The 144,179-nt window shown below is 41.3% G+C and overlaps 2 protein-coding genes across 2 annotated transcripts in view; both read right to left on the reverse strand.

Moving 5' to 3' along the window:
* Positions 1 to 1,658, reverse strand: part of LOC308285222 (HLA class II histocompatibility antigen, DP alpha 1 chain-like) — a gene marked incomplete at both ends in the record, with an annotated part of 1,955 nt that extends 297 nt beyond the window's left edge. The window contains 2 exons of the mRNA XM_080725940.1: positions 930 to 1,223; positions 1,466 to 1,658. Coding sequence (XP_080582066.1) covers positions 930 to 1,223; positions 1,466 to 1,658 — 487 coding nt within the window. The remainder of the gene's footprint in view (positions 1 to 929; positions 1,224 to 1,465) is intronic.
* Positions 1,659 to 66,536: 64,878 nt separating this feature from the next.
* LOC308285223 (SMH class II histocompatibility antigen, beta-1 chain-like) lies at positions 66,537 to 101,998 on the reverse strand (the record flags this gene model as incomplete). The annotated part of the gene is made up of 8 exons (XM_080725941.1): positions 66,537 to 66,574; positions 67,862 to 67,975; positions 69,821 to 69,825; positions 72,124 to 72,310; positions 73,961 to 74,187; positions 97,706 to 97,788; positions 100,240 to 100,318; positions 101,913 to 101,998. 8 exons carry the CDS (start codon positions 101,996 to 101,998, stop codon positions 66,537 to 66,539), a joined length of 819 nt encoding a protein of 272 aa, XP_080582067.1.
* Between the last annotated feature and the right edge of the window lie 42,181 nt (positions 101,999 to 144,179).

Raw genomic sequence — 144,179 nt, forward strand, 5'->3', positions numbered from 1 at the left:
CCACGATTTTTGTAACCCATTTTTTCACCCGGTGTCAATTATCTAATGTAATCCTGGGCTCTGCTCTCCCTCTGCCAACCTGGGGAGAGCAACGGACCTCATGCTTCCTCCAGGTTGCTTCTTTTCACCTGACAGGGGGGAATTTACCCGGTTGGATGTAACATGTGGAAGGCTGGCCAGGGGGAGGCAGTATAGAGACCAGGATTACTGCATGTTTTTTTGTGAGGGTATCAACCCTAGGAGACACAGGTAGAACATAAAGGACCAAAAAGGCCCTTTTGCCAACCCTACCTCGGGTATGGCCACTGATGAGGGAATCGAACCCGGGACCTGCTGTTTATGTTTATGTTTATGTTTATTAAAGGATCCCCATTAGAGACTCACAAATTAGCCTCTAGTCTGTCTGGGGTCCTGAATCAAGCAAATACAATACAAATATACAATTAAAAATACAAATTAAAGTGAAAATAAAATAAAAATATATAAATAATATATAAATGAATACAAAAAAAGAACAATCAAATGAAACAGTCCAGTCAAGTTTAAAAATACACAAATGAAGTTGCATAGTTATGTTACTTGTCAAGATATTTCTTGATTATAGACAAGATGTTTTTCGGCGAGCATTCCAGTGTTCTATTGACATACCAGTAAGCTTAAGACAATTTGATTTTGGTGCCATACTGCCATTGTTGTTCTTAGTTTACCAGAAACTGCTCCTCTGGTGTTGTACCCATGCTCAGAAGTCATTTCAAACTGTTGAGCCAAGCTAGATGGCTTATTGGTGCTAACAATGTTACGTAGTAGCATTAAAAGACTCACAGATAATTTCTGTTCAACCATTAGCCATGACAGATTTTCATGCATATAATGTGATGTGATAGCTACTGACTACACCACCGTTCCCCCAATGAGAACAGAGTTCTTACCCCACCACCTGGTCTCAGGGCTGCTCAGTGATTGGTTCTTACCCCACCACCTGGTCTCAGGGCTGCTCAGTGATTGGTGGTTGACCGTACAGCTGTAGACGTCTCCCTGCTCTGCAGTGATCTTCAGTCTGAAGAACTGCTGGAAGCTTCCATCCTGGTCGAGCTGGGGGACGCTGCTGGTGATGTCATCAGTGATGTCATCAGTGTTCCTGGTCCATGTGACGTTCACTGGAGCAGGATAGAACCCGGTCACATGACACACCAGGACGTTGGCCACGCCCAGCTCAGCCTCGTCTTTGGAGAAGATCTTAGAGTCAGGTTGTTCTACACGCACGCACGCACGCACGCACGCACGCACGCACGCATGCACACAGACACATGATGTTGATCCACCTTGAACATCTTCATGTTTACAAAAGAATATTTAGAAAACATTTCAACCTAACATTTCATATATAAAATGTGTTCATCTCTGTAAGATGTGTTGAACAGTTGTGTAGTTATTGTGTTAATAGTTGTAGTCAGTATTTCTGTACCTTGTTTCACTGGAGGGTTCTTGGCGGCAGAGCGAGCAACGTCCAGGTTGATCATGCAGGACCCCACATGACCCACAGCTAATTCATAAGCATTGTTGTAGGTGATGGGATCTATGAATGGAGGCTGAGGGTAAACCTCCTTCTTGTTGATGAAGTCAGCGTACGCCAACACTTCACCATCCAGTCCAAACATGTCCGCTTTATATGAGTCTTCTGTGTCTGAACACACTGTGAGAAAACTTTCCCTGTGGAACACTGGAGAGAACACAATGATGACTTTAATTACATTATTATGATGACACATCATCACATGTTAAACAATCACAATACAAGTCTATATATTATAGTTAGTCTATATAAAAGTATACATTTGATATAAAATTATATATTGTAATGTACTTACTTCCTGGGATTTGGGCTTTGCCACCAAGTAGAGAGGAGAGGATGAGGAGGGTGGCTGAGATCTTCATCATCACCACCACAACTGAACTGATTAGATAGAGGATTAAATCTAATCAGATTAATAAATCAAATTAAACAGATTAAAGTGATCAGGTGTTGACTTCAAGACGAGTTCTGGAGTCTGACGAATGAGGAGGGAGGGTTTGTTCTGTACTTTAGCAGAATCAGCCAATCAGATTAAAGATACACTGTGACATCATCAGTGTCCAGGAAGACGACATTCTGAATTTTTGAAGAGAATTTAATGAAGAGACGATGAGAGGTTAAAGTTCATTGATTGATTGATTGATTGATTGATTGATTGATTGATTGATTGGTTGATTGAAGACTATTAGTCTTAAATGTAAACATAGGTACAGTCAGACATTAAGACTAAAAGGATAACACAATACTTTATTAGTTATGAATGTAAACAGAGATACAGTCAGACATTAAGGCTAAAAGGATAACACAATACTTTATTAGTCATAAATGTAAGCAGAGGGACAGTCAGACATTAAGACTAAAAAGATAACAAACTAGAAAAAAGTCTCCACCAGGTCAGGTAGGTTATTGTGGGACAGAAAAGTTTAGAATTGGCCAATCAGGATGGATAATGAAAAATCTAATGGATTCGTCTTGATGTCTTGACTTAAGATAATATGTACCGATGTGTGTGATGGTTGGACTAAAGTTGTGGGAGTAATAGTTAAAAATAAAAATACAAATAAAAAAAGTTTTTGCAAATATCTGCCTACATTTCGTGAGTTTCGTGAGGCATTTTGTTCAAAACGGACTTTTTAGGCAGTCGTGATTGTGATGCAACGCCACCCAATCAATTTATTGTCGATCTGGCTGCATATGTCCTGAAATATAATTATTTCAGTTTTGATAATGACTTCTACTTACAAGTCTCTGGCACAAGCATGGGTTCAATTTTTGCGCCTAACTATGCTAATTTGTTTATGGGCTTTTTTGAAAAGAACTGTGTGTTTAACCCTTCTATTAACATGTACCAATCAAAGATTTTGAAGTGGTTTAGCTACATTGACGATATATTTTGCATTTTTAAGGGCAGTGTTAATGAATTAGAGTCATTTGTATCTGCTCTTAATGAGTGGGACCTAAACTTAAAATTTACTTTGGAGTTTAGTCTTGAAAGGGTTCATTTTTTGGACATGTGGATTATTAACAGTAACGGCTGTCTTACCACTACTCTGTATCAAAAAGAAACTGACAGAAACACTTTATTATTGGCTACCAGTCTTCACCCACCGTCTTTGAAAAGGTCCCTACCAATAAGTCAATTCTATAGGCTTAGAAGAGTCTGTTCCTCCACAAATGAATATATTAATAAAGCTTCAGAGATGAAATCTAAATTTACCCAAAGAGGTTATGATTCAGAATGTGTTGAGCAAGCCTTCACATTGGCCTTAAACAAACCCCGTTCTGAACTTTTACAAAAAAGCAACAAAAAAGAGAAGAAATTTTCTGTTACATGCGTCACCACATATTCTGCCAATTCTTCTAAGATCCAATCTACTTTTAAGAAACATTGGCACATTCTTAAGTCTGACCCTGAACTAGCGCCACTTTTTAAATACCCTCCCCTCTTTTCCTTTAAAAGAGGTAAAAACTTGAGGGACCATTTGGTTCACGCTGATTTTCAATCCTGCAGCTCTGCTGCACAGGGACAGACCCTTTTAGCTCACCTTCCTAAAGGAAACTATCCTTGTGGACGTTGCGCGCAATGCAACAACACAACGAAAACTACATTCTTCAATCATCCGCACACTGGTGTCAAGTTCAAGATCAGAGGGACTATCACCTGTGCGTCTACTAACGTTGTGTACCTCATACGTTCTCCCTGTGGACTTGCCTATGTAGGTAAAACGTCTAGGCATCTCAAACAGAGAATGAGCGAGCATAAAAGCTCTATAAGAAGGAACGATCGGGAATATCCCGTCGCAGTCCACTTCAATGATATGAAACACGATATATCAAGTTTTCGTTTCATAGGCATTGAACATGTTTCCCTTCCTAAGAGAGGTGGACATCTTGATAGTTTACTTAAACAGCGCAAAGCCTATTGGATCCACACACTAAACACTCTAGCACCCAGGGGACTAAATGATGAACTGGTACTTAATGTGATGCTTTAATTCTAATTGTTGCTTTTTCTTTTATTTTTTGATTCAGGCACTAGGATATTCAGCTGCCTGATCCTGACTGTTTTTAGACTTTTTATGCCTGACAAATGTAATAAAGATTTCTCTGCTGTATTTTATTTTTATGTGTATATATATTTAGGCCTTTTTCTGATCGAATTGATGTTTTTTCTTATACTATATTGACATAGTTGACACACATTGTGATCCACTGTTTTGTGTAAGTTGTATTATGAATTTGAGATGTGTATTAACTACTGCTCTATATACTGACGGTGATGACAAGATCACTTTAACTTAATGATCGCCACCTGTTGAGGCTCATCTCTGTAATGAGGGAGACTGTGATTGGTTGTATAGATCTCTGTGTGTGTATTTAGCTGTCCTGCTACAATGTGTGAGCAGATATGCCTGAAGAAGGTCGTTGACCGAAACGTTGCATTATCATTAAATAAAAAGGAGTGTTTTGGCTAAGTGTAAGATGGTGTGCGGGTCATACCGGTATGTGCTACTGGTGCATGATTGAAAGTGTTCAAAACGGACAAAAATACATATTTGAAGTTTTTCAGCCTTTGCATAAGTCACATAGGCATCATGGGATATGTAGTCACTACTGCTACAGATAGTGAGAGTAGCAGAGAGTTTCTAGACATCATGTTTAGTTAATCAGCTGTTTTTAGCATCTGAAGTTGAAATGATTCTCATCCTGTCACACTCTGAATGATGCTGAGTCATCATGTCAGAATGACTCTGAATGATGCTGAGTCATCATGTCAGAATAGCTTGGTGTCATTCTCTCATATTTCACCTCTCTGCTCACACACTGTGCTCTTACTGCTCTCTATAGTCTGTTGTCTTGTTGTTAATGATTTCAACTGGTTCTCAACATCTTATCATTGTGGTTCAATACTTATAATCTAAGCATAGCATTTAATGCTTCTTTCACCTCGCCACTCATACACTGTGCATGTCACAGTTCGATCCTCGCGGACCTTTGTGGCCGCGTGGAGCCTTGCCACACAGACGCTTTTTCAGTCTGATCATACACTGTACTGTACGCAAAGACTCAGTCCGCTCCTCGCAGTCCCTTGGAGCCATGCCACATAATCACATTCAGTCCTCACATTCACTGCACTCTGCAAGACTTGAATGTACAGCTGACACTCAAAGACTGAAAGCTTTGGTTGCTCCTTAGTGACTTGTTCAGAGCCCTCTTGTCTAAACTGTGAAGCATCTTTGATATTGAGCTTCAGTTCTTACTACACACGCTGTACATTATATTCACTTCTTCTTGTCAGTCTGGACTTTATTAGTTTTGAAGTTTGAGGCGATGCCCTTGTATTTGAGTTTTGGACTTTAGGCCTTGTTGCCTTTCTGTATTTAGTCTTGTATTCCATTTTTCTGTTTTGCATTTTGGTTTTGTATTTTATTTTGTAGTTTGGTACCTTGTGTTTCCTGTTCTGCCCCTGTAGTTGCTTTCCTGACTTGTCTCACCTACTGTTGATTAGTTATGTTCTCCTCCTGTGTCTTGTTGTGCCCCAGCCAATCCCTGTGTTGATTGTATGTTTGATATCACCTGTGTCTAGTTAGTCTTGTGTATTTATACTCCCCTGTTTGTTCAGTTCTTTGTCAGATCTTTGTTGTATGTCACCGGTGTTCTGTTGTTCTTGATTCCTGTGAGTTTTTGAAATAAATTCTGTTACACTTGAGCTTACTGCCTCCGCCTGCCTGTCTGCATTTGGGTCCTAAACCGCCTGCCTTCGCACATCATGACAGTGCAGCACAAACTCTGGGGGAGCCGGGATCAAACTGGGAACCCTTTAGGAACCCTCCGTGTTCTAAGACGTCAAATCTACCCCTGAGCCACTGCCGAGTGTGAGAGCGTTTTCTCTTCAGGCGTCCCCATTGCGTTCAGGGTCACTGGTAAAACGCTGTTCTGTCATGTTCATTAAAGTCAACAAAGACTCTCATCAAATCCAAGCCTCATTAAGTCTCACTGCTGACACTAGGGTGGTCATTCGTCCGGATTTACGCCGGACAGTCCGGTTTTTGACCGTGCTGTCCTCCGCCCAGCGCTGCCTCTGACCGGACACCTAATTGTCCGGCTTTCAGAGTGATTAGGCTGCAGTGCATGTGTTATTGCTTAATGGTTACATTTACATATCGCGGCAAATCTCCCGTTTCATTGGTATAGAAAAATAGCAGATACTCAAGCTCACAGCGCAACACCGCACCGCAGCTTGTCGCGTGCAATGCATTTAGTTTAGTGCACGTTCCCAACTGTTAACTCACACTGAACGTCGCTCGCGCCTCCCAGTCCCACGCTAGTGGATGAAACCCACGGCGAGTAGTTGTATGAACTGCAGCTCAGATTTGCCCAAAAGACGCAGAAACAAAATGTCATCTAACCAACAATGGAGCAAGGTAAATTAGTTGATAAAGAAGCGCAGAATTGACGAGTATCATGCACTTTGCAGCACTGTGTATAACGGCTTGATGTTAGCATTTGTTTTTGTTTTTAGGTTTTTAGAACTTTGATTATATTGTGTTTTTTCTAGATAGATATCCATTTGCATTTGTTATATTGTTGATGATGTACTGACATATTATCTTGTTTATTATTGTGATGTTATCTGCTTATTGTAAATCGCTTTGGATTAAAAGCGTCTGCAAAGGAAAGGTAGAACGCAATGCATGTTTTGACTGACAGGCAATAACTCAATGTGCTGCTGCTAGGTTTTCCTCTTGTCACTTGTAACAAAATAACTGCAGCTGAGCTATCTAGTACCCATTTATCTCCCCTTCTCTTCCCCTCTCTCTGTTCTATTATTTCTGCTATGCCAGTCATGTGGATTAGATTTCAAATGGGACAATTTAATTCAAGAATAATTGCAAAAGAAGATACAGTGTAGGCCTACTGTAGGCCCATCACAAAATAAAATAATTCATGAAGGGTCTTTGGGTGTCACACCGTCTTGAAACAAGCGTCAGTCATGTGATCAAACTGGTTTGGGTTGAAACCTGAACTTACCATTGAAGCCTCTCTCCAAACTCCCCAAACTGTATACTTCATCATTCACTGAATGGGAAGTACTAACACTTCCCTCTGCTTACCATTCTGTTCCCTCTGTTTTGCACACTCAATCAGGATTATTGTTTTGCAAACGAAGTGGCATCAGTTACAAGTGGCAGACAATTGGAGAGTGTTAGAAACAGGGCCTGCTGTGGGGTGTTAGTAATAGGTGGGCAATTTCAGTCCTGCCAACCCGTACGCATTTTGCGTACTTAGCACGCATTTTAAGGCTCTGTACGCAGGTACGCTTTATCCAATGATCTCTACGCAATTTCGTGTCATGGGTGCGGTAAAACAATTAACCCAAAAAAAAGAGAGAGAGAGAAAAAAAACTTGCTGAGCGCTGGTGAGAGAATGCCTGCCTGCCCGCCCGCTCGCCCCTCCCCTCCCTGCTACAATCTCCTCAAATTGGATGCAGCTGCGACAGCTGATCAGCTGGAACACTGAACACCATGGGAGAAGCCTTATCCACCGTCCGTCAAGCACTCACTGTTTGCAAAGGTAAATGTGGCCATAATGTTATGAAACGTTGCTAAATTAAATATATTTAGCAACGCTATGTTTCAGGTGTCGTCTGTCATGCATTATTTAATTGAGACCTGACGGTCTGTGACAAGCACAACTAACTAGCAAACAATTATTTCAGAGAGCCCCTGTTGCACACGATAGCCTACAATGTCCGACGAAGACGACACAGACACAGAGACCGGTAGCAGAACAGGTCCTCTCACACAGAAGAAAAACCCACAAAAGAAAAAAATACAAACGTTTCTGGACAAGTACCAAGCAGAATGGCCCTGTCTAAGGAAGTCAGTGCAGCCTAACCATGCATTTTGCACTCTGTGCAACGATCATTTTGACATCAGTCACCAAGGATCTGCAGGTAATATTTCAGATACATTTTATTTTTAATAACCCTCCTTTGATGTAAATTATTCATGGCAGTAACCGGTCCGTAGTGGTAATGAAAAGGCCGGGTACACGTGTCTCCTTATCATTATAATACAATCAAGCAGATAGCCCTGTGTTTAGATATTCACATGTTTTCTAATGTTTAATGTTGATCTGCTCTGGGGTGTGACAACTGTACAGCAAACCAGGCCCTATCAGCTTGTAGATCTGCTGTTTTCAAATAGTTAAATAGGGTGAGAGTTATTCTTTGGACATATCTATTTTAACATTTCACTAGACATGGTGACAAATAAGCAAAACAAAGCAGCGATCGTGGTGGCACTGCCGTAACATTGTTAACATTGTTATGGCAGTTCAACCCTCTGGATTGCTAAAAAACAGCTGACAGTCACCTATGTGTTGTTGTGAAATGTTTTCATGAAATGTCAATTTCAATTTTATGGGCCAATTCTATAGTTTAATTTCCATACATTCAGACAACTCTGTGATTAGTGACAGTGGATTAACACTGAATGACAGTTGTATACTGACCAACAGAATATACATATTGTATAATGTTGCCCTGCTTACTGTCACATTTGTCTTGTTGCATGTTTAAATGACATGTCAAAACATAGTGTAAAGAAGCTGTGTTCATGAGTTCTCATTTTCAGCACTTGGGGGAGGCAGACAACATTATGTTTAAATTACATGTCAAAACATAGTGTAAAGAAGCTGTGTTCATGAGTTCCCAAGTTCTCATGTTTCAGCACTTGGGGGAGGCAGACAACATTATGTGTGTGATATAGCAAAGCAATATTAATTTGATTTTTTTAACTGTATGACAGAAGCCAAAAAGAATGTCATTGCAACTGATTATAACTGCACCTGTACCTGAGTATGACATTAATGATAATTGTAATAGGATACTTGACGGCACCTTGATGATGATGTTTTCCAAAAGTATGTGTTTTAATTGATTCATTAATTGCAGTTAGAGTGTGTGTGTGTGTGTGTGTGTGTGTGTGTGTGTGTGTGTGTGTGTGTGTGTGTGTGTGTGTGTGTGAGTGTGAGAGAGTGAGTGAGCGAAGCTGTGTGAAGTACTGCTCTGATATTTTGTTCTCATACTGTAGGTATGGGATTTGGGTGTGGAAGCAGACATAGATGACTATATGTGCTCGCCCGGGACCAGGAGAACAGGGCGTCTCCCCTCATCAATGCAACCTGGCACAGACCTTGGCATCGTTGCATTTAAAGAAATGATCTCCTGCTGAGTAGCCATAGTTCCACTGTCTGCCACATTTTCACAGATAATCTCTATGATGATAGAGCTATCTCTAGTAGGCCTGTGCAAAAAAATCGATTCACTATATTATCGCGATGTTAAGGCCGGCGATTCAATTAATCGATTTTCAAAGTTCAGAATCGATTTTCCCGATTTTATAAAAAAAAACAAAAAAAAAAACGTTTTTTTCTTTTTTTTTAGGCGAAAGACAGAGGAGAGCTGTTATTCTCCTCTCTCTCTCTCTTTGGTGCGACCTGGTTGGAGGATGAGTAAAAAAGAAGAAATGCTGGAGGATCGCCTCTCTCTCTCTCTGCTCTCTGCCTGCCTCTCTGCCTGCTGTGCAGAAGAGCCTCGTTCGCTCGTTGCTCCTCTCTCTCTCTCTCTCACACACACACACACACACACACACACACACACACACACACACACACACACACACACACACACACACTTAACTATAGCGGAGACTCATCGTGGAGCGACAGATTCACTCTCTTTCTCTCTCGCTCACCATGGATAGATGAGATCTCAATTCTCAAATAGTCTACTAACCTTTCTTTGTATAACCATGCTTTTGCTGTTGTCACCTCGAACTGGATAATCTATAATCCATGGAGCTGTACGGGTTGTTTGCTATTAGATTGATTAGCAATCGCTCGTGTATGTCTTCAACCTCAAGTTAGAGACATTAAACTACTGTTACGTGCGAAACAGCTGTGGCTCGTAACGCTTGTTAAGTTCCAAAATGCGCATTTTTTTACTTCATAGACAATCAGCTGAAATGAACGCACCTGCTAAACTTTTCTGTCTTTGATGTAGCGTGTGTTCTGTGTTGTTAGTGCGTGCGTGCGTGCGTGCATGCGTGTGTGTGTGTGTGTCCAAGTGAATGCGTTACTTCTATGATATCAAGTAGCCAGCTACTTCCCAGTATCTCCTCTTGAAACTGACTTCTACTTCACTCCAAAAGGACAGTTTTATTTTTCCATCCTGAATGGCACTAGCCCTAAATTAATATTATTTCATTTAGTCTACAGTAGCCTACGTTGTGCATTAATGCAACTGAAAGTCAAAGTTCTAGGTATTACAGTTATATTGCCTCTGTTAAGGCCCATTCCCACTGGGCCAGATAACAGATTAAAAAAATCTCTTTCTCCAGATATTTTTCCATTCAAAGTGGATGGTAGATATAGATAAAAAAAAAAGAAATCGTCCACAGATAGAATAAATATCTGTGGCAGATTATTATTATTTTCATCTGTATCTACCATCCACTTTGAATGTGGCAGATATTTTGTTTGGCCCAGTGGGAATGGGCCTTTAGGCTAGATATATTTGTTATTTTTTCTTGAATTAATTAGTTAGCTTCAATTAACTTGAAGCAAAAATACATAGGCTAATACAGCATTTTGTAGTTATCATGAGACATATTGTTATCGAGGTATTCAACACTATATTGAATATTGAAGGCTTTCCTAAAATACACAGCCTTAGTGTTTTGTCAACTACGGCTGCTCATGCAGAGAAACCCAAAAAGTTTGGGTCATTGTTAATCTTTAGCCTACATCAAGGTAAACTATGGTATGGAAATGAACACAACTATCACCAGCATGATAAGGCTATCACGCTATACAAAGAAAAAGATGGTGCTACCTAATTTCTGGTGGTGCTACCTAATGAAAAGGTAGGTGGCACCAGTGCTACCTATGAAAAAGTTAGTCTGGAGCCCTGATTTGGCTGCATTGATTTATAAGTATATGATTCAACTTTTAATGTTTTATATTGTTTAGAATTGTTTTAAAATGTTTCAATACAAAAAAGCTGTAATTTTTGGGGAAAAATCGCAATAATCGTGATTCGAATCGCAAATCGCAGGAAAGCGCAATTAATTGTGATATAATCGAATCGTCACCCAATGAATCGAAATCGAATCGAATCGGGAAAAAGTGAATCGTCACAGGCCTAATCTCTAGACAGTGCCGCAAACTTCATGTGCAGGCTAATATGCTGCTCTGCAGATTCAGTATCTGCTCAGGTCCTGTCAAGTGTGCACTCCTCAGAGTTACTACAGGGGATCACTTGAACCCTAGCATCCCTATTCTTAGTGGAACATTAGCCCAAAAATAGCAGATCTATCGACTATTTTTTGGCACAGAGGTTTGGTGTAGAGGGAAAAGAAGAGCAGACTAGTAGGTATTGATAGTTCAAGTGGTTAAATTTATGAAAATACACATTAATCCTGCTTCATCTCTCTCAGAGTTAAGGGGTCCTTGGCCTGAAAACGTTGAAGACCCCTGTTTTAAAGCATTCTGTACTCCCATGTATAAAGCTTTCTTGTGGTGTACTTACAAGTGTTATATTTAGATAGATACTTCTAGTCCATGCTAAAGGAACCTAGAGAGTCCCAAGGATACGCTTTGAGAAAGTCCTAACAGTCTTTTTTGTTGATACGCCAGACTCACCCCGACACATCACTGTGACATCACAGGTGACATCACAGTGATGTCAGATACTCAGAGCAGGGATCCCCATATGTGGGCATAAACAGGTGACATCACAGTGATATCAGATACTGAGAGCAGGGATCTCCATATATGGGCATAAAACACTCTCTTATACCAAACTCTCAGCCACTCATAGGGCTACTGAGTACTAACCTGAGGCTGGTACAGAGACAGCTGGTACAGAGTTGGCCGGTGGTTCCTCAACATGTCGCCTGGCTCTTTTTCATTTCTTTAGAACCTGTAATAAAGTTAATTAGATATTTATAAATACATACTGAAGGATAGAATTCACCGTTTGTCAGCCTTCTGATTGGTCCCTGAGACTCCCTGACTGGCCAACCAGAAAAAAACATTCACTTTTTGCTATCGGGGGTGGAGTTTGTGCAGTGGAGAATGTTGCTTCAGGCTTTCAAAAACTGTCCGCTCTGCGCGACACGGCTGTCGTCCAGTACGGCCGCGGGCGGTGATAGCGATCTCGCTCATCATAATGAATAAGCTTCAACAAACTAGTTCACATGGACCTTATCAATGGTCTAAGAGTTACGATTGGGTACATATATTTTAAATGGGCAGAATTACGAAAAGCCAGCCTATTATGTGAGGAGAACTATAATCTGGCTCTCCTCTTCCTACGCAAGATGCAATGCGCTTTCTCTTTCTATTTCTATTCTCTCTCTGATCCAGAGGATTAAACCAATTAAAACATATATTTTCGGGGGAAAACTACTGTTTTGCTATGTAATTACTGTACTTTTTTTTTTATTAATATCACGTAGATGTGTTTTTTTTGGTACTTTATATAGCTGTAATGAGGCTATGAAAAAATAAAAAAATCCCATCCACTTCCACTATAAAAGAATCTGCAATGGATGATTCTGTCCCACTGGAATTAAACAAATTAAAACATGTATTTTTCGGGGAAACCCCCTGTTTTGCAATGTAACTACTGTACCTTTGTCTTCCCTTTTTATTAATATCACCTAGATGTTTTTCCTTTGGTACTTTATATAGCTGTAATGAGGCTATGAAAAAATAAAAAAATCCCATTCACTGCCACTATAAAAACAATCTGCCCAGGGTCAAATGTCCCACCATAGTAACAGGGCAGAATGGGGCGGAATTTGCAAAAGCCTGAATTAGAAATGTTACAGAGTAACTTCTGTAATGCATGTTCTGTGCTCTTACCTTGGCCGTGGTCTTGTCATGCAACAGGAGGAACAGCAGGATGCCAAAGATCAGCAGCGTGGGGCATGATCAGCGACATGGGGAGCAAGCTCAGTATGTAGGTCCTGCAGAGTGCAGAGAGGGACACACAAATATGCAACAATCCATTTACAATCCAGGCATTTAGCTGACTGCTCTTTAGTGCTGGGCGATTCTGGCTAAAATGACAATGACATTTTTTAAATGGCCCAGTGGACAATGGGAAATTTACATTTAAAGAACTCACTCATTGATTCACTCGACCAAGCCATCAGTCGGCTGCAACATCATGAAATTGTCGGTAGAGTCCAGGCAGGAAGAGCAAGGCTAGGGTTAGGGATTATGTCCCGATCATGTTTTTTTGCTCCTGATCTCGATCCCGATCACATATTTTTGTTCCCGATTCGATCCCGATCCTTCCCAATCCGATCTTTTGGCAATGCTTTAAGGAAAAAGAAAATAACTGCAAGCATATTGAAAAATATATAAAATGAAAAACATAATATATTTGATATATTATCGGGGCTATATATATTGCTGATCTATATGGATCTCTGGGGTAATTTTGATGACTGGTGGAGTCAGCGCCGTCAGATTGACAGTGTGGATATGTCTGTTTCGATCCACTCTTCATATCTTGAACGGCATTATCTCCCAAAAGTGGAAAGGTCAGCCTCAATAATGCGGCAAACGCTGTTTCGACCAAGGACAATGGCATGTTGACTGTTTTAATTGCCTGGTCCCCTATTGAAGACAAAAAAAAAAAGATCCAATCCATTCTGATAAAAATTATGCATCCATGCACGATTATCATGGCACAGACTACTAGCACATTAAATTAAGTATCAGTGGTTTTCAAAAAGTGGTCCCTAATAGCCCGGCACCTTAGTGAGACAATCGTTCACGTTGTGATACAAGCACCACATTTTGCATAAAGTTTCCTCTGGACCTACTTTTTCCAAAAAGCAAGTTAGCCACTCAAAAATAAACAAATAAATACATTAATAATAAGAAAATGCAGTATTGGCACCATTTTTCAAAAAAAGTTGGGGTCCCATCGAATTTACTATACAGTAAAACAATACAAAAAATAAAGTAGGTATGTGAGGGGTCAAAATAGGGGTATTTGAGGATTCTGAATCCAATGCAAGCATGTGTTTTGCACAAAAAAACATTCCTTGAGCTAGAAAGGCCCCCACAAAACCGTGAAATGTGATGAGTCATCACTAAACCATGTGTATGAGAACAAAACTGATCTTACTTCTTGGCATATAACTTGGCAAATAAATGTCTGACAAATCCTCATGCAGTAAGGCTATCTGGCCGGGGGCTCTAGCTGTTCCGGATCCTCCGAGCTCTCGGTCTGATGACCCCAAGCGGCTGGGCATGAAACAGCCTGAGTCTGGATGGGGAGAGTGAAAAAGGCAACTTGAACTTTACCTAAATAGGCCATTTAAACCCAACATATTGTAAACTTACATCAAGCAATAGGCTATTTAAACCCAACATATTGTAAACTTACATCAAGCAATAGGCTATGTCTCTTTATTGTCAATATTATTGGAGGTACTAGCCTACACTTAAAATGTCATAGGCATGCCTTGGATTGTACTGTTCTATATGTCTGTCATTCAATGTTATATGAGTTATAGTGGGGTTCCCTGTACATGTTATTTTTTGTTTTCATTTTCAATTCGTGTTAAAGTTTATTTTTCACTTCCAATTTGTAGATTATGGTCTATAGAACAATTTTGGTTCGAGTGTCAAGACACCAGATTGAAGAAAAACATATTTTTTACCCTATTAACAAAAATAACCAAAATCGGAATTAAGATTTTTGTGAACCATGTAGGAATTGTCTTAATTTTGACACAATTGCTGTGTAATATATATTTTCCATTGCTATATCAAGTCAATACTGTGTGAGGAATCAATTGGAGTCAAATATTTGTTTTGAATATTCGAATTAGACAATAACATGGTTATTACGCTCAACATCAACAATACAGTTACATTTGTTCTAACTGTACCACAATATAGCACCATTGGCTTTAACAACTACTAGAACAATATTTTAACAAAGAATAAACATTCTAATCTAATATACAGTCTGCTCTGGTCTAGCTAGTACTCACAACTACATTTGCAAAGACGTGTGCATTTCAATTGTGCCTTCATGCAACTGCACCGAGTGCAGGTTGGCATACAGAGACTTTTACAAGTGCACTTCACATCAAGCTTCAATATGTCCTTGGCGAGGGGCAGAGTGGTCCAAATGGGAAGCAGCTTGCCGTCCTCTTCCTTCCACCCAAAATCAGTAGGACTGTGGATGGGCATCATGGACCTGAATGAATGAATGAATGAATGATTTAATTCATTAGTTAATTCATTAGTTAAATTTACATAGTACTACAATACACATATTGCAGATACATACATATGGGCTGTCGTCCCGACACTTGCTTGGAAGATGCTCCTATTCAGATGTTGATCCAATGCATCCCTAGTTGGGGGAATTCTCTCCACGTCCCTGGTTTTCTGCGAGAATTGTGCCATTCGGACACGATCAACATCATTGCCCTCATTTGAGTCGTCAGTGTACAGCCTACAGACACAGTTTGTTGCCACTTCTTTCAGCCTTGGAGATGCTTTATATGGAGTGTCGACGAGGGTTGCAAATTCCTCCATGAGGAATGGCACTTTGTGCATCATCTTGCAGCAGGATCGCTTACCCTTGAATTTGAAAGACGATGTGCTGTCTGAGCCAGTGAAGAGAGCCATGCCCTTGCATGTTGTCATGCCCAGGTTTGTGGCGATGCATGGTATTTAAGGAGATCATCCTAGTAGTCTTTCCATCTTTGAAGGAGATCCAGATTTCCGCAGCCGGATTCAGAGCCTGGATGTGATGGAAATTAGACAGAAGCACTACAACAACATCTGTGTCTCCAATATGCACCATCCTATGTGATGATGTTTGGAGGGCATGGAGAAGATGTACTAGGACACAAGTGTCAGCTTCCTCATGGTTGCATTGATCCATTGGTGTACTGTTTCCAACATGGTGGTCTTGGGGGGGTTAACAGTCTAATACCAACATTGGCTCAGCTGGAATCCATTTTTACACCGTCTCCCCCATGAACATTGAAAAAATGAACCCGGTCACCCCCAGACCTGCACATGGTATAAAGAAAGCGTGTGTGTTGTTAATGCATGTACAATATTATATTATTGTTACAATATATAGATAGATAGATCATATACTATCAAATAAACCATAATAATAATAATACTAATAATATACTAGCACTACTCATACCTTACTTTCAAAGCCAGGGGTATCCGGATTTGAACACTGCACATCAGCAGTCAATGTGAGAGGGTCTGTTTCTTGTGTGATTATGACAATAGTAACGGCCATTGCACAAGTCCTCCTCCGCTCAGAATCACCTCATCACCATCCGGTAACTGGAAGACTTCCACCAAGATTTCACCACCATCCAGTGTGTACGACATCTTGTGCATGTGCGGGCGAATTCAAATTGCAAATGGCACAATGAGGCGCCTTGGCAGTTGTCTCTAACTCTTTAACACCTGAGGTGTTTTGGGAACTGTGTTTTTATAAATTTTTTGCCTCTTTGGCTCCATTTATTTAAATACTGTGATAGAGGAAGCCTTTGGAACCAATTTCTGCCTCAATTGGGCAATGTCGTCCTTGCCCTATATTTTTCTTGGTCTTGTTTCTGCTGCGTCAACTAGGCGATCCTCTCCTTTCTGGCAAATCGGTTGTGTTTTTCTGCAGCACGGAGGCAGGACAATAGCCGCTTTCCAATCCGAGGGGTTCGCACTTTGAAGTGCGCGTTTTTTAAGGGCTATGACGTCACTGGGCCGCGCCTAGTGCTGTCCCATTTAGTAGACCGCGTTAACCTAGGGTAACCTACCCTTGGAATGTGCACTACTTTCTCCTCGTTTTGAAGCATACAACCGATGGTCACTTCAAGCACTTTGTTGGATAGCGGTGTCCCACAATACAACGCGCCTCCACGATTCAACCCGGATCAAAACAAAAACAACAGTGTCTGCTGTCCATCGCATTAAACTTTTATCCACAAAAGAGCTCTCTAACTTCTTGTTTGGTGCCACAGAGTTTAATTGTAAGGTGTTTTAGGTATAGTATTTAGTTGTATAAACTTCATAATTAATCATGACAGAGCCTATTAACCCTGCAAGACGCGAATTAATTTCTACTGGCCAAAAAAAATAAAAAAAAATCAGATGCTGTTGTAGGAGTCCTAATCACAGGAAAATGTAATGTTAAAAAATTAATAATGTTTTCGTAAGGTTTTATAGACATAAACCATAAATCATAAATCATGCTATAATTTGCATTTTGGGGATATTTTTCACAATAATAACATATGTACATGTTCTAGACATTCTAATGATCACAAAAAAATATATTACAGGCATTTTACTTATGTTTTAGTGAGGAATAGCTTCAGTTAAAAAGTGAGATGTTGTTCGTCCAGACGCTGGAATTTCAACTTCTTTGGGAGGTGTGAATGTCAGCCCCTGTGGGGGGTATTTATATGCAAATATCGTGGCCAATGGCATTGTAAGACTAAACAATAGGATTTAATGGTGATGTTAATGTGAAAAAAGAACAGGAAAACTAACTATAACATAAAAAAAAAATGATTTAAAAAATGTTGCCAAAAAGCAACGCTGGGCCTTGCAGGGTTAAAAATATGCCTCGGAGTTGTCGGAAGGTTCTGAGAACCGCAGTGTCTCGTCTCGGGGCGGGCAGCTCTACGCATCGAATCCCTCTGAAGGCAACTTGTTCTCGGCTCCACGGCTCTGCTCCCCTCCCTTGGAATTGGTGGTGGAACATGACTTGTTGTGGCTTAATTAACAGCCAATCCATCAAATTGTTTTCTTAATATGATTAGATATGAAAGAAACTGCCTCTGTATAATGCTTGGTTGAATGTTTTGTTTTCAATGTTTTCAAGTAACATGACAAACTCATGTTATATAGTTTATACCATTCATTGCATATTCTACTGAGCATACCGTTATTAATTCAGATTGTCCAGTGTATTGTATATGTGCGTTATGTTATTTCCAATTAAATAAACAATCTAACTACCACTGAGTTCCCGTGGCAAAGAACTTCGAGCATCAGGTTTGGTATTTGAGTGTTGTTTAAAATATATCCTATTATAACAACGTGTGAACGTGTCCACTAATAAACGAGGAACCAATTCAGAATATAATCAAACATCAGAATGAACTGAAAATAGAAATGGATAGAGAGTAGGCCTACTAGGCTATGGCAACATCAAATCGGGAGTATTTCCCTTAATTACAGATGTTATGAATAGGCTACGTGAAACAGTAATAGCCTATTGACAATTTGTGAATTAGTCCTAAATTTGCATAGGCTATACATAAACGTTAACGATGGGGGAACAATTATTTTTGCTTTATTCTCCACTGCTCTGTAATATACAAAACAGATGCCCAGAACTCTAGCTAAATGACATTTAGAGGAAATGTTTTATTCTCTCACCAAGCACCACAAACGTAGGCTTACATGTAAAATGCTGTGGCAGCTGAAAGCAATGGATTTAGATTGGTCATCTGCGATGTTGCGGGTGATCAACCTGCTATAATGCAACGGTATGAAACATAAAAGAACAGCATATTTATGTCATGTGCTAAAGGGCTTGGCTAGAATGTCAATAGAATCTATAAACCTTCCATGTCGGGAAACAGAACAGACACAGTTTCTGCTTGGTTATACACTTCAGAATGAGAAAATACTGTATTAGGGTCCATTTGATTATAGGCCTATAGTATCCTAGTGTACTATCTGTGGGTTAGAACTCGGCATTCAGTCGTCACTATAATAACTAAATAAAGCTTCAGATCTTTGTCATATTTCCGTTAAAAGAATTACATTATGCGTTGAAGCCATTTGAATGTTTGCTTTATGATTTACTATGAATTATGCCTGACCATGATATGAAATGTTGCATTTTTATTTTGGGGCTTGTATTGCTTAACATTGCTGCTATTAATGATGATGATCAGATTACGGTGATGTGATTCCCGTCTGTTCACAGAAAGGCAGGGCAAACACATTTTCAACCACAAACATATCACAGCATATACGAATCATTTTATTTTGTTTAAAACGAAGGTCGGGCTTTTCATATTTCTCTCTGTCAATAAATGACCTGAAATGATGTTAATTCCGGTGCTGCTTTTACATTATGCATAATATGAATATCATGATACATGTTGTTACATTGTGAATTGTAATAGAGCGTGTTAATAAACTGTTATTTGATTTCATGATCTTGTGCTTCAGAACAATCTCATCATACAGTTATGTGACTGTCAGACCTCAGACCTTTAATTATGACAAAACCAAAAACAGAAGTTTCTTTAATATCTAACCAACAGAAAACTATATGAAACAGGTTGTCTGAAAGTTGTAGCCACAATAAATCATATCACAATCATGTATAGGTCTATAGCCAGTGTTTCCCAAACTTTTTAGCCTGTACGTGACCCAAAAAAGAAATTAGTTTGCCCTGGAACCAAACTAGTGAAAACAGCAGATCTACAAGCTCACAACGCGTCGCTTTGCACCGCGTTGTGAGCTTGTAGAGCAGGTAAGCAACAGGACATGCAACGCTCATCCCAAGCCGAACATCGAATGCCTTGGACGGATGACATGACTCTCACTGCCCGCCTCGGTTCGAGTGATGCTGGTTCTCAATTCTCCTCGAACGTCAAAATAGCTGTGAAGTATTAGGTGAATTATGACCCCCCAAAAAATTCAAAATATCCTAAAATGTCTTAAAATGTAATTCCGCCTTACAAAAAAATAAGTTTGGGCGCTTAAGAAGGTAAAATACGTAGTTTAAAAGCACCGCGGAGGAAAAAATGGCGGAGGAATGATTTTTGCAACCGGAAGTTCTTGGCTATGCACTTGGCAGTGCTGTCCCATTCCACAGGCAAAAATGTGCACTTCACAGGACAAGCCCTACACATGGCACGGCCCAGTGACGTCATAGCCCTTCAAATGCGCACTTCAAAGTGCGAACCCCTCGGATTGGAAAGCGGCTAATATCGACGTCGACAGGGCAGCCTCTTGGGCGGCGGCATCCATGGCGTCAGCAGACGCGATGGCTCGGGCCCGCCTCATCTTCTTTGTCGGTGCTTTTCCCAGAGGGCGTGTTGGAGCTGCGTTTGCCCTCCTCTCCAGCGGGGGCACTGCTGCCTCCGTTAGTCAACCTGCTTCGCCTTCCACTCCTGAAGCACCTCCTCCAGGTTGAAATTCCTCCTGTTGTTTGTGAAGAAGTTCCTCACCTGGACCACTGTCTTGTTTCCGATGACGTCAGCGATGGCCTGGAAGTCCTTACCGTACGTACGTACTCCTTCGTCAGCCTGTTGTTGTCAATAAGTGGTCCAGTGGGCCTTCTGGTTGACCTTGGTGTCTGCTTTTTATTTTAGCTGTTCTTGGGACGTTCCCGATCTGGTTTGTGACTTTTTAAAGGTTAAATGTCGAATGAGGTTGAGTAATTATTAACGTCGTCGGGCTTGGAGAAAGGCCTCGGATTGTGAAGCACAATGATTCTTTTGTCTGTTTTGTTCCAATCGAGGAGATGCTTCTCTTCATCGTGGCTCAGGTTGGTGTCAATGGTGTGTGTTGTTTTTGCGCCAAACTGAATGTTTTATGGTTAGGTCACGAGTCAGAGAATTCTCTTTATGCAGATACCGGGGAAGGGGCGGAGTCGAACGCTCATTCACGGGACAGCACTTCCGGTCCCCTTCCGCCTCCATGTTAACAGAGTACTAGTAAAGCCACGTTATATTCCGTAACCATTTTAATTGTTTGAAGTTGTTCTTTTTTATTTTATTTACTCTTTTTTATTTCAAGACTCTGTTTGCCTGGTTAATGTATGTGCCGTTCGTTTTAACTGATTTGTGTCTTTAGCGATTTGACAAGGGGAATGTCTTGGACTGACTGACTGACTATAATGGCTTCACAGAGAGGTAGGCTATAAAGAAAAATAAACACTTAAGAATGCAACAATCGTTTTGCTAAATAAACGTTTCTTAAGTGTGTTTGTCATTCAGGGCTTTTGGGGCTTTATTTCATGTAAAAGTTGACTTTACAGTAGTTAGACACATTAGCATTACATCTGCATAAATACAATAGTGGACCATTACATGAGACTTATAACTCAATTAGTATTAACACAGCATTGTTAGACTCACGTTTGATATTTTGGAATGCTCTCTTAATCTGTTTGTTTATATATCTGAGCATGATATTTGACATGAATTAAACTAATTCATTGTACACATGTTTATGGGTCTAGGTATAATACGTACCGTACACTAGCCAATAAAGCTACTTTGAATTGAATTGATATTAGACATGAATTAAACTTAACTATGTTGTTACACATTCATGTTATGGTGATCTAGGATATAAAATGATATGTACACTAGGACATCAGATCAATATATTTATTATGCTTTATTGTATGACAAATGGTGGAAATTGACTTAAAAGAAAGACTAATTATTTGCACATCTCCTTTTTTATATGCTACAGGTTCCTCTTAGCACCAGTCATCATCTCAACTGGATGTCTGAAGAACAGCTGTACATCTGTTTACACTGCAATTAAAATAACACAAATGTCTTATTGATATAATCAGAAATAATCTACCCACATGATGTTTCCCATATTTATGGTAACATCACATGTTATTGGAACAGAATGTTTGCCACATAATAGGGATGCTAAGGTCTGGACTTCATCCTCCCTGATGACCAGCTGACATCAATGGGTTTCTCCAGCCTGGAAGACGTTGTCTCCTTGCCCACTTGTTGTGTCAAACTCCCTGAATTTGTTTGTTAAAAATGCCAGAAATGTTGTTGTGCTACACAATGTTGCATTTAGGTTGTCGTACTGAGGCTATAATAGTAACATTGTGGAAAAGATGCCCCGTTTCCATCATGGTAACCTTTCATGACAGCTCATTAACTTTGAAATAATTTACCATGACTTGATCAAAACCAGCAAATTAAATAGTGAGCAAGCCTAAAGCAGCAAAGACATCGAAAAGAAAGCAGAATATAGCCTAATAAATATAGGCGATGTGTGAAGTCTAAGATACTTAGTCTACATATCCTACTGGTGTTTCACAGTACAGGGGCTAATTATCTATGCAGAACGACCTGAAGATCAATTACCCTAATTATGGCATATGGGGCAGGTGATATACATTCCAAGGTCTTTGTCTTGAAATACAATGTAACAGTGTGTGTGTGTGTGTGTGTGTGTGTGTGTGTGTGTGTGTGTGTGTGTGTGTGTGTGTGTGTGTGTGTGTGTGTGACACAAGTCTGTGTGCAAATTATTATCATTCAGTCAAACTCTAAACTATGATTGGGGAGGGGGGAAGTGGCTAATGTATATTTTGTAATTACAATCAATCTAATACTCGTTCTGGGTGAGTATTCATAGGTGAGTAGCCTAATCCTAACCCCAGGGCAACAGTTTCGGGTGAGAGTTCCAGGCAAGATAACACAGCCAAGATTTTATTAATAATAGCCTATAAATACAATAAGGTGCAGAATTAAATGGATGCAACAATTTTTTGCTCATGTCTTAGGCCTATGTCTACCTTTCACAAACAAATTATTACAAATGGAAACAACTGCTCAGCAAAGCCTTTTAGTCAGTACATGTGCTTGATTTTGACACAGTTGTGTTCTGTTCTCTTCACTTCCACTATGGGAGCAATCGGGTGCTGTTGCATGGAGTTACACTCCAAGACTCCAGTGGATCAGGAACTAAGAGGTACCTGTAGAAATATGAGTTCATAAAGAAAGATTACATTTTCATAAATAACCAGGCAGCCTATTTATTTTAGGTACAATTAAGTCTTACACATATTTGTCTTGGTGAATAAAAGATATTTACACAAATAAGTCAAAAGATGTACTATTTTCATAAATATATTGATCTGAAGACCTAGTGTACTGTACGTATCATACCTATAAACCCATAAACATGTGTACAAGGAATTAGTTTAATTCATGTCAAAGATCATGCTCAGATATATAAACAAACAGATTAACAGAGCATTCAGCACAATGCTGTGTTGATACTAATTGAGTTATAAGTCTCATGTAATGGTCCACTATTGTATTTATGCAGATGTTATGCTAATGTGTCTAACTACTGTAAAGTCAACTTTTACATGAAATAAAGCCTCAAAAGCCCTGAATGACAAACACACTTAAGAAACGTTTATTTAGCAAATCGATTGTTGCATTCTAAAGTGTTTATTTTTCTTTATAGCCTACCTCTCTGTGAAGCCATTATAGTCAGTCAGTCAGTCCAAAACATTCCCCTTGTAAAATCGCTAAAGACACAAATCAGTTAAAACGAACGGCACATACATTAACCAGGCAAACAGAGTCTTGAAATAAAAAAGAGTATATAAAATAAAAAAGAACAACTTCAAACAATTAAAATGGTTACGGAATATAACGTGGCTTTACTAGTACTCTGTTAACATGGAGGCGGAAGGGGAGCGGAAGTGCTGTCCCGTGAATGAGCGTTCGACTCCGCCCCTTACCCGGTATCTGCATAAAGAGAATTACGGGTCGGCTTTGTTTGTCCTGTATGGAGAAAATTAATGGGGAAATCACTTCTGGGGCAAACTACGTCACAAAAAGTCACGTGCTGTTGAGCTCTATAGCAGGCGGCGCTGCAGCTGTGTGGAAACCCTTGGTCTTGTGCGAGCTGCTCGAAAACCAAGATGGCAGCAGCCAAAATCCCAAAATTTGGGATCTTCAAAATTGGAGTTCATGAATGTATTTCACTTTGAAAAACACGTCAAAGAAAATATCGATCCTCAACTAGAGATGGACCGATTGCAAAATTCTTGGCCGATTCCGATTTCCGGTTTTATTAAATTCTGATCTGCCGATACCGATTTTTCCGATACCGATTTTCTATCTAAGAAAGAACAATAATTATACAATACACCATATATTTTTTGGCTTGAGTACCCTTTCCATGATTTTTTTATCCAAGTACTCCCTTTCCCAGACAACATTTTGCTTATATAACTGCAATTAAAACCACAACTATGGTAGGCTATATGCATAACACCCCTGTTCAACAATATAACATCACAAATAAGAAATGGAGTGAGTTTCAAACAGTGCATCCTGAGCAGATTTATTTTCAACACTGACAATAAGATTCAGTCAGTTTTCATGTCAATAACTAGTAATCAACAACCAATCAACTGATCAACAAAATTCAAAAACACATCTCAGTTGGCTGGTATTCTACCATGTAATTTCTTCAGTATCCCATGCAGTACCTCTGGGTATCACCAGGGGTACTCGTAGTACCCCAGTTAAACACTGGAATAGTTGACTTTCAATGTCACAATCAACAATTTTTTAAGCAGCACTGAGTAACTTAAGAAAATAAAACTTTAACTCAATCTAGTGCAATGTTTGTAGGCCTACTTGAAAAATGAAAGCTGGTGCTATTTAACTATTATTATTATCATTGTTATTAATATGCTGGTGAAATTGGCTTGGCAATCCTTTCTGTTTTTATACTGTCATTAGTATCAACAAGCAACCCCCCTGGTTGCTTGTTTCTCTCTCAAAAACAAAACCTGGCAACATTGGGTGATCAGACTCAAGTGTTTATCTTAGCACAGGACGCTAAACAAGCAGACTGCAGTGGACACACATGCTGCTCATGATTACATGCATTTATGTAGCGCAATATTTGGGATATATGTGTGGCTGGCTACCAGATGTGAGTTTGTATGCCTTGTAGATCAGCTGTTTTCGACTAAACTCACGCAGCCAGCCACCGCTGCTGTTCGTTGTGTGTGTGTGTGTGTGTGAGAGAGAGTCAGAGAGTGTGTGTGGAGGGAGGGACGGGGAGAGAGAGAGAGAGAGAGAGAGAGAGAGATAGACGGAACACTATAGCCCTGTTCAGCTCGCATCGTTGCTTTTGTTCAGATGTAGGCTACTGTAATGAGATGGAGTTATTTATTTGAGCGAACGGGTAATATGGCTTATCAATGCAAAGAGCGAGTTTTGGATCATCCTGGCACACAGTGAAATAAGTCCAAATCCGCGACATGTTTTCTTCATGAGTCTGTTAGCGTTAGCTTCGCTGCTGCTTTGTTTTGGTCAGCGCGCGTTGAGACACATGTTGCGTACTGCGCATGCATGTCATTTTTGATCGGCGGAAAACCGGAAATTACGTTAGGACCGGCCGGTCACCGATTGAGGCCGATTTTATATAATACCGGCCGATTTTCGATACCGGCCGATACCGATGTCCATCTCTATCCTCAACCCTAAATTACAACTAGAAAAGAAAATTTCTAAGAAATTTTAAGTGTGCCTGCAGCTCGCTAAGTCTGTGCAACCTTGTGTAGCGGTTGGTGTTAGCATTAGCGTTACATTTTTTAACATTAGCATTTTTTGCATAAGCTTTAACATTATGGTTCTTCATATGACACCACCCACATGTCTGTACGACAAACGGATCACAAGATAAAGGGTCACTTCCTGTTTGGTGAGGGGCACTTCCTGTTTGGCGAAATAGGCCCCAATTAAGGTTAAGGACTCTTAATCAAGTCATTTGATGACACCCACGCGTCTGTACGACAAACAATTCATGAGATATAGGGTGACTTCCTGTTTGGTGAGGGGCACTTCCTGTTTGGCAAAATAGGCCCCAATTAAGGTTAAGGACTCTTAATCAAGTCATTTCACACCACCCGCGCGTCTGCACGACAAACGGTTCACGAGATAAAGGGTCACTTCCTGTTTGGTAAGGGGCACTTCCTGTTTGGCGAAATAGGCCCTAATTAAGGTTAAGGACTCTTATTCTTGTTATTTGACGCAACCCGCGCATCTGTACGACAAATGGTTCACGAGATCAAGGGTCACTTCCTGTTTGGTGAGGGGCACTTCCTGTTTGGCGAAATAGGCCCCAATTAAGGTTAAGGACTCTTAATCAAGTCATTTGATGCCATCTACGCGTCTGTACGACAAACGGTTCACGAGGTAAAGGGTCACTTCCTGTTTGGTGAGGGGCACTTCCTGTTTGGCGAAATAGGCCCCAATTAAGGTCATGGACGATTAATGAATTAAAGCTGCAAGCAGCGATGACCGGGCCCTCGCAGCTCTACCCACGTCACAAGGCCAGCAGCCAATCAGAAACCAAACAGGAAGTCAGCCATTTCGACTAATTAGTGGCGTTTTGGCACATTTTTGGCCGTTACCACGGGTCGCACTTTAACGACAGTTTTTTGAGAAAAAAATGTTTTGTGAGAAAAAAAAAGTTTTTTGAGAAAAAAAAAGTTTTTTGAGAAAAAAAAGTTTTTTGAGAAAAAAAAAATTTTGAGAGAAAAAAAAAATTTTTTGAGAAAAAAAACATTTTTGAGAAAAATAAACAATTTTGAGAAAAAAAAATTGAGAAAAAAAAATTTGAGAAAAAAAAAAGTTTTTTGAGAAAAAAAGTTTTTTGAGAAAAAAAAGAATTTTGAGAGAAAAAGAATTTTGAGAGAGAAAAATTTTTTTTGAGAAAAAAAACATTTTTGAGAAAAATAAACAATTTTGAGAAAAAAAAATTTTGAGAAAAAAAAAATGTTTTGAGAAAAAAAAAATTTGAGAAAAAAAATGTATGACACCAGCCGCGAGTCTGTACGACAAACGGTTCATGAGTTATAGAGGCACTTCCTGTTTGGTGAAGGGCACTTCCTGTTTGGCGAAGGAAGCGTCAATTAAGGTTAAGGACTCTTAATCAAGTCATAGGATACCAGCCACAACTCTGTACGATAAACGGTTCATGAGATGTAGAGGCACTTCCTGTTTGGCAAAGGGCACTTCCTGTTATAGAGGGGGCGGGGCTTAATCAATTACAGCTCATCCCTATTGGCTGGAAAAAGACCAAAGTTGTGTGTGCATTTTAAAGTTTAAATCAAGTTGCTAGGCAAAAGTATGGCAGAGTTATGTGGCCACAAAGTTTCTGTTTTTTTTTTCGGAGTCCCCCATTCAAAGTCAATGGGGGTTTTTGAGCGTAGTTTTTTACGAATTACGTTGCCATGGTAACGCGGATCGGAAAGAAAAGTAATAGCACACCATTCCCGGCCGAGCCGCACATTTTGATGTATATATTGCGGGGGTGGCGTAAATCTTGCGGCAGTTATTACGTGCCGAAATTTCCCCCATTCTAAGTCAATGGGGTTTTTGGGCGTCGTTTTTTGTGAATTACGTCGCCATGGTAACGCGGATCGGAAAGAAAAGTAATAGCAACCTATTCCCGGCCGAGCCGCACGTTTTGATGTATATATTGCGTGGGTGGCGTAAATTGTGCGGCAGTTATTACGTGCAGAAATTTACTTAAGTATGGCGGATTACAACTAGAAAAGAAAATTTCTAAGAAATTTTAAGTGTGCCTGCAGCTCGCTAAGTGTGTGCAACCTTGTATGTGTTAACATTAGCATCTTTGTTAGCATTAGCATTTGTTAACATTAGCATGTGTTAGCATTAGCAATATGGTTTCTTGTTTTTAAGAAATAGGCTCCTCCCACAAGTTCCGCAAGGCGATTACGTTGTCCCGTCGCTCCCGAGATCGTTTGTGTTTCGTTTTGAGAGGGTCGTTCCCCCTGAAAAACACGTTTTGGCATGAAACGGTTACGTTTTGCGCGTTTGTGGTGCCCCCTATGGGTCGAAGTGGAAATGCTTTTGGGTATATGTTCAGTATAGCGCCCCCCACTTGTGGTTAAAATTTGGTGTTGACTGGATGTTTCGTTTGTGATTTATGGCTACTTCTTACAAAACTGGCTCCTCCCGCTAACTTTGGAACCCTGTTACGGAAGAACGGTATGGACTATCAAAATATCGTTTAAATATGTTTATCGCATGAGTCCATAGATCGTGTGTATCGATTTTTGTGACATTTGGAGAAAATATGTAGGAAAAGGAGCAAAAAGTAAGTTTTGAAGAAAATTCAAAATGGCGGAAAATCTATCCTGACGCAAATGGGCGTGGCCTATATGAGGAGATGCGTCATGACCCAAGGAATCCAGGGAAAAAGGAATTTTAATTTTCCGACCCACGGTTCAAGAGTTACAGGCCGAAAGGTAAAGTGGACTGTTATAGCGCCACCATGAGGCCAACTGACGAAATTATTTTTTATTTAATCCTTGATATCATTATAAATCTCCTCTCCAAGTTTTGAAACTGTAGCCCCTATGGTTTGCGAGAAAAAAAATATTGAATGTGAGTTTTTGCGATTCCCATTATAAGTCAATGGGTAAAATTAATTCACTAATAAATTAATATCAATTAAACGATACAACTTTTCTCTTAGAAAAGTAATAGCACACCATTCCCGGCCGAGCCGCACGTTTTGATGTATATATTGCGGCGGTGGCGTAAATTGTGCGGCAGTTATTAGCGCACCAAATTTGTGGGATCATTAAGTGTGCCTGCTATGCAATAGCAAAACACTTATTGTAATCCGCCATACTTAAAGGAGTAGTTCGCCGGTTTTCAACCAAGTCTGTGTTCTTTTAGTCAGCTACGTTCATGCTAAAATGCGTCTATTTCCTTACATTACTGTTCTGTGGCCGCTAGGGGTCCATCGTCTAGCTACGTCATAGACTATTTTGGCCAATTAAAAGCCTGGGTTCCCCAAGCTATGACGTAGCTAGACGATGGTCCGTAAGCTACTGAAACTACAATGGGATTTGACCCGGTGCGGTTGCCGTAGCCCCCCCTCAACACTAGCTAGCATTAACACAACAACAACAACAACAAACAGTATGGTTGTTTCAGACACGTTTTCTACTGACATAGGGACTTGCTGGCAGAATCTTCGTTAGAACTACTTTTTATATGAACTGGAGTAGGCTATACATTAGATTAGAAGAAGGAAAAAAAAAGAAAAAAGAAAAAAAAAAAACAGCGACAGGAACCAGAGAGAAAAGACGTGCGTCTGCCAGCTGGGACTCCACTACGCTAACATCATACAGACACATGTTGTATGACCATTCTCTGCACCCAAGTTATTCTGCCCACCTTTGTTGGGCAGAATACTACTACTTCTTGCTGCTAGGATCCCTAAATTGAACTGGAGGAGACAACCGAAACACAATGGTATGTTTCATTCATGTATAACTTGTTTGTGTATGTGTGTGTCATCATCAATGTGTCCTGGCATACACGTTCTTATTTTAATCCCAATTACTGAATGTAAAGCCTGTACGTTTTCTTTAGAATATGTATGATGGCACTGATTTTACTAGTATTTCACATTAGGAGTCCACTAGTACTGTGGTTCTCAAACCTTTTATTTTCTAGTACCTCCTACGTGTCCATTTGGTTCCATTTGTACACTCTGACAGAGATGGAAAAAGGACAAAGATACTTGAGTAAAAGTAGGTTATCAATACTGCAATATAGAAACGTTCTGTAAGAAGTAAAAGTACTGGCATCAAAATATACTTTAAAAGTACAAAATGTTTGAAAATGGCAGATCCACAAACTCACAACACATCGCATCAACGCATTGTGAGCTTGTAGATCATCTATTTTCAGATAGCCTGGGTAAGTGGGTATAAAATAGGGCTAAAGTTGATTAATTAGGTTTTATAATATAATCATTTATGTGCAAAGTAACTGACATTTTCAAATAATTGTAATGGAGTACAAGTACTATATTTGGATTCGATCTGGAGTCAAGTACAAGTACAGAAAGCTGGAAATATTCAAAGTACAAATACAGTACAAAGTACAACATTTTACAAGTACTGCTTACACCACTGCTCTCAGAAAATAGAGAGCACTAGTAGGCTACTATTTAGGGCTAGCAGATCTGTCTCTGGTAATATTTAATATTTGTATGTGCATGACAAAAATGTACACCAGGGGTAGGTAACCTTAGGCACGAGTGCCAACATTGGCACAGGGGAGGGTGGGCACACTAGCAGAAGTGTGAGAGACAGGATTTTTTTTTCAAATATATATTTTAAACATGGTCAATTAAATGAAGTCACCTAATTTGCAGCAAATTACATCCTGCACAACTCTGACTGGGGAGGGAGTCTGGGAGATAAGTGACTAATTGCTAAGCTGGTATGGCGATGAACCCTTTGTGAGTGACAGAGACAATGCAACATGTTACAGTCTTTTCTTCTTCTCACTGCAGTATCGTTTGGAGTGTCCTGGAGAGTCGTCGCAAGTGGAGAGTCGACGTCTTCTTACCCTGGCATCATTATATTGTATTATACATAACAAATGCATAGAGATGTGAAAATATCTGATCCTTCCCTTGTCATAATATATAATAAAATAGATTCAATACATTTGATTTTCCTTCTTTTCTGTTTTTACTGTATTGAGTGCTGTGTGAACCTGCTATTTGTAACACAGTAAACACAGTACAATCAAATTGTCGATTGTAGCCTGTGCAGTTTAACAAACACAGTGGCAAGTACTTCTGTTTCAGAGCATTACTGTAGTCCAGTGGTTCTCAACCTTTGAGTCTGGGAGTTTGAGCTTGTAGATCGGCTAGTTTCACAATATTTATCTGTGGAACGGAAACAAGCGGATGTAATGCCTCAACTCCTACAGTCTAATTGCTTATCAGGGTGGGGGTCCCCAGTTCAGTTGCTTTGGGGGTCACGGCTTGAAAAGGTTAAGAACCACTGCTCTAGTCCAGCAAATAATGGGTGATAAAGGCAGGCATAAAAAAATACTTGAATGAAATCTAAAATATTACAGTTTGCAAGAATTAAACCAAAAAAGCTCATGACAATGTAATAGCCTATATTGTTTTTATTCACAATGTGATTCTTTGTTCGCCTGTAGTATGCCTTTTTGGTGTGTGGAGTCCACCTGAAATTGAAACAGTTATTGTTCTAAGAGTTTGTGCTGTCATACAAAGGACAGGTAGAATGGAATGGATGTATCTTTACAGAAGGAAGGTAGCTTCATAGATACTACTGACAAAGACATGGACAAAATGTGTTCAATGACTGCAAGCATGCCTCGTTCTCTCATGCCAGTGTAGGATGAGTAGGATCTCTGCATGTATTAAGGTACGTGTATGAACATATAAATGTACACAACATGCACTTCAAATAGCACAGGTAAGGGTCAGTCTAAATAGTATAATATATCAAAAACATTTTTACATTGAAAGTATACACACAATGCCAGGTCTACAAATGAACCTGGCATAGGTTCCATACCATGTTATCTAAATTACATTTTAACCTTTGCATAAGCCTGCAAGGGCTAAGGTGGAGTCTGGGACCTGTGTAGCTCACTAGCTCTGGTCCATAGCGTTAGTGGAGTTCTCCCTAACTTCGCTCCGGCTTGGCAAAACGGGAAAGCCGTCTCGTCTTGTCAGAAAATAACAAAAACTGTTTCGCCCCTCACCAAACCAAAGGTATCAGTGGGGTGTTGAAAGCTTACTCTACTTAGTGAACGCAATCTGAGCCCCCACCACACGCTTAAAATATATTTCTAGGGCGAAATGAAAAATATTCCAACAGATGGAGACATAATTTCTATTTTTTTACTATTTGTCCTCGCCATCACATTGCCAGCTCAGTACTTCCGCACAGGTTAGAGGACCACATTAACAGAGCATTAGTCTTGTTGGGTGTTATTCAGCTCTACGACGTTGGAACCATAAAGAGTGTCTCCATCCGGTGGAATATTCATCATTTCACCCTTGAAATGTATTAAAGCCATACTGTGTAAGATGCCCAACTAGTGGTCATTAGCCCTATAGCAAACCGCGGTCGCGTCCGCGTCTTTCGGACGTTTTTCGTACCTTCAGACCCCCGCGTCTGCCTCCACCTCGCTGAGGTCTATCTTTTAAGGGGTCCCTTGTTCCTGTGCGTTCAGTAATTCCAGAGATACGGACTCCTTCACCCTGCCTGGTAGGCGAAATTACCTAGAGAAGGGATGGTACAAACGGGCGACAACAAATATGGCTGCCATAGCGACCCCACTTCAAGATGCGCTGTGATTGGCCGGCAGTTGTATAACCCTCGCTGTGATTGGCCGGTAGTGTGATGACGCAATTTTGGCGCGAGATCCGGTCCACGGCAAGGATCTCAGTTTACATACAGAGAAGGCTTTACAGGCTGAAATTCACGGCGCGGATCTTCTAAAACTTTTGTGATTTAATAGTTAGGAGAATTTTAAGATTTGTTTTATAAAAAAAGTTACATAGTACAACTTTAAGTGTGCGTGGTGGGGGCCCAGACTGCGTCTACCAAGGAGAGTAAACTTTCACTCCCCACTGATACCTTTGGTTTGGTGAGGGGCGAAACAGTTTTTGTTATTTTCGGACCAGACGAGACGGCTTTCCAGTTTTGCCAAGCCGGAGCGGAAGGTAGAGGAACATAACGTTAGGGAGAACTCCACTAACGCTATGGACCAGAGCTAGGACCTGTGGAGCGTTGTCCTGGATGGATTAGGGAAGGTTTGAACAGCTTCCTTGTGTTAGCTGATATAATTTAGCAGAAACTTAGTCTGCAGAAGGGCACGCTTCTTGATAAAGTATAATTATTTTGCTCCCTAGTCCTACGAATTGGAACAATTATTCTCACACTATTCTCATCTTGTTTCCCAATTTGACTTATTTCAATAACAAGCTCACAATACTCTCCGGCCATCAAATGACAGTCTATCAATTCTCAACAGAGGCAAAACTAAATTTGCAAGAGGGGTTAGAGTAGTGTTAGTAGTCTAATATTTTTTAAACAAGATCATTTCGATGTATGCATCAAGATTGTGTGTGCTGCCAGGTTGGAACTGTAAGTTCCACTTCTTCCGCATCTCTTCTGAAGGCGATGTAGACAGGACTGCGATGTAGGACAGGAAGCGCAGAATCGCATGCATTTGAGCACTGTGGAAGGCTTCAACAGCACCTGTATGAACATAAATGTAAACAACATGCACATCACGTAATACAGGTGAGGATACAATAAATATAATTGAAAAAGTTAGACTGAGGTGCAAGTTCGTTCTACAGTTTGGGAGCCAGAAGTGAGAAGAGTCTGGGACGTGTAGTTCTGGTCCAGAGCGTCAGCGATTCTCACTGATGCTCTGACAGGCGGGTGACTCAAAGACTAGACAAGGATTTCTTGTTTGAGGGCTCAACTTCAGTCAAAATAAACTAAACTACTTTGCTACTCACCTAACCAAAGGTAGTTTTGCGTTGTTGAAAGTCTATTCTCCTCGGTGGGAAACCTCTCAGCACCCCACCCACTCTGTAAAATACATTATTTTTGTCATGAAATAAAATGCATCCACGTCAAGCCACCGCAGACAACCTGGAAATAAGCGGCGGTCAGAGTTGGATGTGTTTTATTTCATCACAAAAATAATGTATTTTACAGAGTGGGTGGGGTTGAGAGGCTTCCCACCGTGGAGAATATACTTTCAACAACACAAAACTACCTTTGGTTAAGTGAGTAGTAAAGTAGTTTAGTTTATTGACCTAAGTTGAGCCCTCGTAGGGGTATAGAAATCCTGGTCTAGTCTTTGAGTCAGCCGCTTGTCAGAGTGTCAGTGAGAATCGCTGACACTCTGGACCAGAGCTAGGACATGGTTGTCCCGGATGTTTTAGGGTTCTGACATGTTCCCTGTGTTAGCTGATCTAATTTAGAAATTTAGCAGACACTTATATCTGCAGAAGGGCTGCACGATTCTTGTAAATGATTATTTTTCTCCCTAGGAATTGGAAAATTATTCTCACACTTTTATTTTATTTCCCAATTTGACTTATTAAAATAACAAGCTCATGACTTAGTGTACAGAGCAGACAAGGCAACATTAGAGTTGAAAGAGGCTTTAGAGTAGTCTAATATTGAAAAATTAGATCACATTGCTGTATGAATCGAGAGAGTAAATAATATTCCTGGGAGTTCCTAGTAAGCTGCTTCTTCTACGGCATCTCCAGGGGTTGACACTAAAGGTCTCAGAGGCACTTGCCCATCGGGCAAGTACAGGTCATGTTCTACTTGCCCGAAGGTAATGCCCACTTGCCCGAAAAGTAAATCGTCCATTATAAAATGATAGGTACGATTTTAATTACCGCAATTTAACACTTATTTCTTTACTTTCTGGGGCTGTGCGATAAAATGTCATACCTCAATACCTCCGAATCCAAATACCAAATACTTTAGCTATGATTGAATATGTCTATGGTTTCACACTTGTTATTTTATATTTTTTAATGTAGCAACAGTAAAAACAGCACATTATAGGTAAATAGTGCTCTTATTTTACATTCCACAGACCAGAAGACAGCGCACTGGCCACGTTCAGGTGTTTAGACAGATATCTCGTGTTGTGTTTATAGACATTTGTGTCCCCTCTCAAATGAGCGCACTTGCCCTGTCGGGCAACCTGAAAGCCAACTTCACCTGCCCTGACGTTTTATTTACCTGGGCAAGCCTTAGTGTCAATGCCTGATCTCTTCATTCAAAGGGCGATGTAGACAGTTGTTCCGCTGTCTTCCCGCAGGACTGCTATGGACATCATCTTGGACGGTGGATTATGTGATGTGTCAGCACCTTACTGTATGCAATTATAGACAAAGAGGAGGAAAAAAGTTTCAGGGTAAACAGATTTTTTACAATGACATTTCAAAATGTTGCCATAGCTTTTACCCCATTTCTAGTAATCACACCATGCAATAATGAGAATCCTAAACCAGTTTGCTAAAAAAAGAACAGATCTATAAGCTAACAACAGTAACACTGCATTTTACCATGTTACATCTTTCAAGTAATGTTGGGGGGTTGCTCTCGGGCACAAACCTCTTATCTCCATATTTAAACAGTTTTTTGTTTGTAAGTTTAAACCCTACTTTATACTACAGTGTAGTACAAAAGAATAAAAAGTAACTGGCAAAAGTGCTGGATGATTACAATTTAGGCATTTAGCAGATTTGAATCCAAAGCGATTTACAATAAGCAGGTAATATATCAATATAATAGGATAATGTCAGTACATCAACAACAATATAACAAATGCATAGGAATATCAATCTAGAAAAACAATAACATTTAGACCACGCACCTAATCAGTAAAAAAAAACAAAAAACAATGCGATCTAGCTTCATGTATGGTCAATGAGGGAAGGGGAGTGTTACAGTACTGCTATGTGTTTTAGTGGAGTTATGTGGATTCAGTTTGTTTATGAGTTTGTCTGAATAAAATATATTCTAGTGATTCACGCACTTCACAGTTTTAAGTACCCAACGTTTGGTTGCCTACACTAGGAATCAGAGGGTATTATCATCATCATCATCATCATTTATAATAGCTCACGTTACATCATGGGGGAGGGGTTGTTTGTCGATTCATATACATTATAATACAGTCCCCTCTGTTGACTTTTATCTCACCACTTTTGGGTGCCCCGCACATTTACATTAATGTTGGAACCGCACTATTGTTACAGGCTAAAGAGTAGCATCGCTAGCAATAACAATAGCCTAAAGGTAGTCCTACCTCTTGAAAGAATACACCTTGATATGAAGCCTCTCCACCCATTAGATGGATGATTCTAAAGACAAGAGATGACAACACAATAAGTGTTACAAACATGAATCAAGTTGCAACCTTTGCTTGTACATTATACATTATGTTTCGTAGAGTGGCATTTTAATTCCAAACATACAGTACATACCTATGTTCTGCTTCTTTTTACAAGGCACAGTTCAGCAGTTGTCCATTCACCGTATTTGGGGGAATACAGATGGAACCGCGTTCTCCTTTATTGTGGTCTTTGTTTTCTTAGCTTTGCATTGTGTCCATCAATCCTGCCATTACATCTCTGTGCAGCAGCACCCGGGGCTCGCTCCGTCGCTCGGCTTCATTCAATCATCACACCACGGTAAAACAACAATGCCATGTTGTTTCACAGACACAGTTGCAGACGTTTCAAAACTTCTACAACTGCTCAGCATCACTGCGGTCATAACATCCCATCTTCTTACTACGTGACTTCCAGCCAACAGCAACAGCACAAACAAACTAAAACAGCAACGCAGCGAGGATGTTATCATGGTTACGCTGTTAGCTTAGCTTTGGCTCTCGTCTCTCTCCAAGCGCTGCTTGCGCAAAGGATTATGGGTGCTGTAGGAGGTGCTGTAGGAAGTGAGGTCATAGCTTCGCGTTTCCAAAAAAATGTAAATGTACATCCAAAATAAAATTATTTTTTGTTTTCCAAGTTCGAATATCATATTATGGGATTACAAAAGCCCTTGAAAACGACCGGAGCTCCCCTTTAAGTCATTAAGTCTTTCGCCACGAATTTCTGCACGTAATAACTGCCGCACAATTTACGCCACCGCCGCAATATATACATCAAAACGTGCGGCTCGGCCGGGAATGGTGTGCTATTACTTTTCTTTCCGATCCGCGTTACCATTGCGACGTAATTCGCAAAAAACGACGCCAAAAAACCCCATTGACTTAGAATGGGGGAAACTTCGGCACGTAATAACTGCCGCACGATTTACGCCACCCCCGCAATATATACATCAAAATGTGCGGCTCGGCCGGGAATGGTGTGCTATTACTTTTCTTTCCGATCCGCTTTCCGATTGCGATGTAATTCGCAAAAAACAACGCCCAAAAACTCCATTGACTTTGAATGGGGGACTCCGAAAAAAACCCAGAAACTTTGGCGCCACATAACTCTGCCATACTTTTGCCTAGCAACGTCATTTAAAATGTAAAATGCTCACACAACTTTGGTCTTTTTCCGACCAATAGGGATGAGCTGTAATTGATTAAGCCTCGCCCCCTCTTTAAATGGAAGTGCCCTTCACCAAACAGGAAGTGCCTCTATAACTCATGAACCGTTTGTCGTACAGACTTGCGGCTGGTGTCATACCTTTTCTTTTTTTCTCAATTTTTTTTTTCTCAATTTTTTTTTTCTCTATTTTTTTTCTCAAATTTTTTTTTCTCAAAATTTTTTTTTTCTCAAAAATTTTTTTTCTCAAAATTTTTTTTCTCAAATTTTTTTTTCTCAAATTTTTTTTCTCAAATTTTTTTTTTCTCAAAATTTTTTTTTTCTCAAATTTTTTTTTCTCAAATTTTTTTTCTCAATTTTTTTTCTCAAAAATTTTTTTTTCTCAAAAAATGTTTTTTCTCAACATTTTTTTCTCAATTTTTTTTTTCTCAAAAAATTTTTTTCTCAATTTTTTTTTTCTCAAAATTTTTTTTTTCTCAAAATTTTTTTTTCTCAAAATTGTTTTCTCAAAATTATTTTTTTCTCAACATTTTTTTTTCTCACATTTTTTTTTCTCAAGATTTTTTTTTCTCACAATTTTTTTTTCAAAATTTCTTTTTCTCAAAAAAGTTTTTTTCTCAAATTTTTTTTCTCACAAAACAATTTTTTCTCAAAAAACTGTCGTTAAAGTGCGACCCGTGATAACGGCCAAAAATGCTCCAAAACGCCACTAATTAGTCGAAATGGCTGACTTCCTGTTTGGTTTCTGATTGGCTGCTGGCCTTGTGACGTGGGTAGAGCTGCGAGGGCCTGGTCATCGCTGCTTGCAGCTTTAATTCATTAATCGTCCATGACCTTAATTGGGGCCTATTTCGCCAAACAGGAAGTGCCCCTCACCAAACAGGAAGTGACCCTTGATCTCGTGAACCGTTTGTCATACAGACACGCGGGTTGCGTCAAATGAAATAACGCTAATGCTAACACCAACCGCTACACAAGGTTGCACAGACTTAGCGAGCTGCAGGCACACTTAAAATTTCTTAGAAATTTTCTCTTCTAGTTATTATTATTATCATTAACTAGAAACGAAAATTTCTAAGAAATTTTAAGTGTGCCTGCAGCTCGCTAAGTGTGTGCAACTTTGTATAGCAGTTGGTGTTAGCATTAGCATTTGTTAGCATTTGTTAGCATTAGCAATTGTTGGCATTATCATTAGCATTTTTTAACATTAGCATTTTTTTACATTAGCATTTGTTAGCATTTGTTAGCATTAGCATTTGTTAGCATTAGCATTAGTGGTTAGCCGTTGGGACTGTGGGACCACCCACCGAGTTTGAGACCAGTAACGTGTTGGGAAGTGGAGCCATGGCTGTTTAAAGCCCAGTCAATAGGAAGGCAGAGGGGGCGGGGCTTAAGCGATTACAGATAATTCCTATTGGCCATGTAAGTACACACAGCGAGTTTCGAGACGGTACCATGCTGCAAACTGGAGATATAGCTGTTTAAAGCTCAACCAATAGGAAGATAGGGGCGGGGCTTAAGAGGGGCGGGGCTTAAGTAATAAGTCCCTATTGGCCGTTTAAGTCCAGACACCAAGTTTCAAGATGGTACCATGCTGTGAACTGGAGTAGTGGCTGTTTAAAACCCAGCCAATAGGAATACACAGGGGGCGGGGCTTAATCAATTACAGCTCATCCCTATTGGCCGGAAAATAGATGTCTCAGCAGCCACTAGCAGCCATAGGAGCCAGTCAGAAGACTCAAGGGCCACTGGCCGCCACGGGGGCCAGTCAGATTTCCGATTGCGATGTAATTCGCAAAAAACAACGCCCAAAAACTCCATTGACTTTGAATGGGGGACTCCGAAAAAAACCCAGAAACTTTGGCGCCACATAACTCTGCCATACTTTTGCCTAGCAACGTCATTTAAAATGTAAAATGCTCACACAACTTTGGTCTTTTTCCGACCAATAGACAACATGCCTGGCCACGCCCCCTACTTCCGACCGGAAGCCCTTTTTTGGGCTTGATCGTAGCACGATTTCCTGTTTACGTTCATCTGATCTGATTCTCCTCTTAACTAATGAGACGGGATTGTTTTACTTTGTAATTTTACTTTGTAACTTATGTTAACAATGTCACTTAATGGCAACACGCATCCACTCTGCTGATAAATAAATGAGTTGTGACGATACACACCCGTTCTGCCGTCATTCAATGTTATGAGTTGGAGGAAAAAAAAAGAGATCTCAATTGAAACAATGCCATAGGCTTTCTTGGGCGTATGCTTTTAGTTGACCTTGTACTAGTGTACTGTCATGAAACTACCTTTTTTCATATGCAAACTTCTTAAAAAATAACGCTATTTAAATTGTTTCAAAAGCTTTATACCCTGTATATATATATAAAATGTCACAATGCGACATAGCTTTTTACACAATGCTGTACTCCCTCCAACTGCATGTCATATTATATGTTCGCCATTTTAAACTGTTTTTATTTTATTTGACACTTGCTTTGGCAATATAAACATGTCTTCTCATGCCAATAAAGCTCCTTTGAATTGAATTGATATAGGCCTACAAATAAACAGATTTGTGTATTTGAAAGCAAGCATTGAACCTAATCAGTATTTCATGGAAGCGAATGTTGTATGATTCTAGCTAGCAAACCTTTTCCCTTCAGAACGCTGGTTGATCATGTCAAACGTCATCTTCTCCATTCTCCACTCTTCTGGGATGTCACCATGAAGTCACAGTTGGCTTGTGTTGTGTGATATGCATTAATGTTTTTACAAATAGGCCTGTCAACAACTCAACCCACTCCAGAATAGACATAATACACATTAGCCCACCTATTATGTGCATCCTATGCTGTGTTCATTTCACTATATCACTGTAAATCATCGATTTAATCCTAATCAAGGCAATATAAATATCCATTCATATTTAATGCTCATTTAATCATTAAATCCTAAACTGTCACGTCAAAACAATGAATACATTTGGCTTTAATAGATACAAAAACAAACTGGATTAATTGAAAATGACAAGTGTTTAAAAGCATTCCTTCAAAGCATCATTGGGAACATTCCTTATCTCAATAACACAATATACAGTACAACATTTGAAACCCTCAACAGTTAAAAAAAAGGCATGGACAAGTCAAAGAAAAGTGTGTATAAATATTTTATTGCAATAAATATGATGAGGAGATCTCGACCCTCACATCTGGCTTCATTGGTCCTGCATGGACGTACAGTACAGGTCTGAAAGACAGAAAACAATTGCATTCACAGATACAACACAACAGCGAAGAGCTTTTATTTCAATTATAATCAATGTTGTGTTGTCACAAGTGAAAATAACTTTTACTTAGTTGTAACAAGAGTAGTAGTCACCATACAGTAAAAGATCGTAGCTAACAATGCTAATTAGCTAGCATGAGAGTTTTACCTTGTTGTTGTTGTTGTTGTTGTTGTTGTGAGTCGTGCTGCTTCTCTGGGGAGTTTGCTGAGTTTAGGATATGTTAAGGATGTCATCAATACTATTAACTGGTGTAGATAGAATAAAAACATCGAAGATAGCGGTGGCTTGCATATCAAGAGACCATGACCGCACCGCACCATCTAGCTGACAGCTGGAAAAAAAAAACTCCGTTGGTTTAACCCTTTCAGTTCATTGTCATAATCTTTTACTGCAGCGCTGGGCAGTGTTGCCAAAATTTGTGAGAGAAATAAGCCAAACAAGCCAACTCTTGCAATATAAATAAGCAAAAAAACAAGATAGTTTAGGTAAATAAATTGACTTGGCAACACGTTTATATGCATGCCTGACAGAGAGAACCCGGAAGTTCCCTTTCGACTTGGGGGCGGGGCCTCCCTCCTGCAATCGGCCAGGAATTTCGTCTATAGGGATGAGCTGTAATTGATTAAGCCTCGCCCCCTCTTTAACAGGAAGTGCCCTTCACCAAACAGGAAGTGCCTCTATAACTCATGAACCGTTTGTCGTACAGACTTGCGGCTGGTGTCATACCTTTTCTTTTTTTCTCAATTTCTTTTTTTCTCAATTTTTTTTTTCTCAATTTTTTTTCTCAAATTTTTTTTTCTCAAAATTTTTTTTTTCTCAAAAATTTTTTTTCTCAAATTTTTTTTTCTCAAATTTTTTTTTCTCAAATTTTTTTTCTCAAATTTTTTTTTCTCAAAAATTTTTTTTTCTCAAATTTTTTTTTCTCAAATTTTTTTTCTCAATTTTTTTTCTCAAAATTTTTTTTTTCTCAAAAAATGTTTTTTCTCAACATTTTTTTCTCAAAAAAATTTTCTCAATTTTTTTTTTCTCAAAATTTTTTTTTTCTCAAAATTTTTTTTTCTCAAAATTGTTTTCTCAAAAATATTTTTTTCTCAACATTTTTTTTTCTCACATTTTTTTTTCTCAAGATTTTTTTTTCTCACAATTTTTTTTTCAAAATTTCTTTTTCTCAAAAAAGTTTTTTTCTCAAATTTTTTTTCTCACAAAACAATTTTTTCTCAAAAAACTGTCGTTAAAGTGCGACCCGTGATAACGGCCAAAAATGCTCCAAAACGCCACTAATTAGTCGAAATGGCTGACTTCCTGTTTGGTTTCTGATTGGCTGCTGGCCTTGTGACGTGGGTAGAGCTGCGAGGGCCTGGTCATCGCTGCTTGCAGCTTTAATTCATTAATCGTCCATGACCTTAATTGGGGCCTATTTCGCCAAACAGGAAGTGCCCCTCACCAAACAGGAAGTGACCCTTGATCTCGTGAACCGTTTGTCATACAGACACGCGGGTTGCGTCAAATGAAATAACGCTAATGCTAACACCAACCGCTACACAAGGTTGCACAGACTTAGCGAGCTGCAGGCACACTTAAAATTTCTTAGAAATTTTCTCTTCTAGTTATTATTATTATCATTAACTAGAAACGAAAATTTCTAAGACATTTTAAGTGTGCCTGCAGCTCGCTAAGTGTGTGCAACTTTGTATAGCAGTTGGTGTTAGCATTAGCATTTGTTAGCATTTGTTAGCATTAGCAATTGTTGGCATTATCATTAGCATTTTTTAACATTAGCATTTTTTTACATTAGCATTTGTTAGCATTTGTTAGCATTAGCATTTGTTAGCATTAGCATTAGTGGTTAGCCGTTGGGACTGTGGGACCACCCACCGAGTTTGAGACCAGTAACGTGTTGGGAAGTGGAGCCATGGCTGTTTAAAGCCCAGTCAATAGGAAGGCAGAGGGGGCGGGGCTTAAGCGATTACAGATAATTCCTATTGGCCATGTAAGTACACACAGCGAGTTTCGAGACGGTACCATGCTGCAAACTGGAGATATAGCTGTTTAAAGCTCAACCAATAGGAAGATAGGGGCGGGGCTTAAGAGGGGCGGGGCTTAAGTAATAAGTCCCTATTGGCCGTTTAAGTCCAGACACCAAGTTTCAAGATGGTACCATGCTGTGAACTGGAGTAGTGGCTGTTTAAAACCCAGCCAATAGGAATACACAGGGGGCGGGGCTTAATCAATTACAGCTCATCCCTATTGGCCGGAAAATAGATGTCTCAGCAGCCACTAGCAGCCATAGGAGCCAGTCAGAAGACTCAAGGGCCACTGGCCGCCACGGGGGCCAGTCAGAAGACTCAGCAGCCACTAGCCGTCAGAGGAGCCAGTCAGAAGACTCAAGGGCCACTAACCGCCAGAGAAGCCAGCCAGAAGAGCCAAGAGCAAAGCTTAATGTGGTCAAAAATAAAGATAGAGTGTTCAAACGTTCCAAGAGGCCTACCAACGCTGGTATTCCAGAACACATAGTATACAGCCCCAATGCAGCAGAATATGTGAAACAAAGCTGCCCCAACCCAATGGATCTTTTCCTACAGATGTATCCACCCACCCTGAGAGAAATCACTGTCGAAATGTCCAACCTCTACTCCACCCAGACCAAGGGCAAGCACCTGAATCTGAGTATGGATGAGCTCCTCACCTTCTATGGGATCCTCATCACAAGTGGATACAACACTGTGCCAAGAAGACACATGTACTGGTCGGCTGACGGTGATGTACACAATGAGGTCATTTCAGATGCGATGCGGAGAAATCGCTTTGATGAAATAATGGCCTCAGTTCATGTGGTTGACAACACAAAGATCACTGATGACCCATTTTTTAAGGTTAGACCAATCTTCTCTGAGCTCAATCAGTCGTACAAAGTCATGCCATTTCAGGAATGGCTGTCAGTGGATGAGAGCATGATCCCATACTATGGCAAACATGGATGTAAGCAATTCATCAGAGGTAAACCAATTCGTTTTGGTTACAAGCTATGGAGCCTTGCCTCATCTAGTGGATACATGTACCACATGGAACCATATGCTGGATTGCACACCCTCCTCCCTAGATTTGAACGCTTTGCCTGACACTGGAAGCACTGTTGGATCTGAAGGAAGAGAGTGAAAACACACAATGACATGAATCCAAAATACACTGATGATTGTGCGGTCAAACAATAACAACCTTTGGTACAGCTGTCACCTCTCACCCCATCACACACACACACACACACACACACACACACACACACACACACACACACACACACACACACACACACACACAGCTGTCAACCACAGCTGACCGGTATTCTCACATGTCATAAAACAGCTGTCAAAATCTATTTTTAGAATCTATGTATAGAAATCTATTTTTATAATGAATCTATGCTTAATACACTACTTACAACCAATTTCAAGTAGTGAAGTGAGGTTAACAAGGTCATATTGTTTTGAAATAACATACCACTTGTACCACTCGCTTCGAGGATGCGGTTGCCTCTGCCGTCACAAAACTCTATTTTCAGAATCTATTTATAGAAATCTATTTTTAGAATGAATCTATGCTTAATACACTACTTAAACCCAATTTTAAGTAGTGAAGTGAGGTTAACAAGGTCATATTGTTTTGAAATAACATACCAGTTGTACCAATCACTTCCAGGATACGGTTGCCTCTGCAGTCACACAGGATTATTTGGTCCTCTACGCCCAGCTCCTGCCTCACCTTTTGATTGATTGATTATTTTATTAGACAAATATGGAGAACAGTACAAGGATAGTCAATACAATTGAAATGTAGTACAGTACAAGTACGGTTATAAACCCTGCCTAAAAGGAACATCCCCAAAAAGTCTTTTCACTGTCTTTTTTTACTTTGGAAGTCCTTTGTATTTAATTCATGGACATAATAGCAAACTAAGAATACATTCAATAATATCACAGTTATAAAACACTATGTACAGGATAGGGGAAACAATGGGGTGGTGCTATGCTACGGTATGGCACACTTCTCACCTGTCCATGGGAGAATTGATAACTAACCTTCTGAGACATGGTGGCAACATTTGCTTCCACTTCGGTGAATGTGACATAGAGGTTGACCTGAGTTCCCTAGACTCTTCCGATTGTAATCTTCCTAGAAAGAGCAAAAAAGATATATACATAGTAAATTAAGTTGTTTTAGTCATCAATCCTTAAGGACAATGAACTTTCTTGTTATATCATTTTAAACTAGAATGTCTGACTGTACCCATACTGGCATTCATCTGCATACCTCACAAAATGTGTTTGGCTCAATATTTTGTTTAGGTTGGAACAAACCTTGTATAGGTTCTGGGTTGAGGTGGTGGCACAGCACGGATCCGGAACGGCTGCATGGGTGGTGGTGGTGGTGGTGGTGGTGGGTGCACAGGGCGTGCTGGTGCTGCAGAGTGGGACGGTGCCTCATTCCCAAACACTTGATATCGTTGTCCAGTTGTCTAGAATATAGAACTAGAATATAGTCCACTAAAGTGAAATAGGTCTCAATTACAAACAGCAGTGACTATAACAAATACGAGTTGACTTTTGTGCCCTACCAATGTTTTCATGCCATTCTGCATCCCCTGCCAGTAATAGTCCTGAATGATGGCTGCTTGTGTTTTTTTTCCACCCCACACAGTGGCCCCCAATGTCTCTTTAGCTGATGTAACCACCTTGGGCCATTGCTGTGTGTTTCTCCTGCACAAATAGTACAGGAGTGTGTGTGTGTGTGTGTGTGTGTGTGTGTGTGTGTGTGTGTGTGTGTGTGTGTGTGTGTGTGTGTGTGTGTGTGTGTGTGTGTGTGTGTGCGCGTGCGATACTAAGAGGGTGGCTGACATTCTGCCTATTAGGGCTGCAACCCATTGTCCTGTGTCGTGTCCTGTGAGTTGCCAGGTGTGTTGCTTGATCTCTGAGCTCTTGCGGCCCTATTCCCAAAACGATCACGGGCTCCAGTGAACCATTTGCTCAGAGCCATCTCTGTGTTCCTTCCGGTTGATGTCCTTTGTGCATGCGTTGGTCTTGAGTGCCCCTAAAAATAAATGACAAGAAGCCAACTTAAATAAAGCTAGCTTGATTTTTAGATTATGAAACCCTTAGCTTGATTTTTAGATTATGAAACCCTATGAGAAAGACATCCATTCAAAGGTTTTAACATATTTAATAGGACTAGAATTTGCCTAATGCGCAATTAAAATAAGAATTTTGCAGGCACTATTAAAATAAGCATTTTGCAGTCACTATTAAAATAAGCATTTTGCAGACACGATAGCTGGAAGCAAAAGGTTGTTCAACAAATTTACTTAATTCACACAAAACAGGAGCAATAATTAAAACACTCAATACACAAACATGCTCCTCCCACACTTTGGAAAAAAATTAAGTAAATAGCTGCAGCAACTGTCTCGGACGTCTTGGAGTATAGGCCTACGTAGGCCTACCCTACCCCCTTGCGGGGCAGTTTGCAATCAAGTGTCCAGGGTCCGCACAGTACAGGCAAAGTTTCTCCTGCATCCTCCTGGTCCGCTCCCTTGAATCCAGCTTGACGTGCGGTCCGGGGCCGCCTGGCACAATAATCTTGGGGCGCACGGTCATGTTGGCAGCATCCGCTGTTGCAGGCTGTTCGGTGCCACAGGCAACAGATCTCATGAGTGGCGGGGGCTCTGCCGCTCGGACGAGTTCTGAGACCGCCAAGCTGGTCACCAGCTGCAAACTGATTGCTGCAGGGTCATCACCAGCACCTGGATTGATTGAGGTTTTTATTAGTTTCGCGTAGGAAAAGGCACAGTTTGGTATGGGGTCAACATAAAAGGATAAACACCACCTATCTGACCCAGGCCCGGCCCAGAAGTGGCCCAGTTCCGGAATTTGTCTGGGCCAGTTATGGCCCACATAATCTACTTATAGTCGGCTCACATACCGCAAGGAATGATGGCCCAGAGATGGCCCCATCATGGCTTGCCAGAGCTGGCCGGCTCCAGGTCAGCTGTGGACGCACTGTTTGACCCAGGTCCGGCCCAGAAGTGGCCCAGTTCCAGAAAAACGGTCTGGGCCAGTTATGGCCCACATAATCTACTTACAGTCGGCTCACATACCGCAAGGAATGACGGCCCAGAAATTTCCCCGTTATGGCTTGCCGGAACTGTCGACACTGTTCTGATCCAGTTCTGGGCCACCTCTGGCAAGCCAGATATGGGCTTTATACCTTAAAATTATGCCATATCCAGCCACACATTGCACCTCCGAAATAAGAAAATCTAATACCTTTGATGAACTACCTGAAATACACATGAACTACCCTGAAATACACATGATAGCACCAACACTTTTTAAGTAGTAATTAAAAAAGCAGAAACAGTTATTTAGCAAAAGTACATGTTTATTTACACATCTCACTTACATGCATGATCAGCCCGACAGGCCCAGTATAACGGCACCACAATAAAATAAAAACACAATTGCAAAAAATAAACAAAACACAGCCAATTACAAAAAAGAAAAACACAGCAAACGACAAAACACGGCAAACAACAAACCAATTAACCAACCAAAGCAAGAACGACCTAACAAACACAACCAACCAAAGCAAGAACGACCCAATAAATACAAACACAGCAAAAAAATAATAAACAAAAAGCACAAAGGAGTGGTGATAAGACGCTGACGGCCGCCACCCGTTCCCAACGTGGGCCCCCGGTAGGAAACAACTCTTGGTAAAATACTTTAAATGGTAAATCAAAGAAACATGTCAGTTCAGCCCAATTTACTTTTTTTTAATCAAATATCAAAACCAGAGAAGCTGTGCAACAGAGTATCATTCAATTGGGGTCTCATTCTCCTTTCTCCTCATTCGCTCTTTTCTTACGCCACTCCTGTCAGGAGACAGCTGTAGCCATTTTGTCACAAGTCTTTCGATCTCTTGATCTGTGGCATCCGAGGTCAGACGATTCCGACGCACAGCCGCTAAAAAACAGACAAAAAATGATATTATATTTCATTTTTCTTCACAATGTTTCCAGCAGAGCAGGCTGAGTCTGAGAGGGAGGCCGGACTCACACATATGCGTGAGACATCTTCTCTTTATCGTCTGAGAACGAGGGGGGAGGGGAAAGTCCAATGCATTGTCAATGGAAGATTGTTTGGTTTTTTGTCGTTGCCGCGTCTCTTGGCCAAAAGACAGCCTTTGGTTGAGCAAGAGACACGGCAACGACAAAAAAACAACAACCTTCCATTGACAATGCATTGGACTTCCCCCCTCATTCTCAGACGATACGGAGATGTTGAGTCTCAATACAAACTTACCGATGACAACACCCTTAATGTGGAGGTGCTGGAAGCCAATCCTCCCATTAATTCCACGCGTGTTGGTCTTCTTTGCGAGAGAATCCGTCAAGTCGCAGCCATTACTCTCCACACACACTCCTTGACGTTTCCTCCTCCTTTAAGGGCCAGTGCATTTCTCTGTGAATTGATATTTCTGTTAGTTAAAAATCAGTCGACCACCTCCCTGACACTTTCAAACATCAAAGCATGACAGATTAGGAAGTGTGAGAGTGTAATATCAAATCTGACTTTCATGGAATGTATCTGTGGCACCTGTCAAACCGCCTGCTAGAGATTAGATGGTTTACAGAATATTAGATTTGTATACATCTAATATAATGTATTGGATTTGTATACATCTAATATAATTTCTGAATAAAGTAAAATATTATTCAAAAAAATTACAAAAATGTGTTGCCACATACTGTACATGTACTGTACAACACCAAAATGTGTTCCCGGCCCGAATGGGTTAATAAGTGTTTAGCATTAGACAAACAAAAATGGGTTGTGTGTCTGGTCTCTCCCAAGTAAAATTGAAAATTCTTACCAGTTTGTTTTTGAGGTCGGGGGCATTTTGTAGCCGTTCCTCCAGGTTTTCAAGGGTTTGCTTATCAGCTAGTGGTAGCAGATTCGGTTCAACACCCGTCAGATCACCTGCCAGAAAGAATAAGAAAAGCTTAGTCACATCACAGGTTTACAGGTGTAAAACAGTGGGAAGTGAAGAGGATGGAGATAGAATATGTATAAAAAAAAGCAACAATGCATCTACACATTTGCGCATCGTCTCCAAAGCTGTATGTACCTGAGGTCAGACTTAAGTGCATGAGCAAAGTAGCATATATACACCGTACATGATATAGGTGTTAAGAATAAGATGCATGAATGAAACTCCTAAAAAAATAAGACAAAAAAACAAAAATGTCAGGAGACCCACCTAACTCTTCCTGGATTTTAATCCCTGGACTGTTTGGAAAATGATTTTCATTTGGTCCTTCATCATTTCCTGATTAGCAAGGATATTTTCAGGAGAGCTAGTATGAAAAAAAAGAGAGAAAACTAACTTGACTCTGATAAATCGACCTATTAACATCACATCCAATGTGGCCCCACTCCTCTAATTCCTTCAAATTCCCTTCCTCTACCTCCTCCGTTGTGGTTTGGAATTTCATGTGCGCTCAGATCATTTGGTTCAGACTTTAGAAAACATATGTGGGCCAGTTAATATAAAGCTAATCTGGGCCAAATTAACACAATACATAATTGGACCAGTTGGTATAAACTTAATCTTGGCCAATAAACCCAAATCATATGTGGGCCAGTTAATAAAAGAATATATATGGGCCAAATGGACCAAACCACAATCGGCCCACATGTGGCGTGCCATCACATAAACAGTGCTGTCATTGCCAGACCTGGCCCACGTCTGGTTCACATACCGCTTGCCGAAGCCAGAGGTATTCCAGACATGCCAGATTGCCGCCACGTTTGGCCCAGACCCCTCTGCTATAGTCCAGCAGCCAGAAAGTGAACCCGGACATTTTACGTCTCGGCGTCAAAAATGTTGGCAACTACAAAGTTGCCAATTTACCCCAGAATGCACCCGGATTCAGCTACTTCCGCAAGCTTCAAAACGCCACTGAGCACTTGCATTGAAATTAATTGCTGGGGCGGGGCTGTTCGGTCTCTATTTATATATACTCTATGGCTCCAACCAAGACATAAGGTAATTGCCATGTTGAGGAAGGATCATACATATTTTTTTTTTCTTTAAGTTGTTTTATTTCTTTTGGGCTGTGGGCTTAACACACACATATGTATTTACTGCCCAGTAACTCGGTTGTTGAACGATGCTGAACGAGACATGGGAAACAGTCAACACGTCTGTCACTTGTGAGTGATGCCACGATTTCTTACAAAATCTCTGATATTTTGGAGAGACCTATGCTATCTGCCAGAGCAGGTTCTGCCATCTGGCACTGTTTGCATTCAATGAGAGTGGCCAGTTTTCCTCTCGTGATGTGGCCTTGGAAATGTTTCATGATGGCCCAAACCTCCTACTCAGACCACTTTGGTGCCCTCCTGGCATTTTCCAAAGACACTAAAAAAACAGACAAAACAGACCAACTAGTTTAACATCTGAAGCATACATGTGATTCTGTGTTTCCTGTTACTTTTAAGTTTGTGGTATCTGTTTGTCATGTATACTGACATGTGACTGTAGCAACAAGCTTCTCTGAATTCAGATCTGTGTATTAATTATATCAAATGAGACTGTTCAAGTTTGATTCATTTTTCATCTATCCGACTGAAGAATCTTTCCTACATGAAAACAATATATATATATATTTCACAAGTGGCTAATGAGTTGAAAACATTTTCTTTATAAGGTGGTTGAGGACTAAGCTTCTGAGGACAATACAGAGATGGCTGGAGGTTCCTCAACAGGTTGCCTGTCTCTTTCCATTCCTGTAGAACCTGTAATAAAGTTAATTATACACAATTATACACACATACTTAAGAGTGGTGGGGGAATTGATACAACATAGTATTGCAATATTTTGTAGGCAATGCATTGTATGAAATGTATTTTGATATTTTATTGTAAGATAAACAAAAGCCCCCCGGTGGAGTGAACACCTGGTGCGAGTTGCTGTGAGCTTGTAGATGGGCTATTTTCAGAGGTACAGGGGGAAAAAGAGAAGCTCAAGTACAAGGCAAACAGTCAAGTTTACCACGTATCCATCAATAATTCTACAATGTGTGATATTGATTACCGGTCCACTGCTTGGCTGAATCCTGTGAGCTGACAGCTGAGTTGGCACAGCGGTAGGCCTTTGACTGGGACTGGCAGAGAGAAGACTTGGTGCGAGAAAGTGGGAACATGTAGATGGACTATTTTCACAGAGGTAGAGGGGGGGAAAAGAGCAGCTTTAGTACAGAGCAAACAATCAAGTTTACTAAGTATTCAGCAATCATAGTTCAATAATGTGTGGCATCCATTACCTGGCCAATGCTTAGCTGAATCCCAAGAGCTGTCTTGGCCCAGTGGGCCCCCTTCCTGGCATCTGAAGGTGCTGCTGGGATAGTCCTCGCACCTCCATCCCTGTCGTCTTGCTGAAACATAGCTAAGGAGATATTGGGACATTTCAGCAATATCGTCTACATCATCCTGCAAAGAAAAATGTTTTGTTGAGGAGCTTCTGGATTCGAAAATGAATACATTTTAAAGATCAATTCATTAATAAAGTACACAATACAATGACTACAACTGCTCAGAATTTGGGTAAAATTGGGTAACCCCCCCCCCCCCACACACACACACACACACATACATACATATAGTTTTTACAGTTTTGAATTGCAGCCGACCTACCTCAAAACGTTCTCTGGATTTCGACCAGTCACCAAACTCCGCAAACGAGGGGTGTCGGAGAATCAGGTCGTTGTGGATTTTCTCCCATATTGTGTGGTTGTGAACCATGTCTTTGAAATCATGCTGGTTCGCCGGTTCACCCCATATGGAGAGCAAAGTCAGCGTCACCGCCCGTGACCAGTTCCTCTTTTTTGGAGGCATTTCTGTTGGTGAACGACATCCAATAAATGAATTAACAAACTTTTAACAACACTGAAGTTAATGATGGCGTTCTCATCAAACAATGAACTTACCTTAACGGTTCTCAAAAAAACGTTTGGCTGACGGTCGGATCACTTGAGACACAGAGAGGTTGGAGGTTCCTCATCAGGTTGCCTGGCTCTTTCCATTCCTGTAGAACCTGTAATAAAGTTCATTATAGTTCATTAGATATACAAACATACTGAAGAGTGGTGGGGGAATTGATACAACACAGTATTGCAATATTTTGTGGGCAATGCATTGTATCGAATGCATGAGTCTCATTGAGTCTCATTTTAATGTAATCTATCTATTAAACGAGCAAACTCACACTCTAACGCTCTAGCAAACTCACACTCTAACGCTCTAACTCACTCACACTCTAACGCTCACGCTTATCCACGTTTATCTATTCACTCGCTTCAGCAACCGATCCCAAAGTTCACATGGTATTGGCCATTAGCATTATACAGACGGTGACGGAGCCCGAATTTCATTTATCCCAAATTAAAGCTGTTTATTAGCGTTTTCTGCTGTCTGTTGCCAGGGTTACTGTCCGTTCCTCCAGGCCATGGGATCTGTAGCCCCACACACACCCCTCTCTCTCACAGTTAGGAATGCTCATGCTCTCTCTCTCTCTCTCTCTCTCTCTCTCTCTCTCTCTCTCTCTCTCTCTCTCTCTCTCATCAGGTGTGTTTGATGTGTGTCTCATCTTCCAACGGGTATGAAAAAAAACTATGTGGAGCAAGCACATTCATCCCCATACTTCTATTCACTTAAATTTGCTGTTAAATTATTTGTATCCATCATAAATATACACTCCTCCATGAGGTGCTCCTTACATTATGATGCTCCCACATATTCTCACGCACGCACCAGTTACAGTAACTTTCCCCACAACCCACACTCTGCACATATTTTGGAGAACATATCTTCGAACGGGTAAGGTCTAGTAACAATAATTGATGTAAGATGAACAAACTGGAAACATTCTCATTAGATTAAACAGATGTTGACAATGTTTTTTTCCCCATCCCTTTAAAGGCATCATTTGCAGTTGAACAAAGATAACTAAATCACAATATTGCAATACCCAATATATTGCAATACTAGCATATAGTTACTGTGAGAAACGACACAAATTGTCCGTGTCCGTCTGGACGTGCACACTTTTTTTACGGTCTATGGGTTTGTCGCTCTGACACAATGCTCTGATGTCACTATGATGTCAGGGGAACCACTAACAGAATGTGGTTGCCGCGTTGGCTTCACTGTGATGTCACAATAATCATTTTTATGCCCATACATGGAGATCCCTGTCTGTAGAACCAGCCACACAGATATGGGATGTCTTGGCCTTCTGTCTTGGCCATATATGTATTCTGTTAGTGTGGTATGTGGCCAATGTGGTCTCCATATATGGGTATTCCCATATGAAGTCCTGTTAGATATGGGCTTAATATTAATGACATCAGGGAACTCCATGTATGGGCATAAAAGGGATTCTGTTATGTGACATTATAGTGAAGCCAGAGCGTGAAGCCAGAGCGGCAAACCCATTCTGTTAGAGTGGTTCCCCTGACATCACATTGACATCAGAGCATGATGTCAGAGCGACAAACCCATAGACCCACAGTATCAGGCGTGACAGAGATACATACAATCATACATTATGGACAAGCTGTGACCGTTCACATACTAAACTTGTGATCTACGGTCGCAACTATTATTACTACTATTACTACATTTATTACACTATTACTACTACTATTACTACTTTTATTACTACTATTACTACTATTACCAGTAAGATGCCCTAAGGGTGAGAAGCGACCATCAGGGCGGGTGGAAACATTAGACTTGTAAGAGGGGGCGGGGCTTCAACAATTACAGCTCGTCCATATTGGCCGTCTAAGTCCAGACACCATGTTTCGAGACGGTACCATGCTGCGAACTGGAGTTATGGCTGTTTAAAGCCCAGCCAATAGGAAGACGGGGGGGGGGGGGGGGGGGGGCTTCAACAATTACAGCTCGTCCCTATTGGCCGGAAAAAGTGCCAAGTCGTGTGAGCGTTTTAAAGTTGAAATCACGTTGCTACGCAAAAGTATGCCAGAGTTATGTGTGACAGCAAAGTGTGACAGCAAAGTGTGACAGCTGCTGCACACGTTTAGTAGACAGAGGGGGCGGGGCTTCAACAATTACAGCTCGTCCCTATTGCCGGATAAAAGGCCCAAGTTGTGTGAGTGTTTTAAAGTTGAAATCACGTTGCTAGGCAAAAGTATGGCAGAGTTATGTGTGAGAACAAAGTAGTTTACTGCAAAAATACATTGATTTTAATTGGGGTCATTTTTGACCCCACTCAGATCACTGTAGTGATACAAAAACTGCAATTTCTTAAAATTAATGAAAGGAATGATAAAAATGCAAATGGCCTCATGTCACAAACATGTTTTATGAGGAATACCTGGAATATGAAAATATTTAAACTTTTAATTTTAAAGATATTGAAGAATAACAACCCCTGGGGTCGTTTTTTACCCCACTCATGCATCCTAGGGTTAAGAGCCACCCATCTACTTTTCTAAAGATGTCATTCCTCCTTTGTGCATTTATCTATCTACCGTGTCATCTATCACTGACCTATGAACAGTGCATAACCATTTCGTGGAAATGCAGTGAGGCTGCTTTTTTGTTTCACCTGCAGTCCCCACAAACACAGCGATAAAATGGCATACAGCAACATTTATTATTATATTATTTAACATAAATACTGTATTTCACTCATCAAACTGCGAAAACCCACCAACATTTTGTTATGTGCCATTGTGTCCATGTTTTCTGGCAAAGGGTTTAATATTGTATGTGTGTCGTATATAGGTGGTCCAGCTGCCACATGTTCTGTTTTGGTGTGTGGGCCTCATACAACATGTTCATGTGTAACTATTAGGCCTGAATAAAACGGCCACTTGTGGAAACTGTTATTGCGACCGTAAGGTCGCAGTTTAGTATCAAAACCTCCACCGGCCGTCCGTCACGTCCGTCACGTCACACGTCACACCTTTGCCCTGCTCATATCTGGGCTCGTTTGTGTATTGTATGACATCACGCCACATCATCGGCTGAGGACTGTGTGATGTCATCATATCTCCATATATGGAGACACAAGTTGCTCATGCCCAAATATGGGCTGGTGAGGTCAGACTTAGTGTGATGCGTAGGTTATCTCCATATATGGAGATTCAACTTCAATGAGTAACCATGGCAAATCACACCGTACACAAATGACCCTTATATAAGACCGGCATTATCTACCGACAGCTGCTATAAGCCAACCCTGGCGATAAGGTCTGAGTCGAAGAAATGCTTCTTTCCTGGCAAGAATTGCCCCTTTATACTGTAGGGCTCGTTTGTGTATTGTATGACATCACGCCACATCATCGGCTGAGGACTGTGTGATGTCATCATATCTCCATATATGGAGACATAAGTTGCTCATGCCCAAATATGGGCTGGTGAGGTCAGACTTAGTGTGATGCATAGGTTATCTCCATATATGGAGATTCAACTTCAATGAGTAAGCATGGCAAACTGTCAACTGCCCGTATGTCTTGATAATTGGTAGGGAGTCTTACTGGTGGTAGATAGTATACAAATTGATTAAATACATACATAATACAGTCTTGATCCAAGTCCAACCTTCAAGGTTGAACCTTGCAAGTTCTGCTCGAGCGTGTGCTCTGAGGACATAAGGGAGGACAGGCATTGTCTGTCCTCCCTTACGTCCTCACACTGATTATTGCTAGTCAACACCTCTATTTCATTGTTAATCACTGTTGTGTTCATACCATTTACTCTGGTCCACAATAATAACGTATTTTAAATAACACATGACTAAAAAAGCTGAACAATTAATAAACTAAGGTATGCAGTCATGCAAAATGCATACATCACTCACCCATGGGAGTTATAACACTGGTGTTGCACATGAACTGGACTGCACATGAACAATATTAATAATGCTTTGCACCAATACACTGCAGTTTGGCCCTTAAAAGGACCTTTTTTTGAGGAGGAAACTCTTTGGGGAAAATGTAAAGGCTTTTAAAAAAGCCTTTTTTTTTTCTTTATTGAAACAGCAAAAAATATTCAAACATCAGGCTATTCCTTCTTCGGGACCCGGCGGTTCTTTTGGCGCTCCTTCTCCCGCTCCTTCTCCTCTTGCTCCGCTTCATCCATCTGTTTAAATAATTCAAGGAGTGGCCAGGGATTGCCAGTTCGCATCTGCTTGCTCTGCCGTAGTGTGTTCAGCAGTGGTCGGCGTCGCTGAATGGTAAGAGAGAATTTGTATTAGTAAATATATACAAAGCCAGTGGAATTTTAGCCAGAGCGGTCGCCGGTCACCTGCTGCTCGGCACCTAGCACCGTGACCGCGGCAGTGTGCTCCTGCACCTGCAGCGTCTGGGCGGCGCCGCCGGTCACCTGCTGCTGGTCGGGCTGGACACTGGCCACCGTGGCAGGCTGTACCTGCGGTTGCTGGACGGCGCCGCAGGACCAGCAAACCGGGGCCGCTATGGCGCTACTGCCGCCGCTGCTGGGAGTGGTGCCATCCATGACCGCGGGGGCCGGGGTCACATCCGTGACGATGGAGGCCAAGCTTAGAGTTTCTAAATTCGCGGCCAGCATCGCGACGGCGCTGCTGCCGCTAGGTAGTTCTCCTCCGCCGCCGCTGCTGCTGGGAGTGGTGACATCAACGTCCATGGGATCCGCGGTCTCGATAGCGCTACTGCCGCCTCGCTGATCTCCTGATCTCCAGGTGCTGGGTTCCATGGTTGCTTGCTGGAAGAGGAATTACATTAATCGTTAACAACTGACCTATTTATACCTTCAGCTCTGCTGTGCGTGTGGACAGCCTTCTTGTGATTGGTGGGGCGCTGTCTTTGGGTGCTCATCCAATCAGATTGCGCGCGCGCGCGCGTGTGTGTGTGTGTGTGTGTGTGTGTGTGTGTGTGTGTGTGTGACGACAACAAATTAGCGCCGTTAGCATCGCTAGCTAGCGCCGTTAGCATCGCCTATTTACAACGGCATTTGGGCCGTGTTTTTGGTGCGTTGAACACTTCCCTGGCATGGAAAAGCTAACGTTTTGATGCTTAAGTGTCTTGGTTAGTTGGTGAAGATGGTGGATAACCTTTTGGATCAATCTGGGATTTGATAAATGTGTACTGGGCTGACTGGACACTGGTTTGTTGAACATGGCAGATCCGCAGGGCTGCCAAGTCTCACGCTTTGAGCGTGAGAGTCACGCAATTTAACCTCTTCTCACGCCACACGCCACACATGCCATTTCTCACGCATTTTTACAGCCATCCCACAGACCTCTCCCGAAAGTTGCGGGGGTTTTCTCACTCGGTAAAATTCGCACGGAGAATTCTAAGCGCAGTGAATGCAGCTGCTCTGCTCCTCCATAGTCAGGCGGAAATTCTGAAAAAAGGCCTTCTATAAGCAGGTTAGAGGCATTTGGGGGTAAAAGTGGGGAACCAGGCTATTTTACATAATTCAAGGGTGCCGAATCTGAAAAATCTGGTTCCCAATCAAAATTTTGAGTTTTTGACCTTCTAATTTGCATAACAAAGTGGCTGCTGAATTGTACATTTTGAACTATTTATTCAAGCAATATTTCTCTTTCAAAAAACGTTTCATCATTTTATCATATAATCAGGCTTTTGTGAACACCCAGGACAGTTTTTGAGGTGCTTGAATCAGTTTAAATTTAGATATTTCATATTCCTTTTTATCAGACACGCCCCCTTCCTATACAAACCCATTGTAACTTTAAACTCCATTCTAACCATGATAGATTTAATGAAAACCCCCATCCTTTTTTATGGTGACTCCTGACGCCCTCCTAATACGTGAGCAGGTCTTGTTCTTTCGATAACTCCTTTCATTTATTTAAAAAAAATATTTTTAGTATTTATTTATTTTTCATTTTCCCAAATAATTATTAAAAAGAAACTAAAAAGGTTATTGAAAAAACATTGCCTGTTCGTGTATTAGGAGGGCACCAGGAGTCACCAGAAAAAAGGATGGGTGTTTTCATTGAATCTATCATGGTTGAAATGTATTTGTATTTAAGTGAAATATCCCTTTTAAATAAAAATAAAACATTTTAACCATGATAGATTCAATTAAAACACCCATCCTTTTTTCTGGTGACTCCTGATGCCCTTCTAATATACGAACAGGCAGTGTTCTTTCGATAACCTTTTTTGTTTATTTTTTATAATTATTTGGGAAAATGAAAAAAATGTAATACAATTAAGAAATTATTAAAAATAAATGAAAAATGTTATTGACAAAACACAACCTGCTCACGTATTAGGAGGATGTCAGGAGTCACCAGAAAAAAGGACGGGTGTTTTCATTAAATCAATCATGGTTAAAATGGAGTTTGAAGTTACAATGGGTTTGTATAGGAAGGGGGCGTGTCTGATAAAATGAATATCAAATATCTAAATCTAAACTGAATCAAACAACTCAAAAACTGTCCTGGGTGTTCCCAAAAGCTTGATTAGACGTTAAAATTACTAAGGGTTTTTTGAAAGTGAAATATCTCTTGAAGAAATAGTTTAAAATTGACAATTCGGCAGCTATTTTGTCATGCAAATTAGAAGGTCAAAAACTCACATTTTTGCTTGGGAACCATTTTTCAGATTCAGCACCCTTGAATTGTGTTAAATAGACTGGTTCCCAACGTTTACCCCAAAATGCCTCTAACAATCACATTTTTCAGAAAAACCACTAGACTACCACTCTCTCTCCCCGCCTCTACACATACACACATGCAGGCGACGGACGGAGCGAGACAGAGAGCCCTACAGACGGCGGTTGCTGCGATGCTTTCTCGCTTTGATCTGCGTCGCCCCCGCGGTGGAGAAACACACTCGCTCCGCGAGTAAACGTCGGGCGATATTTCACAAAGATGACCACAATCCAGCTCTTGCCTCCCGCGAGCGCATGCACGAACGAGACCACGCGCAATAATTTCATGGGTTACTATATCCACTTGTCTTGAACCCTAATAGCCTGCCCTATCCCCTCCCCATATTCTAAGGAGGGCTTTAGAAGAGATAGCCTACGGCGGTTTGCACCAACACTACTACTCTACTAGAGGGAAGAATCCCAGTAGCCCAGTGGTTCTCAACTTGTGGGTCGGGACCCCCAGGGGGGTCCCCAAATTATGTTGTGGGGGTCGCCATGATTAACTTAATGTGCAACACTGTTTTCTCAGTCAACAGTAAACAAACCAACATAAAGTTTAAGCGTATAGAGGGTATCTGCACATTTCTAAAGTGACAATTTAAGGAGAGCTATTAAAAAGAATAGCTCTAAAATGACAAATTAAACATTGGCAAAATTGTCAAGTAGCCTATTAGAGGCAGACATTGTGAAAATAGCAGATCTACATCCTCACATGTATCTGCTATTTTCACAGTAGAACCGTGTTATACAAAATGTTGCCTGTAAAATATGATTATTTTGGGCGCAGTCTGAAAAGGTTGAGAACCACTGAAGTAGCCTACTGATGAGACTTTTAAATGTTTGATAAATACACAGTGCTGTCAAACAAGTCTATGGAGCTATCTATGACATCTATTAAGATTTCATTTGCAACAGAATTTTGATACAATATGTAACCCAGGCTTGAAATGAGCATGCCTGGATTTAAAATGGAGAAAATAGAAAATGGGATGAATAAATAATTCATTTTAAGTTGATTTACAACGTGCTAAAAACGATTTAAAAGTGCTTTTTGATTTAATACATTTAAGTCATACTGATATACCTTGATCTATTGCTATACAAGTTGTTAAAATTTGAAGAATGAGCTGAATACATGGAAGGAAAAAAAAGATTGCAAAACAAACAAACAGGGTGTCTTGCAGGAGCCAGCAAAGGTTAAAATTACCTGGCTCTGTGATTGCCATCCTAAGTGGCCAATCACTGAGCTCTGAGCTTCTTATGTCCAGCCCTTTTAGTGATGGACTTCCTGTCCTATATAAGCAGAGAACTTCCTGTTCCTGCCAGAACCACATTGCTGCATCTGATGTGTTTGTACACAAAAACACAGAGAAACAATCTTTTGCCATCCGCTTGGTAAGAATGAGAAATAACCTTCCATTTCGAAACATCCACATTTCTAACGTTATTAGACAACTCCTGATGTGAATATTGTGTCATTTTAACTTTGTAGAGCAGTGTGAGACCGAGTTGTTGCAATTCACCGTCCACCAGGTGAATCTGCATTCTGTGCCTTGATTGCTTTGATCATCGGTGAGTGAAATAATGTATGACTGTATGGTTGATTTAAGAACTGATGCTGATGTTTATGATGTATTTGCCACACCAGGTTGGCAGAATTTATTTTGTGCGCATGTTACATGCTGAAAGCACTGATTATTGTACTTTTTTGTCACTGAAGAACTGTGTATTTTGGGTTCAGTGTTGAGGAGGTAATTAGTGCATCTCTCACCTGTTGCTAGCCAGGGAGAGATGTTTGAGCCATTAATATCTTTGCAAAGTACTGCACAAAAACACTGATTTGGATACTTTTATGCACTTTAATGCAATTTACCCCAATTTATTGTGAATATTAAAGGAGCATTTCATAGAATTATTTTTGGGTTAAAAAAAGAAAACAGTTCATTGAATATAGTGAATATTTAAAAGACTGTGAAAAGAATATAAGCGCTTTAGATATTTTTGATGTTTTCAATGTACTTTTACAGTGCATGATTACAAGAAGAGACATGATTGGCCTAATTGATATAAGTTAAAAGATATCAGTTAATGCAAATTCATGAGAAGATATGATTGGGTTAATTAATATGGGTTAAAGGTATTAATTCATGCCAATTCATGAAGATTTAGAAACATGGTTTACATGGTGTGTGTGAATAACACATACAATTGGATCTTGTCTGACCTACTATAGGTCAGGTTTTTTGGGTGATTTAGATTCAGACCATCGATTCCCTGGAGCTTGGTGTGGAGAAGAGGACATCCCTTCCCATTCCACCTACTGAAGAACCAGGTGTACAGTATGTGAGGCTTGACCGTCTCCATTACCCACCACCCATCGACACAGATCCCCAGAACCATTGATTCCCCAGTTCGTACTGGGGTGGCGAGCTACCCAGAGTCTGAACACTGATGGTGATCCCTCTCCCTCACGGACAGTGAGGTAGGACCGTGAGATTCGAACCGATATCGCGACTCAGACAGATAAAGGGCCCCAACGAAATCGATCGAGAATTAACATCTAAAACTTTGGGAACATTTGGGTTTCACTTTTTGCCGGCTTTTGTTATTGTTTATTATTTTTCATGTACTCGAGTTGTTGTAATTTCATGTTATTGTAATAATAAGTGGCCATTCAACTATTTCAGCTCATTGTTGTCTGTGTCATTATTGATGTGCAATACTGGCTCTTAACAGTCTAGAATACTTCTGATACTAGTCCAGTTAATGATATACACCATTGAACACTACATACCTGTACTTCCTGTTACTAATCCGTAACCAGGGTTACAGAATGTAGTGGGGGTCCTGCTTCATCTCCCTTTAGCTAAGGGGTTCCTGATTTGAAAACATCTTCTTCTTGCCTGCAGTGCCTGCCTGGCAAACAGCCAGTAGCCACAAATCACAATATAAAAATAGAAATGATTGCCCAGGATATTTTATCAGCTGCTATAGTAACAACAACAACAATAATTATTATAATAATTATAATTAATAAAAAATATGTTTAAAATGTGACGTTGGTTTGTCTGGAGCCCTGCAGCAGTGTTCACTGTTCAGCCTGTAGGTTAGCTGCACTTGATCAACCATTCCAGCCCAAGGACCGCAGGTAAAAATAAAAGAAACAAACCCATAGAAACCTGGGAAAAACATGGAAAAACCCGAAAAAAACCCGATTTGTTCCGCCCACGCGGGCCCGCGTGGGCATGAGGGTACCCCCGAGCCCCCCCCCCCCCCCCCCCCCCAATGTCTCACTCATAACTTTTTCTGAAACTTGGCAGCCCTGGATCCATAAGATCTACACATGATGCATATAGGGTAACTAGTGGCCAGCTGGTGTTCATGCCATGTTAAAAATATAAATAAAAAATCGAGGGACCCCTGGGGGTCCTCAGACCCCAATCTGAGTGTAAACAGCAGACCAAGCTTGTACATCTGCTATTAGGGTAACTAATGGCTGTGTTCATGCCATGTTAAAAATACAAATAGAAAAATCGAGGGACATGTTATAAATACAAATAAAATTCGGGGGGTCCCCAGACCCCAATCTGATAGAAAATAGCAGATCCACAAGCTTGTATTTTAAATAGTTGAGGGATACAGGGTGTCTAGGTGCTGTTCATGCTATCTTAAAAATACAAAACAAAAGACCCCAGTAAGTGGAAAAAGTGCCAAGTCGTGTGAGCGTTTTAAAGTTGAAATCACGTTGCTAGGCAAAAGTATGGCAGAGTTATGTGTGAGAACAAAGTAGTTTACTGCAAAAATGCATTGATTTTAATTGGGGTCATTTTTGACCCCACTCAGATCACTGTAGTGATACAAAAACTGCAATATCTTAAAATTAATGAAAGGAATGATAAAAATGCAAATGGCCTCATGTCACAAACATGTTTTATGAGGAATACCTGGAATATGAAAATATTTAAACTTTTAATTTTAAAGATATTGAAGAATAACAACCCCTGGGGTCGTTTTTGACCCCACTCATGCATCCTAGGGTTAAGAGCCACCCATCTACTTTTCTAAAGATGTCATTCCTCCTTTGTGCATTTATCTATCTACCGTGTCATCTATCACTGACCTATGAACAGTGCATAACCATTTCGTGGAAATGCAGTGAGGCTGCTTTTTTGTTTCACCTGCAGTCCCCACAAACACAGCGATAAAATGGCATACAGCAACATTTATTAAGTGTGCCTGCCATGCAATGCAATGGCAAAACACTTATTGTAATCCGCCATACTTAAGTCAGTAAGTCAGTAAGTAATGTTCTTGCAAATTTCGGCACGTAATAACTGCCGCACGATTTACACCACCCCCGCAATATATACATCAAAACGTGCGGCTCGGCCGGGAATGGTGTGCTATTACTTTTCTTTCCGTTCCGCGTTACCATGGCAACGTAATTCGTAAATAACTACGCTCAAAAACCCCCATTGACTTTGAATGGGGGAAAAAGAAAACAGAAACTTTGGCGCCACATAACTCTGCCATACTTTTGCCTAGCAACGTGATTTAAACTTTCAAATGCACACACAACTTTGGTCTTTTTCCGGCCAATAGCGATAAGCTGTAATTGATTAAGCCCCGCCCCCTCTGTAACAGGAAGTGCCCTTCGCCAAACAGGAAGTGCCTCTACATCTCATGAACCGTTTGTCATACAGACGCGTGGATGGCGTCAAATGACTTGATTAAGAGTCCTTAACCTTAATTGGAGCCTATTTCGCCAAACAGGAAGTGCCCCTCACCAAACAGGAAGTGACCCTTGATCTCGTGAACCGTTTGTCGTACAGACGCGCAGGTTGCGTCAAATGACAAGATTAAGAGTCCTTAACCTTAATTGGGGCCTATTTCGCCAAACAGGAAGTGCCCCTCACCAAACAGGAAGTGACCCTTGATCTCGTGAACCGTTTGTCGTACAGACGCGTGGATGGCGTCAAATGACTTGATTAAGAGTCCTTAACCTTAATTGGGGCCTATTTCGCCAAACAGGAAGTGCCCCTCACCAAACAGGAAGTGACCCTTGATCTCGTGAACCGTTTGTCGTACAGACGCGCGGGTTGCGTCAAATGACAAGATTAAGAGTCCTTAACCTTAATTGGGGCCTATTTCGCCAAACAGGAAGTGCCCCTCACCAAACAGGAAGTGACCCTTGATCTCGTGAACCTTTTGTCGTACAGACGCGCGGGTTGCGTCAAATGACAAGATTAAGAGTCCTTAACCTTAATTGGGGCCTATTTCGCCAAACAGGAAGTACCCCTCACCAAACAGGAAGTGACCGTTTATCTCGTGAACCATTTGTCGTACAGACATGTGGGTGGTGTCATATGAAGAACCATAATGTTAAAGCTTATGCAAAAAATGCTAATGTTAAAAAATGTAACGCTAATGCTAACACCAACCGCTACACAAGGCTGCACAGACTTAGCGAGCTGCAGGCACACTTAAAATTTCTTAGAAATTTTCTTTTCTAGTATACTCATGTTATTCTGATGGAGACCAGTATGTTATTGACCAGTGTGTTCTGATGGAGACCAGTATGTTATTGACCAGTGTGTTCTGATGGATCTTTATATACTCATGTTATTCTGATGGAGACCAGTATGTTATTGACCAGTGTGTTCTGATGGAGACCAGTATGTTATTGACCAGTGTGTTCTGATGGATCTTTATATACTCATGTTATTCTGATGGAGACCAGTATGTTATTGACCAGTGTGTTCTGATGGAGACCAGTATGTTATTGACCAGTGTGTTCTGATGGATCTTTATATACTCATGTTATTCTGATGGAGACCAGTATGTTATTGACCAGTGTGTTCTGATGTATCTTTATATACTCATGTTATTCTGATGGAGACCAGTATGTTATTGACCAGTGTGTTCTGATGGATCTTTATATACTCATGTTATTCTGATGGAGACCAGTATGTTATTGACCAGTGTGTTCTGATGGATCTTTATATACTCATGTTATTCTGATGGAGACCAGTATGTTATTGACCAGTGTGTTCTGATGTATCTTTATATACTCATGTTATTCTGATGGAGACCAGTATGTTATTGACCAGTGTGTTCTGATGGATCTTTATATACTCATGTTATTCTGATGGAGACCAGTATGTTATTGACCAGTGTGTTCTGATGGATCTTTATATACTCATGTTATTCTGATGGAGACCAGTATGTTATTGGTATTCTGATGGATCTTTATACTCATGTTATTCTGATGGAGACCAGTATGTTATTGTCCAGTGTGTTCTGATGTATCTTTATATACTCAGGTTATTCTGATGGAGACCAGTGTGTTATTGACCAGAGTGTTCTGATGGTTCTTTATATACTCAGGTTATTCTCCTCAAAACAATGTCAATGAGGGAGCAGCGAGCCCACACTGTTTCGTCACCCTGTAGACAATATGCCTTCCGGTTGGTTCTAGCAGAAGTGGCGGAAGTCCTGCGTTTAGCGGAAGTTACGTCATGTGTTGGAATCTTCCGGTGAAAATCTCACGGCGGAAGTTGAACGCTTTCTGCCTTATATTGTCACCAGGCTTTTCTCTTTGCAGAGTAAGCCTGGCTACGCGAGGCTACTGTTTTGTAACTGTATTTCTAATTATTATTGTATGATACTGGGCTCTCACTTTGTGATAATTGTTTCTTTAACCTCATACTACTTTGAATTGTTACTCTCCATCAAAACCACATTTTGAATCCTTACCAAACCATGTTCTGAATCCTTACTCTGCTTCAAAACCTTGCTAAAAGATCACTCACAGACGGATCTCCCCTGGGACTGACCCCTGTAAAAACTGTCAAAATATCTATATATAAACTAGGATCGTCACCTTTACAAAATTGTCACACAAATAATTGTGATTAATGATTTAATTGTGTTTTTTGGCTTTAGAAAATATGAATACAAATTATATTTCTGTTTTCCTTCGTGGGCATAATGAAACGATGCACAGGGCAGATGTGACAAATAACCCTGACATAATTGATTTATAAGTTGATACTTTCCAAGATCTACAAGCTTACAACATGTTGTAATTTTGTAGATCTGCTATAATTCATGGGTTTCATTTGTAGTCCTACAGCGGCCATGTTGAGGACCAACACAGCTGTTCTGATTGGTGTAGAACATTAGTTCTAAACCAATCAGAACACAGCTGTTCTGATTGGTGTAGAACATTAGTTCTAAGCCAATCAGAAACATTGAAACACCTGTGTTGGTCCTCAACATGACCGTTAAGGACAACGAATGAAACCCATGGATTTCTAAACATTTTATATTTGAGAATGAATGAATATTTTTAGCATGGAAACGATTATGACAAATTAATTGTGATGATCTCTAATAATTGTGATTAGACGATTATCTAATAATTGTCAGGCCTTTTTGTCACCAATGTTTTTTTTATGTTTCAAACAAACAAACTATAAAAGGTTAAAATTCAACCCACTCACAACAATCAACGTTAGCTTAAGCTACTAGCCAGTTAGCATTTTGTATAAAACGGAGGTTCTCAAACATTTTCATGCAAAAGACCTCAAATTAATGTATTTGCTCGCCGACCCCATCCACATTTTACTTTACATTTTCCAAGATTTTTTAAACATAGTCAGAAATAGCAGATATAATATATGAGCTTGTAGATTCTATTTTTGATTAGCCAAAGTTTAAAGCAAGGTTAAAGTGGTTAAAATGATGATCTCGTTTTTGCTGGGGACCCCCTGGAACCCCCTCAAGGACCCCTGCGGGGTTCCCCGCACCCCACTTGAGTAGCATTGATATAAAAGACACTCATTCAAAAAGATGATTGATAGACGCGTACTTCCTCCTCTGTCCACCAGGGTGCAGTGATGACTGCATCTGCGTCTCTGAAAATAACACAGAATGACAGACAGTCGAGAGAAAAGACAACAAACCAATGAGAATTAGTTATTAAAGACAATGAACCAATGAGAATTATTCATTAAAGACAATGAACCAATGGGAATTAGACCTTATTAAGTTGGGTAACACTTTACAATAACTATAGCTTCTTATGAATAATTAACTGAATATGTAAATGCTCCTTTAGATACAGTGGTGCAGTTAAAGTGAACCAATAATCCATTAATCGATTATTTGAAGTTGATAACAGATCAATATTAACAAAATCAAAACTATATTTAAAACCTTATCTTTGAACTTTGGATCATCAGTGATTAACACTACTAGTTATTTATAAGCATGTGTTAATAATTGATTATATTGTATCATAAATGTGTTTATCAATACACTATATTAGTATTTGTTAATATTTGACTAAATGTGTTTATTAATAGACTATATTAGTATTTGTTAATATTGACTAAATGTGTTTATTAATACACTATATTAGTATTTGTTAATATTTGACTAAATGTGTTTATCAATACACTATATTAGTATGCGTTAATAGTTGATTATATACATGTTTATTAATACACTATATTAATATTTGTTAATATTTGACTAAATGTGAGTTTGTGTCAAACAGGAAGAGGAAGTGAACCTGGATGTGGGAGGAGTCTAAAGATCGTCATCAGTCGTCGGCACGGGGACAGCACCTGATTGGAGGAGAAGAGAGACAGGTAAAACGACAACATCTCGATATTTGGAGGTCCTGTTGTTTCGATGACCCCGTTGTCCGGTAAGGGTTATGTTAGTCTTGTGTGGCCAGACTGTTGCTTAACGCGATTTACAAATGCTACCGGCATACAGTCTGGGAGACAGAAATAAAAACGATGAGTGCGAGATAAAGCGGATGTAACGCACCCGCTTTGGGGGCGTTATTTTGTCTTTCTCTGGTGTTGTTGGTGTTACTTCCATGATGTTTTCAAATGTTGTCTTAAACTATACACCCATAACAGGAATATGCTGCTTGACTGACTATCTGTGCTAGTGTGTTTCTGTTATGTTTCCAATGGGACTACAGTTCATTATAATGACTGTCTGTGCTAGTGTGTTTCTGTTATATTTCCAATGGGACTACAGTTCATTATAGTGACTGTCTGTGCTAGTGTGTTTCTGTTATGTTTCCAATGGGACTACAGTTCATTATAATGACTGTCTGTGCTAGTGTGTTTCTGTTATGTTTCCAATGGGACTACAGTTCATTAGAATGACTCTGTCTGTGCTAGTGTGTTTCTGTAATGTTTCCAATGGGACTACAGTTCATTAGAATGACTCATGTGCTAGTGTGTTTCTGTTATGTTTCCAATGGGACTACAGTTCATTATAATGACTCTGTCTGTGCTAGTGTGCTTCTGTTATGTTTCCAATGGGACTGCAGTTCAGTGCAGCAGTGGCTAGCTGTCATTCCAGGCTCTATATAGCATTCGGAGATTGTGGAATAGTTGTCTGGTTACGCGAGCCTCGGACTACTCGTACCTCGAAACAACAGGACATTGAAATATCGATACGCGCCCGGGTAAAACACACAGACATGCAGGCAGGCAGACATGTCTAGTTGATTAAATAATCAGAATCATTTAGTGTTATATAATTAAATATGTTTAAATAATTAAATGTTATATAAATAAAGCGCTAACGATCATACATTTGAGTCACATGGATGATATATTTACATTCACACAGACCTTGAAATCAATGATAATTTATTCAACTACTGACAAAAATTGTCCGACTTTATTTCACTGATGAAAACCAAATAAGAAGTAAATAAAAACTAAGCTATGAGCACTAAAATGATGACTAAATATAATGACAATTTGGTCAACAAAACTAAAATGTTTATTTGGAAGGTATTGATTGATTGATTGATTGATTGATTGATTGATTGATTGATTGATTGATTGATAATTAATCCTTGATTAAACATATTAAAGAATCACCTCTCTTCTTCCTCTGGTAGTAGATGAATCCAGACAGGAACAAGACCAGACCCAGAACCAGACCTGAGGCTCCCAAGACCACCTGGTTCCTCTCTGCCTCTGGCATGGAGTCATCTGGTCATAGAAATATGATATTAATTACGTTATATTATATTATAACAGTTTATTAAAACACCTGGTTCCTCTCTGCCTCTGGCATGGAGTCATCTGGTAATAGAAATATGATATTAATTATGTTATATTATATTATAACAGTTTATTAAAACACCTGGTTCCTCTCTGCCTCTGGCATGGAGTCATCTGGTCATAGAAATATGATATTAATTATGTTATATTATATTATAACAGTTTATTAAAACACCTGGTTCCTCTCTGCCTCTGGCATGGAGTCATCTGGTCATAGGAGAGATATTATATGATATGAATTATATTATATTATTAGTTTATTAAACACTTCACTCCATCTGGCATGGAGTCATCTGGTAATAGAAATATATTATATTAATTATATTATATTATTACAGTTAATTAAAACACCTGGTTCCTCTCTGCCTCTGGCATGGAGTCATCTGGTCATAGAAATATGATATGATATTAATTATATTATATTATATTATATTATTACAGTTTATTAAACACCGTGTTCCTCTCTGCCTCTGGCATGGAGTCATCTGGTCATAGAAATATGATATGATATTAATTATATTATATTATATTATTACAGTTTATTAAACACCTTGTTCCTCTCTGCCTCTGGCATGGAGTCATCTGGTGATAGAAATATATTATATTAATTATGTTATATTATTACAGTTTATTAAAACACCTGGTTCTTCACTGCCTGTGGCATGGAGTCATCTGGCCATAGAAATATGATATGATATTAATTATATTATATTATATTATATTATTACAGTTTATTAAACACCGTGTTCCTCTCTGCCTCTGGCATGGAGTCATCTGGTCATAGAAATATGATATGATATTAATTATATTATATTATATTATTACAGTTTATTAAACACCTTGTTCCTCTCTGCCTCTGGCATGGAGTCATCTGGTGATAGAAATATATTATATTAATTATGTTATATTATTACAGTTTATTAAAACACCTGGTTCTTCACTGCCTGTGGCAGTTCATCCTGCCACTGAGGTTATCCATGACTTTTAATATCGTTCTCCCTGTATGTTTATATTATGTTTGTATAAATTGTATCAACACAAGGTTTAAAGTCACTCTTTGGGAAATGTATGTGTTTGCACTTATAATTGATTGATTGCTTCATTGATGGTAGACTCCAGGGTAAGGAGCCTGTTGGCACACCTGTGTTTAATCAGGACCGGTGCTCAACAAATTACCAAATGTGGTTAATGTAATTTAAGATTAGGTAAATGTATTATTTCAGTAATGTAACTCTAAATGTGTATATATATAGTATGAATAATGTCATGGATTTGACATGGGGAATATTGTCTGTGGACATGGAAATGTAGGCCTACTGGTTCATATGTAGATGGTGGACTCCATTTAAAACCCTGCAAGGCCCAGCGTTGCTATTTGGCAACATTTTTTAAATCATTTTTTAAAAAATGTTATAATTAGTTTTCCTGTTCTTTTTTCACATTAACATCACCATTAAATCCTATTGTTTAGTATTACAATGCCATTGGCCAGGATATTTGCATATAAATACCCCTCACAGAGACTGACATTCACACCTCCCAGAGAAGTTGAAATTCCAGCGTCTGGACAAACAACATCTCACTTTTTAACTGAAGCTATTCCTCACTAAAACATAAGTAAAATGCCTGTAATATTGTTTTTCGTGATCATTAGATCACGAAAACAACACCATCTGAAAAAGTTTTGGCCAGTAGAAATTAATTCAGGTCTTGCAGGGTTAAGGTTGGTACAGTCCGGAGGAGGGGTTTAGCTTATATAAGGAAACCTGTTACCTGAGCTAGGCAGTCAAAGTGGGGCTGTGCAGGGTTTATGCAAAGAAAGACTCTTGCTATTTTTTAACCTTTTTCCAAGAGTATTTTGAGTATTTTAAGTAGCAGATCTAAGTAGCAGATCTACAAGCACACAACGCCTCACGGTGCGAGGCGTTGTGTGCTTGTAGATCTGCTGTTTTCACTACTTTTGTGCGACGACCTTGTATGATGAAGCAGGGCTTTGCTTTGCGAAAAAATTTACAAATGTGAAACTTGGAGATACAAGGTTTCTGCCCGACTTTTCCTTCCTAATGGCCGGCACTGGACCGGCCGGGAATGAACCGGCCGTTCGGGAGTTGTCCCGCTTTTCCCAATGGCCAACACGTCCCTGTCCACACGTTTTACCTACAAGTGTCATGTTACCTCTTTTCTATGTAAGCCATTTACCATGAGAGGGAGAGGGTTGTTGGCTGATTTACCACTGTTTCAGGGTTGTGGCACGAGGCGAAGCAAACAAACATCAAGGTTGTTGACTGATTTACCACTGTTTTAAGCCAATCAGAATCCAGTATCTGAACATGTGACCACAAAAAGTGGTAGAATGAATCTTATAAGCTTATTTCTCTAACTAGTGAGGCTTTCTAACATGTAAAATACAATAGCAATATGTTTTATTGAAGAGGAGAAATAAAGTGTTATTAGAGTCACTATAATGGATTATAACTGATTAATTTATAATACACTATAGTATTAATGTATTATGATAAATATAATAGATTCTAATAGTGGTTATAACACAATAGAATCTATTATCATGTATTACAACTATATCCTGGTGGTCTAAAAATGAAAAGTCAGTGAGTGATCAGTCATTATGAAGTGTTTGGCCCTGTTTGGCCTAGCTCAGACCTACTCTGGATTGGATACTTTTTAGTACCACGTTTAGTACCACTTTCACACCACTCTACCCAGGTCCTTGTAGTGGACAACCTGGCACAAGTGGGTGGTGTGGAGTGGTTTGGTGTGGTGTTGGGTCTGTGGAAAAGGGGCTTTAGAGTCACTGACCCCAGTGCACAAACAGAGGCTCAGTCAGGCTGGGGTGTTCCACCATGCATGAGATGTTCTCTCCTGATCTGTAACACACACACACACACACACACACACACACACACACACACACACACACACACACACACACACACACACACACACACACACTTATGTAAATGCATGAGTTATGAGGGTCTTAATAGTGGAGAGATACTATATAGTACTGGTGTTTACTGATGTGTACTAAGGGCTGACCTGGGTGTGTATTTCTATGTATGGGTGTCTATTAAGTGTGTACCTGGGTGTGTATTTCTATGTATAGGTGTCTATTAGGTGTGTACCTGGGTGTGTATTTCTATGTATAGGTGTCTATTAGGTGTGTACCTGGGTGTGTATTTCTATGTATATGTGTCTATTAGGTGTGTACCTGGGTGTGTATTTCTATGTATAGGTGTCTATTAGGTGTGTACCTGGGTGTGTATTTCTATGTATATGTGTCTATTAGGTGTGTACCTGGGTGTGTATTTCTATGTATAGGTGTCTATTAGGTGTGTACCTGGGTGTGTATTTCTATGTATAGGTGTCTATTAGGTGTGTACCTGGGTGTGTATTTCTATGTATAGGTGTCTGTTAGGTGTGTACCTGGGTGTGTATTTCTATGTATAGGTGTCTATTAGGTGTGTACCTGGGTGTGTATTTCTATGTACAGGTGTCTATTAGGTGTGTACCTGGGTGTGTATTTCTATGTGTAGGTGTCTGTTATGTGTGTACCTGGGTGTGTATTTCTATGTATAGGTGTCTGTTAGGTGTGTACCTGGGTGTGTACTCCAGGTAGGAGTGGTACTGGTAGTACCAGTAGAGGTGTGTATTTCTATGTGTAGGTGTCTGTTAGGTGTGTACCTGGGTGTGTACTCCAGGTAGGAGTGGTACTGGTAGTACCAGTAGAGGTGTGTATTTCTATGTATAGGTGTCTGTTAGGTGTGTACCTGGGTGTGTACTCCAGGTAGGAGTGGTACTGGTAGTACCAGTAGAGGTGTGTATTTCTATGTATAGGTGTCTGTTAGGTGTGTACCTGGGTGTGTACTCCAGGTAGGAGTGGTACTGGTAGTACCAGTAGAGGTGTGTATTTCTATGTACAGGTGTCTGTTAGGTGTGTACCTGGGTGTGTACTCCAGGTAGGAGTGGTACTGGTAGTACCAGTAGAGGTGTGTATTTCTATGTACAGGTGTCTGTTAGGTGTGTACCTGGGTGTGTACTCCAGGTAGGAGTGGTACTGGTAGTACCAGTCTCCATCAGACAGCTGGGTGCTAGAGGTCACAGCAGAGGTCAGGGGTCGCAGGTCGCTCAGCCAGGTCACCAGGATCAGGTTAGGATAGAAGCCATAGCTGCTGCAGCGCAGCATGTGAGTGTGTTTACCACCACCAGGGGGAGTCTCTGAGGCCAGTCTCACATAGGGCTTCACTGCAGAACAACAATGATGGTATTATTAGTAAGGGATAACATCTCACTCAGCGGTCACCAGTAAGACTCCCTAATCGGGAGATAAGCGACCGCCAAGTCGCATACACAAACTTTAGAAAGCAATGGTTGCCAATCAGGAGGGAATATGGGAAATGGGACAGATCCATGTTGATGACATGACTTTAGAGATACTGTGTACCTCTTTGTGTGATTTTAGGCCAAAACCTGTAGGAGCAGTGTCCACAAATGTGTTTTGCTAAAATCGGCCTGATGGTGGCCCTAAAGAGGGCCATGTGAGAAATCAGTGTCGGAGGTTGTGATTTGCCATCCAAGGAGTGTGTGTGCAATGTCTGGCATCAAGAGGGCCAACGGTAAGTCTAGGGGCAAAAGTGTGACGTGACGGACAGACTGACTGACGGAGGGAAAGTCATCAGTCAGTCAGCTTTTCATAGTAACTGTGACCTGACGGTCGCAATCAGCATCGGTGGCATATCAACCTGAAGGTGGCATATGAACCTGAAGGGATTCTATCACTCCATAATAAGCTGAGCGAGATGTTACTTACTAAACAAATGAATACATTGACATTGAAAAAAACAACAGAAATATTTCCTTGCTTACAGTATAGTGAAAGTGTTGCACTGGCCGTCCGCAGAGCGCAACTGGCATTCTTTATTTCTCGCATCAAATGTTTTCAAAAACATTCTTGAGAGCAACGTTTAGTTGTAAATGTCGCTGTGTGTTTGTTTACATGGCTGACATGTTGGATAGTCTTTGAGTCTTTGATTAGGCATCGGTCTGTTACAGAGCGGAGCGGTCTGTTATCAAGAAATAACAGACCTCTGATTTCAGCGATTGACCAATCAGAATCAAGCATCCAAACAAGCCGTGCAATAAGTGTGGTTAACAGGGCGACCACATTGTAGCACTTGTCCAACTTTCTTCCATTCATCTTTCAGATGAATGGCGACAGAGACCAAGGTGTCTGTGAATGCTGCAGTTCTACAGTGTTCTACTGTATAGAACACTATTAAATAATAAAACATTACATTAAATAAATACACATGATACCAATGATTTACATGACAATAAAATCAACACAATATTGTTATTTATTTGGGAGGAGGGTTCTGTCTTCATTGATAGGATTCTAACCCGTGATGCTCTGTCAGGCTGCATTAGAGCCTATATGTGGTATACACCCAGACCACTAGGCCAGCAGGCTCCCCACAATAAACAGGTTTTAATCCTGGTGATTTAATTACATTAACCCATTGTTATTATTATTATTATTATTATTATTATTACCCCTATTATAGACATACTGTACATGGCCTAGTCATATATGCTTCATTCATGCTTGTGAGCTTGTAGATCTGCTATTTCCACTGTGACTATTACGATAAAGTATAAATCAGGCTTAATACGGTAGTTTAATAGGATTGATTGATTGATTGATTGATTGATTGATTGATTGATTGATTGATTGATTGAATAGGATGTTAAATGATTCTCAGCAGATAAAGTTAAGTAACATTTTATAATCATTATAATAATGTTTAACACCATTAATGTGTGAATAGATGATGTATAATGATGTCATAGTTAATGAGGTGAAGAGTGTTCAGTGATGTTGTGAGATCAGCTCACCCATCTTGCTCAGAGCACAGCGGGATTGTATGTCAGCATTGGGTTTGCACATTGTCTCTGGTAGTGATCTCGTGTAAGCCATCCTTGCAGCATCTTTATTGAAGTTCTCTGCGTTCTTCACTCCATGCTCAGTGAAACCAACCCACTGACCCACTCTGCTGTCAAACCTGATGTACTCTTCATGATTGAAGCTGAATGACACTGTGTACTGCACGTCCTTCAGCTCACTGGAGTTATACACACACTCACTAAACATAAAGTGTTGATATCCATCTGGAAAGACAAGAATGACATATACAGTACATACATTTATTATCTCAGTGGTAAGGTCTGAAATAAATGTATATTTTTATTATTATTATTATTGAAAGCTAAAAAAAAGAAATATATAATTTTGTTATACCTATAGTGTATGCCAAACTTAAAGCCAAATAGCCTCACACAAAAAGCAACAAATGGAAGTTAATGGGAATTAAATGTTTTAAATGTTAAATAAAACAACACAGTGAAACAGAGTCAATGTTTAGAGATTAAAGTTTACCTGCTCCTTGAAAACAGATGAAACTCAGTGAAACACAGAGCCAGAGATTAGATGAAGTCATGATGAGTTGAGATGTTTCAGAGTTTAGTTGAAGTGTTGATGAGTTGAGATGTTTCAGAGTTTAGTTGAAGTGTTGATGAGTTGAGATGTTTCAGAGTTTAGTTGAAGTGTTGATGAGTTGAGATGTTTCAGAGTTTAGTTGAAGTGTTGATGAGTTGAGATGTTTCAGAGTTTAGTTGAAGTGTTGATGAGTTGAGATGTTTCAGAGAAATGAACACTGAATCTCTTCACCTATCGTTTCTACTCTACAACAACCAATGAAAACACACTATTCACTCTCATCACTTGTTACCAGGCAGACGTCAAACCAAAACTACAACAGATTGTTTAACATTTTATCCTGTACTATGTGTAAATATGTTTATAATTTGTTGTTTTTGTTTAATTTATTTTATTTAGTTGTATTGTTTCCAAAGAAGAAGAGGGGAGAAAGGGGAGGAGAGAGAGATCAACATCATGTCTACATATTTAAACATAAATCAGTGAGCCAGGCGCTTAGTGATGTTTCCAGGTGCCGTTGTTTTGAGTGGCCAGTAGTCCATATCTCTGGTGAATGCTAACCTGCCTACAGTGACCACTAGTCCAAATCGCTGGTGAATGCTAACCTGCCTACAGTGACCAGTAGTCCATATCGCTGGTGAATGCTAACCTGCCTACAGTGACCAGTAGTCCATATCGCTGGTGAATGCTAACCTGCCTACAGTGGCCAGTAGTCCATATCGCTGGTGAATGCTAACCTGCCTACAGTGGCCAGTAGTCCATATCGCTGGTGAATGCTAACCTGCCTACAGTGACCACTAGTCCAAATCGCCGGTGAACACTAATCTGCCGACAGCGGGCTGCAGTACGAATCGTGGGTGAATGCTAACCTGACTACAGTGACCAGTAGTCCGAATCGTTGGTGAACGCTAACCTGCCGACAGTGGGCAGTTGTCCGAATCGCTGGTGAATGCTAACCTGCCGTCGTGGGTGAACACACAAGCAGATATCGTTTACATATTAGGAACAATAGAGGCCCTAGTATGCTACCTTGAGGAACACCACAGCTTACTGGGAGGAGGGGGGGGGACAGGGTACCGTTCACCACATGTTCCCTCCCCACCAGGTAAGATTGCATCAAGCTCACTGCTGCGCTGTCAGTTTTCAATGTATCAATCAGAATAGAGTGATTTACGGTGTCAAATGCCTTCTGGAGGTCGAGCATGACCATGCCGCAATATTTGCCAGAGTCCACCTCACGTTTGATTTGGTCATTCAAATAGAGAAGGCATGTGTCAGTGAAATGGGATTCTCTGAAGCCAGACTGGAACTCTAATCATTTTCTTTTTCTTCAAGATACCTTGCAACTAGTCTCGCGTAGCCAGACAACTATTCCACAATCTCCAAATGCTATATAGAGTCTGGAACGGCAGCTCCCGAACGGCAAGTATCGGAAGTAGCCAATGCTGCACTGAACTGTAGTCCCACTGGAAACATAACAGAAACACACTAGCACAGACAGAGTCATTCGAGCGGCATATTCTTGTTATGAGTGTATAGTTTAAGAAAACATTTTAAAACATCATGGAAGTAACACCAACAACACCAGAGAAAGACGAAATAACGCCCCAAAAAATGCTGAAAGGAGACATAACGCTTCCAGTAGGACATGTTATTGCTACTGCACCAGACTGTATGCCGGGAGCATTTGCAAATCGTGTTAGGCAACAGTCTGGCCACGCAAGACTACCTTGCAAACTGTGTTCGTCAGGCGCGGAGCATCAAGGCTGGGTAGGCGGGCCCATTTAAAACCTTTTCATCATCAACGTTTGCCCATCGGTGCACACTACGTCATCATCAATCACTTGTCAACACAAGCCAGCTAGCCTTCTGTTCACGCATGGCTTAATCATGAGTGGAAATGCATATAAACCGCCGAGCGGTCAGATTAAAAACTACTTGAAAAGCACAATGTGACAAGAGAGACTTACTGGACTGGCCATACAGTAAAAACCCCAGATCATTGTGGCTTGCATACAGGCCCGTTTCTGACTTGTTCCGCCAGTGAGTTGAAGGCGGTACTTTGTTAAAACACCTCATCAGTTGTCACCGTGGTGAATTTAAAACATCTTTGCTTACAGCTCGTGATTTGTTTATGTTTTCATCAACTTTGTCATCAGGTTTTTTTTTGGCAGATTTGATTATAGCGATTGATTTGTTTCTTGGCCTAGTTAGTCCGGCTGCCAACAGGCCTTTCTTGGAAATTTGAATTTGGTATATATGTTTTGTTATTCACACTTTAGATATTGTCATTATTGTGGGCTCGCCTGAAAGGCACACGTATGTTCTTGTCATTATTTATCTACTAGGCAGTCATACTATATACATTTTTCCTCAAAACTTTGGCACCTTTCTACTCCTACATACTTTCACCGAAAATCGATATTCAAACATCAATGAGAGAGGGAAAAAGTGCTGGGCCGGATGGCAATAGGTCCTTGCTCTACTGCACAACAAGCAGCCTGAAATATGGTCTCTGTCTAACATCATCCTGGTGCCTAAAGCTGGAGACCTCTCAATGCCAGAAACTAAGCTAAGGTCTTCAACCGAATGATCCTGAACTTTCAATGCCAGACAACTACCGAGGCATCAGCCTGACATGTATCACTGCTAAGGTCTTCAACAGAATGATCCTGAAGTATATTCTAGACACACACAGTCTAAAACAGACCTGGAGTACTGTGAGGTTGAGTTAATTACATTTCTCAACCTTTGTCGCTGGAGGAGAAGATAAGAACAGAGGCAGACAGAGAGATGGTTCAGAGTTTCCAGCTCGGTTGGTTTATTGCAGTAGAGTACAAGTTATGAAACCTAGAGGCCTAAGCGGTATGGTGTGGTTTTAAACCAAATTGACCGATGCTCTAGACGACGTGGCCCCCTTGAAAACCACCAGGGTTAAAGCCCGCCAAGAGCCATGGTATAACTCAGATATTGCCGAATCAGCTAAACTCAGAGACAAAAAGTACGATGAAAAACGAAAGTGCTGCAAAAAGCTCAGGAAGAAATTCAACCCTGACCTCAAAATCCAGATCAACCATCTTGATGCTCAGTGCAAGAAGCTTAGAAACCAGACAACCACCCTAGTTAGATCTGCCAAAAAAAACTACATCGAAGACAAAATCGATGAATTCAAAAACAAACCACGAGACCTATGGAAGTTGCTTAACAACCAATTAGGCTTAAAACCTAAAACCATATGCCACAACATAAACATCAAAACGGACGCTCATTTCTGACAAATGTGAAGTGGCTACCCATCTTAACAAAACCTTTACCACCATACCCCGTTCACTGGTCGAAAGACTGGTTGCCCCATCTGGGTGTTATGGTGTAAAATGTGTTAAAAAATTCTACAAAAAACTGGGCGTCAGAAAAGACAGTTTTAAACTTGCCACAGTGACAACTGATGAAGTGTTTAAAAAACTGAGCGCCCTACCATAACACAAGGCCACTGGCCTTGATAAAATTCCAGCTAGATTTCTCAGAGATTCAGCCGCCACCATTGCTCCAATCATTACCCACATAATTAACCTTTCCATCGAACAGGGTCATGTCCCCCAGGACTTCAAACTAGCAAAAGTAACCCCCCTGCATAAAAAAGGTAGAAAACTAGACCCTGGAAACTACCGCCCGGTTTCCATTCTTAGCTCCATATCCAAAGTCATGGAGAAAATAGTCTACGAACAGATTGCAAAATATCTCGATGAGAATAATCTGATTTACGAGTTCCAATCTGGATTCAGAAAATCTCATTCCACTGACACATGCCTTCTCTATTTGACTGACCAAATCAAACCCGAAGCGGATGACGGCAAATATAGCGACATGGTCATGATGGACCTCCAGAAGGCATTTGACACCGTAAATCATTCTATTCTGATTGAGAAACTAAAAGCCATCGGTCTTGACAGCGCAGCAGTGAGTTGGATGCAATCTTACCTGGTGGGGAGGGAACAGGTGGTGGAGATTAACGGTACCCCCCCCCCCCCCCCCAGTAAGCTGTGGTGTTCCTCAAGGTAGCATACTGGGGCCTCTGTTGTTCCTAATATACGTGAACGACATGGCATCTGCTTGCGACTGCAACCTGTTCCTGTTCGCGGATGACTCGGCTCTCCTAGTCTCGGGCAAGGACCACTTGCAGGTTGAAAAGACACTTAACTCTGAACTAAGCAAGATCTGCACATGGCTTAAAGGACAACTTTGTTTTTTTACAACAAGGGTTCATATTTTAGATTGTAATTAGAGAAAAGAAAAAGTGAGTGTTAAAATGTTTTCATTTGCTTCGTTCTTTTGTTTAATCGCGTTTACCGTGCAAAAATGTGGGGCATGCGTACGCATGGGGGCATGCGTACAAGTGGCTAAATGTGTATTTTTAGACACAATAAGCCAGCAGTTTCTTTATTGCTATTTACAGTAACACTTCTAGCCCCCATAAGTCACATCCAACCATGAAAGGTTGCATTGTATCTTGGGAATGGGCTTATTCTGTGTAAAATTACATATTTAGCCACTTGTACGCATGCCCCCAACCGCTGAAAAAAGAATCTCTAAAACAATAGAAAGAAGTAAATGAAATAATTTTAACTCTCATCTTTTATATTATTTAATTACAATCTAAAATATGAACCCTTGTTGTAAAAAAACTAAAGTTGTCCTTTAACGACAACAAAATTATCAATTCACTTGGGAAAAACTGAGTCCATCCTCTTTGGATCAAATCATAACCTCAAAAAAGTCAATAACTTCACAATCAAAGTGGGTGACAAGGTCATAACACGAAAAAACTAAATCTCTTACTTAGGATGCATCCTTGAGCTAATCTTTCCAGCGAAAAGATGACTTCTAAAGTAATAAATAAAATCAACCAACAAACTCGTTTCCTACAGAGGATCGCCCCAATGGTCAATTTCAACACACTGAAGACCATAGCTGGTGCAATAATCCAGCCCCTCTTTGACTACGGAGTTCACGTATGGTATCGTGACGCCCCACAAGCCCTTAAAAATAAACTCCAAACAGCCCAAAATAAACTAATTAGGGTCTTGCTTAACCTTCCCTATCAGACTCATCTCACCGCTACTCACCAGTTAAGAGTGGGGTGGCTCAGAGTAGATGACAGAGTACAGCAACTTGCAATGGGCCTGGTGTACAAGATACACTACACCACTATGATACCCAAGTACCTGTCAAAATACTTTATAAACATTAAAGGTATATTCAGTGATTGTATTTCATTCAAATAAAAATATAATTGGTACATTTTCCATTCATTATCCTCACTAGAATGAGTGCTGACCATTTAAGGACTTCCACCATGGCCCGTGTTGCGAGCATAGCTAGATTCAGTTTTCAGAGGTGGCCAGCCAGTCCTCGACCAATCAGGGTAGAGTATGGCCATAGTTATGTTATGATGTTTAGTTATGATGGTCAAAATAAATGTTTTGAGAACCACAGTCGCTCTGAATTAAGAACGTCTGCTAAATGCCTAGATTGTAAACTACTGAACTCATAAAATGCCACAGGCTCATAGTAAATCAGTATCATACATATCCTGAAGCTGGAGACGTAGGCCTACCGATATTCAGTGATATTCAAAACGAGGGTTATAATGGTGTAAAAAATCTATAAAAAACTAAACATTTCCACGCTGTAAGGCCAGTAAGGGAGAAGATGACCCCCGGCCACTTTCATTATCACTGAATACACCTTTAAGGTGGTTGGCATTTTGAATTCATTTTCTGGTAACTTTTATAAGCCCTTCAATATTTGAATGCCCATTTCATGCTATAGTCAAATAATCCGATTAAACATCATATGCATTTGATTAATTCTTTACTTTTAAATGTATTTCTTTCCATGTTATATTGAAGGACATAGATAAAAGAACAATATGGAAAGTTATTTTGAATGGTATTGCAATAGATTTGTAAATATTATGGTAAAAGGCAACTTCTTTAATGGCGTTTTTGTCCATTTTGAGTATACAAGAAATTACACAATTCAAAACACACATCACACCAAAATGGATAAATAGCAGGTCAAAGAATAACAGCAAGACTAAGAATAAGAACATTTACAACATTGAAAATGTGTCATGCTAAATAGACAATATGACAATACAATTGAATATAACATGACAACACTCAATGCTTATGGCAAACTGTACCGTCCTGGGTATTATCTAATAATGGAAATATGTGTAATCAGTAAACAAGAAGCACTCTGGTATGGTCAAATAATTTGAAAATAATAATAATAATACAATCATGTAATAACAGTAAAATGCTTGTAATAACATACGATTTTGGTGAACTTTTGAGGCACTACTTAAGGTCTATTTCTTAATTTGTCAAATTAGTTTTTGTACCAAGCTGCACGGGCACATCCATATGCTCCACTACAGTAAATCCCTCTTTTACGACAAACACGATGCCCTGTACTGGTTTCCACTAGCCTTGCATCCACAAACTGTAGGTTCCAAGCATCTGGCCTAAAGAGGTCTCTTTTTTCCTATAGTGAACTGGCAGTGAGAACATTAAATGCTAACAGACCTTGGCTTATAATATCTCACTTGACATTTTGATATCTTGAACTTTTTCATGTATCCACATTTCTTGTTTCAGTTGGTATGCAAACATAAGAATTAACACCAGCACATCTGTGTCTCTGCAGAGAATGATACGCCTCTGATAGCGAGTAACAGTTATCACTTTTATGCCCATATATGAAGATCCCTGATGTCATCGATATATATCACTGGCCAGATGGCAAAGGCATGGCCCATGTGTGGCTGGTTCAGATAGGGATCTCCATGTATGGGCTAATAAAGGATATACTAAAATAAAACCATATTAGTTCATTCCCAGAAACAAAATCCCTTGTATGCCCATATATGGAGATTTCTGATCATCAATCCCAGGCCCTAACTAGCCAAGAGCCTGCTTTACTCTGATTTACACCCTACCTTCCCCGAGAACGTTAATATTAAGTCCATTTATGTATACTAGAAGCTGTAAGCGTCTAGTCGGCGACCTGGCCAACTCGGGAAAGATGTAAATAGGGAATGAATGCGCCGCCCTTTAATGCAAACCCTATTATACCTGTTGTCATAGGACCCGTTTTGACCATCTGTTTGCCTGTATCCATTTATGCCCATATTTGGAGATATCTGTATCTGTCTGTCTGCGGCGTCCATTTTATGTCCATATATGGAGATCACTGCAGATATAGTTCTGGGTCCATTTTATGCCCATATATGCCCAATTGCCCATATATGGAGATATCTGTCTATTTGCGTCCATTTTATGCCCATATATGGAGATCTCTGTATCTGTCTGTCTGTGTCCCTTTATGCCCGTATATGGAGATCTTTGTGATTCTGCGTCCATTTTATGCCCATATATGCCATATATGGAGATATCGCTTTTTGTTTGTTTCTTCTTTAAGCAGAGAGATCTCAGTCTGTGTCCCTTTTATGCCCATATATCTCTGTATCTGCCCATATGCCCATATATGGAGATCTCAGTCTGTGTCCCTTTTATGCCCATATATCTGTCTGTGTCCCTTTTATGCCCATATACGGAGATATCTGTTGGGTCGAGGCTAGGCCCCTGTATCTGCCCATATGCCCATATATGGAGATCTCTGTATCAGTCTGTGTCCCTTTTATGCCTATATACGGAGATATCTGTCTATATATGCCCATATATGGAGATCTCTGTATCTGCCCATATGCCCATATATGGAGTTCTCAGTATACGGAGATATCTGTCGGGTCTAGGCCCCTGTATCTGCCCATATGCCCATATATGGAGATCTCTGTATCAGTCTGTGTCCCTTTTATGCCTATATACGGAGATATCTGTCTATATATGCCCATATACTGTATGGCATTTTATGCCCATATATGCCCAATTGCCCATATATGGAGATATCTGTCTATTTGCGTCCATTTTATGCCCATATATGGAGATCTCTGTATCTGTCTGTCTGTGTCCCTTTATGCCCGTATATGGAGATCTTTGTGATTCTGCGTCCATTTTATGCCCATATATGCCATATATGGAGATATCGCTTTTTGTTTGTTTCTTCTTTAAGCAGAGAGATCTCAGTCTGTGTCCCTTTTATGCCCATATATCTCTGTATCTGCCCATATGCCCATATATGGAGATCTCAGTCTGTGTCCCTTTTATGCCCATATATCTGTCTGTGTCCCTTTTATGCCCATATACGGAGATATCTGTTGGGTCGAGGCTAGGCCCCTGTATCTGCCCATATGCCCATATATGGAGATCTCTGTATCAGTCTGTGTCCCTTTTATGCCTATATACGGAGATATCTGTCTATATATGCCCATATATGGAGATCTCTGTATCTGCCCATATGCCCATATATGGAGTTCTCAGTATACGGAGATATCTGTCGGGTCTAGGCCCCTGTATCTGCCCATATGCCCATATATGGAGATCTCTGTATCAGTCTGTGTCCCTTTTATGCCTATATACGGAGATATCTGTCTATATATGCCCATATACTGTATGGACATCTCTGTATATCTTGAACTTTTTCATGTATCCACATTTCTTGTTTCAGTTGGTATGCAAACATAAGAATTAACACCAGCACATCTGTGTCTCTGCAGAGAATGATACGCCTCTGATAGCGAGTAACAGTTATCACTTTTATGCCCATATATGAAGATCCCTGATGTCATCGATATATATCACTGGCCAGATGGCAAAGGCATGGCCCATGTGTGGCTGGTTCAGATAGGGATCTCCATGTATGGGCTAATAAAGGATATACTAAAATAAAACCATATTAGTTCATTCCCAGAAACAAAATCCCTTGTATGCCCATATATGGAGATTTCTGATCATCAATCCCAGGCCCTAACTAGCCAAGAGCCTGCTTTACTCTGATTTACACCCTACCTTCCCCGAGAACGTTAATATTAAGTCCATTTATGTATACTAGAAGCTGGGCCGCCCTTCAGCGTCTAGTCGGCGACCTGGCCAACTCGGGAAAGATGTAAATAGGGAATGAATGCGCCGCCCTTTAATGCAAACCCTATTATACCTGTTGTCATAGGACCCGTTTTGACCATCTGTTTGCCTGTATCCATTTATGCCCATATTTGGAGATATCTGTATCTGTCTGTCTGCGGCGTCCATTTTATGTCCATATATAGCGGGGCAGGTAAATGCATTTTTGCACTAAAATACTTCACAAGTGGAAAGAAACCTAAAACTTTTCACAAGTACTCCTTAGGGGTTGTTCCTATGATAAAACACGTTAGACACTGAAAAATCAAAATGGCTGCCATGTTTCCAAGATGGCTGCCTCTGAACAGTACGCCAGCCAGTTAATGTCCGATTTTCATAATATTAGAGTTGTTTTGTAGGTTTTAAAACATTGTGAGTTCATTTATTACTCTTTTAAAGCAGCCAGAATAACTTTTCTGACTTTTGGTTGGGGTCTTTCCTCACCTGGGACCCCCCAAACAGACCCCTGAGCTTATCTGAGTAGTCGCTTTGCTCCTGCTCCAGAGCAATGTTAAATTAGATCATAACTGAAGCATTAAAGTTGTTGTAACTGGGCTCTGAAAGCAAAAATGAGTAGTAGCAAATACCCAGGGGTCTTCCACAGGGGTCCCGGACCCCTAGGGGGTCCTCAGAGTTACTACAGGAGGCCTGCCGAATCTTGATGGGGAAGTTCCTTTTTTTTATATGTATATATATTTTTACATTTGAAACTGTTTTTATTAGTATTCTCAGTATTATTTATAACATGTGTGTGTTAGACAGACAGGTTCACAGGTATTGCAAGAATTAAGGTATTGCAACTTCTCACTTTGGGCGCACAGTCTAACATGTCCATTTATTGCATTGCACTAACACTGACAACACAACACACACACCTCTTTGTTATCGTCACCCCAAAACCCGCACCCTATCCTCTTAAAGAGCTCACGGTCAATTGTACCCAAAGAAATTCACTACTATACATGTCCTCCCTAATAATGTTGACAGTTTCCACTATATCATTTGCAGGGAGGAGAGTGCAAGGCAGGTTATTGTTTGAGCAGCTGCACCGTCCCTTGTAACCTGCTTTGCAAACACATTTGATGAGCTTTGCCTTTGCAGCAGGGATGGCAAGAAACCTGACTGGAACATACCCTCCACTCTCTGAATTCCATCTATTTTTTTCAATTGATGGAAGCTCAGGGCAATTTGTCAGGTATGACGAAGTAGGCATCATAATACGATACCTTCATCAAGGGACATGATTTTGAGGAAGTGCAAACACATGAAGAGGCTGATACCCCGATTCCTTATCAAGTCCTTGCCTCCGGTACAAAAAAAGGAAATTGATATATTCGAGTGAGTTCAAGTTGATGTTACAAATGTCAAGGGTTCCTTTGCGTTTTTCAGGTGTTGACTGGGGAAGAACATTTGTTGGAATCACCAAAAAGACATGGGTCAATGCCTACTTGATGATGATGATGATGATGATGATGACCAAGCCACTAACCGCTTCAAGGACCTTGGCAAGGTCATTGGCCATTCCTCCTGAGCTTATAAATTGTGAGCTTCCATCAACATTGCAGTCCGAACATTTTGCATGCCATGTTTACAGTTCAAAAGGTCCAACAACCCTGGGATTACTCAGATGGGAACTATTTCTGTCAAATAACTTGGAGGGTGAGATGCTACCTCCAACTCGTGCTGCACTGCTACCACATTACCTCCGTGCCAACTCCGTCACAATGCAGGATAAATCATACCTGACAAATTTCCCTGTGCTTCCACCAATCGAAGAAAATAGATGGAATTCAGAGAGTGGAGGGTATATTCCAGGTTTCAGTTTTCTTGCTCTCCCTGCTCCAAAGGCAGTACTTGAGCCCATCAAATGTGTCTGCAAAGCAGGTTGTAAGGGACGGTGCAGCTGCTCAAATAACCTGCCTTTCACTCTATGCTATGGTGGAGACTGTGTCAACACTATTAGGTTGGACATTGAAGATGATGATGATGATGAAGACGAATATATCCTGCATGTCTGAAATTACTGTAGTGTAGTGAATCTCTTTGGGCGTAATTAACCATGGGCTCTATAAGAGGATAAGGTGAGGGTTTTGGGGTGACAATAACAAAGAGGTGTGTGTGTGTGTGTGTGTGTGTGTGTGTGTGTGTGTGTGTGTGTGTGTGTGTGTGTGTGTGTGTGTGTGTGTGTGTGTGTGTGTGTGTGTGTGTGTGTGTGTGTACAAACATTCCCGTGTCATTCCATCCATGTTTCATCTCTGTGATAACTTGGAAATGTTTGCATCTTTGACAGCTAATACACCAGATGTTGTTGTGGTTGATGAAGAGTCCAGGGAAGTGTCTGTATTGGAGATGGCCTGCACCTTTGACCCTAGCCTAGAGGAAGCTTTCATGACCAAGGTCATTAAATACCAACCTCTCCTAAATACGATCTCAGAGCTGGGGTACAGGTGCAGACTATTTGTTTTCATATTTGGCAGCCTAGGACATACCCACAGGCTGGTTGTTAGAGGGTTTCAACAACTTGGAGTGCCTAAAAAAGAGGCAAAAAGGCTGGCAAAGTATTGTTCCGTCTCCGCTATAATCGGCAGCCGCCACATATGGCGGAGACGCTGTTACTTATACCCGTAGAGTACCAAGTGCCTTGCTATTGTATCATGAAGACATAATGCCATGATTTTGTAAATGTTACTCTACTGCACCTATACTATTTGTGTCCTTGTATGCATCTCCTTTGTGTGGACATAAATAAATGGTTAAAATGTGTGTGTGTGTGTGTGTGTGTGTGTGTGTGTGTGTGTGTGTGTGTGTGTGTGTGTGTGTGTGTGTGTGTGTGTGTGTGTGTTGTCAGTGTGAGTGCAGTGCAATAAATGGAAATGTTGTTCTGCACCCAAAGTGAAAAGTTGCAATACCTTCATTATTGCAATCCCTGCAGTAACAGCTGTCAACCATAACTGTTTTAACACAAAAAACATTATAAATAATACTGAGAATACTAATAAACCATCAAAGTACAATACATAAAACCAGGATACATAAAAACATTCAAAGTTTCAAATGTAAAAAAAAAAAGAAAAAAAAAGATCTCATCGAGATTTGGCAGGCCCCCTGTAATAGCTCTGAGGACCCCCCCAGGGGTCCCGGACCCCCCGTGGAAGACCTCTGTTATTTGCTACTAGTCATTTTTTATTTCAGAGCATATTTCAGATCTAATTTAACATTGTTCTGGTGCAGGAGCAGAGCGATTACTGAAATAGGCTCAGGGGTCTGTTTGGGGGGTCCCAGGTGAGGAAAGACCCCAACCAAAAGTCAGAAAGGTTATTCTGGCTGCTTTAAAAGTGTAATAAATGAACTCAGGATGTTTTAAAACCTACAAAACAACTCTAATATTATGAAAATTCGATATTAACTGGCTGGCGTACTGTAAAACATATCCGAAAAGGCGGCCATCTTTAAAACTGGCGGACATTTTGAAAATTAAGTGTCTAATGTGATTTTTCTAAAGAATGACCCAAGAGGTACACTCTGTAAAATTGTGGTGCTTCTTTCCAGAACTGAAGTATTGTTCTCCTTAACAGCCCCGCTAATATGGAGATCACTGCAGATATAGTTCTGGGTCCATTTTATGCCCATATATGCCCAATTGCCCATATATGGAGATATCTGTCTATTTGCGTCCATTTTATGCCCATATATGGAGATCTCTGTATCTGTCTGTCTGTCTCCCTTTATGCCCGTATATGGAGATCTTTGTGATTCTGCGTCCATTTTATGCCCATATATGCCATATATGGAGATATCGCTTTTTGTTTGTTTCTTCTTTAAGCAGAGAGATCTCAGTCTGTGTCCCTTTTATGCCCATATATCTCTGTATCTGCCCATATGCCCATATATGGAGATCTCAGTCTGTGTCCCTTTTATGCCCATATATCTGTCTGTGTCCCTTTTATGCCCATATACAGAGATATCTGTTGGGTCGAGGCTAGGCCCCTGTATCTGCCCATATGCCCATATATGGAGATCTCTGTATCAGTCTGTGTCCCTTTTATGCCTATATACGGAGATATCTGTCTATATATGCCCATATATGGAGATCTCTGTATCTGCCCATATGCCCATATATGGAGTTCTCAGTATACGGAGATATCTGTCGGGTCTAGGCCCCTGTATCTGCCCATATGCCCATATATGGAGATCTCTGTATCAGTCTGTGTCCCTTTTATGCCTATATACGGAGATATCTGTCTATATATGCCCATATACTGTATGGCATTTTATGCCCATATATGCCCAATTGCCCATATATGGAGATATCTGTCTATTTGCGTCCATTTTATGCCCATATATGGAGATCTCTGTATCTGTCTGTCTGTGTCCCTTTATGCCCGTATATGGAGATCTTTGTGATTCTGCGTCCATTTTATGCCCATATATGCCATATATGGAGATATCGCTTTTTGTTTGTTTCTTCTTTAAGCAGAGAGATCTCAGTCTGTGTCCCTTTTATGCCCATATATCTCTGTATCTGCCCATATGCCCATATATGGAGATCTCAGTCTGTGTCCCTTTTATGCCCATATATCTGTCTGTGTCCCTTTTATGACCATATACGGAGATATCTGTTGGGTCGAGGCTAGGCCCCTGTATCTGCCCATATGCCCATATATGGAGATCTCTGTATCAGTCTGTGTCCCTTTTATGCCTATATACGGAGATATCTGTCTATATATGCCCATATATGGAGATCTCTGTATCTGCCCATATGCCCATATATGGAGTTCTCAGTATACAGAGATATCTGTCGGGTCTAGGCCCCTGTAGCTGCCCATATGCCCATATATGGAGATCTCTGTATCAGTCTGTGTCCCTTTTATGCCTATATACGGAGATATCTGTCTATATATGCCCATATACTGTATGGACATCTCTGTATCTGCCCATATGCCAATATATGGAGTTCTCAGTCTTATGCCCATATACGGAGATATCTGTCGGGTCGAGGCAAGATGCCCATATATGGAGTTCTCAATATACGGAGATATCTGTCGGGTCTAGGCCCCTGTATCTGCCCATATGCCCATATATGGAGATCTCTGTATCAGTCTGTGTCCCTTTTATGCCTATATACGGAGATATCTGTCTATATATGCCCATATACTGTATGGAGATCTCTGTATCTGCCCATATGCCCATATATGGAGTTCTCAGTCTTATGCCCATATACGGAGATATCTGTCGGGTCGAGGCAAGGCCCGGCACTGCAGTGATGTCACAATGAGTCAGCGCTTGCGCCCGGCACTGCAGTGATGTCACAATGACCGATTTTGCGCCGATTTCCTCCGGAACAGCCTGATGTCAACAATCAGCCCCGCATAAGGAGATTCCGAACGTTTCGGGCCGGTTAGGGAAAACCGTGCGTCGGGTCGGGTCGAGGCCCGGCACTGCACTCCGTGCCGCGGCGGGGAGCGCGCGTGCCGAATCTGAAGCCGGTGGGACGAACGGTTCTCGAGATACGCGGATTACAAACACACACGCAGAGACTTCTCGCATTTATAGATAGATGGATATACATATTAATAAAGGATAAAATAAATAAAATGTCCATAATACACTATGGGCATTCCCAGATGATGTCCTGTTAGGGTCCCCCTCATGCCTTATGATCCCCAGTCATCAAACCCAGGCCCTAACTTGCCAAGGCCCTGCTTGGCTTTACTAATTAACATACATTTTATGCCCATATATGGAGATCCCTGTCCCAATGTCATCAATATTAAGGACATCTGGGAATGCCCATATTTGATAATGCCCATATATGGGCATGTTTTGACATAACATTGTTGACTATCGTGCAGGGGTCTCCATATATGGGTAAATGGTCCGATATACATCACTGGCCAGATGGCCAAGAATTGGTGCGACCTCGCATGTCGCGCTGAGGCGTCTTACTAGTATTAATCTTTACTCTTGCCAGCATCAACTAATATGAGCTTTGCTACCTGCATTTTCATTGCATTACCACATTAGTAGTACATTTACATAATGCAACTTACTCAACATTATTGCAGCAAATTTAAAATAACTTGTCATTACTGATTTGTGAGATTACAACCAGGCTAGAATACATGACAAGGGTTTAAACATTAATACTTAATGTGTGCTTTTACCCAGAGGTGTTATCTTAGGTCAAGTCAATATCAGATTTGGCTCCTTGACAACCAGGTGTGACTGCACACACAGGATCAGCCATATCCTCCATCCCACCCCTCCAAAAAATATTCATCATCACTTTAGCCACCATCAACTAATATCAGCTTTGCTACCTGTACATTACCACATTAGCAGTACAATTACATTAGCAAATCAGCTCAACATTATAGCAGCAAAATCCGATTTTACCACTTTTAAGTATACAGTGATAAAATGACCTAAAAATCATTTTCAGAGATGCCAACCAGGTTAGAACCCATCACAAGGGGTTAAAGATTAGTTCTGAATACGTTGGCAACTTCTACCTGTATTTTATACATTACACCATACAATTACATTTGCAAATCTGCTCAACATTATAGGAGCAAAATCCGATTTTACCACTTTTAACACCTTGACGTCCGAAATAGAATGGTGGTTGGTAGATTAGCCGTGACATTTCTATTATTGTATTGTGATCTGAGACATAATATTATGTTTATAAACATGACCCCGCAGCCCCTCCATCTTGAACAGCGCCGCTGTTTTTTCTTTTTTTTTTTTCCCCAGGCCAGTAACTCACCATGATTTTCTCGATTTCCGTTGGGATAGAATGGGGGTTTTGGCCGATCGTCGATGTCCCTGTGCGTTTCGCGTGCGCGATCCTTTCACGTAAATGTCCCCGCAAATAGTCCATGTGTGACTGAAGAACAGAACTGAAAAGTTTCGCTAGCATAGCCCCAAGCATGGCTGCTGTAGGAGCTCGAGTGTGCAGACAGCAAACGGATGGCTGGGAGTAGCCTTGGAGAAGGAGAGGCGCTGACGTCACCTCTGCTTCATGCACGGTCTGCATGAGCTATCATTGCACGAGTGGTGACTAGGGAAGGTTAGACGATCGCCGATTTTCGGATCAAAAGCTTTTATTCCGGTTTTAAAGACAAAGTCCGGGAATGTACGACGTGGCTGAGAGTCCCTGGGGGGATGTGCGATATAGTACGGTTTTAACATTAAGGGGCTCCCCGTGGCTTAGAAGGTGTTAAGTATACAGTGATAAAATGACCTAAAAATCTTTTTCAGAGATGCCAACCAGGCTAGATCACATCACAAGGGGTTAAAGATTAGTTCTGAATAGGTTGGCAACTTCTACCTGTATTTTATACATTACACCATACAATTACATTTGCAAATCTGCTCAACATTATAGGAGCAAAATCCGATTTTACCACTTTTAAGTATACAGTGATAAAATTACCTAAAAATCTTTTTCAGAGATGCCAACCAGGCTAGATCACATCACAAGGGGTTAAAGATTAGTTCTGAATAGGTTTGCAACTTCTACCTGTATTTTATACATTACACCATTAGCAGTACAATTACATTTGCAAATCTGCTCAACATTATAGGAGCAAAATCCGATTTTACCACTTTTAAGTATACAGTGATAAAATGACCTAAAAATAATTTTCAGAGATGCCAACCAGGTTAGAACCCATCACAAGGGGTTAAAGATTAGTTCTGAATAGGTTGGCAACTTCTACCCCGAGATAGCCGCATATGTCTGAATATCAGTTGCGGCCCCCCGACTAAAATGCAGAAATGGACTGGGAGACCACCGAGACATCTTGAGTTCAGGTCCCAGAATCTCCGGTGCCCATCTCAAGATCTGTCAGCACTTCAGTCTGCAATTGACCCTCTAGCAGATGACGATTCAAATGGCTATAACCGTTATATTGAGGTGCTAGCCTTTGTCACCGAAACACTCAAATATGACATTGACATGGATTAAAGTTATCAGGCGCCAAAACTGATTTCTTGTTTCACAGAGAAAATGTCTACCAAATTCATGCAGTCTTAACATAATTCAGAACGATGCATTGTAAGTTTCAATTCAGTTGTCCAATGTGTGGCCCTTCATTCACTTTATTGAAGTCAGTATGGCCCTCTGGAAATAAATGATGCCCACCCTTGCATTAGAGTATGGTCTCAGTTATTTCATATAAAATCAAAGTTTAAAGTCAATCAATCAAAGGCTATATTTACATATTGTGTTTAGGAATGGGCGCTGATTGTGTGGGGGGCTACTTTCACACTCGTATACAAATCACACATTAGGACTTGGGTAAACATTTGCAGTCCTTATGGGTTGTTCCCTTGACACATCACTGTGACATCACAGGTGACATGTATGGGCATAAAAGATATTAAGGTCAATTTAAACACCCTAATTTATACCTCCTAATGGAACCCACAGAGTCCCTGGAATACACTTTGAGAACGTCCCAGAATATAACATAGTATTAGGTCAGATTTGGTTGTGGAGGGCTCTTTAGCCTTTGTAAAGTGTCTTGAGATAACTTGTTATGATTTGACACTTTAATAAAATTGAATTGAATTGATGGCTTCTGGCAACTACCCACATAGCAGAGGGGTCTGGGCCAAACGTGGCTGCAATCCGGCATGTCTGGCCTACCTCTGGCTTCGGCAAGTGGTATGTAGGTAGGCTGAGCAGCTGGAAATGTTTGTGAGCTTGTAGATGGGCTGTTTTCACTAGTATGGCTGTGGGGCAAATGTTTTGCAGCACTGAACTAACACATGAACACACAGGAATTTATAGTCTCAGCAGCTCGTCAGCCAACTCAACTCAGCTGGTCCCGTACAGGTGACGGCACTCAAGGCAATCAGCCGAGCAAGGGAAGGGAGGGGCAGATGAGCAGTCAGAGGCAAACACAGGCACACTGAGGAAAAGAGGGACCGACCGACAGACAGACCGACAGACCGACAAAGCCTTATGTAGGCCGACCCCCTGGGTCTGGCAAAAACAAAGGAAGAAAAGTAAAGTGTGAATAAATTAGATGAATAAGGAAGGAGAAACGAACTATTGCTCAGCATAAGTAATATTGAAACTGTCTCACTCTCTGTCTCTCCTTTGCCCTGTTTATTCAGGTGAACGCTGCAGAGCAGTTTTACAAATCTTATCTGTATACACTAGCCACACCCCTGGGGCGTGTAACACACACACACACACACACACACACACACACACACACACACACACACACACACACACACACACACACACACACACACACACACACGCACACACGCACACACAGAGTAGACCAATGAGGTGTTAGAATGTAATTACCATGTGAATACAGGCAGCCCCTACTGTCCTGTCTAACCAATCACTGTGCTTCCCACCTTTTTTTGAAATCTAAACTGGTCTTTAACTGTTTCATTTGGAGCAGGGAGTTAGAGAAGACACATCTACTATTGTGGCTCAAGCTATTTAGTTTACCACACGGATGGAACTTAAATTCAATAATGGTAAGTGGCCTCTTTATCTACTCTATATTCCAAAATCTTCTCAAACTAGCCTAGGAGCAATTTAACTTTTGGTTTGTTGTTTCTGTGAACTTAACTGAGGACATTATACTGTACATGTTTGTTACCTATAATCGAGAGCCTATTGTATTTTCTGATATCACATATTAACTAATTATTTCAAACCATGGATTTAGGCAGGCCAAGACTGTTATATATTCCATGTTTTAGATCAGGGGTCTTCAACAGGGGGTCCGGGACCCCTATAGGGTCAGAGTTACTCCAAGTCTTTGTGTGATAGAAACATTTTTCTCATTTGTTTTATATAAACCATCTGAACCCTAGCATCCATATTCCAAGAACTTTAGCCAAATAGCAGATCTACAAGCTCACAACGCCTCGCGCTGCAAGGCATTGTGAGCTTGTAGATCAGCTATTTTCGGCAAAGAGGTTTGTTTTGTGTAGAGGGGAAAAAGAGCAGACTAAGTATACAAATAATGTGTGCTCATTGCTCAACATAAGAAATATTTGTGATTTTGTTGGGATATTGAGCTTGACTAACTAGTGGAAGGGACAGATTTGATTAAGATACCACTGTTTGCAGTTAAATGTTTATTCTACATCTCAACATTCAAAACAAGTTTGCCAACAGTAGTTGACACCTTTGAGTGCTGTAACTTAAAGCTCAGAGAACAAAGACCACCACATTTTCTAAGAAAATGGGCTTGTATTTGTTAATGAGAGGGGGAGGTGGAGCCAGTCTAAGTGCCTACTTTACATTTATATCTTGTGGCTTTTCTTTTCTTTGACTTTTACCATAAATTCAGGAATTGCCATGTTGGAGATATCGCTTCACTGGATGACTACTAGACAACCTTTTTGGACATCAGGGTTCATTGAGGACGAGGACCTGGGCCTTTATGATGTTGTATAGGTAAATTTGAATTGCTCAGTGTAAACTTTTCCAATCTTTCTTACATGTTGTAATATAGTAAAACATTTAATGGATAACAGTAGAAGGCCAAACACAGCATATATGTATAGCTATGGACACAGGACACAATAAATCTTCAAAATATTTTAACTGATGTATGTCACTCAGGTTTCATAATGCTATCATCATAACAGTTTGCTTCTTGTCATTTATTTCAGGGCGACTAAAGAACAATGCTGCCCCACATGGATGCAGAAAGACGTGGAGTTAGAGGTCAGATAACTTCCTCAACTGGATGATCTGGAGAAGCGCTAGCACTGTGGTCGCTGGAAGTGGCGTCTCAAGTCCCAGCGCCCCTTTACCACACAGGCCCAGGAATGGTTCCCTACAACACCAGCCGGCACCACCATGGCTTCCTGGGCGAAGGCAAGATGGACAGACCAGTGGAAGGCAGCAGAACCATCCAGGATCCCACAGATTTTCCTGGCCAGCACCTCCCCCGTAAGGAGTGGACAACCTAAATTGACGTTTCAGTGCAGCAATGCACAGGTGGGTCTCAAAGACAGTGCCCAATGCGAATGTGAGGATCCATCTCAGACTGTGGAGCATGTGATGACCAGCTGCCCTATATATCGGCCACCGAATGGTGATCTTTGCTTAATTGACCTATAGAAATGACACACTGGATTGGCTTGCTGCAACAGAGCTGAATGTCTAAGGACATATTTTTTTTGCTGTTTGTATTTATTGGGGTGCCTTTGCCCCCTCTTTGGTTGGTAATTGGTTTATGTTTTGTAATTTGCTGTGTGTTTTTTATAATTTGCTGTTTTAAAATTTGCTGTGTTAATTTATTTATTTTTGCAATTAGTGTTTTTAATGGAGTGCCGCTATACTATACTCCCAGCACTAGGTATTGCGTAGCCCATCAACTCTGTTCTATTTTTATCGAAATGTCACTGCAAATATATTCAGTTTTATTGATCATGTAAGTGAGATTTGTAAATAAACCTTTTGTACTTTTGCTAAATAACTGTTTCTGCCTTTTATTAATTACTACCTTAACAAAAGTGTGTGGAGTTATGATGTGTATTCAGGTGGTTCATCAATGGTATTAGATTATCCAAACTATTTCGGAGGTGCAATGGTGTGGCTGGATATGGCATAATTAAGGTATAAAGCCCATATCTGGCTTGCCAGAGCTGGGTCAGAACAGTGTCCACAGCTCCGGCAAGCCATACCGGGGCCATTTCTGGGCCGTCATTCCTTGCGGTATGTGAGCCGACTGTAAGTAGATTATGTGGGCCATAACTGGTCCAGACCAGTTTTGCCGGAACTGGGCCACTTCTGGGCCGGGCCTGGGTCAAATGGTGCGTCCACAGCTGACCCGGAGCCGGCCAGCTCCGGCAAGCCATGATGGGGCCATCTCTGGGCCGTCATTCCTTGCGGTATGTGAGCCGACTGTAAGTAGATTATGTGGGCCATAACTGGCCCAGAAGATTTCTTCCGGAACTGGGCCACCTCTGAGCCAGAACTGAGCCAAATCTATTTTTCCGGAACTGGGCCACTTCTGGGCCGGGCCTGGGTCAGAATGGTGCGTCCACAGCTGGCTCGGAGCCGGCCCATGAGTTGGCCAGCTCCGGCAAGCCATGATGGGGCCATCTCTGGGCCGTCATTCCTTGCGGTATGTGGGCCAACTGTAAGTGGTTTATGTGGGCCATAACTGGCCCAGACCTATTTTGCTATGTGGGTAAGGACTGACCAAATCATGCTGTGCCAACCTTGGGAGCGTCACTCTGGTTGACTGCTCCTCGTCCTCTATAGCATACCATAGAATGGATGAGGAGATAATCAGGACAGCCAGCTAAAATATGTGATGGTGCCAGTACATATTGTATGACTTTTTCATTCAATTTAGGTTGCTCTCAGATGAAACCTCAGTTTGCTGTCTTCAGTCATCTAGGTTCTCCATGCATCCTTCATCAGAATGTCTACATTATTGATATGTGGAATCCCACAGTACCAATACCTTAGCTAGGAGATCAATTAGCAAATATTTATTATCACAGCTACCTCCCGATAGATAATAGAGTAACTTGTCTTTACTTGAGTACATTTTAAAGTTGGTTGTTGCAAATATTCAGACCATGTTCTTTAGCACGTCTCTTTCATTGTAAGATAAGTAATAGCATGGTCATAGGAATGATAGCTGTGCTTGTACCTCCAATCATCCATTCGAAAAAAGTAACCGATTCTGAACAACAGCAGGTGGGAATTTGTTAGGCATTAATTACCCTAAGACCACCTAGGTCCTGCTGGACTTTTAATGGCCAATAAATGTTTAATTACACAAATGACAATAAACACAAATCACTCAATGCTGACAGCTGGTCAGCAGTTGGTTTAATAATGTACACATACTTAGGCCTACACAACATTTTGGACAAGTAAGATACAGACTTGTCATAATACATTGTTGCAGCAGACACGGTACAGTACACAACTATAAACACTATAGCTTTTGTTGTCATTTGGAGTAAACGGTGTAAATATAAATAAATTATATTCATATCACAGTTTTTCTTTTTTTTTTCCAGTGGTAGAACGTGTTTATTCTCTACTGTTCATTTTAATTTACTGCAGTATATTTTAAAACCAAAAATACATTAATAACCACTACAGCCATACTTGTATTTGAAGTCCATCTATGACTTAAGAAAACAAAAATAAAGCACTCAGAGCAGAACACATTGACTGAACTTTTATTTTTTACAAAATTCGAAGTACGGTGCTTCAAGTGGCAATTATGGTAATTGTTTGTCTTCTGCATGTTTAAGTAATCTCACATTTCTCAATACTACAATAGTTGAAAAACAAGGTGCTTTGTTGTAATAAAAGCCAACCGGTTTCGACCTTCATGCGGTCTTCATCAGGGCAGGTACAAGTGTCAACATCTGACACTAACCTGCCCTGATGAAGACCGTTTGAAGGTCAAACATGTTGGCTTTTATTGCATAAATAAAGCACCTTGTTTTTATTACCTCTCCTCATGACTTTCTGAGTGCTCTGATCACTCCTGGTTGCTCTTAATGCCATCCTTTTGACTTGAGCAAGACTTACTTTTTTTACATTTCGGCGTGTATTTTGTAGTCCACTTCCCCTTGTCTCAAACCTTTCAGAAGACATCACTGCTTGTAAAGGACTATACCAAAGCACAATGTGTTTGCCTGGCTTTAAAATATAGTTTCTCTCGTTCTCTGATCTGTTAAATTTCCCTTTTGGAAGTCCAATTCTTTGAACTTAAAGAGTTCAATAATATTTTTAGTTTTTTTGTCGCATTCCTAAGACAAAAATGTGATAACAATAAATTTACCCCCATTCGTTCCGGAATCAGGGGGGGTAAATTTACTCTAAAAATATTATTGAATATTATATTATTGCTCTCCATGGCATGAGTAATCAATAGAAAAAAAGTCATTTTGTGGGTGAACTACTCCTTTAATGTTCTGTATCCGTCTCTGCCCTGCTATGCCATTAGAACATTTGCTGCACTATACATGAGATGTTTATAAGAAAATAGGCATTTTTGAAGGCCATTGAATTTCAAAATTAACACAGACTGAGCCTCGGCACTCATGCCCTCGTAGAAGCCTCCGTCGTCCAGCCACTGGGACATGTGGCTGCAGCTGGCTTGGTAGTGGGCCTGTGGGGGGAGGGGGGGGGGGGGGGAGGGAGGGGGGTAATTTTTAGATTTTCTGTTACTTTTTACACACCATTATAATCAGGGTTCCCACACATTTTTACCAATTAATTTCCAAAACCTTTCCAGAATATTTAACCCAATTTCCAGGACTATATAACAATAATTCAGCTCAATAGGTCGCTTACTCCTATGCGCAATGCCCAAAGACAGGTAGTGTATGCCAGTGGTTCTCAACCTTTTCAGGCTGTGACCCCCAAAATAATCATGTTTTAACTGGGGACCCGGCACCCTGACGAGCACTAAGAGTTGAGGAATTTTGATAACACGGTTCTATTGTGAAAATAGCCGATCTACATGCTCACAACGCCTCGAGGCGTTGTGAGCATGTAGATCGGCTATTTTCACAATTTCTGCCTCTAATATTTGACAGTTTGTCCAATGTTTAATTTGTCATTTCAGAGGTATTAACAAAATCAATAACCAAAGACAATGCATAGCTATTTTTCCAGGACCTTCCAGGACCCTTGATAAATTCCAAACCGTTTCCAGTACTGGAAAAATATTAATACTAATTTCAAAATATTTCCAGGAATTTCATGACCGTGGGAACCCTGTATAAGGAATAGGGACTGGCAAAATGTGATATGATGTTTAACTGCAGTTTATCAGTTTCACACCAAGGAACATTGACTTGTTGGGATACTATAAACTTTCTCAAGACATTACCTTTAATTGCGTACACTTTTTCCAGGGATATAACTAGCTCTGCCTGTTCCACGTCTCTGGAACATAAAGGTGTCTCGGTGGTCGGTGGTCTCCCAGTCCATTTCTGCATTTTGCAGGTCCTACACATGAGATTTTGTGACACACACACACACACACACACACGCACACACATAGGCGATTTTAAGGGGTGTCCTAGGGTGCACGTGCACCCCCTGGCCGCCAGGCGGCCATTTTTTTTTTTTTTTTTTTTGTAATGTAACTTTATTTTATAATTATTAAATAAAACAGTGATCGTGATTTGTAAAATGTGCGCGAAAAGAGAGGTGGAGGGGCAAGTATTAGTAGTTCACTCGACACTGACAGTAATGCTAATGAACGTGAACCAGAGGAGGTGGACGGAGCTTGCAGCAGCAGTGATCCAGCCACCGACATCACTGTGGAAGGCTCGCCGTTGCCGGAGACCGAGGCCCCGGTTCCTCCACAGCAAGCAAGCCCCACTCCAGACTCAACTGTTGTTACCCCAGGCCCAGACCCAGAGGAGCCAAATGAAGCCAACTTTGTTCATGAAAGAGACCCTTGCCATGGCCCGGATAAAGCCAAGCAGTTTTTGGCTTTGGGTCCATATCAGCCAGAAGATGTAGAATGTCCATTAAAGGCCGCTGGCGAAAAACAACGCAAATTCAGAAAGGAGTGGTTTAAAGATTTTGCCTGGCTGGAGTATAGCGTGCGCCATGACCGGGCGTTCTGCTTTCCATGTCGGGCCTTTGGTTCTGAGAACGCCGAGCAAGCTTTCAGGAGGACTGAGGACAGGTACATAAAGACACATCTCTGTTTACACAATGCTGTTGTACTCCCTCCAAGTGCATAGTCTATTATGTTCCCTTAGGCTTTTTTCAACTGTTTCGTTATATTGAAGAGAATGTGCGCAAAAAAAAAAGAAATGGAGGACACGACACTGTTTGAAAAGAAACTTGCTTTTTTTCAAGAGAAGGGAATGCATAATTCTGATTCATTTGGTACATTAAAACACGTCTACACACTGTACCTCACCATACCAGTTACGAGTGCTTCAGCTGAGCGCAGTTTCTCTACTTTGAGACAACTAAAAACGTATTTACGGACAACCATGACTGATAAAAGAGTGTCAGATATAGGCATTTTACAGATTGAGAAAATACACGAAATTAAAGTGCAGAAAATAATTGAAAGGTTTGCAAGTGCCAAAACCCGGAGGCTGCAGTTCATTGTGTAATAAGGATGTGTCTACTATTTGTTTTTGTGAAATGCTTATTTGACACTGTAAATGACTGCTTGATTGCTTGATGAATGATGATTAACTTGATGTTTGGCTTTATATGTCCTGGCTGTGCTGCCTCTGTCTGCAAAATAAGTAAATAAATCCTATAGATAGACATATGGTGTCTAGAAAAAGAAGCACCTGTTTTACACTTTTTTTTGTTTATATTGTGTTACATTTGGGTACAAAATTAACTGCAGAAATCCGCTAAAACAACATTACAAAACCGCTAATATCCGCGCGCGTGCATGAGGTAATAGAGGTCGTGCACCCCCTGCTGGAAGAGGCTAGAATCGCCTATGCGCACACACATTAAGCTTAGACCCCTAATACCGGTAACAATTTCATAAATAACAGTAATATGTTAGCTTGATGGCAGCTGAGAAGTAGACAATATAAAACACAGCAATAGGGGTTAATAAAGTTACCTCAATATTTCCTTCTTCCACTGGGGTGTTGAGCTGTCCAATATGCCACAGTTGTTCTGGAGTGTGGTTTCCCTCTGTCCTGAAAAGGGTATGTTAACACCCTGTAAGATGACATGCTGGAATGGTAGTTCTGCCATAGAGCATAGGGATCACTCGACTGTAAAGACACTAGAGGTTCGCGGCCCTTCGGGCCGCTCACATCTAGAGTCCACGCCCGTTTCTTTTTTTTTTTTTTTATTAAAAATGTTTTTTAAAAAAAAATGTTTTTTTATTTTTTTTTTGAAAAAAAAAATATTTTTTGAAAAAAAAAAAAGTTTTTTGAATAAAAATAGTTTGGGCCTAATTGTGTTATTATTGTTACTATAATAGGCCTGCCAATGTTTTATTTTCATTATTTCCATGTTTTCATTTTAGCAACACACACACACACACACACACACACACACACACACACACACACACACACACACACACACACACACAGACACACACACACACACACACACAGACAGACAGACAGACAGACAGACAGACAGACAGACAGTATCTTGCTGTGAACTCTAGAGGTGAGATAAGATACAGGCTCTCGGCTCTCGGCTAGCTAGCTACAGGCTCTCGGCTAGCTAGCCCAGTAACAGTGGATTCTAGTTTGTTAATTCCAGAAGAAAAGCTTGGTTGCTGGTTGGCTATTTCTTCCCTATTCCTACTTATCTTGAGAGCAGAGGGACAGAGGAGGGGAGGTAGCAGAATGCAGGCTGTCGCTGCTGCGCGCCCGTTGTTGTATGGGCTGGTGTAGGGTTACAGATCCATGGGCTGGGCGGACGTTAAGATCCCCTGGACTGGGCGGACGTTATAGCCAATTGGAGTGCTGGATTTGGTCGTGTCTAGTGTCTACCAAACAAAAACCGCTGGCTGCAGTTTACAAATGTAATATAAGATGTAGCGCTGTGAACTTAACACCTGTAATACCTGTATAAAGGTGTGTTTTTGAGGTGTTAATCGTACCTGGAAGGCTGGAACAGCAGGACCAAGTGATGCGTGGCTGGGGATCGCAATTATTTTGTCATAATCGTCATAATCGTGAATGTTGAAAGATTTCAGAAATAGTGATGCGACACGTTGTGAGCTTGTAGATCTGCTATTTCCACTATCAATGTTATTTTTTAAGTAGTAAGTTGTCAAATATGTCAGTAATGTATTTGTATATTTAGGTTATGTGTCATATCTACCATATGCAACTTCAAAGCCTAAAAGCCAAACAGAAATGTAATTATCAACGACAAATACACAATTAAATCGTTAATCGCCAATCATTTGAGTGACAATTAATCGTCATGTAAAATGTCATATCATGACAGCCCTAATCAGAACCTCTGCAGTCATTGTAAAAACAAACATCACATTAGTGAAACGTAAAGGCATGATTAAGTCAAATGTAGTCGTACCCATCTCCACAGAGGCTGGCATACTCATCTATGTCCCCTCTCGGAAATGTTACACCACACAATGGACATGGAAACATTTCCTGAAAGGACAGGAATTTGGATTAATTTATTATTTCAAGGTAGCAAGGGAACACAATATCAGATCAAGTACAGAGCAACATTCAAGTTTACCAAGTATCCAGCAAAAATGTATTATGTGTGGCAGCTATTACCTCTGCATGTGCCTACTGTCTGCACTGCTGGGGCCCCATCCAGCATCTGAAGGTGCTGCTGGGATAGTCGTCCCCTCCCTCCATGTCGTCTTGCTGAAACATGGCTAAGGAGATATTGGGACATTTCAGCAATATCGTCTACATCATCCTGCAAAGAAAAATGTTTTGTTGAGGAGCTTCTGGATTCGAAAATTAATAATTTTTAAGGCCAATCCATTAATAAATACACAGCACAATGACTAGAACTACTCAGAATTTGAGTCATTTTGTCCCATATAGACATACAGTACAATAAATTGCCACAACATGCAATAACAACAACATACATCACTGTGCATCATGATTTGTGATGGAGTATGTGCCATGCTCCACAGACCACGTTAAACCCAGATTTTGATCTAACAAGGGACTTAAGTCATTCTCCTTCTATGTGGAATGCATATCCTATGAAGTGGAGACCTCCACTTGTATATTGTTGCCTAGTATATTTGTATGTATGATGATGATTTGAGTATCCTGTGGACCCTGACTTAAACAAGATGCTTGACTTATTCAGGTACTTGTTTTGGGTAGTCAATTGTATGGAACATGTACTGCACTATGCAAACAGAACCAAATGGAACCAAATGGACCCTTTAGTCTACACATTGACCAATACCAGCAATGACAGTATACAAATGAAACCAAATGGACGCTTTAGTCTACATCAGTGGTTCTCAACCAGTGCGTGTTCAAAGACGCAGTGCGAGTTCAAAGACGCAGTGCGTGTTTGAACACGCACTGCGTCTTTGAACTCGCACTGCGTCTTTGAACACGCACTGCGTGTTTCAAAGTGGCACTGCCACTTTGAAAAAAAGACAATAACACCAAATTACAAAAATGTTCCTCAAAAAGACAAAGTCAATAAAAAATAAAAAAAAGTCAATACATAAAAAAACAAAAATGTTCCTGGAAAAAACAAAACTAACACCAAAATACAAACTGGTTGCTCAAAAACAATACTATACTACTATGTCCCTAACGGGGCTCCGTACGGTGCCACGCTGCAATCATAGTCAATAACACTCCACAATCATAATCAGTGGACACCCTAGGTGCACACCCTAGGTGGGTGGAGTCTGTGTGGAGTTTGCATGTTCTCTCCGTGTCTCCTTGGGTATATGCCCTCACAAAAACATGCAGTAGTCCTGGTTTCTATACTACCTCCCCCTAGCCAGCCAGGTGCTCCCCAACCTCCCTGGCGCGGCAGGGGGAGAGCGAGGGAACCAGGACTACAGATTAGGTAGTTGGCACCGGGTGAGAAATATGGGTTGCAAAAACCGTGGGATAAAAATATAAAAGAAAAAAAATAATCAGTGGAAACCATTGATCCACAGCCTATATAGGGTCGGTCCACCATAAGACCTCCAGCTTATAAATGTGTTCAACTCTGAATGATTAAAGTTGGGGGCCATTGCATGAAAGTAGACAGACCCTGCATTCCTGTCAAGCCCTTTTCATTATCAGTACATGATCAGTAATACAGTATGTCATGTACAGTACATGACCTTTCTATTTCCATTGTTCCACGTATCTTACATCACAACTATGCAAGGTCTAAGACTTCCTCATCACGATAAAAGATTTCTCATCAAGATATCGCTGTAATGGAAAGAAACCATGATTATCAAAGCATCAAACCAAAAATAGTTTTGGATTGATAAGGTAGAACCTGATCTGACCTGACCCCAACTGTCCTCTGAAAAGCCAGCTATCTCTGCAATAACGATATGACACGCAGCCACTCACCTCTGCCCTCTGGGCCTGGCTCATGTAATGTGCGATGGAAACACTCTACTGAGTTGCAATCCCAAATATGGAATAGACTTCCACTGGGTGAAAAGAGAGATTATCTGACATATACTGGTAGAGTATATGACAGTTTATTTACAGGTATACTGGGCATAAACCGACATTATTGGGTATATACTTTTTGAGGGATATTCTGGCATATTCCTCTGTATTCAGTGATAATAGGTGATATACTGCCCCCAGCTAGACAAAGGCACACCAGGGGGTCTGGTTCATTCCTTTGACCTACAAATTGACTATTTGTTTAAAGAAAGGGGAGGAGGGCAAACAGCCCCCCTCCCAAAAAGACACATTTTAGTTTGCCTTGTATATCCCAAGTATTTGCCTTATCTCACATTTTTAATTAATTACACTGTTGTAAGAAGTAGAAACTTGCAATCTCATGTACTATAATGACATTCAATGATGACTAATTAGAAACAGTTGCATGATACAATACGTCTTTATTTTTGAACATCATAAGAGATACAGTATAGTATTGTACAGTATTGTATAGTACAGGAATGGCATGCAAATTGACTGGAACCTCATTTAGTCGAAGTCAGGGGTCTTCAACGTTCTTCGCGCCTATAAATGCCTTCGAAGCGTCCCTGTTGCGTTATTTAACCACTTGAGCCGTCAATACTTAATACATTTTACCTTATACTCTGTACTTAGTCTGTTCTTTTTCCCCTCTACAACAAACCTCTTTGCTGAAAATAACCGCGCTGCGAGGCGTTGTGAGCTTGTAGATCTGCTAGGTTTGGCTAAAGTTATCAGAATATGGACACTAGGGTTCAAATGGTTAATGTAAAGAAGGAGAAAACGTTCTATCCCGCAAAGAGTTGGAGGACCCTCTGTAGGCACTTCCTTTTCTGTCTTAACCAATCACTTTCCTTGTAAGTGTGAAAATGTGACCAATCAGGTGTCTTGCTACCACCTTTGAATTTTAACTGCCTGGCAGTCTGGCAGTCTGGTGCAGCTTGGTGAAGAAGATAGACAGAGAGGAGAGGTTGTAGGCCCTACTTAAATGAATGGATCATTTTAAAACTGTTTGGTAAATTGCAACAAATATAATTCTATAATTCTATGCAATAGCGTAATCTCTTCTTTGTTTTCTGCCAAATTAGAGGGACAACAAATGTTGATTAGATTATATTAGGTTATTGCTTGTTGTTCTCACATCATATTGTCTGTATTTATCAGTGGCAAATTCTTTCAAACTGTGGACTGGAGGCCTTTTTAACCACTTTTATTTAACCAGTTAAACATTGCATTGCATGCATTGTTTGACCAGGGCCAATTTTTTATTGTCCCCCTGCACCAAATCTCTTCAACAAAATAGCCAATCTACAAGCTCACAACATATAACAATTGTTGTAAGCCTCTGCTATTTTTGGCCAAATGTCAGCCCATAGTTTCACCAAATGTGTACCTTTATGACATACTGTATTATGTTTTATGCTGTTTGCAGGATGCCTTAAGATGAACGCCAACAAGCCAAAAAGAATGAGTGTAAGTTACTGTACAAGGAACTGTTTGTAAGACTGTTGTGTTCCTGTACTAACTCTAATTTAACAAATTGTTTAATTGCAGTTATTTTACAGTTGTGAGACACTGGCATGAGAGACAGAACTCACTTTAAGTTATTTTAGACAGTTAAGAGCCACTGACCCCTTTGTCACTGTAATGCTAAAGAGGTGGGGGTGGGGTGTCTTCTGGTCCAAATAAGCATAGCCAACTAACATTCTTCTTCTCATTAACAGTGTGTCTGTTCTCCACATAAACCATGTTGTTGGCCGACGTTGGTTTCACCAATGTATGCTGAAGTTTTAACAGGTAGGCCTAAGCCTAAACTCCTACAACATGTCAGTTAAACACACACACACACACACACACACACACACACACACACACACACACACACACACACACACACACACACACACACACACACAATATCATATATATTGAATTGTGTTGTTTTCTGTAGATTTACAATTAAATAAATCCTAATTGTATTTTCCTTGTATTTTAGGTCGGGTGATGTGGAACGTTTCACCTCCACCGGGAAGAGATGGCCAGACGAGGTGGGGCCATCACTGGCCTGCATTCTTTATGCCACCATTCTTTATGCCACTTTTTTTTAACAATTTGTTGTCTTTTTCTTCTACAAATGTTTCATGTCAAGGACCCCCACAATTGTAATTGACACCATGTATGCACCATCTAAGATTTTGTAACAATGTTATGCTTTCCAACAAACTGTTCTGTTTTAGTTGTGTTTCTCTCAATAAAAACCATTTACCTGACTGAGATTTTTGCCTATTTGTTCATAAATTAATTCTATGTCACACAGTGCAACACATTTTGAGCTTGTAGATATGCTATTTTGCTATTATTTTTTTAAATTGGACTACTGAATAATGATTAACTAGAATATAAATATATACAATAATATACAATATATATAAAATATAATGGACCCCCCCAATGTGGATGGGGGGGTCCACGAATACCCCCCCCCCCCAATGTGGAGGGGTGCCCCCCCCCCCCCCCCCCCCCACACACACACACACACACACACACACACACACCACCCACAGATCACAGCCAATCACAGCTGGCTTAGTGCACATGCTCAGTGAAAATGCAGGTATAGGGAGGGGGAAAAATTCCCTCCCACCAGTGAGAAATCCTAGGACTTCTGAGGTGTGATTTCTGACAGCAGCCACAGCAGGGGTTCACGAATACTTAAGTAGTGGTACAAAACGGCTATATACCGAACTGAATACTCCTGAATATCTGGCTGATTACCTCATGTTTATGCCGGTTTATTTACTGAATATACTGTCATAGAATGTAGTATACCGGTCCGATAAACTATCTTTTCACCCAGTGTTCCATCATGCCACATTTAATGCCTGTCCCACCTGGCAGTCCTAAGGTTTTCTACAGAATAGGTAACCTCATTTAACCCTGGCATCCCCATTTTGGGGATGTCATTAAATGCAAAATAAATAAATAAATAGAAACATTTCTGAAATGTCTAAAATACCAGATCTACAATCTCTCAACATGTCATGTAATGTGTTGTGAGCTTGTATACTGGCTTTTAAAACAACAGCTTGTATTTGCTTGTATACTGATCAAACCAATATCTATATATTGAATAAAACTAATTAAAAACTGTCTGAGGTGCACACAACAGTCAGAGGAGCCATGAAAATACACTATTTGTCAGATTTGCTTGCTTTGTTATAGAGGCCCGATGGCTGCAGTGGAGCCCTGGTGTAACTCCCTATGGCTGTGGTCGTAGCTAAAGAGCAAACATGAGGAAACACTCTACAAGTTGAATTCCACGTTCATTTATACTCCAACATTAGGCTTAAACACACAATGAGACGACCTTCCACATGGATCCTTCTCTGAGTGTTATTATTGCCAATGGCAGATGTACATAAATGTGTTTTGTTTTAATCTTTTAAAGCACTTCAGTCAAAGACTGAGGTGCAGTCGATCGAGGTGGCCCCCCTCGCTCGAACAGTTCAAGGAACTTGGCACAAGGAGGCCATGATGCTCAACATGGCAAACCAGCAGGGTGATGGGGCTGCTGGTGGTCCTGGAGAGAGCAAGATGGCTCAAACGGTCTCGGCGTTCACGTTACGACAGGGATCGTACCTATAGCCAAGATCCCATGCACGCAAGGATAAAAGGCTACATTGCCGGTGTCCGGTCCGAGCCCTCAGGGCACGCGTGGACAAGACCCGGGCAACGAGACGGTCTGACCAGATGTTTGTCTTGTGGGATCCCAGGTCCAGTGGGAAACCTGTGACTAAGGTCGAAAGCCCCCCCCCCCCCCCCCCCCCCAGCTATTTAAAATGCTCATTTGTTAATTTGTACTTTTATAAAAAAAAAATTACTTGAAAGTGAACTGCTGATGGAGATAGTAGAATCGGCTTCCGGTCTTAATGGGTTTATTGCAACCGTCAGGTGGCAGTTAAAACCTCCACCGGCTGTCAGTCAGTCTGTCTGTCAGTCTGTCCGTCACGTCACGCCACGTCACGTCACGTCACGTCATGTCACGCCACGTCACGTCACGTCACGTCACGTCACGTCACACTTTTGCCCTACTCATATCTCCGCCACCGTTGCCCCTATCCATGCCAAACTTTGCACACACACTCCTTGGCTGCCAAACCACAACTCATTTCTCACATGGCCCTCTTCTAGCGCCACCATGACGCCAATTCTTGCAAAACACATTTTTGGACACTGCTCCTACAGATTTTGCCCTAAAATCACCACAAGTGGTACACAGTATGTCGGCCACACCCATGTCACTTAGAGAAGTTTGCATAGGAAAAGGTCAGGACAGTACAGTTCACTGATACAAGGATACATGAAATACAAACTAAAAGGATAAAGACCAGTAGACCACAATGGACTGGTTTAAATTGAGGTTATTTTTTTTAACTCGTATAACAATAAATGACAGACAAATGAAGCGATCATTGAGCCTTTGTGAGCGTGGTGTTATTTTCTTTCCATTTCATTCATTTTCTTCTCTCTAGTTTGGAAGATTTCCAAACGGGGAGGCGGGGTCGATCTACTTGAAGCGATGTGTGACAGATAGGCAAGTGTAACCTTGTAAACCAGACTCTCAGGAGGAGTCTAGTTTAGGCTAAGGCAAGCAGGCCAGACAGAGAAGAGGTTCAGTGTTCCTGCTGACCATAAGGGCTAGGCCAGTAGACAGCAGGCCCACTACCAGGCTAGCTCTGATTCAATTGAGACATTGATTTGAGACACAGACAGTTCTAAAAGTGTTCATGGACAACTATTGAGTGTTTTGAAGATGGACAATCCTAGAGCAAATTGGTTTTGGAATGTGAGAGACATAAAACTCGATGCAAAACAGCAGCTTAGTCCAAACAACCAGTAAGACTCCCTAATCGGGAGATAAGCGACCGTCAGGTCGCAGCGTGATTTTAGGGCAAAATGTGTAGGAGCAGTGTCCAAAAAATGTGTTTGAAAAAATATATGGGACAGATCAATGTTGATGGCATGAGTGTAGACATACTGTGTACCGATTTGCGTGATTTTAGGGCAAAATCTGTAGGAGCAGTGTTCAAAAATGTGTTTGAAAAAATGGGCCTGATGGTGGCGCTATATGGGACAGATCCATAACCCAGTTCGCAAATACCGCCATCTTGGATATTTCGCGTTGCATTGGGGGTAAGCGCAAAGCTATCTGGGAGTAAATGGGTCAATGAGCGTCTCAGCTGCTTGGGATATGCTTTGAGTGTACGCGTCTTTGCTCTCTACGTGCCGATTATTAAACTGTTTTATGTTATAGCGCTGCACTTCTTCCACTTTATCACAGATGCAATCTGTTACTGTTTTTATAATTAACAAAATAATGTCTGTATTAATCTACTCGTGCAGACTCAGAGGGCTTGCCAAAAAATAAAATGAATAAAGTGGAACTGCTTGCGCGATGCGGTCGCACAGTAGCCTACCAATTCATATGATTTGGGCTTTTACATCTCATTCAACCTTAATATGCAAACATGTTTTGTTTTTAATGTTATGTCATGATGGCGCAAGCAACTTGCCTGCATCGTCACCAACTTTCACCACTTTTCTTGGCACTTAATCCATCCATTGCTGTGATCAGACAGTCACTGTTCTTGCTCGTATCCAAGTGATTCCACGACCCATAGAAGTTTGTATCCCTGTTTTATTATCCTCAACCGGGTCCGGTTCAGATCACGCCCGGTTCTGTTTGTCATAACAGTAAACCTAAACCCCGACTCCAAGCGAACCAAGAACAAGTACACCGCGCTGATAAATTGGAGAAAATGTGCTTCGAGCCTTCGCCGTACGACGGTGTTTCTGCATATCTAAATGGCAGATATACAAGCTCTCAACCTGGCGAGTTGAGACGTGTTGTGAGCCTGTAGCTCTGATATTTTCAGCGCGCAACACCATCGTACGACAAATAGTGCGACGATTCGTAGAATCATAGCTAGTTCGGTGGACGGTCACAAGGGGGGGGGCGCGCGCGGAGGGGGATGGGACACAGGGTCCTGCCCCCCCCCCCCTTACCCAGGGTTCATAGGGAAGCTAGCTGGTGGGTCTCAGTCTTGTTGCATAGCACTGCTGCTGCTACCACGCTGCAGTACACACACAAGTGCCACACTTGTTGCTTGCAGGTAGCTGTGCTGTTGCCCACCGCTTGGAGAGGGTGCCTAACTTGGCTGAGTATTTCTGGCTGTTTCTGCTATTTTACTATCGCTCAATTCATGTTCTTAGCTGCCAAACTAAGAAGCTGTGTTCTTGGCCAGGTTGTATGGGAAGTTTGAGATTGTTATTCTGGTAATCGCTGAATTCTAAACTGCTGTTTCAAGGTTCAGATTTCTTGCTATCGTTGCTGGTGCCTAGCTGATTTCTGTACTCTCAGTTGTTTGTTGCTAAAGCTATTTCAAAGGTGCTACAGGCTTGCTAAAGTTGCTAAAGGTAAACTCAGTATCATAGAAGTTGGCTGTGGCTACGGGCTAAATGCTAACTTATTTCGTGCCCTGGTGGGCCTTTACTGGGCTACCATGAGTTAAAGTAATCTCAGTTGTTGGGTTTGTCGATAACAATGTCAGTACTTTGCAACGGCGCGGGCCGTATCGGCTAGCGCGGAACAACAGGTTTAATGTACAGTCAGCTTGGAGCTAGCTGGTGGCTATTGCTAGCCGGCTATTTCGGTAAGGATGTTGTTAGCTGGTAAATCAATGTGCTAGCCATGTCAAGGCATAGAGCGGCGGCCCGCGTGAAAACATGGCCCCGTAGCAAGTAATGAATCACGCTAGGAGGATTCAGTTTGTAGGTTGCAGGTGGCTGTAAACGGCAGCGTTCACCTAGCTCTGAGCTAGCCGAGTCACGTCAAGCGGTGATTTACGGCATGGCGTTCGGCAGCGAATACTAAGCGCTGCGTGTGGGAAATGTAGTTCTCTATCATGCCAAGCCTCGGCGTCGTGCTAGTAGCAAGAGTTGTATGAATTACTAGTCACGTCAGGCCAGGAGGAAGCTTTCGATTCAAGCTTCGCTCGCAGCATGCTTAATCTAGTTAGTATGGGGCTATATTGCTTCTGCCTCGCCTCGGGTTATGTGTATGTTTTCCTCTGTCTGGCCGTCTTAACAGCTGCTGCTTATGAGGTGCTAGTTGCTATACCATAGCAGCTAAATGGTTTCTGTCGCTTCTTGGACCACAGTAGGGCTGCTGCCAGTTACCGTGGCGTAGAAGCCCTCGCGGGATGAATTATTAAATACAGTAATCGCCTCTCTTTGAGAAGCCTATAAAGGATGTCTGTCTGTGTGGGCTCCTGAGAGGAGGAAACCCGCAAGCTCATAGGTGCCACAGTTTACGTGCAAACAATGTTTTGCTTCCGCTAACGCAGTCGTGCCTGTCTGTCCTGACGTCACCAGTTGAACTCGCTAGTGCATGCAGGGAATCGTAGTCTTCTCTAAATGCTCGGTAGCTCCAGCTAAATATTCTCTTCTGCTACGGTAGGAGCCATCGTTCTTTCCAGCCAGGCAGCCACGAGCTGTCTGTTGATGGTCGGCTAGCTTACAACTCAGAACTCATGTAGCTAAAGAGGTTTGCTAACGTTCCGTAATGACTCTTCAAGCTGCCTATTCCATGGGGGTTGCGTGTGTCCGTGGTCAGCAGCTACCTAGCATACAGGTTAGCAGAGGGTAACGTCACGAAGCGAAGGGTGGCGCACGGTCTGCGCATTCTGAGCACATGGGTAATGTGGCTCTCTAGCATTTAACCTCCATGTCACCTGGTCCGTTACGATTCTTTTTCGTTATTATATTATTTTATGTGCACGCGCAGTTCAATAGGGCAGGGATGCCCATGTATTATCAATGTCTATGCTTCGCTTGTGCCCACTGTACAAGCTTAGCATACAGGCTTCGTTTGCTGTTCATGAGGATTTTGCCTGGTCTCGGTTAATGCTAGCTTTGCCCAAGCTGCGGCTGCCTGCTGGCATAGCAGCTGATGATGGTTGCCGATGCTACTCTGGTGAAAACGCTAACATCTGTTTATGTTTGCAGCTCGGGCCAGAAACTGCCGCGTGTCTGTTGGCATCAGGGCGGCGTCGAGTGTGGCAGCGTTGAAGTTGAAGTCATTGGATACTATCCTCTATCGAGCTGCCGTATTTGTTTCAATCTAAGGTTATAGTTCTGGGTCACTGCGTATCGCACTGTATGTCCTTGTGGTGTTTCCGTAGCTGCGGCACTCGAGCTAATAATTACAGCTAAGGCTACTGCTAGGGAAAAATGACGAGTTGTTTATCTTTACAATCACATTAAAGCGGCCACAGGACTGTTGCATCATGTTCACCATTGCAGCTCCAGGATAAAGGCTGCTAACGCCATGCTTTCTTTTCAGCTCAGGCTAAAGTGCTACACGTCTGTTGCTGCAGCTCACGCCAAAGCTAATACTTGTTGGTTGCTAACATTCTGTTTATTATTTCAGCTCCAAGCCGGAGTGGCTGCAGGCCCACGGCTACGTCATCAGGTTATCATGGCAGCTTTATGCTAAAGCGGCTACATGTTCCACTAATCGTGTTTTACTTTTTAGCTTCTTGCTGCGGCTGCTACATGTCTAAATGCTAACATAATTTCTATCCTTTCAGCTCATGCTGGAGCTGCTGCATAGCTGCTACTACAGCAGGTCGCCATAGCAGCATGGCGCTGCAGCTGCTGAGGTTTTCTGCTAACAGATTTATCATTACAGCTCCAGGCCGGAGCTGCGGCATGCCCCCGCCACGGCATCAGGTTAGCATGGCAGCTTTATGCTAAAGCTGCTACATGTTCAACTAAATCGCGTTTTTCTTTATAGCTTCGGGCCACGGCTGCTACATGTTGCTGCTAACATCATGTCTGTCCTTTCAGCTTCTTGATGGAGCCGCTGCATAGCGGCTGCTACAGCATGCCATCATTGCAGCGTCGCGCTACAGCGGCTGAGTGTTTTTCTGCTAACATGTTTATTTTTATAGTTTCGTCCACTACTGTATAATTCCATGAGACCAGTCAGGAGTCGGTGAGCACTGGAGAGGGCATCGCTACTACAGCTTCCGCTACTTCTGCCGCTACCATGAGCTGCCAGCCTGCCAGCCTGCCCGCCCGCCCTCCCGCCCGCCTGACTGCCCGCCTGCACGCGCCATATTCAGCAGACGGAAGTGGCCTACCGCCAGCCCGCCGCCTGCCTTCCCGCCCGCCTGCCTTCCCACCTGCCTGTCGGTCCTCCCGTCCGGCTGCCCGCCCGCCTGCTACAGCATCAGTTAATGCTATTACTGCTGCTACCATGAGCATGAACCAGCGCTGCGCCGTGCTGGAAGCCTGTGGTGCCGGCCCATCTTCCGGAGGCGCTGTCAGGCTGCGACCGTCGTCGCCACCGCCAGGTCGCAAGGGAACATGGGAAGCTGCAGTTCCAGCACCAGCGGTGGGAACTCCATTCCTCTCGCCAGCTGCAGCTTTCCCAGATGCCCTGAGGAGCCACACTCTAGCAGGTAAATAGCAACGCATTTGCTTGTTCGATTCTGTGAGCATTCAGCCGCTCTCTAAGCTTGCTAATAATAGGCAACCTTAGTTACATAGCAGCGTCTTACTTGTACTGAATGTTGGGCTTTAGCCGCTCTCTAGGCTTGCATAGCTTGCCTTTAAAGGTCAAGACGGGTATCTCGTGGAGATTCTCATATGTGCAGCAGCAGACTCTGCAGCAGAGCGCTCCGTGGGCTGCGAAAATTTCTCTGTGATCCAAAAGTCAGCGACCTTAGGCGTGGTTTCATTGTTATGGTCAGCTAAAGCTAAGATTGTAATTTCTGCGGCAAGCACATGCGGTCACCAAGGCCAGGCTTAAGATGCGACTAGCACATGGCCTCTGAAGATTGCAGCTCGCAGTTTAAGCAGGGAAGGTACACCAGTGTCAGTCGCAGAACTAACTCTCCCTTCTGTCCTTTCATGTCCATGCTGAACACCGGGCTGTCTGCCCGACGTCCTCGTCACACGACCCCCGGAGAGAGCTGCCAGATTTGCGGCCCGCCCCTCTTCACTCTGCATTCTCTCCGGATCGGAGCAGCCACACCACCAGCACTTCTGGTGCCCTCAGCTAACTCAAGATCCTGCACGCCAAGCTATCAAGCACACACAACACAGGACTGACCGAAGCGTAATGGTTCCAAGCTGGAGTTGGACGCGTTTCAGTTAACGCTTCTGCTGCTGATGCTAATAGTGCTGCAGGCACTATTAGCAGGGTTGTTCCATAGGGTTTCATTTCGCTGCTTCTGCTGCGTTACTCGGGGCACGCGCCCCTGATAGGTTGCGTGTTTTATTTGCTGCTTCTGTTGCGTTACTCGGGGCACGCGCCCCTGATAGGTTGCGGGCCACAATAAATATTACGCTTTAATATTTCAATCACGCAAAGCTAGGTGGTTGCTGGGGTGTCAGTTAGGTAGGATATATCAAGCTGTCTGGTGCTGAAGTTATATGAATTAAAGGTCTCATCGCTGCTTCTGGTTCTGCTGTCTGTATATATATTTCAGTGTTGCTGCTCCCGCTTGTCACTAGGCTGTTTAGTATGGCTTCCAGTTAGATTTCAGTTTCGCTATAGTCAGCAGAACCGCCTTCCTCACCGTTGGTTCGGTCTGCCAGCTGCTAATATTCTTACTTATTATTTTGCTTTAGCAGGATTAATAGCGTTTCTGGCAAGCCGTTAATTCTCTTACTTATTTTGCTTAGTAGTATTTATAGCAAGCCATGCAGGCGGCTACATTCTTACTTATTTTGCTTTAGCAGTATTAATAGCCATCTATAGCAATAGGACAGGCAGTTCATAGTTTGCCCCCGCAGTAATGATAATTCTTAATCGCTAGAGTCACAGCAGAGCTGCCTTCCTCGCAGTTGGCTAGCACTGGCATGGGATTCTGAGCTTTTGGCGTGTTTTGGGGGTTTTGTAGTTTTGGGGGGTCTCGGGCCAGAGCTCGCTGTAATAAGATTATGCCCTCGATACTCATGGCAACATGGGGATCGTGGGTCAGCGAGTAATGGCCCGAGGCAGAACCCATGCCAAACAATGCTTCACTTAGGATATAGATTCTATGCTGTCTTATAGTAGCGCTTAAGGTAGGCTGCCAATATGATGCGCTTATATAGGCCTTAGATATTATGCTGTCTCTATAGTAGGGTGCTCAATATGCCATGCTGTGCGATGCTTGCTTCTGCCTTCATTCTTGTCAATAAAGTATACCTAAACCCAAGTGATCGTCTCCTGAAATAGTGCGACGATTCGTAGAATCATAGCTAGTTCGGTGGACGGTCACAAGGGGGGCGCGCGCGCGGAGGGGGACGGGACACAGGGTCCTGCCCCCCCCCCCCTTACCCAGGGTTCATAGGGAAGCTAGCTGGTGGGTCTCAGTCTTGTTGCATAGCACTGCCCCGCCACCACCCCAGCTCCACCGTCAAGTTCTGCTTCAGATCCCCCGTGGGGGGTCTCGGGCCAGAGCTCGCTGTAATAAGATTATGCCCTCGATACTCATGGCAACATGGGGATCGTGGGTCAGCGAGTAATGGCCCGCTGACCCACGGATGCTGTCTTATAGTAGCGCTTAAGGTAGGCTGCCAATATGATGCGCTTATATAGGCCTTAGATATTATGCTGTCTCTATAGTAGGGTGCTCAATATGCCATGCTGTGCGATGCTTGCTTCTGCCTTCATTCTTGTCAATAAAGTATACCTAAACCCAAGTGATCGTCTCCTGAACTAGGCTGATCTATAACAGCAGCAGCAGCAAGCTGTCAGGACAGAGAGTCCGAGCACGATACAAACTTTAAATGATTATGAATTTTTAATGGTTGTTCTACTTTATCGAAATAATAATAATAATAACAATAATAGGCTTAAATTATAAAATAGCCTAATAACAGCATTTGGCCAGGCGGCCACATAGCCGGTGGTCTTTCCAATTCAATATTTTAACAGTCAATGGCATATATGCCTATTTATTGCAGCAAACGTGATTTGATTCTCATTAATAGACTTAATATTTATTTGTTTGTTTGTTTTTATCCCACGATGTTGTAACCCATGTTCGGTGTCAATTAATTATATTATCTAATGTAATCCTGGGCGCTACCTCTGCCAACCTGGAGACAATAACGGACTAATTAGACTTACTTCTATAGCACTTTCTAACAACTGTGGATAGCATGACGTCTTCCCAGCCGTTTCGGAGGGTATCAGGATCGGGAAGACAAATTATACCCCCATATAAAATTAGTTTGGACCTCCTCTGGTCCTCTATTTCTGTAATCTGTAGCGTATTGTTTTGGTGGTTGCAGATTTAAAATACATGCTGCACGGCAACAGGCAACTAAATCCTTCTTTAATGCATTTGACACAACAATGTCACGGTCTAATAGATAGCGTCTTAGATGAGGAACATTTAAATGACTATATTGGTCATCTGCGTCCGTCATCCTCCAAGACTATCATCAAACCCAATTGCGGCTCTGAGATGCGCCCCTAGCGTTGGATGCGCATGGACCCAAACAATCCCAGAGACCTTTGCGAATACCCGGAATGCATTGCGCCATATCCAAGATGGCGCTATTTGCGTACTGGGTTATGTTGATGACATGAGTGTAGACATACTGTGTACCGATTTGCGTGATTTTAGGGCGAAATCTGTAGGAGCAGTGTCCAAAAATGTGTTTGAAAAATTGGGCCTGATGGTGGCGCTATATGGGACAGATTCATGTTGACGGCTCTCTTGGCGCCGCCGAGGCGGGTGCGTGGGTACTGGCCCCGGCTCTCCCGGTCGCTCCTAGCCCGAGTTACGGCATTTTATGTGCGCTGCAGTGGCGGGGGTCCTCCACTAGGGGTGCGACCACTTTTGCATCCATTCTGGAGCACCAGGAGTCGGTGGTCCCTGGGAATTCCCCGTGAACAGCCCCGTTGGGGTGGTCATTGGTGATTTTAGCACTTTTTGGCGGCGGCGACAGGGGGTCCCTGGGGGTCCCTGGAGCTCCGGGGGTCCCGGGAGGGGTGGAGGTTGTGGATTGGCAGGCAAGGAGTGTGTGTGCAAAGTTTGGCATGGATTGGGCCAACGGTGGCGGAGATATGAGTTGGGGAAAAGTGTGACGTGACGGACAACTCAAATGGGATCATAACATCACCACTACCACCAAGAAAGCCCAACAGCGACTGTACTTCCTCAGGCGACTGAGGAAGTACAGGGTGAACCAACGACTCATCTATCACTGTCTGGTATGGTTCAGCTGATCAACTTCCAACATCCAAACTACAGCGTATTATTAACAAGACAGCAAAAATCCTTGGTTGTTACCTCCTCATTCTGGACTCTATACTTCCCAAACCATCAACCGTGCTAGTAAGATAATTAAGGACCCTTCCCACCCAGCCCACCGTCTGTTCCAGCTCCTACCCTCAGTGAAACGCTACAGATCAATCCATGCCAAGACCACCCGCTTCAAAGACAGTTTTTACCCTACAGCCATACGAACTCTCAACTCCCTCAGTAGCCCACTCCCTCTCCCCCCCACACTAGCTAAATGGTTGTCTGTCTTGTTTTCATGTTTTTATTGTTGGTAGCGTTAATGGTGTAAATGTCTAAATGTACTTGTCTTGTTCCTTGTTTTGTCAGAGCTGCAACACATTATATGTACTGAAACCAAATACCACCAACCTGGTTGTGTGTCAATAAAAGGAACTTGAACTTGATCTGATCAGGCTTTTGGGAGCAAACCAGACAGGTTTTTTAGTTGCTTGATTCAGCATTAAGCAATTTGATATCTCACTACCTAATCAGAATGTGTACCACAGCACTTGTGTGTATGTTGTCCATCTGTACAGGGAGCAAACTTGCACCTTTTCTTAAGTGTGTCTTTCTGTAAACCCTCTAACATAGGTGGTTTCACAAAATGTTTAAAAAATAATTTTATAGTAAAAAAAAGAAATAAAATCTAGAGACTTAATCAAAAATCATATATATGCACGCACGCACACACACACACACACACACACACACACACACACACACACACACACACACACACACACACACACACACACACACACACACATGAGTTTGTCTAGCTATACTTATGGGGACTAAACGCATGTTCAAACACTCACCTGCAGGGGACCTCTGACAGTATGGGGACAAAATAGTAGGTCCCCACAACGGTTAGGGTTAGGTTTAGGTTTAGGCTTAGGGTTAGGGTTAGGGTTAGGGTTAGGGTTAGGGTTAGGGTTAAGGTTAGGGTTAGGGTTAGGGTTAGGTTCAGGGTTAGGGTTAGGGGTTAGGTTTAGGGATAGAGGTTAGGGTAAGGCCACAGGACTTGCATAAAAATGAATGGAAGTCTATGTAATGTCCCCACAAGAGATGTATATATATAGTGTGTGTGTGTGTGTGTGTGTGTGTGTGTGTGTGTGTGTGTGTGTGTGTGTGTGTGTGTGTGTGTGTGTGTGTGTGTGTGTGTGTGTGTGTGAAGTATATCTGATCAGACAATAATGCATGATAATTCATAATAATATCAATTATTACAATCTAAGCGTAAGTTGACCAGTCAGACCAACAAAAGACCCTCAAACTTTAAGGATTATTTGTGTTACTCTGTATTTAGATCTGGTCTCTTGATTGACTGACCACCTGTAGTGGCAAGCAGGGATGACAAAGGGCTTATTCTATTTTAAACCCTTTGAGGCTTGCTTAGGTGTCGGGATTCTCATCTAGCTGGAGGCTTTGGGGTTTCAGCCCCTGTCCTCTTTTACATACTGTAGATCGTTTTAACATGGTAATTATAATTTAAGGTTTACACTCTTTAAACTGTAAGATGCAAACACATGTTTAAGGGTTTTGGTTTATATAAGTGAGACATACAGTATACACATTGAATAATAAGGTAGGGAACTGTACTTTAAGACATTACATTTACTTGGAGTAAAACTATCTGAGCTAGGTTGGGAGCAGGTTAGTAAAACACATCTTGACATGAGATCTTGACATGAGCCACATGTGGTAATCTATTTCGGAGAAGGTTTCTACAGGCAGGGATAACCACAGGGTATTTACAGCCCAAACCTATTGTAAACAGGGTCCCATTTCGTTAGATTGGAGACAGCTGATTAGATGACCTAGGGGTTTGACCCCTCCTCTGCTTTTCCCCCAATGCTTGTGTAAGATGTATAAAATGGGACTGCAAAATGTATCTTAGTTAGTAGAGAGGAGAGAAGCCCGCAAACGGCGGAGGACTGTTGGGAAGGCTGGGTGGCTCTTGCTTCCAGCAAACATTGTCTTATATGGAGCCGATCTACATTTTGCCAATAAAGGAACAACGCTATGGAACAACTCTGCTGCTTTCATTCATCATCTCTCAAGTCCCTCCTGGACCTTTAGGTATTTCAGTCTAATCAAGTCTAAATAGGAGCTATTCCCCAGAAACTACAGAAATGGTATCAAAACCCTGATTTACCACATGTGTGTGTGTGTGTGTGTCTTACTAGTACACTATAAACTTCTGTCTGTCTGTCTGTCTGTCTGTCTGTCTGTCTGTCTGTCTGTCTGTCTGTCTGTCTGTCTCTCTGTCTGTCTGTCTGTCTGTCTGTGTCTCTTTCATGCTCACACATTATATGGAGATCTCTTATCTCTGTCTGTCTGGCTCTCTTTTATGCCCATATATGGTGTTCCGTGTCCAGGCCAGTCTGTGACCACTCCGTGATGTCAGTCATTTTGAGCACTGTTTAGTATCAGTGATGTCATGATGTGGGATGTCAGTCATGTCCGTCATGACAGACATTATTTGGGTATTGTTTCAGCATGCGGCTGTTACCATGGCGACGACTGTTTAGTATCGTGATGTCAGCATTGTCACGGCCCATTTGGCCTGGCCTCTAGGGCCTGTGGTGTCCATATATGGTGTACTGCCTGTTTGTGCTTCTCCCACAGAGCCTATATGGGTGTCGGCCCTTTGGAGCCTGATGATTAGGTGCATTGGGAGCACCTGGCCAGTGCTCCCTGGATCCCTATATAAGACTGGGTGGCAAGGCAGTCTTTCGCTCCCTCTCCAGACGACGGCAACTTTTGTTTGAGTTTACAAACTTTACAACACCCCACACCATACTTGCCACACATCCACTGACATTACTGATTACTGACCTACTCACCTCAAATCTTTGAACGCATTATTTTAACCCTTTTTGTTAATAAATTATTATATTATATTTTATATCACTACCATGTGTCCTCCTCAATGTGTCATTGTTGCCTACGGGCCAGGTCGCGAAAGCATGCAGACAGACATTCAGTCCATTAATAGTTAAATGCGATGCGCCATTAGTCCGACGTCCCATTAGTCAGAGGCTGGTGAATGCTAACCTGCCGACGCAGGTGAATGCTAACCTGCCGACGCTGGTGAATGATAATGCTAACCTGGTGAACGCTAACCCTAACCTTACTCAGACTAATGGGACCTTGGACTATCGAGATTGTCCCCATAATGTGTGTGTGTGTGTGTGTGTGTGTGTGTGTGTGTGTGTGTGTGTGTGTGTGTGTGTGTGTGTGTGTGTGTGTGTGTGTGTGTGTGTGTGTGTGTGTTGCAACTTTTACTCCGGTGTGTGCGTCATCTATGTGTTTGGCTATGTCTGTGTGTCTCTCAACATTGCTTGCGTGTGTGTGTGTGTGTGTGTGCGACAGCTTGGATCAGCTGTGAAATGAGCGGGTGCTTCTAGTAACCAACAAGTGGCTCCTCTGCGGAGGTATTGGGTGGGTCCCTCCTGAGGTCTTGAGGTGACACAGGTGCGTATTGATCTCCAGTACTGTGGGGTTGTTCCTGCCTGGAACTCTCCTTTGTCTCACGAGCCGCTACAACTGTGGGCTACAGCTGTGGGCTACAGCTGTGAGCTACACCTGTGACCCCTCTTCTCCACACTGGGTCCTTGCTTGGTGTGTTCTGGCCTTCTGTGTTCCTGCAGATCCTTTTGCAGTGACACTTCAATGCCTCCCTAGTTGTTGTTGTTTGGGTGAGCGTCTCGTTATCTGTGATTCATTCCTGACCGTTACCACTATGTCTGTATTGTTGAGTCTCACATACTCCCCTCTCTCTCTCTCTGGGGGTATCTGTGTTACTGTCTATACTGTGCACAGGAGGAGCCAGGATTCAAACCATGAACCCACACACACACGCACACGCCAACTGAAAGTAACGCATCAATTAGTTCATCAGTAAGAAAGTACAAACGATCTGATATGACATACAGTATGAGGAAACAAATAGCTGTCTACTGTCAAATCAATCAATCTCTGTCTCTGGCTCTCTCTGTCATGCGTGCACGCACGCACACACACAGATATTCCTAGAAACAGTGTTTCCTGGTGCATCCATGTATAAATGAGTGCAGTGTTGGTGACATTGTGCAGGCAGAGCAGGTGACATCAACATGATGGCTGTGGCTTTGTTTCTCATCCTTCTGACGCGTAAGAACAATGAATTATTATCATTATTAATATTAGTAGTATTACTACTATTACTATTACTATTACTATTACTATTATTATTTAGATTATGATCCATAAAATGTACATTGTGGGAACACTCTTTAAAGCACCTTGGAGAAATGTGCTATAAATGCACCATTTACCATCTAATATTCACTTCTATGAAGTGAAATAATGTATAAACTTGTTATTAGATTACATATGAACACACTCCAAGGAAATACATTTCTATTTTTTTTATTTGAATTGATGACCATTATTAGGTTCAAAATGTAAATACATGAATGAATGAATGAATGAATGAATGAATGAATGAATGAACAACACGAATCAATATAATAATGTTATATTAATGTGTTCCTGTTTACTTACAATAATATTAGTATTTTATTAATATGTGTTCATATTTATTGACAGTTGGACACAAAGTGTCTTCATGGGACAACGGGTGGGACAGACCTTTGTATCGTCGCTGTCCCAGTGGACAGGCTGTGTCCCGCATTGAAAGGTAAAGAATTAACACGCCCAAACACACGCACACTCAAACTCACACAATGTGGTACATAATGATCCCTGTGATCATTATGTATGTTTGTCAGATAGTTCACATTTTCATACAAAGTATTTTGTATGGGACATGGACACTTTGATGTCCGTGGGCATGATTGTACAGTATATTTCTGTCCCTGCTGGCTATAAAGAACAATTGATTGATTGATTGATTGATTGATTGATGGAATTAATTAATTAATTGATTGACTGATTGACTGTACAGTTTCATGACAGTATAGTTCACTGGTACAAGGTCAACCTAAAAAAGGATAGGCTACCTCAAAAAAAGCTTTTGGTCTTGTTTCAATTGCTTTTTTAACTCAAATAACATAATGACAGACAAATAAAAGACTATTCAGAAGATAAAAATCCCCCAGAAAAAAACAATGCAAAATAAATTATTGCCAGCCACCTCTAAGTGGCTTTTCAGTGCTGTTTTAAAGGAAGGTAGGGATTTTCACTCATCGATACCTATTTCCTCCCGCGAGGGAAATTCAGTATTTTCAGCCCAACCCAGCTGATTCGCTGCCCACAAGGAGCGTGTGAGCAATTAGGGGGTAAGAGTCTTGCTCAGGGACACACATCGACATTGCTACCCTGGCCTGGAATCGAACCTGGGGCTCCCTAACAGCTATGCCACCCCACTCCTTTAATAGGCCTAGAATTATTGACTGCTTTAAGTGTTGAAAAATAGCAGATATACAAGCTCACAGCGCGGCACTGAGTGCCACGCTGCAAGCTTGTAGATCTGCTATCTTTTAGAGCAAACGTTTGTAACTCAAATTTTGCCTCTGGGTGGTCCTTGGAACTATAATATTTTGAGATATGAATATTTTTTTACAGTGGTCCTTCACATGAAAAGGTTTGAGAACCACTGACATAGTAGTCTCTCAAGAACTGACTAACTGAGCTGTTAACTGTTAAGTGAAAAGGATCTTTTCTTTGACGATGGCTAGCCAGATTGCTGACATTATAGAAACATATAGGTTTTTCAAAAACCTTAAAAAGGATTCACAAGACACTTATAGAATCGGGTAAAAATTCTAATTTTCACGATTTTTCAAAAATAGCAGATCTACAAGCTCACAGCGCGGCACTCGGTGCCGCGCTGTGAGCTTGTAGATCTGCTATTTTTCAATAGTTAAAGCAGTCAGTAATCCTAGGCCTAAATGGGTTAAGGCCTAAGTAATAGTGATGTGTGTATCTGATTATATTGACAGTTGACACTAGTAGTCACTGTATGTTCTGCAACAACATGACGTGAAATAATTGTGGTAAAACACACACACACACACACACACACACACACACACACACACACACACACACACACACACACACACACACACACACACACACACACACACACACACACACACACAATGCCACACATGCCAATGCATGTTTAGAATTTATTAAAGGACCATTTCACCAATTTTCAACCTTATCTTAATCAAATTGGTCCTCATTATAAGACGGCATCATTTCTGTCTGCTCACTCTCTGTCTCATTGCTGGGCTGTGGACAGTTCAGATCATTAGGCATGTTTGGTCATTTCATACAAATACAATATGACGATTATGACAAAATAATTGCGATTATGTCAAAACATTACGATTAGACAATTATTAATTGTGACAGGCCTAATAGCAACCACACTAATAAAACCTGTACTTTCAGCTGGCGGTATCTGTGCTGTGGGAGCAGGAGACTGGTTACTAGTGACTGTCATTGGACTTGGTATGTGAACGACTGGGACGGCTACATGAACTGGCACGTTCCCGGAGGAAACTACTTGACAGGTGTCATCAGTTACCATGACAACCGTAAAGAGTAAGTACATTCACAAATATATATATATATATATATATATATATATATATATATATATACAGGTATATATATATTCTCTGTCACGTATATCTTGCTGTCCCAAGCAACGCTGTAAATGTTAAGATCAGTCTCTTACATTCTGAATGATATGTTAAGATCAGTTCTCACTTGAAAACGAATCAGTTTGCCATTTTAAGATAAATGTTGAGAAATTGTTGAGAAAAATGTTTTTCTCGTCCTTTCTCAATGGCAGGGATCGGCGCTGGCGTTTCCAATACTGCTATGGCAGAGCCCATACAGGTGTGTGTGTGTGTGTGTGTGTGTGTGTGTGTGTGTGTGTGTGTGTGTGTGTGTGTGTGTGTGTGTGTGTGTGTGTGTGTGTGTGTGTGTGTGTGTGTGTGTGTGTGTGTGAGGCGCTATGTTGGGTTTTAATTTTAAAGTTAAAATGTGTAGCTTTTATGAGAACAATGAAAATTGCAGTTTTATGAAGATTATTCATATGCCCTTAATAACACACAGAGTAAATGCAGTCTCATGTTTATGAAACGTTGCAGTAATGTGGAGGGGCATTCCAGATAGCACTGAAACAACTCCAGTTGGCCAAAGGGGGGGCGCTATAGCAATCGTTTGAAAAATGCAAACTTTGCACAGGCCTATTTGGCCTAAAGTCATGCAACTTGAATAGTCTACACTAGTCTATACAGATATTTCTCTGGCTCTTAATCATACTCCAGAGGACCATTATTTCCACTCTCACTCCAGAGGGACACTATGAACATTGGATATACTGTCAGAAACCTCCTATCTCTGTATTTTACCTTTTTTTCGAAAATGAATGTAAACTATCTACAAGCTGAAAACTATTTTTTTGAACTCATCTGCTATTTATTTTAGTTGAATCCTGACTATATTGTGTTTTGTCTCTCTGTAATGTGTGCGTGCGTGCATGCGTGTGTGTGCGTGCGTGCGTGCATGTGTGTGAGTGGTCTCTAATTAAACAGCTCCTGTGTCAAAGTGTGGAGTTCCATCCATCAAGCATAGGGTCAAAGGTTACACCAGCAGAATCGTGGGTGGACAGAATGCAGTGTCTGGCTCCTGGCCCTGGCAGGTGTCTCTGCAGGTAATGCTGTCATACTGTTAGCCCAGGGCTACTCAACTTAAGTGCCTATCCCGAACTATTTCGGGATTTCAGAACCGGGCTGTATCTCCAACTTCATCGCCCACAGCGTTATCTCCAAAAAAAACACTTGGATTGCATGCTAAAACTAGACCATACGATGTAAACACCCAGGTTAGTGAAGTCACACAAAATAGTCTACATCGTTACAAAAAAATAAATGCACCAAAAGAGTTAAGATGGTTCAGGGGCCACTCAGCAAAATACCAAGGGCCTTAATCTAAAACATTACGATCCTATTTTGTATGTTCAGACAGTGATTTTGTAACACATGACTAGTCTAAAAATGAAGGAAACACATAAGGTCAAACTTTGACCTTATGGATGGAAATGTGTCAAACCTCATTGAACAAAAAGATTGTCATGGAATGATTAATGATGACATGATGAAGTTACAAAATGAGGCTTTATTCATAAAATGTGAAGAGAACCTTACCTTACTATTGCAATAAAATAGAAGACAAATATCAGAGGTAGGTAAGAGGCTAATAATTCACTGAAATTAAGCCATATCACACTTTCTTGGGCTGGTACAAACAATAACCCTACCTGTGCTACCTAAAATAATGTTTTGGAAACAAGCATAACTGTTCCTATACTTTCAAGCTACAGTAGATTACAAATCTAGAAACAGGCTTCATTCAAAAAATATGAAGACGCCAATGTGAACAGATATATCTTGTAGATCTGCTCTTCTTGAAAGATCATGAAAATGTGTGCAAATCTTTGAATATCATTTTTAAGTGAACATTTTTAACTCAAATATTTGATTCTTGGGGGGGTCCCTGATACATAATGTTTTGATATGGGGTCGGCGGCCAAATACACATAATTCCAAGGGTCCTTGACATGAAAAGGTTTGAGAAACACTGACGTAGAAACATGCGTTTTTTTTTTTTTTTTTTTTTTTTTTTTCAAAAACCTTATAAAGATTTGCACAAATGTTCACGAATGTTCGAATGTTCTCAGCGCGGCACTGTGAGCTTGTATATCTGCTATTTTTTTAATAGTTAAAGTATAAAATAATGGTTAAAGTATTAATGCATAATAATCAGTGGTGAAAGTGGTTTGAAATTCTTGCCGGAACTGTCATAAATTGGCCGCGTGGCGAAGCTGCCCGGCCGGAATTTTTTTGGGAGGCTCTAATCCCCCAAAACTCCTGAAATGCATAGAAACTGCATTTTGGGAGGCCCACCTGCTACCCTTCTATAATAAGCCTCTTCATATTGTTCATTGTTCCATACAGAAGGGTAAGCATATATATATATATATATATATATATATATATATATATATATATATTATTATATATATTATTATTACCCTTATTATTATATTATTATATTATTATATTATTACCCTTATTATTATCATCATTATTATTATGATGATGATTATTATTAGAGAGGGAGATGAACTCTTTAAAGCACTTTGGAGATTTTTTTAATGAAGTGAATTAATTCTTAAACGTGTTATTAGATGCAAGTACATATTGACTTGAACAAGTTATAATTCCATCCATTTGATTGATTGATTGATTGATTGATTGATTGATTGATTAATTGATTTATTAGACACATAAAAAAATGCGTACAGTACAGGGTACAGCCAAAGCACTTTGATCCAAAAGGATATCACTGAAGAAAGACCATGTGGTCTTATTTCCATTCAGGTCCCTTGCATTCATTCACAAAAAGAATAAGACACATTAATATAACAAAGAAACAACAACAACAATATAAAACAACTCTAAAACATTCCTAATATGAACAAGTTGAGGTTAGGATGGAAGTCCTATCGTAGGTGATTTTTTTTTTTCTTTTTTTTTTTTTTGAGGGAAGGGGGGAGAGCATTCCACACCTGAATGGCAGTGTTGTGAAAGGTGAATTTAACCCATATTTGTTTTAAAAATGGGTGGCACCAAATCCTTATTTGTGCTCCCTCTAGTGTTATATCCGTGAGAGTTGCTCACTCTTTTTAGGTAATCGATCAGGTAATTTGGTACCGAGGGCATTGGAGGGCAGCGATGCATTTACAATTTTATAAGTCAGCCCCAATTTCAATTGATTGACTCTAGCTTCTACCCTGAGCCATCCTATGCTATCATAATGTGCTGCATAAAGGTGGGTCATGGGCCCCAACCCTAGGATGAGTCGAATTAGTTTGTTTTGAGAGGTTTGGAGCCTGGTTTTTTGGGACATTGTGATGTTAGAGTACCAAGAGGTACAAGCGTAGTCAACAATGGGCTGAATAAGGGCTCCAGCTATAGGTCCCGAGAGCATCTTTATTGACGAAGGAGGAGATTCTGCCCAAGAATCTTTGTCCTTTGGTTTACTCTTTTTATCACTCTTGTTGCCATGTCTCCACCTCTCAGTTTATTATCAAGGATACAGCCTAGATATGTAACCTCTTCTTTGCTAAAATTACATCGTCACCCGTTCTGACCCTGAAGTCATTTACATCTATCCCACCAAGGGAATGGTTAGACCCAAAGAGAATGGATTCTGTTTTACCAAGATGCAATGAAAGTTTGTTATCGGTGAGCCAAACTCCTATTTTGGTGAGTTTGATTTATTTAATTGGTTAATTAATTGTGAGACATAAAACAAAGTGTTGGCCTCCTTGGATACTTACAATGCCTACTGTATACAACATTAGCTCATTCTTATTGATAAAGCAATATGCTTGCTTTACTGTATATTAGTATGTGTTCATGTTTATTGACAGTTATAATATAATGTTAATGTGTTCATATTTATTCACAGTTGGACACGGAGTGTCTTCTTCATATTGGAACCACTGGTATGACAAACCGTTCTATCAACGATGTCCCAGTGGACAGGCTGTGTCCCGCGTTGAAAGGTAAAGAATTAACACACAATTTGGATCTATGGAAAGATCTGACAGATACATCTTGATCAAGTGGCCACACTTGATCAAGATGTATCTGTCAGATTTTTCCATACAAATAATTTTGTATGGGACATGGCTTTGATGTATGTGGGTATACGTATGTGTATATTTTTGCCCTGGTTGCTAGGAACAATAAGGGCTTGTTCTGATCACTCTGACAGACCGTAGGCTATTTGTGTCTAATTGTCTGATTGTAGGAACTTACATAACGTATGGTTTCATTATTGATATATTGCAGCCATCACAACAACCATTATCAGGACCGTGTGTGGAAGATAGGCTGCAGACGAGCAGCAGTCTTCAACCACTGTTTCTGGTCTGGATTCATGAACTGGTTTGATCAACCCATCCTACAATTGCCGCTCCAATTATGTCATGACTGGAATGTACAGTTACCATAGCAACCGTCATGAGGACAGGCGGTGAGTCTGATTGATTATGACAGGCATTGTACTATAGCTACAATAAATAACTATAGCTACAATAAATAACTGTGTTGAAACACACACAATGCCACACATACCTAGGGGGGTAGTGGCTCAGAGGTACAGTGGCCACTTGGCAACCGGACGGTTTCGAGTTCGGTTCAGGATTTGAAACCCATGCAAAATTTAACGTGATTAAAGAAATGAACACATTTTAATCGCACTTAGTTTTTGCACCACAGAACCATCAGTGTCAGGCATACCAATCATACCGGTGCAACAACCAAGGAGACAGTACACAACAAACCCCAGTGCTCGCACTGGGAGAAGTAGCTTTGCTTTGCTTGGCCCAGTGGATGGGAAATGTATATTAAAAACTCACTCACTGATTCATTCATATAACAAAATGTGTGTTTTTTTTAATCCTTGGATCAAATATTTATATATGATTAAACATGTGATCAATCTTGATTAATTAATTACAAAGCCTCTGATTAATTCGATTTGTTTTAATCAAGTCCCAGCCCATAGGTCTATACTCTATACTGTATATAGGCCTATAGGACCAATTACAGAAGGTAAGCTTGGAATGGATGAAGTGCTCCTAAAACAACTACAACGACAACTAGAAAGGTGCAATTCTGTGAAATTGCTAGTGTGGTTGCAGCACTGACGCGAGTTGCGAGGAATCCACTGGGAAGTGTTGGCAGAGGGAGTGTAGCGCCCAGGATTACATTAGACAATTGAAACCAGGTGAAAAAGTGGGTAATTGTTTTTTATTAAAAATTAAAAAAATAAAAATGGGACAGAAATAGTCCATTTAACTCAATGGACTTTTGGGATTACATAAAAGTTAACAGAAAACAGGTTTACTCTAGGTGAAATAAAAGTCTACAGGAAAAATGGACAAGAACAATAGTCTGGTTGCCTATAGCAACCACAGTAATAAAACCTGTACTTTCAGCTGGCAGTTTCTGTGCTGTCTGAGCCCTCGATTGGCTACTAGTGGCTGTCGTTGGACTGGGTACGTGAACAACTGGGACCAGTACCTCTACTGGCGCGCTCCCCCAGGAAACTACTTGAAAGGTGTCATCAGTTACCATAGCAACCGTAAAGAGTAAGTACATTCACAAAGTATTACATTATAGACCTTATTATTCACACCGCGGCCATTTTTGATGCATCACAAACCATTGTAAACAATGGAGCGATGGTCCCAAAATATGAGTTCTGTTCAACCGATTTCTTTTGACCAAATTGACAACTGGGCAGATGACAACATCAACATCCCCAAAATGATTATAGAAGGGCTACAGTAACTGTATTGATTACATCCATGGTAACGATATTCAAGGTAAGTTTGGTTGTAACGTTACTGTGTACAAAGACTTGCTATCTGTGCAGTGCTTGCTCCGCCATCATATTGACTATTTTGTTGTTAGATTATTCCTGATTAATATGCAAAAATCACGATACAGTAAGTTAATATGCTGGCAGAGCAAGCACAAGTCTGCACAGATACTGTAGCAAGTCTCTGGTTGACACTGGCACATTTCACTCAGGTTTTTTCATCTCACATGTCACTTTGTCTGCTGACTCAGCAACAAAATAAAAATAAAATAAACTAAAAATAAAATAAAACAATTCACAAGCAGTGATCACCCCATGATGTGCACTGCAATGTAGTTTCAAATGCACTACATTGCAAATGCTTTTTTTGAGAGTAAAATACTAAAAAAGAAGAGAAGACATGCATGACATGCATGATCTGGGCAGATTGCCCCAGGAAATGTGTCAATGTGAACCAGAGACATCTGTACCCTTCTTTTGAATCCTTTTGGGGATGTTGAGGTTGTCATCTTCCCATTTGTCGATTTTGGTCTAAATAAATTGCAAATGGACTGAAGTACTTTTTTTTCCTTTTTTTTCTTTTTTAAAAAGAAAAAAAAAAGGAAAAAAAAGTACTTCAGTCCATTTGCAATTTATACACCACCATGAGCGCAGGAGATAGGAGGGGACGGGGGGGGATTAACACCTCCACTTTTTTTGGGTGGAGGGGATATCCCCCCCAGTCAAAAAGTCTGGATTAAAACTCTTTTTCCCCCAATAATAATTATTATTATTATTATGTTTATTGTGTCTAAAAACTTAAAATTACTGCTGGAATAAAACCAATGAGCGATACAATTTAAATAATTGAGGGTACCTATATTATATACTCACCCCTTATAAAGCTAAAATGGTTTCTCCTGCTTTCACGTTGTTTTGAGACCTATAGTAGCTTTGCGGTTTGTGTGTCCGCTTGCATCATGTTATGGTTGTGAAACTTAGGTGTGCTATAAAGGATAATTATGATCATCTGAAGTAAATGGAAAAGTCTTTTCATTGGTCCTACAAACATAATATCAACTCTCAGGTTCTGTTCGCCCCACCCTCCCCCGGTCCTGACTGTAAAGCAGCTTCTTCAGCACACAACAGCATGCATTGAACAGAGACAGGGAGAAAAAAAAAAAAAAAGACTGCAAACATAAGATCAACTTTCAGGTTCTGTTCGCTCCACCCTACCCCGGCTTCTTCCACACACAACACGCATTGAACAGAGACAGGGAGAGAGAGAAAAAAAGACGTAATGTAACATAGAGCAGCATGTTTCATTACTGTAAACTGAGAGGAGAGCTTGACTGTTTACACTCAAGGAAGCAGCTGATGTCTGTGGGTAAGCATGCAACAGAAAATCTTCTCCCCTCTTCCTTCTTCCTTCTTTATCCAACACCATTAAGCAATAAGCATGGATAACGTTTTAAGCACAAACGCAAGTGTTTCGAATGAAACACCTGTTTGCTAAGTTCTGGAAGGAAGCACTCCCAAACTAGTGACATGATCAGTTGATCACAATCACATCACGTTATGAATGTATGTAGGTTCCCAAATTGTGAAAAGTGAAAAATGGTTTGGTTTGTTGCAACAATGACTAGTTATCTAAAGTATGGTAATAGTGTCAAGTAGTGTGAGGATTAATGTTAGAGTGTTTGTGTTTGAGCGCCTCAGTGCGGCCGCTACAGAGTTCATGTGCAACCTCTTCCAGAGAGATAGATGGAGATACTAGAAACTAAACTGCTGGATGTCGCTAGTAATAACAATAATTGTATAATATCCCATCATCTATCTAGTAGTCATATGATTATGTCATACAAAATTAACAATCTAGGCATCACAATATTTTTGTTTCAGTCAGTCACAGTATTATTGTTTTGTGAACTCCCAAAATGTTCACAGGATCTTGCTGTAGATTAAACGCACTGACTGACTTTGCTGTTAAAACAATGTATGTGCGTACACACAGTACACACAAGAATGTCATGTTATGCCATTCTCATATAGCCTTATATGATCTAGCCTGTTATACAGTAGATGTATTCTCAGATCATTATAGCCAACCCTTGTTTTCCATAGCTTAGCTAACTAGCCAAAGTTCTGATTGCATGCAGACTCATTTTTGCATGTAGGCTAATTATTTTCATACTTCACCCAATCTGAATAGTCCTATACTGCTTATTTTTCCTCCTATTCTATTTCCTATGTATAGCCTATATGCTTCACTCCTCATGTGCATTTGCTTGAGCACTGCTGCTATTGATTAGTGATTGTATATTCTGCACAACACCTGCACATATTTAAGCTGCTACTAAAAATACAATGTAGTGTTTTATTGTTATACTGTTTTATATTGGCTTGCATGGGAGGCTGGGCTCAAGTCAGAGTTCTGGTGTCTCATTCACTTGCTGGTGATGATGGTGGTCTGCACTTTTTATTATACTGCATTAATAATACAGTAGCTGTATCTGAGTGTGCATGTAATGGATGATTATGTGTAGTGATCATGGTTAGATCAAGCTAGAATTCCTGGACTTTGTTTCAAGATCTAGCATTGTCAAATTGTTACACCAGACACCACATTTTTGTTTATAGCCTGCTTAGGCTACAATAGTAAAACTAAAAGAGTGAGAAAAAATGGTAAATGGTGTTACAATTTGACAAATAAGGTGAACATGATTGCTGAGGCGATCACGGCTACCGTATCATTGTGAGACATGTCATTCAAACAGTAACAAAGTGTTCCCGGTTGGCCGGTTCTCCGCTTGCATGGGGGGGCCCATACAGATTTCTGGCCTAGAGGCCCAGAATTGCTAGTGACGCCCCTGCCCCCAGTGTTCAGGTCCAAGAAAAAGCCGCAAATATGATCGATTATACTGTACACACTGAGTAGTTCTCATTTCAAGGCGTATTACTGCCCTCTAGAGGCACAGTCCCACCAGTGCAGTGCAGTCGGCAGCTCAGCTCAGCTGTTCTGAATGAGTTTAATTAATGCGACGCAATAGTGACAAGCAGGCAGGCAGTGGCCTGCCTGCCTTGAAATCTGCGTAAAACAACTGTGTAATTCAGCTCAAGTGGAGGGGATATGTCCCCCCCTCCTCGGGGCAAAAGTGGGGGGGATATCACCAAAAGTGGGGGGGATACCCCAAAATTTTTCGCGCGAGCTACGCGCGCGCACATACCTCCCAGATATGTCCCCTTCACTTTTAAAATGCCTCCTGCGCCCCTGTACACCACTGAAAACTGAATCAGATACATCCATGAATGGCTTCATACTGTACATAGGCCACGCCCCTTCAGTCCTTGGCAGAGAGGCCAGAACAAATATTGTATTGAATATCACACATTTTGAAACATTTTTAAAACTGTTCGATATTCATTCAAATGTTGTCTGGTGGTTAATAATACTGTACATTACTCTGTTGTGTGACAGACTGGGAATACATTTTGTATCATATTTATTTTGCTATACGGAACCATCAGTTTGCAATGTTGAGGAATTACGTGATTATACATTTTTTCTTCCTTTCTCAATGGCAGGGATCGCCGCTGGAAGTTCGAATACTGCAAGGGAGGAGCCCCTACAGGTGTGTGTGTGTGTGTGTGTGTGCGTGTGCGTGTACAGTATAATCTGTTGTTTCCAGTAATCCTTAAACCTTGGAAAGTTACAGTATGTTTTCATTCATAGAATGAATATTGGTGACTATTATTATTAGTGTCCACATTCTATATTTATTGAGCCTTTATTTATTCCAACACCTTTTTTTGGCACCTCACTACTTTTGCATACTTTGTGCTAGAAACCCTGATATTTTCCAAACAAATTGTCCTCACAGCCTAAATATTCATCTTACATGCATGTTTTTTAAACATTTGCCACACTTCTTTTATACAATGAGACTAAAAAAGCCCAGACACATACAGAATGTGAACTACAGCACTCTGAGTGACAGGAGTTCCATCAGAATGTTGTACCTTCTCCATGTTAATTTCTTCATCGTCTTGGAAAAAGATTTGAAGAAAAAAACTTTTCTTAATTCGCTCTTTAACCAAGTTTTTTGATCGTACCAACACCAAAATCAAACACATGGTACCTCAATTTCTCAGGCCACTCACAGTAAAACAAAATATGCATTTAAAGAGGTGGTGCCATGATTTTTCCCCATTCTAAAACATGATTATCAGGTATTATGCGTTTCTCCCTCCGCGTCATCAGCGCCCACACCCTATAGGTGGGGTCGGCGATAGGGCCTTTCTGTGTGCATGTTCTCCCTGTGTCTCCTAGGGTTGATACCTCACAAAAAACATGCAGTAATCCTGGTCTCAATAATGCCTCCCCCTGGCCAGCCGGGGCGCTTGATGGAGGGGAAAGGAACTGGTTGGAATAACGTGTTCCTTCCACGCGCTACGTCCATCCCGGGGAAAATCCCCCCTGTCAGGTGAAAAGAAACAACGTGGACTACTCATGCATTGAAGGAAGCATGAGGTCAGTCCGTTGGGGACCCAGGCGTGGAAGATGGAGAGCAGAGCCCAGGATTACATAGGCAATTGGCACTGGGTGAAAATGGGTTGCAAAATCATGGGATAAAAATTATGGAAAAAAAAATAAAATAAACACCCATGTATGAATTAGATCAGTGGTTATCAGCCTTTTTATATCAAGTAGGCCTACCACCTCAGAAAATATCTAGCTACCACCATACCACCACCAGTACCACCATAATAACTGATGTTTAAATACGGGTGCGTAGTGTTCAGCTATATCTGCACATTGCACAGCTTCCACAGGTCCTTCTTCATGGTGTGGAGTTCCAGACATCAAGCCTAAGGTCAGCGGTTACACCAGCAGGATTGTGAACGGACAGAATGCAAAGTCTGGCTCCTGGCCCTGGCAGGTGTCTCTGCAGGTAATTTTGGCACAATATGTCATTCTACTGTTACATCCTCATTATTAGGTAATGCTGTCACACTGTAGCCATGTCATCCTACTGTTAAAAACGAACATACAGCATATCCAACAACAACAAGCTAAAGGAGATGTGTTCAACTGTCTCTAATAGCTGTTAGGACTGTGCTAAGTTCTTCCTCCTATGTTCACAACGTCTAATATAGACATACAGTATGTGAGCATGTGAAGCATGCACTCTCTCCTCTCCTCTCCTCTCCTCTCCTCTCCTCTCCTCTCCTCTCCTCTCCTCTCAGAGGAAATCAGGACGCAATTACTACCATTACTGTGGAGGTTCTCTGATCAACCAGAACTGGGTGTTGACCGCTGCTCATTGCATATGGATGTAAGTAATGACCACCAACATCCCTGAAACAACAGACGGACAGACAGACAGACAGATAGGTTGAGGTGTCAAAGCAGTTACATCAGTATTCTGAAACCCAGGATAGGTAGTAGTAGCTTCAATAATAAAATTGTAACGCAAATAAATAGTTAAGGTGTGTGGGGGTCACTGGAGTGGGTGCGGTCCGACTCCGAGACTGTGTTGAAATGTGTGTGTTTGTGTGTGTGTGTGTGTGTGTGTGTGTGTGTGTGTGTGTGTGTGTGTGTGTGTGTGTGTGTGTGTGTGTGTGTGTGTGTGTGTGTGTGTGTGTGTGTGTGTGTGTGTTTTTTTCAGCCCTGGGAGAGATCGTGTCATCCTAGGAGATCATGACCATCAGTCTAACAGGGAACAGATCCAGACCAATTCCGTCTCCAAGGTAAGAGACATGGTTATGCATTACCCTTTACCCACAAGTTACAGGCAGGGCAGCTTGCCCTAAACAGTATTTTGGGGGCGCTATACCCGCTATATATTATGCTGACTCTGTTATCTGTGCAAGGAGGTGTTGCTGTGTCGTTGCTCTTTCATGCTATTTGGCCAACTAGTCCGGGAGCCAAATGGTGATTTTTGGCTGAACGTGGATTCGCCTGTAAAAGTCTTTTTCTCAACTGATTCTTGTAGCTTGGGGTCACCTCTTAAGGATTCAAGATGATGACCAGTGATATCCATTGAGCATTTTTTATTATTAACCCCTTAATGCCTGAAACACAAGAAATCCACCCAGGAGGAAAATACCCAGAAAAAGATTTTTTTTCTGGGTATTTAAGGAGGATCTGAGGAGTCTAACTAGGGGTTTGTCATGATGCTGAATCCATTGCAGGCATTTGTTTCGCACAAAAAACATTCCATGGGCTAGAAATGGCCTCAGAAAACAATACATGTATGGGTGAGTATTTATGTTAGTCGGAGGCCTTAGGGTTTTTTTTTTTTCTCGTGCTAATCAGTCTAAAAGTGCAAAATCTTGCACAGATGTAGCTCAGGGCATGCTCTAATGATTTAGCTAGGACGCCCGAGTCGGCGACCTTCGGGGTCACCACAGCACACACAAAACTCTGACTCATCACTTTTCATCACTAAAGTCGATGGGAGCCCAACTTGATTTGGCCGCTGTGGCGACCCCGAATGTCGCAGACTCGGGCGCCCTAGCTAAATCATTAGAGCATGCCCTGAGCTACATCTGTGCAAAATGTTGCACTTTTAGACTGATTAGCACGAGAAAAAAAAAACCCTAAGGCCTCCGACTAACATGAATACTCACCCATACGTGTATTGTTTTCTGAGGCCATTTCTAGCACACGGAATGTTTTTTGTGCAAAACAAATGCCTGCAATGGATTCAGCATCATGACAGACCCCTAGTTAGACCCCTCAGATCCTCCTTAAATACCCAGAAAAAAACACATCGTTTTCTGGGTATTTTCCTCCTGGGTGGATTTCTTGTGTTTCAGGCATTAAGGGGTTAATAATAAAAAATGCTCAATGGATATCACTGGTCATCATCTTGAATCCTTAAGAGGTGACCCCAAGCTACAAGAATCAGTTGAGAAAAAAACTTTTACAGGCGAATCCACGTTCAGCCCCACGGCTCCCGGACTAAACACAGGTTTGGGAATGATTCATGTAGGTGCATTTGTAATACTTGTTAGCCAAGCCATTAACTTTTTAACTTTTCCACAGAGTGCCATGGCCTCATCCGTGTGTTTTGCAACTATTCAAAATTCATACCGGTATATTCATAAATGTCATAGATATTGTATGACATGCGTGCGTGTGTACCTCTCTCTCTACAGTCCATCACCCATCCCAACTACAAGTTTCCGAACAATGACGTGCGCCTGCTCAAGCTGTCCTATCGGGTCCAACTGAATTACAGGGTGTCCCCGGTTTGTCTGTCCCCCTCCAGCCAGTCTTTCTCCTACGGGACACGCTGTGTCACCACAGGCTGGGGAAAAACCAAACACACTCACACATGTGAGTGGACACACGCACGCACGCGCGCGCACACACACACACACACACACACACACACACACACACACACACACACACACACACACACACACACACACACACACACACACACACACATGCGCACACACAATCAAAATGCCAGTGTATTCAGACAGGAAAACAGCCAGTTACAAAGTTCATAGACGGCAGAACATTGTTACATTACACAATACAGTACAGTTGACATACTTGTCAGACACAGCAGACACCAATCATGGATGAATAGTCCAGGAATTTTATGGATTATAAGGGGATAACCTCAAACAAAACAGAAACGCATTCAGCTCTTTTTGTTTCATAAATATGTTAGTAACAACATATCAAAAGTCATCAGAAATCCGAGTTGTGGACCATATTGAAAAAGCTGCTGAAAGTAAAAAAAATAAAAAATAAAAAAAAATAAAAGAACAATCTGCTTTAAGTAGCGTGTGAGGGGTCAAACTAGGGTTTCTTCATGATTCTGAATCCATTGCAAGCATATTGAAAAAGCTACCAGTTTTTTGGGGGCCGACTTCCTGTTGTGCTCTGTTTCCACAGCCACTCCTCTCATCCTCCAGCAGACAGCGCTGCCTCTGAAGAGTTCATCTCAGTGTCAACGCTACTTCAGGCATCGCATCACAGACGATATGATCTGCGCCGGACCCTCTGGAGTGTCCATCTGCAATGTATGGCCATGTTGTTTTAGCACTTATGTTTTTTTTATAACTTGAGTTTGTATTAATGCTCTTATGTCAAAGGTAACCTGAGATATTACAGTATATGTTTATAAATGATCTTTGTCATGATCTGCCAGGTAACCTGAGCTTTTATGTTTTTAATAATGTTCTTGATAGAACAATAACAAACGCTAGTTAGGGCTCCAATGTAACACGATGCTTCCTAATAATGTTTAAACCAGTGGTTCCAGATTAATAAGTACTCCCATACCCCCAGATTAACACCGGTACGTTAATTTGTTTTGTGGACACCATCTGAAAACATTTTGTGCCAGCGACCCACATTTGTGGGTCGCAAAAAGTTTGTCCCACAATATAAAACTTAAATAGCAGATCTATAAGCTCACAATGCGTCGCAATGTGACATGTTGTGAGCTTTTAGATCTGCTATTTTCAAATAGCAGATGTAAAATGGTGAAACTTAGTAAGCCTATAGTTGCTTCTTTTAGGCTTGTTTTCACAGCCGTAGTGGGTTGTTTCTCTTGCATCATACCTGCAGCCTACTAGGGAGGAAGTGAAGAGATATTGGCCGGGTTTCCCAAAGCGATTTTTAGCCCATCATAGCTCACGCATGGTCGTAGAGACCAAGCCCCGACTGTCATGTTCCTGTGTTTACATGGGTTCGTTCAGAGTGACTTAATTAGTCCCCTACAACTACACCAACATTCAGATTTCACAAAGTGCTTAATAAAGTCTCACTCCTGTCTAAATACGGTACGGCATTCTATAAATACCTGTATCCTCCGTGTTCTTTAACAAGAAGCCTTTCTGTTTTCCCATGTATTTCCTGGCGTTCCCCATGCACAACAACCCCACTGAGACAAACAGACAGCGATCGGATAAAAAGGCTTCTTATTAAAGAACACGGAGGATAAGGGTAACTAGAAAAGAACATTTCTAAGAAATTTTAAGTGTGCCTGCAGCTCGCTAAGTCTGTGCAACCTTGTGTAGCGGTTGGTGTTAGCATTAGCGTTACATTTTTTAACATTACCATTTTTTGCATGAGCTTTAACATTATGGTGCTTCATATGACACCACCCACATGTCTGTACGACAAACGGTTCACGAGATCAAGGGTCACTTCCTGTTTGGTGAGGGGCACTTCCTGTTTGGCGAAATAGGCCCCAATGAAGGTTAAGGACTCTTAATCTTGTCATTTGACGCAACCCGCGCGTCTGTACGACAAACGGTTCATGAGGTAAAGGGTCACTTCCTGTTTGGTGAGGGGCACTTCCTGTTTGGCGAAATAGGCCCCAATTAAGGTTAAGGACTCTTAATCAAGTCATTTGATGCCATCCACGCGTCTGTACGACAAACGGTTCACGAGATGAAGGGTCACTTCCTGTTTGGTGAGGGGCACTTCCTGTTTGGCGAAATAGGCCCCAATTAAGGTTAAGGACTCTTAATCAATTCATTTGATGCCATCCACGCGTCTCTACGACAAACGGTTCACGAGGTAAAGGGTCACTTCCTGTTTGGTGAGGGGCACTTCCTGTTTGGCGAAATAGGCCCCAATTAAGGTCAAGGACTCTTAATCAAGTCATATGACGCAATCCGCGCGTCTGTACGACAAACGGTTCATGAGGGCACTTCCTGTTACAGAGGGGGCGGGGCTTAATCAATTACAGCTCATCCCTATTGGCCATCTAAGTACACACAGCAAGTTTCGAGACGGTACCATGCTGCAAACTGGAGATATAGCCGTTTAAAGCTCAGCCAATAGGAAAATAGGGGTGGGGCTTAATAGGGGCGGGGCTTAAGTAATACGTCCCTATTGGCCGTTTAAGTCCAGACACCAAGTTTCAAGACAGTACCATGCTGTGAACTGGAGTATTGGCTGTTTAAGCCCAGCCAATAGGAATACAGAGGGGGCGGGGCTTAATCAATTACAGCTCATCCCTATTGGTCGGAAAAAGACCAAAGTTGTGTGAGCATTTTACATTTTAAATGACGTTGCTAGGCAAAAGTATGGCAGAGTTATGTGGCGCCAAAGTTTCTGGGTTTTTTTCAGAGTCCCCCATTCTAAGTCAATGGGGTTTTTGGGCGTCGTTTTTTGCGAATTACATCGCAATCGTATCGCGGATCGGAAAGAAAAGTAATAGCACACCATTCCCGGCCGAGCCGCACGTTTTGATGTGTATATTGCGGGGGTGGCGTAAATCGTGCGGCAGTTATTACGTGCCGAAATTTCCCCCATTCTAAGTGAATGGGGTTTTTTGGCGTCGTTTTTTGCGAATTACGTCGCAATGGTAACGCGGATCGGAAAGAAAAGTAATAGCACACCATTCCCGGCCGAGCCGCTCGTTTTGATGTATATATTGCGGCGGTGGCGTAAATTGTGCGGCAGTTATTACGAGCAGAAATTTGCAAGAACATTACTTACTGACTGACTGACTGACTGACTGACTGACTTAAGTATGGCGGATTACAATAAGTGTTCTGCTATTGCATAGCAGGCACACTTAATTATAGAATGCCGTACCATATTTAGACAGGTAACGGGTGTGAGATTTTATTAAGCACTAGTTGTAGGGGACTAAATAAGTCGCTCTGCCCGAACCCGTGTAAACACAGGAACATGACGGTCAGGACTACATCTCTATGACCATGCGTGAGCTACGATGGGCTAAAATCGCTTTGGGAAACCCGGCCATTGAATGAAAAAGGGCACTGGCACCGCCCTGGAGAACCTAGAATAAGTTTAATAGGGTATGTCCCCCAGCTATACGGTAGAAGTAAGACCCTCTTTTGCAGATGCAACACGTGGTGACCTACTGCACACGTAAACAGAACTGCTACCTTTAGATGCATTTTAAATTTTTAAGTCGTTTTGAGAAGAAAATGCTGCTATTTGTCCCAAAGTGACTGCAAAGTATAGCTGACATTTGTTTCTAAAAGTTTTATATCCTGCATATAACATGCATTTAACGACACAATGTCACCTAGCTCTGTTTACACAATGCTGTACCCCCTCCAACATTATATACATTCCCCATTTTCAACTGTTTAATTATATTTTGCATTTGTTTTGGCTTTTTTTAGGCATGGAAAATACCTATAAAGTGTCAGATATATCTCTGATCTACAAATTGGGCTTGTGACTGTGTGTTTCCTCTAGGGTGACTCTGGTGGTCCTCTGGTGTGTGAGAGAGGCGGGGTGTGGACTCTGGTGGGAATCTCTTCCTGGGCAACAATAAAATGCAATGTGCGCTACCCCTCCGGGTTCGCCCGCGTGTCCAAATTCAGGAGCTGGATCGACCGGACTGTCAGATACAACTGAAGAGTCCAAGCTCTCTGAATGTACCAAACATTATTTTTTCTTGCTTGATCTCCTCCTCCTCCCCCGCCCTCTTCTTCCCTTTCATTCTTCATGGAAATAACGATAAGATGGCAATGATGCACAAAAACGAATTACTTCTGTAAACCTGTCTGTGATGTGACAATATAGCTGATTATTCTGATTCATGCTTACAAACATCACTAAATGTACAACATGTTTACATAGTACATACATCAGTCACAGACAGAGTGTTTGATCATGAGGTAATACAAATTCTTACAGTTACTGTCATCTACTAACTGGTGCAATGATTTGTCCATCTGTAACTAAAGCTTGCATGAAGTAAACTCTTTAAGCATCAAATGTATGACTTTGTTTGCATATGGGGAGGGGTGGTGAGGGGACGGGAGTGGGTGGATGAGATGATATGCAACTGATTTAATTAAAAAGTAACAAGGTAACAATACAGAACACAATATATGTGCATATTCTTGTAAGCTACACTTTGTGTGGTGTTGTAGGCGAGTGGGTGGAAGAATGCTAGCCTTGCATAGCCATACAATATCACTGCGTGGCATTTTTTCTTTGCAATGGCAATTTTTTGTCCGGCTACGCGAGGCTAGAATAATGCCACGATAGGACAAGGAATATCCACTTCAGGAGGTTTACTGGCAGAACGGCAGGTTACAATACTCATCAACAGACAATAGGCAGTTTAAGCTTGACGATTTTCAGGACGGCAACGCCAGGCAGAGTCCGGCTGCTATGACATAATTGCCGTAGAAGTCAAAATTGTTAAGGGAGGGGTCGTTTTTTATTGAGGGGTGTTACTGGAGAAAATGTATAAGCCCTTATATAAAATGCCATGACCCTCCCTCTCAATTGGGGGAAAAATCAATGACCCTCCCCAAGCCCGTTTAATCCCACCGGTCACAATAGTGACCGTAATTATTTTCTTCATTTATGAGGCTATAAAATGTTATTGAATGATTCATTCATGCATTTCCAGCAATTATTGAAAAGGTTAAAGGGTCCCAATCAAATATGTGCAGTGTCACATGTTAACTATAAATTGTCACATGACCAGAGCTGTTTACTTCCTGTCTGCACCAAGAGGAGACGATGGAAGCATCAAAGCCCCAAAAGAAAATGTTAGTAAAGTATCTTAACATAAAGATAGGACCATGATTTTTTGTACACGTCTTCTTTAAGATGTCTAGTATTGGTGTATGCCTTTGCAATTACTCAAATGTGTTCAGTGTGGTCATAAAACGAACAAACATATCGACGGCAACAATAGTGACCGGTGGGATAATACATTAGCAACTACTGTAGCTATACACATACTAATACACATAGCAAATTATTCTCTTTCTGCTGTTTTCTTTTACTTTAACTGGGGAATTCCCGGGGACCACCGACTCCTGGTGCTCCAGAACGGATGCAAAAGTCGTCGCGCCCCCTAGTGGAGGACCCCCGCCACTGCAGCGCACATAAAATGCCGGCAGCGCACATAAAATGCTGTAACTCAGGCTAGGAGCGAACGGGAGAGCTGGGGCCGGTACCCACGCGTCCGCCTCGGCGGTGCTGAGACAGCCGTGTGTAGAGCGCCACCTTGTGGCAGACCCCCGCCACTGCAGCCCGCTAAAAAGGCCGTAACTCGCCCCCCCGAGCCACTTGACGGTCGCTTATCTCCCAATTATTGAGTCTTACTGGTATATTGGATGAAAAATAGCTCCCAGACAAGGCATGCAACATTGCAGTGTCTCAAAGTGAGAAAGATGCTGTCCTCAGTTATTGTGATAGTGATGTGTCAGACAGGGGCAAACAGGTTATTAGGGGCAAGCCAGGCTGTTGAATGCACGTGCTGAATTTATGCAAGTAGATGAGTGGAACGATGACTTACTAGTAAAACGCCTAAGGGCGACAAGCGACCTTGCCGTGAAGGGTGAGGTCACGCCATGTCTTGGCCATCTGACCAGTTATTTACATATATTGGACCAGTTACCCATAATGTAGACCCCTGGTAACCATATATGGAGATCCATGTACCGGTATATGCTGTGAGACCCCTCCATGCTTATACTCAGTTATATGTTATGTGAAAGTCCTATGACGTCTATGACATCTGACATCATACATACAATCCCTTTTGTGCCCATATATGGAGATCCCTGTCTGTAGAACCAGCCACACAGATGGTGGTAGGTAAGTAATAAGATGAGGGATGCAGTATGGTGGATGGTAAGTATTGTAGGTAGTTAGATGATGGATGGTGGTTGGTAGTTAGTAGGTGAAGGACACGGTATGGTGGTAGGTAGGTAGTAGATGAGGGATGCAATATGTTGGTGGGAAGGTACTGTAGATAGTTAGATGAGAGATGATGGTAGTAGGTAGGTAGGTAGACAATACTGCTGTGTTGGTTGGTAGGTAGATAGTTAGATTAGGGATGCAGTGTGGAGGTACATAGTTAGATGATGGATGCAGTAAGGTGGTAGGTAGGTAGGTAGGTAGTTAGATGATGGATGCAGTATGTTAGGTAGGTAGGTAGGTAGGTAGGTAGGTAGGTAGGTAGGTAGGTAGGTAGGTAGGTAGGTGATAGATGCTGTAAGGTGGTATGTATGTAGTTAGATGATGGATGCAGTTTTGTGGTAGGTAGGTATGTATGTACAGTAGGTATATGAGGGATTCATTATGGTGGTAGGTAGTAGGGGTGTAACGATACATTTTAATAGCGATTCGATACATATCACGATACATGGTTGACGATACGATACATGGACGATATTGGTTCATTCATGGCGATACGATACGATTCGATTCAATGATTTAAAATCGATATAGTAACTATTTAGCAAAGCAATTAAATCTGTGTGAAAGGTGTCGATAGTGCAGGTTTTTTAGGTAAACGTGTATTATTATTATATAAACACAGTGATTATCTGCCAAATACATGGACATTGTATATTGACAAACCCGCACCTTGACATGAACCCAGTGATTACACACATTTATCGATAGACCAGTGTAGCTATATGGAAAGGAAAAGTAATTAAAACCCCTCCTTTTAATTATTTCTTCTTAAAAATGCTAAATACAATGCACAAGTAGGTAGTATCGATACAATCGATTCTTTGCACTGCCGATTCGATACGATACAAAATAAAACGATACGATTCGATTTTAGCTGTTTTCATTTCGATATACTTAGATTTTTTAAGTTAAAAACGATATTTCGATGCAGTTACTATATCGTTACACCCCTAGTAGG

The sequence above is a fragment of the Nannobrachium achirus genome, assembly GCF_963921795.1.
Source record: "Nannobrachium achirus genome assembly, chromosome: 5".
NCBI classification, from domain to species: domain Eukaryota; kingdom Metazoa; phylum Chordata; class Actinopteri; order Myctophiformes; family Myctophidae; genus Nannobrachium; species Nannobrachium achirus.